Genomic DNA, 144179 nt, shown 5'->3' on the forward strand with positions numbered 1-144179 from the left:
ACAGTAGTGAAGTAGTTTTACTTTGTTACTATACATCTCTGGGCGACAGACACTGCATAATAGGCCCTTAAAGGAGGAAAAACTTAGTGTAATTTCAAACTACAGCTGATCAAATCATTATAAATAAGGTAATGACATTCTAAGTCGATCTCTCTCTTTTGTATGTTGTAGTGCTGTATTTATAACATAATTATTGTGATATCCTGATTGCAACTGAGAAATACTGGAACATGTCTCTAGACCGTTTAGACTTATAACGTTAAAATGTGAGTAAAATCACCTGTTTTGTCATCACTTTAGACATTACGCTAGACAATCATTCAAATACTAGCTCTAAAGCAATGTTGGAGAAGTAGCAGCGGTTTCTGCTGTTTTGACGTCAGCTGCAGATGTGAAAGAATGGCAGAAAAAAAGTAGTTCCTATACAAAATAATTTTTAAACTCTTAGCGTTTGATTTTCTTTTTCTACTGTTGTATAAACGCAATATCACACTCGTAGCAGTGCTATATGGTTGTATATCATCCCTGACAGCACATTAGGGCAACACACACCTCCCACCAGTGCTGATAAACAGACATATTGCAGCCATATATGTTTTACAATTCGTTGTTATTCATACAGCTGCTGTGAGCAATTTTCTCCTATTTGTCAGACAGCATCTTCTGCCATTTAAATGAAGCCTCGTCATTGCTGAAGTTAACATTTTCTCTTTCTTTCAAATATATAACCAACCCAAACAAATGTAGCTCACCAAAATGTTTCACACACACACATAGCCTGTACTGTCCCACTGACCCACAGATTTAATAACTGTGACAAAGTGAAAATAAAGGCTATAGTCATTTCAAAATCACAGAAAAACACAAACCGTGGTAAAAACAACACACAAAATGAAACATAAATGGCTCGCGATTTGTATGAACAGCAAATCAGCCAGCAGAGCATCAATGACAGACTTTTATTGGTCATTTTTGTAAATTGCATGATTTACATACCTGTTAAATTTCATGCCAGTAATCTGGTTCGCTCTATAATGGAGTGAAGTATAGCGTGTGTGTGTGTGTGTGTGTATTTAAGAGTCGCTGAGCTAACAGCTGACAGGCCGGGAACACACACACACACACACTATTTCTGACGGCAGACACGTGAACTAGGAGAACGTTTTTCTCGTATTTCTGATGTGCTTGAACCACATCTGACAGATTATAATGGCTTTAATAGACACATTTCTAAGTTGTGTATCACAAAAGCACTCTGTAATCTATTAAAACGCTACTGAAACCCATTTTCAGAGCACAAATTACCTATTGTAAACGCTGTGAACGAACGTTCTAACCATTCTGACGACGCTGATTGATATGGGGCACTCCAAGCAGCAGCCAAGAAAAAGGTCTATAAGTTGTTTACTTTTTAAGACTTTTTATTTAAAAAACAAAAAAGGTTTTATCTACAAAGTTGAACTCTAGCTTGGCTCCATAAGGTTCTTTCTGTAAGCCAATCAGCATTTTAATGCACGTATTAGGACCAATCAGGATCAGCTTTCTTTGTCATTCGTCAGACTGCTCTGTTGACAGCGAGAAACACCAGAAAGACAAAATCACACAAAATCAGAGTCGGCTAAATAATGCCACACCACACAACATTGAGATTTGTGTAAATGTGATGATTTAGAAACATTTCTTGACATTGAGTTTCATTCATTCATTTATTCATTCATTCATTTTCTTTTCGACTTAATCCCTTTATAAATCTAGGGTCACCACAGCAGAATGAACCGCCAACTTAGTGAGCATATGTTTTACGCAGCGGATGCACTTCCAGCTGCAACCCATCTCTGGGAAACACCCACACACACTCAATCACACATATACACTATGACCAATTTTAGCTTACCCAATTCACCTGTACCACATGTCTTTGGACTTGTGGGGGAAACTGGAGCACCTGGAGAAAACCCTCGCCAATACGGGGAGAACATGCAAACTCCACACAGAAATGCCACCTGATCCAGCCGATGCTCGAACCAGTGACCTTCTTGCTGTGAGGTGACCGCGTTATCCACCCTGTCACGGACATTGAGATAAAATGTTAAATTTTACATTGTTGAAAAAAAATGATGTAAAAAAATGCATATATTAAATGTGAAATATATTTATTTGTTTACATATAGTAAGAGAAACACTTTTCAGTGTTTATTAAACTCATTTGGTCATCGTCTGTTTCTTTTAAAGTCTTTAAATGTAATATTAAGCTAATACTCAATTTTATTTATGGGGCATATAGTTCAATAAATATAATGCAATAATTCAAATAAAGCATACAATTGAATAAATGTTAACATACTAATTAGATAAAATTAACCTCTGCACTAGAAAATAAAATAATTTAAACTAGAAAAATTATTCATCCTAAAATATTAATGTAATACATTTTATATAAAACAATCAACATATTATTACAACACAAACTTATACATTTTTGATTGTAGTTCTTGAAAAGTAATGCTTGAATAAATGATCTGCCAGATAGAATTTAAGGATTAAATTTAATAATAGATAAAAAATATAAATTTTAGAATTAGAAGGTTCTATCTGCATTTGCGTGGTTTATTTACTCCAATTTGCAAATGTCAGATAACTTTGATAATTTACATTTAGAGAACCCTTAGGATCTCTGTCATGTTAATGTATAAAAGAGAACTGTTTCACACATATTGTTTGCTTTATGTAATGCAAAAGCTTTGAAGCTCACTATCTCAAAATCAATTAGAACACAGATAGAACTTATAATTCTAAGGTGACAGATTATTAAATGGAATATTAATAATACACATTTTGTAGAATTTATACTTAAAATATTTTTTTCCTCCTTTGCCTGCTCAAAAATTAAGCATAAACCTTAAAGACAAAACTAAACTTTCAAACTAAATATATAATATATTTTAATCAGCATTAAGGTTTATAAACATCCAAAATCTAAAAACACAAACAAAATGACTATGTCTCAATTTCATCAAGTGGGGGTTTCTTCTATCCTCAGTAATTCTACACATTGTTGGACAGTAACAATGGAGTTGATTTTATGGTTACACTTTATTGGAATAAGTAGTTGATCAACCCCAATCTTCATTGCAAACTGACCTCAGCATGACTGTTTTACTCTGTAATTATGAGATATGTTTTCAATCCCATCAGGACTAACAAGTCAATCAGGGTCCTAAAATAAAAAGAAGGTGACCAAAACAAACAAACAAACAAACATAAAACAAACAAACAAACAAACATAAAACAATCAAACATACACTCGCCGGCCACTTTATTATTAGTACCTTTTTGTCTTCAGAACTGCCTTAATTTTTCATGACATAGATTCAACAAGATATTGAAATATTCCTCAGAGATTTTGGTCCATATTGTCATGATAGCATCATGCAGTTGCTGCCGATTTGTCAGCTGCACATCCATGATGCGAATCTCATGTTCCATCACATCCCAAAGATGCTCTAAGGGATCACCAAACTTGTTCCTGGAGGGCCAGTGTCTGGCAGATTTTAACTCCAACCCTAATCAAACACACCTGAACAAGCTAATCAAGGCATGCTTGAAACACTCAAGCAGGTTTATATGTAGAGGTAAGCTGGAGCTAAACTCTGCAGGGACACCGACCCTCCTGGACCGAGATTGGTGACCCCTACTCTAATAGATTGAGATCTCGTGATTGTGGATGCCATTTGAGTACAGTGAACTCATTGTGAACTCATCATGTTCAGAAAACCAGTCTGAGATTATTTTTGCTTAATGACATGACACATTATCCTGCTGGAAATAGCCATCAGAAGATGGACACACTGTGTTCATAAAATCATGGACATAGTCAACAACAATACTTAGGTGAGCTGTGACATTAGCCCCTTTCACACAATGATACCGGTAAATATCTGGAAAATTTCCAGAACGATTTTACCGGTATATTCAAAAAAGCGCTGTTCACACAGGCGAGGACGTTACGGAAATTTTCCGGAAAAGAGCATTCACACATCCATTCCAAAATACCGGTAAATTCTGACATCATTCACCACAAATGAGCTTTAAACGGCTGAGCTTGTATTTGTAAACATTTGACTAAATTACAAACTCTGTGGATGATCAATATTGTGAACAGCTTTCGCAGGATAACTTTCTCATGTCGAGATGTTCATAATATGTGCGTGTGCAGGCGCTCACAGGCTGTTTTACAGGCACACGCAAAGCTTGAAGGTAAACAAACAACGGCTTATCATAAGCATCTCATCGATGATTATTTACACAGTTGGCATAAAGAAGAACATATAAACGTGATCTGACTAACTTCTAGCAGCTAAATGTGTCTGGAAAAATATTCAAAGGTTTTTATTCTCACAAACCGCGCGGACGTAAATGCGTCTGACTGTTGTGATTGGCTAAAGCAGACGTCTCACGTCAGCACGTTCTAGACGTGCACGCGCTTATTACGGTAATCTTCCTTCTGCATTTACACAGCGCAGCATTCCGGCAAATTGCCTGTAATGTTACAACTTTTCGTCCCGGAAAATAGCCAGAACGAATTTATTGGTATTTTCAAAAAGGACCTGTTCACACATACATTTGCCGGCAATATTCCGGAAAGGTCTGTGTGTGTGAAAGGGGCTAATGACACAATGTTTAATTGGTACTAATGGGCCCAAAGTGTGGCAAAAAATATCTGCATCATTACACCACCACCATCAGCCTAAACCGTTGATACAAGGCAGGATGGCTCCATGCTTTCATGTTGTTGACGCCAAATTTTTACCCTACCATCTGAATGTCGCAGAAGAATTTGAGACTCATCAGACCAGGAAACCTTTTCCCAAACTTTTGTTATCCAATTTTGGTTACCCTGTGCAAATTAAAACAGGAGTGGTACCCGTTGTGGTTTTCTGCTGCTGTAGCCCATCCACCTCAAGGTTTGACTTGTTTTGCATTCAGAGATACTCCACTGCATACCTCGATTGAGTTACTGTTGCCTTTCTATCAATTTGAACCAGTCTGGTCATTCTCCTCTGACCTCTGGTATCAACAAGGCATTTGTGCCCACAGAACTGCCGCTTACTGAATTTTTTTTGTTTTTTGGACCATTCTCTGTAAACTCTGGAGATGGTTGTGCGTGAAAATCCCATTAGATCAGCAGTTTCTGAAATACTCAGACCAGCTCATCTGGCACTAACAACCATATCATGTTCAAAGTCACTTAAATCTCCTTTCTTCCCCATTCTGATGCTCAGTTTAAACTGCAGCAGATCAGCTTGACCATGTCTACATGCCTTAATGCATTGAGCTGCGGCCATGTGATTGGCTGATTAGAAATTTACGAGCAATTGGACAGGTCTACCTAATAAAGTGGCCAGTGAGTGTAAATTCAAAAGAAGATGGCAAAAATACCTTAAAAAAATCTAGATATTTTATAATCGCCACAATTCCTTTATTAATCAGGGGTCGCCACAGCGGACTGAACCTCCAACTTATCCAGCATGTTATTACGCAGCAGATGCCCTTCCACCTGCAATCCAGCACTGGGAAACACCCACACACTCTCACATGCACACACATACACTACAGCCACTTTATTCGATTCACCTAGAATGCAATTGTCAATCAGATGTATTTAGTTTTGTTTAGTGTGTAGTTCTTTCATTATAACCAATAAGAGATTCATTTTGCAAACAGGAGTTTTGCAATAATGTAAACGTTTTGTCTTAACAGTAAATGCTTCTTGATGTGACATTGATGACACAAACCAACTACAGTGTTTGAGATTCAAAGTCAGCAAAGCTATGCAGTGTAGAGGGTAGCCTGCTGTGTAAATGTTTTAAACTTCTTTACATTACATTTATTCTTAGTTGGTGAGTTGTTTGTCTATAACCTTTTTGCATACATTTTCCATTAACAAACAGCTGCATTACACATGGAAGGTAATGCATAAAAGAAGCACTTTAAACATGTTTATGTACCTGCCGTTAGTTGCTTATCTAAATAAACTCTGGGTTCAGTGCAAATTAGGAGTAAAAATAGCAACACTGATATGTTTAAAACTACGTCTATTTCTACTACTTCCTTAAAATTAAAACATTTTCTCATATTCGTCATCCCTAAAGATCAGGCATTCAGATGTTATTAAATATGTACTTTGTTTAAGTCTCAGTTTTGCAGTATTCTGTGAAAAAAAGAGATGTTTTAAAAGATTTAGTCAGTTATGTATGTATCATAAAAAAACACAGCACAGAGCGTTGGCTGTGATTTATATTACATTAGCCTGGAAGTAATAATTAAATAATGTGCTCTACTGACAGACCTGTATGAAGTGTGCAGAGACGGATTTTAAAAAAGTATATAAAAACACATTTGTGATTTAGAAAGGCCAGATCTCGCGGAAATATATTCAGCTTGTGCTATCATAACAATGTAAATAAATTACAAGGCTCTCAACCAAAAGTGAATACATAATCTGTCAAGTCTCATGAGTTTCTGATTTGTCAATTCGGAAATGATAATAATAATGCTCGGTCATTTATGAAGACTAGTCTGACTTGGGCTCTTGAGGACCATGCTAATCATCAACATGACACAAGTCTCTACAAAGCTGGTCGCGTTATTCCGCTTTTGTTAGTGAGAAACTGCATTTTAATAACTCCTTGTTAGTGTTCCTAAAGCAATATCTTACAGAAAGTAGGTCACTCCAGTATTTGTTCATTTGCGAGTGTGTTTGCATGCGGTACGATAACAATGTGTGAGGCGCAAATCACAGTTATGTATTTGAAAATGTCAAGCTCCTTCAATATGTCTTTTGTAAATTTCACTTACGTGAGGAATCATTTAAGCGCAACACTAAAAAATATGACATCGTTTGCCTCGAGTGAGAAAATCCTTGGCCGATGGGTTACACCATAAATGTCTTAAACAGTGAGGCAACATTCATATCTTTTGAAAATGGCACTCTTAAAAAGGTTAATTGGGACATTTTGTCTCATTAAATGCTATGCCTCTGGGCCACGATTAATTTTTCCTCTGCTGACATGTACACGGGCATAAGCGCATGATCAGAAATGCCATGTTCGTGTGGTTGGAGCCTTAGTGATGCAAGCCATTGCAGTCTAAATCGAACACGTACCACCATCTAGTGGCTGCTGGTCAATGGTGAGCTCATGATTTTCCAACAAAGGCAAAAAACATATTTCCAGGTTTATGGACCATTAAGTCACAAATAAATGTGAATTACTGGAATTAAATCCAGGTTAGACCAACATAATTTCTCCAGATGTTGTTCTGGCTTGACAAACGCTAGTTTTGAACAACACTGCTTGAATATTTTAACAGATATTATTTCAGCCCGTAACGAATTTATGAATTTAACCCTCAGGTAATCCAAAACATCGGTGAGTCTTTTCTTTTGTTGAGCGCAGTTATTTGTTGTGTCCTGATTTAAAGTACTTGTCATTATTTCATTTGTTGGCTGTCATTGTGCTTTAGGTAAGTGTGCCAAGAGATAAGGTAATTTTTAAGTATTTTAACACTTTTGTGTCAATTTAGAAATAAAAAAACAGGGTTCCCACACATTGATAAAAAAAAAAGCAGATTCAAGGACTTTTTAAAACACCTATAAATTTAAATCAAGCAGTTGTGTAATTCATACCCCAGCAGCAGTGGTGTAAAGTGACAAATTACAAACACTTAAAATAACTATGATTGAGTAAATTTTCTCAGGAATTGTATAAGTTTATTAATTTTTTTAAATTTAATAAATGTATAGTGCTGTATCTGTACTTTTATTCCTACTATTTTTGTTCAAATTGCATCACTACTTTATTTTTTTCTGTCTATGGGGATTGGCTGAGAAAAAAAAAATCAGTCCTTTGATTCCTGTGTAATGAAATCGCACATACAAACTAAATTGCATCCTTTTGAACAACCTCATGACATGGGTACTTAATAAAAGCAGCAAAGTGTTTTGAAGCATTAGAAGTGTCCAAGATCTTTATATGCAAAGACCCAGAGACTGTTTAGAATGCCTAAATGGCCTTGAACAATCTCTAAATGCACTACAGGATGTTACGTTTTCACATATGCACAAATTGCATGTAAATGCATTAATTGTTGACAGTGTAATACTCGCTACTCTTGAGTATTTTTAAAGGTCTTCTTTTTACTTTTGGTTTGAGTAATACTGAGTAATTCAGATACTTTTACTGTACTTTCACTACATATTTGGCCAAGTAATGGTATTTTTACTCAAGTATGATTTTTTTGTACTTTTTCCACCACTGCCCTGCATTTGCATGTTCAAAGAACTTTAATAAAATTTGTTGAATTCGATACTGGTAATATTCAAATGTGAAAAATTCAGAATTATCAAATGTACATTATTGTCTGTGTTATTGTACAATATTTAAATTAAAATTGATTAGATATGCTATATATAAATAAAACTGATTTCCTAATTTCACAATTCCAGAGCTTGGGATTAATCTGTGCTTAATTTTACTGTATATCAGACATGCTTTATCTGATTGTAGATGTAAGTATTTACTACTTTAATGACAAGACCAGGTGATGAAGTTGTTGTGGAAAAAACAGAACTGAATAACAAACAGTCCTTCCTCTCTTCACAGTGTTTAAAATTTATGACTTGCAATCTCTGGTATAAAAATCATCCCAGAGTTTGCCAGTCCAATTTCTGACTAGAACAGGTCTAGCATAACACACAGCACACAAGTGTGTTGGCGTGTTAGTGGCAGGTCCAGAGGCTGGCACATATCGCCGTGTCATACAGGCTGACTGGCAAGGAAAGATTTTAGCACCTCTAGATTATTAGTCAATTTAATATTGACAGCCAAATCTGTCAGGCAGGCAGAAATATGAAGAAACAAAAAGTAAACAAATAAATGAAAGAAGCAGTAGGGACCAAATTAGTCACCAGGGGCCTCATGTATCAACACTGCGTACACACAAAAACTTTAATTATGGCAGATTTCACGCTCACGTTTGGATTTACAAACGATGATATCACCGTGAGAATGTGCGCTGTTTCACGCTAACTTCATGTCTGGCATACGTGCATTTCTTGCGTGTGTTTGTTTTGTTTCCATTGGCGACTCCTGGAGGCAATTGTGTTAAATTGCACAAAACAAAGTATCATAGAGTTGTGCAATGGCAGTTGTATGGGACGGGATCATCCGCATGTCTAGCAGGTATATAAGGTTTCCATACCATGCAGTTGACCAACCAAACATTAAAGCGCAATTTGCAGCAATCGTCGGTTTTCCCAATTTAATTGGAGCGATCGACTGCACGCACATTGCAATAAAGACGCCAACTGAAGACAAAATTTACATACAAGAATCAGAAACATTTTCATTCAACAAATGTACAAATAATATGTGATGCACAAATGCACTGAACATAATACACACACTAATAATGATTCCTTCTTGTCTTCCTCTTGATGAAGAGTAGGCAAAATCTGATTTGTAATCGGGGAAAAAAGAAGAATGAGTTCATCAGATGCTGGATTCGAACCGGGTTCATGATCGATTGTGTCAAAAGATGTTGCTATGTTCTTTACTAGCTACGCCACTCAAGCTGCTGTTAGCTGCTCTCTTTAGTTATGCTGTCTCTGTCAATCTAACGGTGATAGACAGGAATCACTCAACTAGCTTATTCCAACCAGGTGTGCCTTTTTGCACTTAGCCTAAATAGACACTACAAAATTTTACACCTTTACATTGGACCATTTCTGTTTTAATTCACTCACAGTGCGATGTTCAGACTCAACGCAATCCCATGACAATTTGCAACTTTTTGATTTAGTAGCTAATTCGTATGAACTCATACAATCTAGTTCGTACAATTCAGTACAATGTGCTCCTCACCCAATGGCGGTTGGGGTTAGGGGTGGGGTTGGGTGTCATGCCTCCTTTTTAAAATCGTACATTTTTGTATGACTGAACTCACTAAACTGACAAAATGTAAAATACTTACGTTTCCTCGTGAGATCAGGCTGTCAGACCCCACTGCGTTAACCGTGTCAGCTAAACTCTCCCACTCTATTTTGTTTTCTTTTATAATTAATTCTGGAAGACAAACTTGCAAATAGCACCGTTTTTCTCCGGTCTACCTTTCGAAAGGAGCACCTCCAATTCATATTCTGTTCAAAATTTCTCTTCTAGCTTGCTTTTGCCATTGCTTTTTCGTTCGGTTATGCCAACGTAGAGTCATTACCACATGTATTAGGGGGAGGAGATAGGGAGTGATTTTGCGCTCATTCACGTGTGCTCAGTTTCACACTAATTTAGATGTACATAGAGAATATGCATGGGATTCAGCAAATGCACTGTTTCATACATCTGAATTTTTAACTGAGTACACACATTTACAGCTTTGTGCATACGCAATGTTTCATTATGAGTTCAATGCAAGTCTTCGTAAATGAGGCCCCAGGTCTAGTGCAATTGGTGCCTCATCTAGCAAATTATGTGAGGCAGGTAGTAATGATTCTGTCCGGCCAATCAGTATCTGCACTATTTACATACCACAGTTTAAAATCACTATGCCTTGCTTAAATGTCCATCAGGAAATGGACAAATGTGCCTAGCTCAAGGAAATACCCTTCACCAAGATATTAAGGGTGGAACAGAATGCTGGAGTATTCACCCCCTCCCCCCACTTACAATCCCTGCCATTTTTGGTACTCATAGCTGAACCTTTGGAAGTCCAACTCTATAGCCATGAATGCCATAGCTACCTTACAAGAAGCTGAGTCCCGGTCACAGTGGACCCTTCCCAAATACTCAACAAAATCAACCCAGTCACGTTTGACCTCAAGCTTACATGACAGTGTCAATTCATCCTACGTTCCATGATCACTTTTGAAACCATATCACAGTGGCTATGTTAACATGGACATTAGTAATCAAATTACTTGCCTTAATCTGTATAAATCTGTATAATAAGTTGCTTTTTGAAAGTTCCGTTTTACTTGTATAGCACATAATTAGATTAACGTCTCATTTAACAACTCTCACATGGTTGCCCACTGAAGCTAAGCAGGGCTGTGCCCGGTCAGTACCAGGTTGAGAGACCATATGGGAAAGCTAGGTAGCTGCCGGAAGTGGTGTTAGTGAGGCCAGCAGCGGGCGTCCAACTTCCAATAAGGAGAATCCCCTTTATGTGTAAAGCACTTTGAGTGCCCAGAAAAGTGCTATATAAAGTAAGGAATTATTATTATTAATAATTAGTAGACCAGTGGTTCTCAAACTGGGGGGCCGCCAGTTGGCTGCAAAGAAATTCCAGATAAGGGGTAATCAATAGGCCCAACTGGATTAATTTTGTGTCCCACACCATTCTGAAGGTTAATGTGTTTCTTTATTATAATTTGAGCTCAAAAGTACCGCAAATATTAAGCTTTATGCTTGTTTGAATAAATGCTCAGGTCTATTTAACTGACCATATTTAGTTCAAATACATGATCAGTGCTGCATAAAGAACATTATAAGTGGCTGAAAGCACTTCCCTGTATATGGCTTCCGCTCCTAAGTAACCGATCAGTAACCGGAGAGTGTGCCTCTCAGCGCAGGCTTTACTCATAGAAAATAAAGAACAAAAGAGCCAAGTTTAAGGATTTTATACACAAAGTCCAGCTCCAAGAAGTAGGCCACTATGGCAGTCTTCAACTAACCAGTTCTTGTAAAGTCAACTTTCCACTGATCTGCCTTCCATATATGTGATAACAAAGACTGACCATTAACACCATCACAAGTCAGACCACAACTTTTTCTGCAGCTCCTACTCATCCGTTCATCTTTTAAAATTGTTTTATAAATATCCCTATTTGGTTTTAATACATATGTTTTTACCATTAAACTGACAACACAGCAACATAATCAAGCTAATAATTAAGTTAATGTGCACAGTTTGTTCATCATATGTCATCAGTTTGTTACAGCAGTGAATTACAATTACACTGTTACACTGTACGCTTTATCTGTGACCTGAGATTTATTCTATATAAGGTCTTTTATTCAAGCCACTTTAGTGAGAATAAAATATACAGTATGTATATGTAATGCATAGCTAATTGACCTAGCATTTGTCACTGTATATTATACCTTTCTTTAAATATTATGATTTTTTTTCTTGATCTGTGACATTAAACCACACCACAAAAAGGAGGCATTTCAAATACATGTCTGATTATATGAAGTGAATTTAAAGCCAAATTATGTCATTAAATCTATAAACACAAAACGATGTTAACAGGTAACATTGCACGATGAGTGGAATATCAACTTACTTTCTGTAAAATGGCGTAATCCGCGGGGGGACGTGTTTGATGACATTTGAAAGTTTGGTGGCTTAGCTCGCACCTTACTGACAGAAGCCTGACAGATTCTGCATATTGGGCTGTCTAAAGCATCTTAATTTGTAGCCCAAACATCCCATGCTGGCCAGCCTACTTTTTCGGGTGTGGATAGAGATCTCATTTTCCCGCTTGGACGACATTGTTCTTCAAAAATGCAGTGCACGCTTGTTTCGACAGCTGTCAGCGACAGCGTAAGGAGGAATTGGACAAAATAAAAAAAAATCTTAATTTTATTTGGAAATTATCACATCCACAAAACAAAATGTATGCTGACTGTACTAACTTGTAAACTATTCTTCATTGATCTAAAAATGTTTTAAGATTCCCTTACTTCTAAACAAAGTAATACCAAAGATATTAAGACATTCCAGCTGCTGAAAAAATACTTAATGTACATGATTATTTTTTGTTGTTAATTCCCTTGTATACTGTTTTATGTATAACTCTGTACTCCCCTGTTTAATCAAAAAAAAAAAAAAAAAAGACATGTTTTTTTCCACCAAATCAGTGACATCATAAATGGATTTGGCAATTAAAGAGTTACAATCCTGTAATTCTTTAAAAACATTTAGTAGTTTTGATCAGGTTTGAGGTTGATTGACAGATTTATACATAAACAAATTGAAAAACAAATATTTATCTGATGCATTGTTTCAGCAGTTTAATTCAGTGGATGTTTTCTTCCCTAACATAACAAAGGAGTAGTAAAATCAAACAGTGCACAAGGGTTAATGTGACATTCACATCACATTGGTGGCAAAAGCTATTTTGAATTTGAATGTTATGCTTTTTTTTCCTATTAAATGCAATATCAAGTAATTTTAGACATGTTTACAATATTGCATAAAGATTTAAAACATTTCATTCATTCAATTTCTTTTTGTCTTCATCCCTCTATTAATCCGGGGTCGCCACAGCAGAATAACCACCAAATTATCCAGCATGTTTTTATGCAGTGAATGCCCTTCCTGCCGCAACCCATTCATACACACTCATACAATTTAGCTTACTCAATTAACCTGTACATTATGTCTTTGGACTGTGGGGGAAACCGGAGCAAGTGAGAGCAGGGGGAACATGCAAACTCCACACAGAAACACCAACTGACCCAGCCGGGGCTCGAACCAGTGACCTTTTTGCTGTGAGGTGACAGCACTACCAACTGTGCCACTGTGTCGCTCTATAAGACGTTTATACACTGTAAATTAATTGAGTTGATCCTGACAGCTTTTGTTTTTAGGTTACTGTAACTTATTAAATTAAGGTAATCATATTCTAACTTAAGTTTATAAGTTACACAAGCTGTTTTAAGTCAGTTTAACATAATATAAGTTCAGTTTAATTTGATTTAGCTTAAAAATTTAAGTCAACCAGAATTTATTTACAGTCTAGTCTATATACAGCAAGAAAAGTTTTTGACGTTCTTTAATAACTGCTGAAAGTAATTTGTTAATTTGCCTTTTAATATTTAATGGATGAACTGTGATAAGAATAAAGACACCTCATTGTATCTAGTTTTGAACAAAAAAAGTTTGCAGTTATTAAACTTGTTTGCAGTTTAATAATAATTGCTCTTATAATTCCTGCAATTGATAATAGAACATATGAAAAATAAGGTGTATATAAGCTTGCATATGCAAGTTGTGTTTTATAATTTCTCTACAACAATGAGTCACTCTCTTTTTCTCTCACTGTCACGTGATATTAGATCTGAACATTTCTCCCACACAGATACAAGAAAATTCTGTCATAAAATCAATAAGTGAATAGCTTTGCGTAAAACTACCATGTCTCAGTGTTCATGCCATGCCATTGTTATGATTCCTCCTCAAATGCACCACCAGCTCGGTGTGAGTCTGTGCATGATGATGTCACCAGACTGAGGGTAGTGGGAGCGGGACAGATGCCTGACCTTCATGTCTGACCCCTGGACGGGGGCTATGCTTGGCTGGACACGACAGTGGCACGAACACTAATTGGGTCAGTTGACAGCACATGTTGACCATCCACATTCAGACAAGCGTGAATGATAGCGATATACATTCATAAAAAATGATGCTCTTAATTCAGATAATTGGTCAGTATCAATCACTTAGTTCACAACCCTCTGAACCGAGTCTTTGTCTTGCAAAAGCGGTGTCGTCATGTTTTATAAATGCTGTTGAGTAAATAAGTGAACACAATAAACATCGCTGCATTCTTTTAGAAGTAAAGCAAAGTGTAATTAGATTTTAATTGAATGGCATTTTATTAAAGGGTCAGGTATAGTGAATGAGAGGCAAGTTTTAATTGATTACAAGTAATGCAAATAAATAGAAATTGTGGATCTATGTTTTTAGTATTTTGATTAATTACACAAAACAAATTAAAATGGATAAATCATAAATTTATAAACAAATAAGAAATGAGTGACAACTTATAAAAATAAATTTAGTTTGCAGATGGTAAATTTATTTCATTCATTATTTAATTAGATAGGTGGATTGTTAGTATAGTCATACTCAACATTATACTGGCAACCTTTTTTCCTGGATAAATAAAATATCACCAAAACATTAAATGAAAATGAACAAGAAAACTCAATTTTTTTGTATGGCCTTTTTTTTTTTTTTTTTTTTTTTTTGGAATGCCTAAAAATTTTTATGAGAATAATCTCTGAATAATACATTAATTTTTGTATACTTTTTATTATTGTGAGTACAAACAAAGTCAAGCCATGGTTCTCTGTTTAACTGGACTGTACATATGAACAAAGTATAAACTCCATTAGTCATCAAACATAAACAAAAGCAATTTATACAACCCCTGGCAAAAAGTAGGGAACCACACTTGGAAGTTTATTCAAATGTTCAGTTGTGTAGAAAAAACCCCCCAAAAAAAACACATACAGTTGAAGTCAGAATTTCTAGCCCCCTTTTGAATTTTTTTATTTATTTATTAATTTATTTTTTAAATACTTCTCAAATGATGTTTAACTTAGCTAGACAATTTTCACATTATGTCTGATAATGTTTTTTCTTCTAGAGAAATTCTTTTTGTTTTATTTTGGCTAGAATAAAAGCGTTTTTAATTTTTTAAACACCATTTTAAGGACAAAATTATAAGCCCCTTTAAGCTATTTTTTTTCGACAGTCTACAGAACAAACCATCCTTATACAAAAACTTGCCTAATTACCCTAACCTGCCTAGTTAGCCTAATTAAACTAGTTAAGGCTTTAAAAGTCACTTTAAGCTGTATAGAAGTCATCATGATAAAACAAATCAGTTATTAGAGACAAGTTATTAAAACTTATGTTTAGAAATGCGTTAAAAAATGTTCTCTCTGTTAAACAGAAATTAGGGAAATAAATAAACAGGGGCGCTTATAATTCCGGGGTGGGGTGGGTGGTGGGGGGTTAAATTCAGATTTAAGCAGGTTCAAGCACTGTCCAAAATCTAAGCACTTTTTTAACCTTAAAAACACTATAATAAAAATCAAGCATTTTTCAGGATTTCCAGCACCCGTAAGAACCCTGTATTTGGACTGTGGGGGAAACTGGAGCACCCGGAGGAAACCCACACGAACGCAGGGAGAGCATGCAAACTCCACACAGAAGTGCCAACTAACCCAGGTGCAGCTTGAACCAGCAATCTTCTTGCAGTGAGGTGACAGCACTACCTACTGCGCCATCGCATCGCATACTAATGAAGCAGTTTTGTTGAAGCTGATAGAAATGCAAAGACCTGATTTTATCTTGAGCTCTGCAGCGAAACTTCCTGTCAGCAGAAATGTGTTGAAACTAAACACAGATTTTTTGCAGTTAAGAAAGTCTTTTAATGTTGTGCAGAGAATTCACAGAAAAAGAGGACGTATGTATGGGTGCGGCCAATGAAGGACTGGAGAACGATTGACAAGTGACGAATTATACTAAACTCCACCTGTTAATATCAGCTATGTATAAAAGCGTGAAATGAAATTTGTTGCACACTTCCTGAATGTAACCTTTGCATTACGTTGAGGATTCCAGAATTCTCTAAATCAAATTAATTTTTTGTAGACAATAAATCATTGCGATTTTTGACATTGAAGAAAACCTCTCCTGACCCTTTTTTATTGAACACACATGGAATTGGTTAAATATTCCAACAGAGCATTTTTAAAACAAACAACTTTATCTCATCACAAAAGACTGCTTGCACACTTTAGTGAGGTGTTGAACCGAGCTTATTGACATAACTCATGGCTCCAACACGAGTTAGTTGAAACGAAGGAGAGGATTATCAAACTTCTGAAAGGTAAATCTACACAAAATGTTCTAAGAGATGATGGTTGTTCCCAGTCAGCTGTGTCTAAAATCTGGACCAATTACAAATCAAATGGGAAGACTGTAGAAGTGAAGCAAACTGGTAGACCAAGGAAGACACTAAAGAATCAAGACAGAAAACATAAAGCAATATGCCTTACAAACAGAAAATGCACAACAAAGCAAATGAGTCAGTGTCTGGGACCGGACCTAAAAGAAATGTACATACAGTAAAGGACCTAAAAGGATTTACATACAGAAAAGCTAAGTGAAAACCATCATCATTCATTCATTTTCTTTTCTGCATAGTCCCTTTATTAGGCAGAATAAAACACCAATTTATCTAGTATATGTTTATAGCAGCAGATGCCCTTCCAGCCACAACCTAACACTGAGAAACACCCATACATTTATGCAACCTTACAGACTCCACACAGAAATGCCAACTGACCTAGCCGGGGCTCGAACCAGCAACCTACTTGCTATGAGGCGATCATGCTACCCCCTGCACCACTGTGATGCCTTGAAAACAAATTTCATTTATTCATTCATTTTCTTTTCAGCTTAGTCCCTTTATTAATCTTGGGTTGCCACAGCGGAATGAACCGGCAACTTATCTAGCATTTGTTTTATCCAGCGGATGCCCTTCCAGCTGCAACCCATCATTGGGCAACACATACAGTACACATTCATTCACACACACACATACACTACAGACATTTTAGCTTACCCAATTCATACAGCGCATGTCTTTTAGATTGTGGGGGAAACCGGAACACCCGAGGAAACCCACGCGAACGCAGGGAGAACATGCAGACTCCACACAGAAACACCAACTGACCCAGCCGAGGCTCGAACCAGCGACCTTCTTGCTGTGAGGTGACAATTCAAGTATAATTTATGGGCTAATTTGGCACAGCTTCAACCACTGAAGCTATATAAACTGAAACTATATAAATTTTCTTTGCAGCAGTTGCTTTAAAATTTTAGGTTAACTCAACGTTTTTTTTTTACAGTAGGAAATGCTCAAATTAAAAAAAAAAATTTAAAGTCTCTTCAGCTCATTTTATTTTTTTTTACTTTCTCTGAACAAACATGCAGTTTAAATGTTTTTTATGGGTAAATTAAACTCTGAGCTTAAAAATATATCCACCTAACTTAGAATTTTAAACTGAGCCAACAATTTGTGAGTTGGATTTTTTATAGTGTGAGCTTTTGCACTCATTCAGAAATAAAAATCAAGCATATTTAGGTGTCAGACACTACTGGAACTTTCAGGTTTTTCTCAGTGGCTTTGGTGCATTTTTCACAACACGATTTACATTTGCACAACAGTTATTGCATTTCTCAAAACAATTAGTCATTTGTGCGCACCATAGTAGCAGTTTCTCATTCCTTCCAACAAATTGCGAATGCTTTTGGACATGCATTAATGGCTTTCATAAGACTCTCAGCTGTTTATTAACATTATCATTCGCTTATGTCATGTCAGTCAACATTAACTAAACTTGTGAATGCTGAATAGTCATTCCATATAAAACTAATAGTCCTAATTTTATTACTTGAGTCATTACATACAAAAATGTTGAACTAGTTGTCAAAATCTGTCAAGCAAATTTTGTAAAAATTTTTACGTTTTTTTCCTGAAAATGTCTTCTAAATTGAACAATTTCATGAATGATTTACAGACCTGTGTATGTTGAAGATTCAGTTTCAACATGTACTGTATATTGTTTACAGTTGTGCACAGCTCTACCCAAAGGAAATGAAGAGTTCAAATGCAAAAACCTCTAAATGCCGTCTGAAATGTTCTGTCACGATGAGAATTTTTCTTAATCTCCAATATTTAGGTTCAGATATTTCACTTGAAAGGCAATTAAAAGAACATATATGTCACTATAAATTTAAAATTACTGAGCCTACATACAAGAGTGGGAGAAAAATGCAAATTTTAGAAGAAAATATCATGGCTTTCAGAGGTTTTTGCATCTAAACTCGTCAAGTTTGAGTTTGTTGTAAATAAAGTTGTGTATTTATTCTTTTGCACTATGCTTTGAATAAATTGGAATTTTAAATATGCAGTAAAAATGTGAAACCCATATTCATAGTCTTGTACTCAGATACCTCAGAAGTGCAGTGATGTGTAACTTTACAGTAGTTTTCAAATGGCTGTGCAAATATTATATAGTGCTGTCTTGAGAATTTTCAGGAAATGTCACCAAAATCTGACCTTTTTGCATTGGACAAAATGAACAGAGTGAACTATCATAATGAAAACATGACAAAGCTATTTGACTATCTTGATCACAAATGATTGTTTTAGGACTTTTCATCTTGATGACACAGACACTTTCATTGACATCAATACTTGCTTTAGAGGAATGAACTATCCATTTTGAGCAAGTGATTCGCTTTTACAGGTTATCAATAGGTTTTGCAGTTTGCACTAATTGTTTTGAGAAATGCATTAACTCTTGTGCAAAGGTAAATAGTGTTGTGAAAAATGCACCAAAGCCCATGAGAAAATGAAAAGAGTAAACCGTCATAAAAAAAAAAAAAAAAAAAACATGACAACAACATTTGACTATCTTGTTCATAAACGATGGTGTCAGGACTTTTCATCTTGATGACACTGACTCTATTATTGACATCAATACTTGCTTTTGAGGAATGAACTATCCATTTTGAGCAAGTGACATGCTTTTGCAGGTTATTAATAGGTTTTGCAGTTTGCACTAATTGTTTTGAGAAACTCATTAACTGTTGTGCAAATGTAAATATTGTTGTGAAAATGGACAAAAGCCACTGAGAAAACTGTAAATGATAAGATGAAAAAAAAAATGTTTCAGTAGCAGACATACAAGATGGGTTTGTTGCACACATAGAAAAGCAACACATGCCCAAATATATTGCAGGATTCTATCAGAAAATAAAACCTAATGATAGAGGTCTTATAATGGGCCATGACTGGATCCTCCATAAGAAAGATCCAAAACAAGCTTCATAAATTAACATTAAAATGGGTCACTGGGCACAAAAGTAAGGTTCTGCCATTGACATCTTCTGACCTCAATCCTGTAGAAAACACGAAAAATGAACTGATAAGGGAAAGGAAAGAGCACTAAAATAGGCCAGAAGAATCTTTAAGAATCTGTATGGAAAAATCTGGTGTAATCTGTTTCCAATTTTCCCTCAAACCTAACCAGCTGTAATGAAGGAGAAGATTTAGAGGTGCTTTGGTTAAATGGAGGTTCAAAAAAGATAAAAACCTTTTATTATAGTTCATCTTATAGTTTTTATTTGTTTCATTTCAGGGGAAGGGTAGATTTTTGAGATTTTTCTAGAAAGATAAAAAGGATAAATATAAATAGATGTATTTATGTAAACATTTTTGTTCATATTTACCACAAGCGCCAATAATAATAATAATAATAATAATAATAATAATAATAATAATAATAATAATAATACCTTTTATTTATAGGCACCTTTCAAATCAATCAGACACCATACAGTATGTCACAGGCACATTATGAAAACAAGACAGAAGAGTAATAAAACATAGTATTAATTCAGAAAATCATAAAAAGCAACCCTGAACTGAAAGGTTTTAACCTGGGATTATAATTGGCGATAGAGTCCAGCTGACGAATAACGTCAGGGAATTCCATAACTGTGGTGCTATGCAGCTAAAAACCCTGCCACAAAATGTTTTGATCTTAAATTTGGAACTGACAACAGTTCATCTGCTGAAGATCTCACGGAGCACCGAGGAGTGTATCAGTGAAGATGATCAGAGAGGTAATCGGGTGCAAATTGTGAAGAGGTTTGTAAGTTAATAAAAGCATTTTATATTGTACACAATAAAGAACAGGAAGCCAACGCAAGTGAAAGAGAATTGGAGTTATGTGTTCCTAGCTGCTAAATTCTGGATTAAATCTGTGAAGTTGTTTACCAGATAGGAGGGAATTGCAATAATCAATCCTTGATGTAACCAGAACATGTACATGCACTTCAATACTTTGTTGGGATAGTGAAGGGTGAAGTCTTGCAATGTTACGCAAATGAAAAAAAGCAGATCGTGAAATATTACTAATATGTGAATTAAACAAAAGCACACCATCTAGTATAACCCCAAGACTTTTAACATGAGTTGTAAAATTTACTGTAGAATGTTAAGCAAGACATTATTTGATCAAACATCACATTAAAACTGTGTTACACTTTTTCTCAGTCGCTTTGGTGCGTTTCTCACAACACTAGTGCATTTTTGCACAACATTTAATGCATTTCTCAAAACAATTAGTACAAACTGCAAAACCTAGCTGATAACCTACAAAAGTGCGTCACATGCTCAAAATGGATAGTTCATTCCTCAAAAGCAAGTAATTATGTCAATCAAAGTGTCAGTGCCATCAAAATGAAAAGTCCTGACACCATTGTTTATGAACAAGATAGTCAAATGGCTTAGTCATATTTTCATTATGATAGTTTACTCTACATTTTTTCAATGAAAAAAAGTCTGATTTTGGTAACACTTCCTGAAAATGCTCAAGACAGCACTATATATGCCATTTGCACAGCCATTTGAAAACTACAGTAAAGTTAGACATCACTGCATTGAGTGAGTTATCTGAGTACAAGACACTGAATCTGTATGTTTCACGTTTTTACTGCATTTGCTCTTTGCAATTCTAATTTATTCACAGCATTGTGCAAAAGAACAAACACACCCTCATTTACAACAAACATAAACTCCCTTTAGGTAGAGCTGTGCACAACTGTACACAATATTGCAGAACATATTGGAACTGAGCCTACAACATACACAGGTCTGTAAATCATTCATCAAATTGTTCAATTTCAAAGATATTTTCAGGAAAATAAAGATGAAATTTTTTTTTTTATAAAATTTGCTTGACATATTTTGACAACTAGTTCAACATTTGTGAATGTAATGACTCAAGTAATGAAATGAGGACTATTAGTTTTATATGGAATGACTATTCAGCATTTACAAGTTTAGTTAATTTTGACTGACATGACATAAGCAGATGATAATGTTCTAAACAGCAGAGAGTTGTATGAAAGCAATTGATGCATGTCCAAAAGCATTTGCAGTTTGTTGAAAAGAATGAGAAACTGCTACTAGGATGTGCACAAATGACTAATTGTTTTGAGAAATGCATGACCTGTTGTGCAAATGTAAATAGTGTAGTGAGAAATGCACCAAAGCTACTAAAAAAAAACTGTAATATTTTCCGATATATTAACAAATTAAGCTGGTAAATTAAAATGGTTTGCAGTAGTCAACATTTAAAGTGGATCAAAGAGTTTTTCAACATTGGAAACATGATTACTTCAATGTCCATGCTTTCATAAATCATGCAAATTTGCTGAATATGTATCATCATATTTTAGAACTGTCAGCATGCTGGCTCAGTGGTTAGAACTGTCATCTCACAGCAAGAAGGATATTGATTCAAGTCCCGGCTGGGCCAGTTGTCAGAGGTTTCCTCTGGGTGGTCCAGTTTCCCCCACAGTCCAAAGACGTGGTAATAATCTAAATTGGCCACAGTGCATGTGTGAATGAGAGTGTGTGGGTGTTTCCCGGTACTGGGCTGTGGCTGGAAAGACATTCGTAACATATGCTTTAATAGTTGGTGGTTCATTCCAACCCCTGATATATAAGGGAATAAGCTGAAGTAAAATGAATGAATATTTTAGAACACAAAATAAAATTTGCAGCAGAAGCCTTGATCATTAATTGTATAATTTGCAAAATAGTGATCTTAAGCCTTTGTTACAAATTTTTAAATATACCTGCTAATGTCCTCTTGTAAAAAAAAAGAAAAAAAAGTGTACGTTTAAAGTGTTTACTGCACTTCCTAAAGATACACATTAGCCACAAGATGGCGCAAAATATTGAACTCTTCACCAATGTAATTTTTCAAATGCCCAGCAGATGGAGGTAGGGAGTACACTGTTTTAACAATGATAATTCTGTATTATTTTAGGATCTTTTTCCATAATTATTTGAATAGATTACAACACCATTAAATTGTGAAGTATGTCATCGTGAATCCAGACTTAACTATTTTGGTGAACACGCATTTACGACTTATTACTTTGTATGTGATAGTGAGACCAATAGATTCATCCATGCAGTATTAGTATAACTATCCAAGGTACTGAAGCAAATACAAGGCTGCCAATACTAAGAGTTGTTTAAGGAAGCCATTATAAAAGCATACATTAACACATGCCATGATTTGCTCCTTACCCATCTCTTTTTTGTTGTCATTGACATTTTATTTATTTATTTATTTATTTATTTATTTATTTATTTATTTATTTATTTATTTATTCTCAATTAGCTTGTCTATTTTGTCATGATACCCTGAGGTGTTTTAATTCTTACACAAAGCCAGAATTTAAATCAAGAAATTAGTTTTTAACAGTGCATTGTCCTCACAATCAAGATGGCCCATTAAAACACAATTAGAAAGCATGACAAGCGCCTCCTGCTGGCTAACTCAACTCTACACTTCCACTGATCTCTCATCCATAAACAAATCCTGTCAGAAACTGACAGAACTAAACACGCCATAAGGCCTTACAACTGCGTTTTTGGATGAGTGCTAGATATAATGTATACAATATACAATGTGGTGGAAAATGCGAATAAAAGAAGAATGTAATAGAGCTCTTTATAAGCAGTGCTGGATGTGACTATATAATGAAATGTCCACTCAAAATAGTAAAAGACATACATATAGCATACTTGACTTAAATGTTTAAAAATGAATAGTAAGTCATTCTGTTTAAATCAGAGAAGCAGAGTAATTGTATGTACATGTATTTTGAATTTCCCAGAGATTTTTTTACAGCTGGAAGGGCACCACAGCATAAAAACATGTGCTAGATACGTTGGCGGTTCATTCCACTGTGGTGACCCCAGATAAATAAAGGGACTAGACCGAAAAGAAAAGGATTGAATAAATGAATGAAAATGAATGAATTAATGTATTTTGAAAAAAATTCTACATTTTTCAACCAAAGAGGTTAATAATTATCAAGAAGTTTGCACATGGTAAGGAAATAATGAACCGAGTAAATACGAAATAGTTAAACATATGGTATGTGTGGTATATGGTGTTACTGCATTCATAATGAATCAGATCATTCATTCATTTTCTTGTCGGCTTAGTCCCTTTATTAATCCAGGGTCGCCACAGCAGAATGAACTGCTAACTTATCCAGCACGTTTTTACACAGCGGATGCCCTTTCAGCTGCAACCCATGTCTGGGAAACATCCACACACACACACACACACACACACACACACACACACACACACACACACACACACACACACTCACTCATACACTACTGGCAATTTAGCCTATACCCAATTCACCTGCACTGCATGTCTTTGGACTGTGGGGGAAACCGAAGCACCCGGAGGAAACCCACGCAAACCCAGGGAGAACATGCACACTCCACACAGAAAGGCAGAGGCTCGAACCAGCGACCTAGCGACCCAGCGACCTTCTTGCTGTGAGGCCACTGCGTCGCCCTGCATCAGATTATGTTTAGCTTTTTTTTTTAATTTATTTTTTCCTTTTTTTTTGCAGAGTAATTCTTATTGTTAACTAAATGTTCTTGTTTGTTAGTAAAACATGTTTATTAACAGCTTAAAGGGCCATGTTTGACTCAAATGAAAACAATTTTAAAGGTTTCATTTAATTTCTCTATGCATTGTGATTGTAGTAATTTTAAGTATTGAGGCAATCAACTAAAATTCTTATTGGGATATAACATTTTTTAGACACAGTAATTAAAAAAAAATAATGTAAATACAATTATATATACAGCTGAAGTCAGAATTATTAGCCCCCGTTTACTTTTTTTAATATATTTTTTCTTCTGGAAAAAGTCTTACTTGTTTCATTTCGACTATATAGAATAAAAGCAGTTTAAGCAATTTTTTTTTTTTTCAATAGTCTACAGAACAAACCATCATTATAAAATAACTTGCCTAATCACCTTGTTATGCCTTTAAAAGTCAGTTTAAGCTGTATAGAATTGTCTTGAATATCTAGTAAAATATTTTTTACTGTCATCATGGCAAAGATTAAATAAATCAGTCATTAGAAATGAGATATTAAAACTATAGTATTCAGAAATGTGTTTAAAAAATCTCTTCCTTAAACAGAAATTGGGAAAAAAAATAAACGTTGGCTAATAATTCTGACCTCAACCATATAATTAATAAATATTATATATTATCTATTATATTGTGTTTGTCTGCATGTATGCTTGAACATGAAATGAAATAAAACCTAAAATAATATAATAAATTATTTTAATAATAAAAATGCTAATATATCAGACACTGAAACACATTCAGTATCTTAAATGAATGAGTTTGAGGAATGATTTGCTGGATGAGTTTACTGAACGCCTCCTGGTGTGACCAATAACAAGTGTTCCTCAATTCTATACAGTTCCCCTTTAAAAAATTAAAAAGCTAAAAATGATAATGAATAAATATCAAGCTAAAAGTTCACTTTACCCCTGCAACATATATTAACATACATACTTTGTGGATGAACATCTATTGAAACATGTAAAAATGTAATGTCATATTGTTATGTTAATAACAAATGAACATGAGAACCTGCAAATAAAATGAGTTAGGTATAAATGGAGGTCAGACCACCTGGTTGCAACTTGAGCTCCGAATGGGCTGTACAAACCTCCTGGGGCTTTTGATTGAATTGTTAATGTCTTGTTTCATGAGACAGATTCCAATCTATTGTGTCTAATTAATGCAAACATTTATGGTGAAATGTAGAACAGTAAACTAATTTGGTAAAAGTTTGGTACAGTTTAACGTGACAGTATTCCCTTAAGACATCTGTCAATTAAATAAAGACTTCTCATTTTATTATCATAAATATTGTGCTTCACAAAACAACCAGTGCAGAAAAAGACAGGTTAAAGTATAATCAGACGGGGGCGTTTTTCACACCATATCTTTATCATAATTTCAAACAGTTCTGCACATTGCTTTAGTTTACTTTATTTAAGGGGTTCTTTACTATACTAAACTGAGACACAAATATTTAAAATCTGGAATCTGAGGGTTGAAAAAAGGTTAAATATTGAGAAAATCACCTTTACATGTGTCCAAATGATGTGCTTAGCAAATTAATGTGCTGTCACTTAAAACCAGTTAAACTCCGCGGACCCGGTACTGTGACGTCATCGACTTTTGCTTTAAGATTTGAAGGGCTAGCATTGCACCAGACCCCCTTATGCACATATGCATAACTTTTGTTTTTATCCTACTGTACAAAAGTTATTTACACTTAAATACACAGTATTTTGGATACCCGAGCTGGGTATTGAACATTGGTTCATTTTTATATGGTTCATATGACACAATATGACACAAGTACAAGTTATATCTCAAATAAAAGCTCTTGCCGGTGCTCATGCGGTTCTAGCATTCTTTTTACTGAATTATATTCCCAAATCAAACAGTTGTCGAAAGAATCGCGGTGTTTCCATGGCGCAGAAGTAAAAACAAAACATTTATGATCAATAAGCAGCCCCAGATAGCTGTCATCTCTTAACTTATGCTGTGCACTTCAGGGCCATTTGTCCTCGGTTTTTCAGATGATGTGCATAAGTAATCCTTTTATATGTCTGACGTGGTCCAAACACAGTGAATTATGTTTGATCAAACAAAAGAATAGTGAAATATGAAAACAATGATCAGTCCCTGTGGCTTGTAGAGCACCTCTCATCAGTTGGAGTACAATAACATTTGCATAGATTATGGTAGAGACATTTTTCTTTTTTCCTATGATTACAGACATGTGCAGGAACCACCAAAATTAATTATAGCACGCTAGACCACACAGAACCTAAAAGATACACTTTCAAATTTGAGTTTCTAAAAAAAATACAAAAAAGAGCATCTTTTTTAGGTGTTTATTATAACACAGACAACATATACAGATATTTCAACACTTTCAATAGTGTTTTATGAAAATTTAAAGGGTTTTCTTTAAAATGATACCAAATTTTTACATTGTATGTGGATTTGGGAAGCTTTTAAATTTGGGAAGGCAAAATTCAGGCGGAAATCCCATAGCAGCAAAGTTCAACTGGTTTGATGTTTACAGAAGACAATTTACCAAATATCTTGCTGGAAAATGATTTTTACTCAATGTTCCTTTTGATTAATAACCTAATATATTTTTTGCATGAAAGAAAAGTCAATACTTTTGACAAACAATGGATTTTTTGCCCATGTGCAACATAAGACAATCATAAGAAGATTTCAAAGACTTTTTAAAAGACTGTTTTAAAGAGAAACTGTCTTGCCACAAAAACTGTAAATGCTGTAATACCATAGAAAATCAAAGTAATATTCAAAACATTGGCTGCCACATCTTTAGCATAGTGTTTGGTGCCTTGAAGAATGAGAAACAGATCATGGAACACATTGATAAACAATCTAAATAAGCAGAAGAAGAAAAAAAAAACTCCCAAATCACTGGAAAGGAAATAAGTTACTGCAGACTAAAACTGTGTTTAACTTAAATTAAGCGATTAAAGCAATGCTGATCCAAAGACTGACATCACTGTGGTATCAGCACAGGACACAATAAAGACTGATTTTAACAGTAGCTAGCAACTAAACCTGCCAATAAATAAAATGACATGTAACGTTAATTATATTTTTAAAACCACTAGCCTTATTTAAAATAAGAATTGTGAATGAAAGACATTTCCCTGTGACATGGCGAGCACTCTCACCTCACAGCAAGAAGGTCACTAGTTTGAATCTTGGCAGTCAGTTAGCATTTCTGCATGTTCTGACTTTGCATGTTCTCCCTGTGCTGGCGTGGGTTTTCTGCTTTCACACTACATACACACTTTTCTGCGTTCCATTTCTGACAGTTCACCATTTTGGAGTCTTTTTTTTTGTGTGTGTAAATATATGATTTTAAGCAACGTTTTCCAGAATGTTTTTAAATAAATTGCTAATAAATTAAATGAAACTTTAAATGGCAAAAGAAGGTTTTTTTTAAGTGTTTAGTTTTGTACCCCAAGTCACCATGTAGCATATACTGTTACATAATCAATTTTAAACAAAAACATTTTAAAGGGCACCTAGAAATGAAAATATTCTTTTGTAAGCTGTTTGGCTAGAACTATGTGCAGGTATAGTGTGTCCACAGTCATATTGAGGAGATATACTGACAATAAGTCCCTTATTTCATCAAAATAGAATCCAAACCTCTCCCATTTTGAGGCCGACCGCAACGTGACAAACGAGACAGGTTCCGAAACAAAAGTCTAGGTGTGAAAGCACCTTAAGGCACACTCTGACAGTCATGTGGGAATGATGGACGGGGAGAGCTAGCTTACACGCAACAAAACAGCTATACATTGTGTTCAGAGCAGAAAATCAGTGAAAAAAAGTGTTTTGAGATGAAACTTTAAAGACACATTCTGGAGACACAAAAGATTTATCTTAAATCTTAAAAAAGGTTAAAATAGTTGCCCTTTAAATAAATATTTCTTAAAAATCATTAGCAGATCCTGAAATAATGAAAAGTAAAAAAAAATAAGTCTGCCTTTTAGATTTCTGAATGATCATGTGACACTGAAGACCGTTTAAAATGTAGCTTTACCATCAAACTAATAAATTACATTTTAAAATACATACTAGTATATAAATAAGAGTATACATTTGAAAAATTACATTTTTGAAAGCTCCACTGAAAGACACTTAACAGCTATTATGCATTGAACATTGAGTGTTCATTATGTAATGTGATGACTTCATATTTGCATTCAGTGCTGTAATGCTGAATGAACAGATGGAGTCAGTGCTTTACCGCAGACTCTTTCTCTTCTTGATGTCTAATATTCTGCTGTTTAGTCTCCAGGAGGGTTCTCATGTGGTCATGCAGCCAGTGGAATTCATACCTGCACCAGTCTGTATAAATGGCAGCACTTTTGTCCGAACATGATATGACACACATGATGAGTCTTCTCTGACAACAGCAGCACTTGACGCAACAGTGCAGTATTATGGGGTGAGGTGAGACAGATGCTGGTGCTTTATGTGTGTGGTGTCTCCATGCTGCTATGGCAAGCCATGTTAACACTTAACTCTTTAAACAAAATAGTATCTCTTTTTGGTATGTCGCTAGAAATAGTTTTTTATTAAAAGATTAGACATTTGTTGGCGCAGTAGTGGTTAGTATGCTGATATATGGTGCAGTAAGATGTCAGGGCGTCCCAAGTTCGAACCCCAGCTCGAGGACATTTCCCAACTCTACACCACTCTCTCTCTCTCCAACTTTGCTTTCTGTCTCATTACTGTCCTATCTAATAAAGGCAAAAATGCCAAAAATACATTTTAAAAATAATAATAATAATTAGACACCATGTGGAATAGACAGTAACAACCGTTAGAAATGCTGTACAAAGGCCAAAGAAGGATCTGCAGTAAGTATGGAATTCCCTCACGTAGCCAAACCTCAGACTGATGACTGGAGGTCTGGGAACTTGAATGGTCAAGGACTGCCCACTGTGTTGTATGACTGACAGGTAATTTAACCAATCACATGTTGTTTTTGCAATGCCAGGTTTATGTGAGTGTAATTGTCCTGAGAATATAAGTCTGTCACGCAATCATTCATTCACTAATGTCTTCAAAAGTTTACAACAACAACAACACATCAACATCCTTTGTAAGATTCCATCGTCCCAAGGACAGAATCCGATGAATGGTCGAAGGTTAAATTCCTTTTTTAGTCTGAAAAAAATGCGGGTATTTATTTACATTTATTTCAATTTGTTTCCAGTTCCAAGTTCAATCTGACTCCGATTTTAAGTGCTCGTCAAATTTAGAGTGTATTTCTAATTATTAATGTGTCACATTTGTCGTTCATAAATCACTTTAGAGTTTCTGTTCCCATACTCTTCAGTCATATGTTCATCAGGGACCCAGTGCCGAGTTTTCACATGATTTTGACATTCTGAAGTTAGTCAGAGGATGCAGGGTTAAATAATACCCAATTAGCCCGGTTGCCTCCTGCTCACTCGTACAGTGTAGTACTCGTACTAGTATAGTTCAGTTAGCAAGTTGTATGGAAACGACTTAGTCAGTGAGAACCAGAAATCGAATAGTCTCCGAGCTGAAGTGCGACTGCTGCAAACAGTCTCGTCCAGTTTGTTTGGATATCACGTACAAAGATCTACCAGCCTCCACATAATCTCATTTATTCATTCATTCATTTTCTTTTCGGCTTAGTCCCTTTATTAATCTAGGGTCGCCACAGCAGAATGAACCACCAACTTATCCAGCATATGTTTAATAATAATAATAATATTAATAATAATAATAATAATTCTTGACATTTATATGGCGCTTTTCTGGGCACTCAAAGTGCTTTACTCAATGGGGGGAATCTCCTCATCCACCACCAGTGTGCAGCATCCACCTAGATGATGCACTGGCAGCCATTTTGCACCAGACCGCACACCACCTGATTGGTGGAGAGGGGACAGAATGATGAAGCCAATTATGATATGGGGCCAGAGGCCAGTGTGCAAATTTGGCCAGGATGCCGGGGTTAAACCCCGGCTCTTTTTTGAAGGACATCCTGGGATTTTTAACGACCACAGAGAGTCAGTACCTTGGTTTAACTTCTCATCCAAAAGACGGCACTCACTGAGCAGTATAGAGTCCCCTTCACTATACTGGGGCGTTAAGACCCACACAAACCACAGGCTGGGTATCCTCTGCTGGCCTCACTAACACCTCTTCCGGCAGCAAATAAGCTTTCCCATGTTGTCACCCATCCAGGTACTGACTGGGTGCAGTTCTCCTTAGTTTCGGTGGGTGACCATGTAACCCTGCCGGCTGCAGTGTTTTACGCAGCGGATACCCTTCCAGCTGCAACCCATCTCTGGGAAACATCCATTCACACACACTACGGACAATTTAGCCTACCCATTTCACCTGTACCGCATGTCTTTGGATTGTGGGAGAAACCGGAGCACCTGGAAGAAACCCACATGAACGCAGGGAGAACATGCAAACTCCACACTGAAACAACCCAACTGACCCAGCCGAGGCTCGAACCAGCGACCTTCTTGCTGTGAGGCAACAGCACTACAGCACTACTGCGCCTCCAAAAAATCCAAAAAAGATATTGGGAGAATTCATAATGCATCAAAACTTAACACTTTATTTTCTAGATAAAAGTGTATCATGCCAATTACAGTAAAACAATAGCAATGTTTTCATCCAAAAATGTAAATAAACTTTATGCGTAAAACTAGATTATCGCATAAAAGACATGCAAATAAAGCAGAGTTTCCATCCAACGAGTCAAAGAGAACAAAATCGTCACTTTCTTATTATCTGGCACCAAATATCAACAGTAAAAACGGAATTGGCTGTGATCAGAGAAGCTGTGTGAATCTTTTCTTGATTGAATAAATGACTTGTGCCTCAGAAGACAATCCTGACACGCAGTGAACACGCAGTGACGTTTGAAGGCATAAGACGCGGAGCACAGATACTCTTGAAAGTTCTGGAGGTCATTAACAATATAGTAACACCAATATTGAAATGGTTAAATGAAATGGCATTTTAGAATGAGCAAAACAACATTTCAGATGTTTTACAGTGTGCTCAGCATGCTAGTTTATCCATTCACACACATTATTATCAACAGTTGATCTTATAACAAAGTCAAATGGACCTTTTTTAATACACATACTGACATTTGTTTGAAATGTGTTTCTATCGCAGTTTATGTGCATCTATTCTTATTGAATAAAAAGTTCATCCTACTCAGTTATGCGCATATGTATATATATAATCAAAACTTATGGGCTTCTTGGCATTTCCATCAATCATTTTTTTATGCGCAGATCCAAAGTGAGCATAAAAATAGGTGGATGGAAACGTAGCAATAAAACACAATTCTAAAGTAAATGCAAAACATTTATTACTCAAAAATAAATCTAAGAGTATATATGGAAGTCCACATTATACATGGTGCACTATGAGTCGGTCTTGATACAGACTTTTTACCCTTCTCTCTTTTTTAGTTTTTTTTTTTATTTTGACTAAGGCTGCGTTCGAAACCGCATACTTCCATCCTATATAGTATGCTAAAATCAGTATGCGAGCCGAGTAGTATGTCCGAATTCATAGAATTCAAAAATCAGTAGGCGAGAAGTACCCGGTTGACTTACTACTTCCGGCGAGATTCTGAAGTGCGCATCCCATGCACACTGCGCTATCCCATAATGCCCCGTGAGAGAATTCATGAATGGAAGTGAGGTGACGCAACTGACGCAGGTAGGTCACATGACCATGACAAAATTACGGATGTAGTACGTCCGAATTCCATTCATACTTTTCACATTCATACTGTATAGAACGTACTTTTCTAACGGCCGAGTAGTACGTTTAAATTCAAATGCAGTACCTACTGAGTAGTAGGCAGTTTCGGACGCAGCCAATTAATCAGTGACTTAAAGTTTAACTCATCTGTTGGGATTTAATCAAAATTTATTAAAGATTGTGAACAAAACCTTATTACCGGTTACACCTGAGTTTTAACAATACCAGAGTTATATACCAAGGTTCAGGAAAGAGGGCAAAGTCTACCCTGGGTCTTTTTCTCCATAAGCTTTTGTTGTTTTATTACATGGCACATTTAAGTGAGAGTAAAATTCGTTCCTACACCTTACTGATCTGTTAGCAAAACATATAGGAAATCAGTAGGACATGTAGACTTGGGATTGAATTCTGAGATTTATTCATTATTTTGGTGATAGGTGTCTACATAAAGATCAGGCAGATGGAGATGATGGATGACTGAGTAAAAGTTTTACTTGTTTTATATAAGCAAGGTTTTGCTGTAGGCCTATTTGTTTGTATCCACAAAATACGTTTTCGAAAACCATCGTTAGCCATCTAAGGTCGCACGTTCCATCATTACAAACATAGTTTGTTTATTTTCCATTTCCCAAATCCATCATTCCAATAAACATTGGCAAACTGCGTCGCAAACTTATACGCTAGTAACTACACCTCTAGAGCTGTAGTAGTTAAGCATATAGTTCCTGCCTGTGTTCCATTCCCAATTATCCCTATTCATTATCCCCTATTGTGCCCTATTCATTTAGAATGTTCCCCATTTAAACTCGGAATGATTAAAAAAAAAAGTTAAAAAAACAAAAAAACATTAAGGTCTTCTTTTTACAGATTTTTACAAATGTTTACAGTTCAGTTCTAGCGATCTTCCTTTTGACAGTTGCGTTTCCTTCGCAGTGCACTATGAAATCTTTTATGATATTTTGAATGCAGCCATGGCTCATGACGAAAGCTATGGTGATTATTATTTAATTATTTAAACATCCTCAAAGCTTGCGAAACCAAAAATATATAGCATATGCTATTGGTTTTAATTTATAGTTGGCTATATGTATTAAGAAATGTGTCTGTAGCCTACTGTATATGACATGGGCCTAGTGGTTAGAGCATTTTTGCAGCAGTTTGAATGTGTCAAGTAGACTTTTCCAAAAATAAAAAAATAAATAAATAAACAATATTCTACTTAACAATTAGAAAACAATGATGATGATGATAATAATAATAATTATTATTATTATGACTTTTCTTACCAAATAGCCTACTGTAAATTACAATCATTAACAGTTGTTATGATTTATATATGAGATTAAAGTGTTAGTAGTTTTATGTTTTAGCATGGATTAAAGGATATTCTCAATAATATTTGTAAAAGAAACATAGGCATATGTGCCGTTTACATATATTTCAATTAATACAGAAAAAGAGTGCATGTTTTTAACGAAACTAATATTGGATTTTTTTTAAAGTGTTGGTGTAAAACAATATATTTTTCTACAAAAAAAAAAAAAATAATAATAATTATGCTCATTTTCTCTAAAAGTTGTTACTCAGTCATTATGACACTCATCACTACATCGTTCATTTACCATGCATCGTACTATGATAGTTCATGACCAAAATGACAGAATGTTTTTAGGTTTTTACTCTTATTTGTCGACATCACCTGTGAAAGTTTTTTTTTTTTTTTTTTTTTTTTTACAGTGAGTGTTGTATATTTTAACAATGAGTCAAACTGATAAATGCTCATTGTCACAATCACTGATTCATCAGTGTCTTAGAAAGTTATATTATATATACATTTATTAATGAGCACTGTCATCAATATAATCCTTACAGCTTTTTTATCTACTCAGACTTGTTTTCAGATGGGCTGAATAAGATTACTGTACACTCGACTTCTGGAAATCCTACTTTTTTAAACCATTCAGAGGATGAGGTTTCCAGGAAAATGTTCCATGTGCATTAGACATCTAATGAAAGGTCTGTGGTGGGTGCTTGGGATGACGTCTGAGGCTGAGACTACCTCTCTGAAGGGAATCCTTTTGAAAACTTGGCCATTTTTATTTGATCAGTGGAGAATTGCTCTTCTGATCGGAGAGAGATGGTGCATTGAACAGTGGACATGAGCACAATTCCATTCGATTCGATTACATTGCATTATTATCAATTACAAATTATAGACACGTTTAAGTTTTTTTATTTATTTATACACATTCCTTAATATGTGCCTGTAAATATCAGTTGTGTGAAAAGAACAAAAGTTGTTGGCGTCATACTGCATCATTTCCTATGAGCCTGTGTTGAATAAAATGGTCATGCATTGATACGTTTTATTAAAAACAAACGAAACAAAAACGAAACAATCACGAAACTGAAAAAGTCTGAGGGGATAAATGTTAAACTAGCTTGCCACATACTGCGGCTACCGAGAACAGCTTTCTCGATGTAGTCAATTCGAGAAAGGTTCAGACGATGCCCCCAACAGCGCGTGGACTTCAGCAGCACCTCCACTGTTTACCTCACACACAAAGGGTCTCTGACGCGCGGAAAATGGTGCAGCTGGCTAAAGGCGGAGTGATGTGGAACTCTTAAGTGCCATGAAGAGATCGAGGCAGATGCATGCGAGTCTAGCGGCAGCACAACCATCCTTCTACACGCCTGTGAAGATGATCTCATGCCTGCACCCATTTACCTCCCTGTCACGTTTAAAAAGAATGACTTCCAGGAAAATAGCATGATTCAACAGTTACGCCGCATCTTCCTGAATTGTTTTTTTCTTCATTTCTTCAGCAAACGCGACCATATCATGAATTAAACTGCAATTCAAAATGAAATTTCCAACGGAAAACCCGAGGAAGCCGGGCAACTGGAACCCTCCACCTGGTAGGTGCATTTACTTTCCAAAATGCCATTGTCATACATGCCGTATATTGTTCATCCTGCATCTTAGACAGAAGTTATTATGAGCATAACGAAGCATACACGCGCTCTGACAGCCAGTTGTCATGATGAGTGATTCGGGAACCCAACAAATCCCATTAAAAGCACTTTAACCAAGATGCGCAAAATGATGATGGAGTACCAATGGGTGAGGTTGACTTTGATCAGTTAGTGGTGCAATATCAAAGGTTTAACATCTAAGTTGATTGTAATAATGCATCTCTTCTGTCCGCCTCAATTCTTCAGTGGACACCTTTATTAAGATTCACATCCACGCGCTTCAATCACAACAGCCTGATGTTTGAGAGGTCTTCCTCAATCACGACGTGATCAAGTGACTATTATTACTGAGGTTTACTGTATTACTCTAGCAAGATTTAAGAGGAAAAAAGCCAATAAACTTCTGTATAAGTCTGTATGAGCATTAAAATGCACAATTTAGAGATATTCTGCTACCATGACGCGTCTACAAGTCTTCGAGTACTATGCAGAGATACGGGGGACGCATAATGAAACGTGGGAGACACACGAGCATTACCTAATCTTACTATATGTACCGACAAATTACATCTAGGCTACTCACGACACTGCCTTATGTTGCTGATTAGGTGATCAACATTTACTTTGTGATCTTTAAAAAAATAAAATAAAATAACTAAAACTGAATTAGTTTATTTGGAAATTTTAGATTTTTTTACAAAACTCTCCCCTAATTCATATTGTGTCTATGAATAGTTTCAAAGTCATTTTGGATTCTATTTCAATCAAAATTCAAATCAGTTATGGAAGGCTAATTATAAGTGTAATAATTTGCCTTGGGGAATCTGAAGAAAGGTTCAAAACGGCTTGTAAACAAGCGGTCGGATTGTCACAGTGAATTATTGCGGTCATGCTGCAGGGACAGTCCACATAAACAGCTGTGCAATACTACATCATATTGCAGGTGTTGGCATTGGTTGACTTAAAGAAAGTTGAGAAAATTGCTTTATCTGATAATAATGTAAAATATATATATATATATATATATATATATATATATATATATATATATATATATATATATATATATATATATATATATATATTGATAGTATTAAAGCAGAAATATATTTTTTTTGGTGGATTTTTTTATTTTATTCTGTTATGTGTTCATAAATGTAGCCAGTGGTTTGGAACTCTAGCTTATCTTGCTCCACCCAGTACTGCTGCTTTCTACTGTAATAGGTTTTTCAAAGCCAACAAAAGTGTGTGTGTGGGTGAGGGGTGGTGTATGCAGCAGTGATCAGAGGCTTTATGTGGATCCATGTACTGAGAAACAACTCCTTTTCTAAACTTGTTTGCATTCATTTAAAATCACTCTGTCACAATGAAAGTAAAATGAGCATAAGAGGGAAACAAACCCTAAACTCAAAAAATAACTATTTTTGATATACAATCAAGCTGGAAATTCTTTATACCCCTAGGTAATTCTGAATTAAGTTAAGTTTTATTATACTAGCAAGTTTGTTTGTTTTTTTTACCAGAAATGACAGGCTTCACCTAAAAGATAAGACAATGTACAAGAGGCATCAATGTGGAAAAAAACAAACAAACATATTTTAATGTAACTTTAAGTCAGAATAATTGCTTGTGGGATTTATTTATTTAATTAATTATTTATTTAATCATTTTATTATTTAGTCCTTGAAGTGTCAACTTTTATGGTGTAGATAAATGACTTGGTAAATCACTGGTTTGCAACAGAAACATGCCTGTTATTACATGATAGTGGACAGCAGGGAAACATGAAATGCAGAAAAATAAATACAAAATAATCGTGAATTTGGAATTTCAAGACTCAAAGATTTATCAGGTTTAATTAAAAAAAAGCAGGGAATGCATAGTCTATCTGTTCTTTTTGGCTTCTGGGCTGTGAGTCCAAACTTTACGGTATTGTCGCAAACTCATCTGTCAGTTGTTGTAAGCCAACCAAATTACTGTAGATTCCATCATGAAGAGGCTGTGCGTCCTGCTTTCATCCTCAGGAACAATGACCAAATCTACAAAAGGTAAAAGAAAATATTATCTACAAATAAAGAGTCTCTATTTGCATTTATAATACCTTGAAATGTCGTTAGATTGCTTTTTTAGAATAAATCTTTTCATTATGTTTGAGAAAAGCAAACTGATCTTTTTCTGCATACTCTAACTTTTACTTCTAACTAACAGTTTTTAAATCTTTTTGCTTTAACATTAAGGCATCTTCATTGAAAAAAAAAAGAAATTTCGATTATTAAAATATTCTTTACATTAAACATTTTTTTAAAGAACTGTTCACAAAAATTATACACTGTACAACCTTGCTTTTGACACTAGCTGTGTAATGTATGGTATGGTTATAATGCAAGATACAGGAATTGATCATATGTATCTTATATAGTAGTGTACAACAACCAGTCTACCATATGGGACGGATTGCATGCGACTGTGAGAGTAACATATTCTTTATTTCAATTATTTGGTTCCCTATGTTGTTAAGTCACTTTTGTTAACCCTGACCAATAATCTCTTCCACACACACCTTTATATATACAAGCAAAGCAAATGAGAGATGTTTATATTGCAATGTTGAATTATAAAACAGATGAAAGGTTTACGAAGCTATGGCTGCAATAAATTTGCTTTTATGTTGTACTTTGAGGTTTATTTACAGTTGAAGTCATAATTATTACCTCCCCTGTATTATTGCCCCGTCGTTTATTTTTTTTTTCCAATTTCTGTTTAACGGACAGAAATTTTTTTTACACATTTCTAAACATAATAGTTTTTAATAACTTCTTTCTGATAACTGATTTATTTTATCTTTGTCTTGATGACAGTAAATAATATTTGACTAGAAATTTTTCAAGAGTTTTTTCAAGACACTTCTATACAGCTTAAAGAGACATTTAAAGGCTTAACTAGGTTAATTAGATTAACTATGCAGGTTAGGGTAATTAGGCAAATTATTGTATATCGATGGCTTGTTCTGTAGACTATCGAAAAAATATATAGCTTAAAGGGGCTAATAATTTTGACCTTAAAATGTTTTATTTATTTTTTTTTACTGCTTTTATTTTAGCCAGAATGAAACAAATAAGACTTTCTCCATAAGAAAAAAATATTATCAGACATAGTGTGAAAATTTCCTTGCTCTGTTAAACATCATTTGAAAATTTCTTTAAAAAGAAAAAATCAAAGGGGGCGGATAATTCTGACTTCAACTGTATGTTCTTATTTTCTGTAAATCAAATTCTAATCATGACTTAAGAGACAGCAAGTTATTATAAACTCCAACAAAATTTCACTACACAACTCTCAATTTATTTAGGGACAACTTTATTGTTTTATGTTCAATCAACTTAAAACTATAAAGAAACATGAAGTTAACTTCGATTTGCAGATGACATGAAGGGATTGTGTGGAACCCAGCATTTTATTACGGGTTTTTTTTTTGGTTCATGTCCACACTCAGGACTTGATATTAACTTTTTTGATCACCAGTTACTGTGGCTAGTAGTTTTCCACCGTTACTAGCCACTCGCCATTTTAACTAGCCACAAATTTGTTGTTGGAAAAATATATTTATATGCATAAATTTGTCTTTGGCATGGGTTGCGGCATGCTAAAATTACTTCATTTAGATTGAGTGTTTTTTCCACTAGTCTCCTCGTTCATTTAACTGTTTTTTTGTTTATGAGCTTACTCAATGAGCATGAGCAAATGGGTTATGCTATTTTGGCCTTACCAAGCTAATTATTTCCTTGCCACAATTTTTAAATAATGTGTAAAAACAAGCAAAATACTGCTGTATACATACACTTTTTATTCAACAAAACAGCTGACATTTAAAAATGATATTCTCACGCATATAAAACTATGCACAGTGGTTTGTTCTGGTTCAAGATCCCAGATCACCAGTTAACTATGCATACAACAACATTATTAAGCAATATTATTGTAAAGAATGATTATTAAACTTAAAAAGGAATAACAGCAAGCAAAGAATGGGGTCAAAAAACATTCTGTGAGCGATTTTGAAAGGATGATGCTGCGATCACGGTTAATGTTAGGCCAATTAATCTGTTCGAAAAATGGTTAAAGCTAAAGCGACAACAACTGCTGCTGCTTACAAAGAATCTCGAGCCCTTGAAGGACTCTGGGTGCACGAGCATCACACTAGTTTCGTTTCCAGGCAAAGCTTTTAAACACTCGCGCGCATCATATCATCTGTGCGCGTGACACTAAAGCCCTCGTCAGTGAGTGAGGAAACCCTTTCTCACCGTGCGCATGATCCTCTCATTTGTTATTCACCTGCTTTCTTTTGCTCGCACGAAAAGCTTTTTTGTCAGTTGTGCTGCTTCTCGATTCTAAGACGAACGGTCATAAACTAACAGTCTAATCTGTAGTGACGAGCCAGCACTGGCAATTTAAAAATGAGTTTCAGCCAGCCAAAGTGGCTAATGGGAGTGGCTGTCTCTAAATCTAAGTCTCTAAAATCTACTATCATTTGGATGTTATTGTAAAGCCCTGTCCACACTGTAAGAGCCAAAATAATCATCACTGCAAAGAAAACTCCATGGGAACCCTTCATTTTAAGAGTGTAAACTACATTAAACTTCTTTTTTTTTGTTTTGTTTAGATTTTAGTTTAGAATTAGACAATAACCAACACTTGACCTGATGTCCAGTTCTGTAAATTACATATGACATAACGGCACATTAATGTAGATTTGATACAATCAATGTAGAGTTCACACAATCAATGTAGATTTCACACAATCAATGTAGATTTCACACAATCAATTTAGATTTCACACAATTAATGTAGATTTCACACAATCAATGTTCAAGAGTTCACACTTAGCTGATGATTTATAAAAGCTTGTTTGGCATGCTGTCCCGGGAGAGAGCCCCGAGCTCAAGGGCTCCTCGAGCCCGGGGATTCCTCCCGTTGGCAGAGCAAGAGGGGAGCCTGAGCTCGGTGGATCTCAAAACTCCTCTGCTGCGGTAGCTAAGGGAACACAAGGGATTAGACAAAGCTTGATTGTTATGTATGTTGAATGTCTTTGGATGGTGGGAGGAAACCGGAGAACCCGGGGAAAACCCACACAGAAACACCCACCGATCCTGTGGAACCAGGGCTGGCAATGTTCTTGCTGTGGAGCTCACAGTGCTAACCACTGGGCCGCCGTGCCGCCCAATCAGAGGTAAAGGAGGAGAATAGGGGAGGAGGGGGGTTTCTTCCAAACGAAGATAAAGTGAACTGAAAACTGTGGCTATTTATAGTAGCTTAGGGCTCATATGATTGGAAGATAGTGATTAGCAAATGCGAGACCGGCCGCGATAAATCATAAGCAAGTGATCCTCTCGAAATTAGTTTATGAATAAACTTCACTAGATTTCACACACTCAATGTAGATTTCACACACTCAATGTAGATTTCACATATTCAATGTAGATTTCACATAATCAATGTAAATTTCACATAATTAATGTAGATTTCACACAATCAATATAGATTTCACACAGTAATCAATGTAGATTTCACACAATCAATATAGATTTTACATTATCAATGTAGATTTCACACAATCAATGTAGATTTCACACAATCAATGTAGATTTCACATTATCAATGTAAATTTCACACAATCAATGTAGATTTCACATTATCAATGTAGATTTCACATTATCAATGTAGATTTCACACAATCAATGTAGATTTCACACAATCAATATAGATTTCACATTATCAATGTAGATTTCACACAATCAATGTAGATTTCACATTATCAATGTAGATTTCACACAATCAATGTAGATTTCACATAATCAATGTAGATTTTACATAATCAATGTAGATTTCACACAATCAATGTAGATTTCACACAATCAATGTAGATTTCACACAATCAATGTAGATTTCAAACAATCAATGTAGATTTCACACAATCAATGTAGATTTCACATAATCAATGTAGACTTCACACAATCAATATAGATTTCAAATTATCAATGTAGATTTCACACAATCAATGTAGATTTCACATAATCAATGTAGATTTCACACAATCAATGTAGATTTCACACAATCAATGTAGATTTCACACAATCAATGTAGATTTCACACAATCAATGTAGATTTTACATAATCAATGTAGATTTCACACAATCAATGTAGATTTCACACAATCAATGTAGATTTCACACAATCAATGTAGATTTCAAACAATCAATGTAGATTTCACACAATCAATGTAGATTTCAAACAATCAATGTAGATTTCACACAATCAATGTAGATTTCACATAATCAATGTAGATTTCAAACAATCAATGTAGATTTCACACAATAATCAATGTAGATTTCACACAATCAATGTAGATTTCACACAATCAATTTAGATTTCACACAATCAATGTAGATTTCACACAATCAATGTAGATTTCAAACAATCAATGTAGATTTCACACAATCAATGTAGATTTCACATAATCAATGTAGATTTTACATAATCAATGTAGATTTCACACAATCAATGTAGATTTCACACAATCAATGTAGATTTCACACAATCAATGTAGATTTCACATAATCAATGTAGATTTCACACAATCAATGTAGATTTCAAACAATCAATGTAGATTTCACACAATCAATGTAGATTTCACACAATCAATGTAGATTTCACACAATCAATGTAGATTTCACATAATCAATGTAGATTTCACACAATCAATGTAGATTTCAAACAATCAATGTAGATTTCACACAATCAATGTAGATTTCACATAATCAATGTAGATTTCAAACAATCAATGTAGATTTCACACAATCTACATTGTAAAAGCGCTATATAAATAAACATGAATTGAATTGTATCTTTTTCCAACAGTGCCAGTGCAGACCAACCTGGTGCCACCAAAGAAGGTCCAGCCAGGGATGCTGCAGTCCAGCTTGGTGCAGGCCAGCGTGGCCACCATGCAGAACCCCATGGGCTGCTCATTACCTCGGCTTTCTGTCTCCCGACCAGCTAGTATGGTGGCCAGCATGGAAGCGGTGGCGGACGGTTCAGCCCTTCTCACAGTCATGAAGTGGAAGACCGTGCTTGCCGTGTTTGTGGTGGTGGTAGCCTACCTGGTTGCCGGCGGTCTGGTCTTCAGAGCTCTGGAGCAACACTTTGAGCGCTACCAAAAAGACTCTATCACTTTGAAGAAAGCTGCCTTCCTCCTGAAGCATCCCTGCGTGACCCCCGATGAGCTGGAAGAGCTCATCAAGGTAAAACTGTTGCTCATCTGTAGTAGACCTTAGGCAGCCTCCCTTGTGGGATCTCAGATCTAGTGTAACAATATAGCTTCATAGATCTGTCTGACATGTGAGCTTCCCTCATGCAATAGACCAGGGCACAGCGGTTGGACAGAGCTAAATGGAGCGGCCGACAAAAATAAATGTAAAAACATCAGAGCAGACTGTCATAGAAGATTTATAACAGCAAGCCAGTTGGTGTAGAATTAATGTATTTGATGAATAGTGCCCGTGATGCCTGAAATCTATCTGTTTTTGCTTTGTTGAAGCAAATCCATTCTGGTTTCAGATAACTGGTTTCTAATAACTCTCATTTGCTGGAATGGCCTCATTTTTAAAGAGGAAACCCAGAGATTGAGGTTCAATTTCTTAAACCCTAGTTATGTTTTTTGGTCAAGCTTGGTCAAATTCTGGATTATCATGAAAAACCAGTTCCAGTTCAATTCCATTTTTTATAGATTATTTTGTCCAAGTCATGGAATATCGGGCTTTTTTGTTAGTTTGCTTTGATCAAAATGTAAATTGTAAATTTATGACATTTCTAAAACACATTTTGCCTGTTGTATGGGTTAGGCTTTTTATCTGCTTGTTAAGTGATGACGTGTTGGTGACGTATGTAATACTGTTTCCGGGTCCAAGCCGCCACTCATTTGAGTTGAGAAACTATTTGTTAATGATCACTTTTAATTCATATCACACAATAAAGGTTATTTTATATAAAGTCATAGTGTGCAAAACAATCTCTGGGCTTGCTGCATCACAAATACCAAAATTTGTAACAATTTATTAAAAAAATGAATTATTTTCTGGCCATCAGATATTAGGCATGGACATATATATATTGCGATCGTGATTTTCGAAAGTATTAAATCGCTTTGTAAACGTTTATTATTACCATTTCATGAGTCTCCCCATACAGCTGAATAGAGCCCTTAGAACCGGAAGCGGCTTCGCGTGACGTCACACTTAACAAGTGGATAGCACCATTTTATTCCTCTTCGACTTGCAGTCATTCAAATCAAATGTAGTCACCAGGCTGTACCTGTTAACATGTTTGTGTTTTTTAAGTTTCTTTTTCAGGATTCAGACTGACCAATACTTATGTAACTGTAACTGTTGTCACTGTGTTAGATGATTGAGTTTTGATTCTTTAATTCTTGTCATGTGGACTTTAAAGTCATGTTGATTTCTGACCAATCGCTGTTTGCTGTTTCGAAATAGCAGCTCAGGTTCTTTGGAAATACATGCCTCAATCTGCGTAGATTGAGATTGTATGGATGTTTCCCAGAGATGGGTTGCGGCTGGAAGGGCATCCGCTGCATCAAACATGTTCTGGATAAGTTGGCGATTTATTCCGCTGTGGCGACCCTGGATTAATAAAGGGACTTAGAAAATGAATGAATTAATATTTAGGCCTATCACAACAATCAATAGGTAAAAGAAAAAAAATGATCTACAAATTAAAGTGGTGAAAAAAAGGTTAAATGTCTTTAGTAGGGATGTAACGGTATCAGAATTTCACGGTACGGTAATACCTCGGTATGAATGTCACGGTACGGTATTTATTGAATCATTTACAGGAAAAAACAAAACTTATGAAAATACTCCAAAAAAGTGCCAAAAGTGTCAATGACATACAAATTAGCCATCTATCTGTAAGCTTTGAAACAGGAACTTCAATTTTAATAACAAAAAATTATTAAACCATGTAAAAAAATAAAGTTTCAATTTAGTATTGTTAAAAACTCATCACATTCAACATTTAATCACTCACTCACTTAGATAGAGATGGATTTTAAGGAAAATTATCATATAAATATAATCTGGTAAAAGCTGGTATCTCTGGGCATTTACAATGTCCCCTGCAACAGAAAAAAACCCTCTCATTTGGGACTGAGGTTTCTGGGACAGAGAGATATGACTTGGCCCAGGTTGACAGCAGTGGGTAACGTTGTGCATTGTCTTTCCCCCACTTGAGAGGACAAGCCATGAGATAGATAGAGGTCTCATGTCTGTATCAATCTGAACAGTGTGCTGTGTCACACCCTCCGTCCCGCCCTTCAGTAGGCGCACGACAACACAGCTGATCAGAACGCGCGCAACAACACCGCTATTCAGTACGCGCGTGACAACACAGCTGATCAGAACGCGCGCGACAACACCGCTATTCAGTACGCATGCGACGACAACACCCGCTTCAGGTTCGATCATTTCCAGCTCTTTTTGATGCCCGCTTCTAGCAGCACACTCCATTTCCGCATTACTGTATCTGTAGCGACAACAGACCGCAAGGGCTGATGGGAATTGTAGTTTCCGCTACCTCCCGTTCGCTTCATTCGCCTGAGCAAATTTTCTCAAAAGACCTATAGTTTTACCGAGTCATGCGACTACGGTAATATCGAAAAAAATTAATATTGCGGTATGACGGTATTTACAATACCGTTACATCCCTAGTCTTTAGATTGCTTTTTTAGAATATATATTTTCATTAGACATGCTTGAGAAAAGCAAAATGATCTTTTTCTGCATACTTTAACTTTTGAAACATTTATTTTCATTTTTAAAAAATATTTTCACTTTAACATCAAGGCATCTTCATTGAAAAAAAAAGAAATTTCGATAATTAAAATATTCTTTACAATAAACAATTTTTTAAGAACTGTTCATGAAAATTATACACTGTACAACCTTGCTTTTGGCACAAGCTGTGTTATTTGTGTAACATAAAAGACGTTGCTACGGGGTTGATTTCATTGCACATTTCATTGCACATTTAAATTGGCAATTCCATTAGAGGACGCTGTGTACATTTGCAAAACTGTAATTAGGCCTATCACTGCCTGTATCGACTTATCGCACAATACATGAATTTGACTTCAATATTTTTTAGTAATGCAATATATATTGCCAATTCATAACCAATTGTAGCAACATTTTAGCCCAGGATATGCATTTTTACATTCTGATTTCAAAGCCTAATTATTAAGTTGTTAAAATGACTATAAATAAAAGAAATATTCTTAAGAATGAAGTATTATCTGTTCTTTGGAGAAGTGGACTTGCATTGTGATGATATTATTGTCAGGGTTCTGCCACGCTGGTCTTGTAAATTCTTGTTTTGATGGCAGAGTCTGGACACTAGTTCTGTCTTGTACTGTTTCTGTCATTGTAGGTGTCTCTGTATGAGCGCCAATTGTGAAGGTGCTTAGACTGTGCACGTTCCCGGTTGATGCAGACTTGTGAGGTCTATGTGTGTTTGCAATTGCGGGTGTTCACGTTCGTCTGTCTGCAGCGTAGTGTTTCATTGCAAGCATCTCAGTCTAGTTGGTTTCGGTTCTGGTCGGCGCTGGGATGAGACATGCACGCTGCGTGTGTGAGTGCACGGTGAGTGTTTTCATTCATCGTGTTCTCGTGTCTCGCGTTCAGTCTTCTGTTGGTGTTGTGTTTAGCACGTGGTGTATGTTTACATGCACCGCGTGCTTGTGTTGTCATGAACACGCGGTTAATGAGTTCTCTCATTGGCTGCGTGTTCTAGTCTCGTTTTATGTGAGCGCATGGCTTGTGTTGTCTCTTTCTGTCATGTGCTCTCCCTTCTATTGTGTAGTCCAACCCTCCTTGTTAACCCATTATTAGTTAATTGTGTTCATCTGTTTGTGTTAATTTACTTCTCCTTATATTCTCCTTATGTCTGCTGTCCTGTGCCAGTTCATCATCATATGTTGCGTTGTTCTGTTCCAGTCTTGTGTGTTACCGTCCGGATCCCTGCCAGCCTGCCCAGTCTTGTTTGTGTGTTTATTTGTTTATTTCATCAATGTTTTCCCCCTCGTAGTAGTTTATTTTGTTGTTTATTTTATTCTTACCATTAATAAATACCCGTTTTCTTTGCATTTGAGTCATCGCTCCTTTTTCCCCCAACCTCGATTGTAACAATTATATTCTCATTCTGGAATTATATAATGAGTGACATAAAATGATCTTAAAATGACAATAAAATCATTTATTGCTAAATATTTTAGTGCAATATATTGTATGAAAAAAAACAGATATCATGACCGGACTTTCTGTAATAGTTACTTAGAGTATGCCTTGTTGTATGTTTGAGATACACATCCTTATTGTACATGTCTGTGAGAAGGAAGGGATTGTGGTACAAATCACCAGTGAACCACTCACCCAAATCCTTCCATAACCCAATCAATTGTGTTTTTAAAAGCAAAAGTAAAAGAAAAATGCACTGGAACCATGTACTTTGAGTCAGGGGCTCCCAAACTTTTCAGCCCGCGACCCCCAAAATGACAATGCCAGTTACTTGCGACCCCCAATATCCTCGGAGGTGGTTATAATTACATAAACCTTGCATGCAATGGCGCACACATACCAATCGACCAAAGTCTATTCTTTGTTTTATTTTTGTATGTATGTCAGTGCTGTAAATGAGCCAGAAAGTTTAACCTGGTGTTATAAAATCAATCTGCTGCATCTGATGCTATTGCTGTGTCTTTAACATAATGTAATTACCTGAGAAGTAGCAATTTAATAGAACTAGTAACTATAAGCTACTATAGTAACTATATAATAGTATATAGTAACCATTTTTTCTCTTCAGTTGGTTATGGATAAAATATGGTCATTCTTTTGGTTTAATAAAAATAAATAGATTTTTGGAAACCACCAGGCGTCCCGCCTTCATTGTCCTGCGACCCCTCGGGGGGTCTCGACCCCCACTTTGAGAACCACTGCTTTAAGTGAAGTTTATTTATAAACTAATTTCGAGAGGATCACATGCTTATGATTGCTTGCAGCTGGTCCCGCATTATCCAATTTATGATTAACCAATCAGACAATTCCTAAGCCACTATAAATACCCTAAGTCTCCTATAACAGCCATTTTTTTCCCAAGAATCCCCCGATCCACCCCTATTCCGCCTCCTTTCCTAGATGGGTGACATGGTGGTCCAGTGGTTAGCCCTGTTGCCTCACAGCAAGATCGTCACTGATTCTAGTCCTTTTCAAGCCAGCCGATGTTTCTGTGTGGAGTTTACACATTTTCCCTGTGTTTATGTGGGTTTTTCCCAGGGTTTCCTCTTACCGTCCAAAAACATGCAACTTAAGTTAATTGACTAATCCAAATCTGCACCATAGAGATGCTCCTATTGAGTAGTTATCTCTTTAGAGCAGTCACTATCTGTTCATTACAGCAGGGGAGTTGTCGAGATCTAGCTCAAACTCTTCTCTTGCCCAGGGCTCGAGGATCTTGTGAGCTCAGGGCTCTCTCCTGGGACAGCATGCTAAACAAGCTTTATAATCAATCATCAACTTCTTAAAACTTGATTTAATGAGCAAATTGATCATGCCAGAAAAGTCCATATGGAGAAAAATAGATGATGCAAATGTATTCAATTTCAAATGCTAGACACTAATAAGTTGTTTTTTTTTTTTTTTTTGCTATTTGAAGAGCAGTTTCATTTAACCATTCCTTTACCCTAATTTCGAAAGTGCTGTCAAATATATAATGATGTACATTTTTTGTTGTTTCACAAAAATGTAGACTGAAGTATCTATTTTCAACGACCCGGTGTGATTAAGTTGTTTCTTATTTATAAAAAATGTTTGTTTTGCAAAATTAGACCTAGCAAGTTATCTATGAAGAGGCTTCTGTGCTATTCTTGGTCAACATTGCAGATGTGATGAAACGCATCATAGAGCATCATTTTCCAAATGAAACATGTTTAATCTTTCTGTTGGGACATTGCGAAGCATACCAAATGCAGAATCAGTTTGTTGTCCTATATACACTGCAAAAAAATGATTTTCTTACTTGTTTCTTGTCTGAATATCTAAAGATTCTTAAATCAAGAAGAATTTTTTAGACAAGAAATACGTGTTTTAAGAAACAATATTCCAAAATTTTGTGATTTTTTCCTTCAAACAAGCAAAATAATCTGTCAATGGGGTAAGTAAAAAAAAAAATGTTTAAAGGAAAAGTAAGATTGTCACCCCATTGGCAGATTATTTTGCTTATATTTTGCAGTGTATGACAAACTTTATGAGATAAAGTGATTGATTGATTTGAGCAATAAATTCTTGAATCATAGCATCTTGAGATGTTTATGAATCACCACAAGACCCAAAGTCAAACGGTTCGTGCTAAAATTGTATAGTCTGAGCCTGACACACAGTTGTTTTTGTTGATGTCGCAGGTTACGATGGAGGACAGCTCTATTTTCCAGGTATTTTTGGTGCCATATGAATCATGATAGGGGTCATTTTCATGTTTATTTCCTAATGACAGGAATATACATTTGGATGAACTATCCTCAAACCTACTTTTTAGCTTCTCAACACCCAACATATGATAAAAGCAAAAATATCATGAACTTTAGTTTACCAAAGTGTGATAAGTTTACTCACCCTCAAGTGGTTCCAGAGTTCTGTTCTCTGTTCTGTAGAACCTTTAAAGTAAAAAGCGTAATGTAATTCAATGTCTAACGGTTGGGAAGTAGGTTCGTAAATGAATGTGGCATTTTTACACTTTGGTAAACTATCCTAGGCCCACATTTGCATTTGCTTAGACCTTAACTCTATTTTTTTTTAGAAAAACTCAAATCAAATATATATATATATGCAAAGCAGTGGCGCAGTAGGTAGTGCTATCAACTCACAGCAAAAAAAGGTTGCTGGTTCGAGCCTCGGCTGGGTCAGTTGGCATTTCTGTGTGGAGTTTGCCTGGGTTTCCTCCTAGTGCTCTGGTTTCTCCCACACTCTAAAGACATGCAGTACAGGTGAATTGGATAGGTTAAATTGTCCGGAGTGTATGTGTGAGAATGAGTGTGTATGGATCTTTCCCAGAGATGGGTTGCGGCTGGAAGGGCGCTGTATAAAACATGTGCTGGATAAATTGGTGGTTCATTCCACTGTGGCAACCCCAGATTAATAAAAGGACTAAGCCAAAAAAGAAAATGAATGAATATATATATTCATATATATATATATATATATATATATATATATATATATATATATATATATATATATATATATATATAGTTGAAGTCACAATTATTAACCCTCTTTGAATATTTTTTTCTTTTTAAAATATTTTTCAAATGATGTTTAACAGAGCTAGGAAATGTTCACAGTATGTCTGATAATATTTTTTTTCTTCTGGAGAAAGTCTTATTTGTTTTATTTCGGCTAGAATAAAACCAGTTTTAAATTTTTTTAAAGCCATTTTAAGGACAAAATTATTAGCCCCTTAGCTATATTTTTTCCCCGATTGTCTACAGAACTAACCATCGTTATACAATAACTTGCCAATTTATCATAACCTGCATAGTTACCCTAATTAACCTAGTTAAGCCTTTAAATGTCACTTTAAGCTACAGTATATAGAAGTGTCTTGAAAAATATCTAGTAAAATATTATTTAATGCATCATAGCACAGATAAAATAAATCAGTTTTTAGAAATGAGTTATTAAAACTACTATGTTTAGAATGTTTAAAAATATTTTCTCCCTTAACAAAAATTAGGGAAAAAAATAAACGGGGGGGCTAATAAATCAACAGGGCTAATAATTCTGACTTCAACTATATGTGTTGCCAAAATTAGTTTTTTTCAAGGCCAAACTTATTTATGTCCCTGGCAAATTTTGTTCTCTTTGTACATTTCTGATTTTTTCTACACTCTCTACAGACCTACACTTAATTACAGTCCCTGTAATCTGTTTATAGCCTAGTATACAGGGGTCAGGTTCTGCTCATGTTTGACAGGAGCAGTTTATTTGTCTTGCACTGCGTCATGCTCTCTTTTGCTAGTTCTTGGTTTTTCAGGGACCAGTGCTCACAGCTCCTCATAAAATAGGGAAAGTGGCGCCCAACTGCAGAGACCTTCCAGATATTGACTCTGGTTTTGTTCCAATGCCTAGTGAGCTTCCTATATAGAAAGCACTGTTTGGCATCACATGCATGCAAAATCTGTTCTAGAAAATTCTTCTTGCTGAATACTGCAGCATCGCTTACAGTGGAAAATGCAATTTAATAATGCTGAATTTAGCAAAACTCTATCAAAGGCGGGAGATGGTGTGAGAGAAAGAATGATTATATACTTAGCATCCATTTGGTTCTAAGGAGTAATAAAGGATAGTTACCGAAAATGAAAAATTGTCACTTACTTCCCTTTACTTGTTTCAAACAAGTTTAAGATTCTATTTTCTGTTGAACACAAAGGAAGATATTTTGAAGAAACCCATTGAAATAGTTTTTCTAAGCAAGTAAATGCTTAAAAGTTCTTCAAAATATCTTATTTTGTGTTTAACGGAATAACACATCTATAAAACTTTGATACCAATTGAGAGTGAGTAAACTGACCAAAGTCTTGTCGTCTATCCAAGTTTAAGGAACAACAAAGGTCCGTGTATCATCCGTTCATTTGATTATTCCTTTTATTACGGAAAACGAAACATCAGAAAAACGATGAATATTTCGTTTTTCTGTTTATTCTGTAGGCAGAAAAAACGGAAACTCATCTGTTATTCTGCTTATTAACTTAAAACGAAATATTAAAACAAACACAAAACCAAAACGAAATAATGAGTCAAAAAATGGTCCGTGTACGGTCCGTGTACGTTTTGTTCATTTGTTTTCCATTTTCAAACGGAATAAAGGAAATGGAGAAAACGGCCGTTTTTCCGTTTTTCTTTTGCTCACGAGAAAACGAAAAAACGAGATTTTGGCTGGATTTTCGGTTTTTTTTGGTTTAGGGTAGGAAAACGGATAAACGACTTTAAAATTCATTTTACACATGTAGGCGGTGCTGAAACGCCCACTTTCCTCTAATTGGTTAACCAAATCTGCGCTCGTGACGTCAACCTCAAAATAAAAGCCTTACACGCAGGCTTTTAATTATTATTATTTAATTATATATATAAACAAAGTTTACATATTCTATCATTTGAACCACACACAGTTAGCAGGCTTACATTCATTGCGTATGTATAAATTAAATAAAAACGTAAATCAGCAGTATTTTTAGACATTTGTCATTAAAATAAGGTCATAGTTCACTGCCAAACTTCTTGCTGCTGTGCACCTGATGAAGAGCAAAGATAGCCATTTCCGAGCAGCACCTGGTTTGCATGATTGTTTCAGAGCAAGGGCTTTATAATAATAATAATAATAATAATAATAATAATAATAATAATAATAATAATAATAATAATTATTATTATTATTATTATTATTATTATTATTATTATTATCAGTAACTAGTGTTTTTATTGTTTGGTGTGTTTTTTTTTCTTTTTAATAGTTGTTACCAGAACCAGAATAAGAACACTTTGGGCCCTGCTATAAAAACAAAGGGTACCATTTGTTTTCATTTATTTCTTCCTATTTTAATTATATATTGTAATTATTTATTTGATAATTAATACTATTTTATTGCAACGCCAAAGTAGGCCTGTCTTATTATTTTTTTTATTATTAAATTTGCTGTTATTGTAGGCTAGATGGCAGGCTTTAAATATTTTAAATAACATTTACTCATAACCTTACTAATTCGAGAGCCGAACCTAAAAAAGTTTAAGTGCAATAAGCCTGTACAATAAAGGGAGCCGCAATGCATATTTCTAGCGCATTCTTTCACTCAACAATTATTGCTGGAATAATTAAATAAATTTCAAATTAACCAATTAAACACATTATAGTTGATAAAAAAATTGTGTCTAGTAGTTCCGACAAACAGATGAGCTAGTTACATGTGCATTGCGCTAATAATTTGACATTTGTTCTTCTTGAGAAAGTGCTACAGCGGGCCCTGCTATTTTACATATAAGGTTAGTGATACGTATTTTAAATTAGTATTGCACATTATTCATTCATTTTCTTGTCGGCTTGGTCCCTTTATTAATCTGGGGTCGCCACAGCGGAATGAACCGCCAACTTATTTAGCAAGTTTTTATGCAGCGGATGCCCTTCCAGCCACAACCCATCTCTGGGAAACCTCCACACATACACACACACTTATACAGTATGAACAATTTAGCCTACCCAATTCACCTGTACCGCATGTCTTTGGACTGTGAGGAAAACCGGAGCACCAGGAGGAAACCCACGCGAACGCACTACACTACTGAATTAGACACACAATCTCAAAAAAAAACTTGATGCTTATTTACATTATCTAAAGTCATTTCTTACGAGGTAGGATCTGTTGTTGTATTATATATTTTCGTTTTAATATGCAAATAATTTTCTTTAATTTGTAATACGTCCCTCATTGCATAAAATAACCAGCCTTTGTATTCAATATGTTTGTAAATTGTCCATCCAGTTTGACGCAAGCTAAACAACATTTTGGCCTGTTTTGCTTATTAAATGAGTGATTTTCACGGAGAAACAAATCATCCATCCACACAGTTTTGTATAGGACCTGTGTGAACAAAAATGTACACTTCATCATAGCCTATAGGAAAATGTATCTGTTTAGAACCAATTTTGTGTTGTATAATTAAAAATATAAAAAATACAATAAAAATAAAAAGAAGGAATAACATTTGAAGTGCAATGCTTCAAAGATCCAATACGCTGCATGCAGAGCCAAAACAAAAACTGGTTTGTTTGTTTAATAAAATAATAATATGAAATTAAAGTGAAATAGTTCCACAACCTGTATTATAACTGTAGTCACCCTAGATGACAAATCATCCATTGCGCCGGTCAGTTTTACCTTTAATCAAGAATGTGCCAGAACCAAATGAGAATATTTACAGATTACCTCGGAATGAGACCTCGGTCTGTGAAGGATGCAGAACACAGAAACTCGCTGAGAATGGAGATGCATGTTAGATGTTTTATATCCCTTTAGATATTGTAAATAAACAACTAGTTTTTATAGAGATTGTGTCATGTCTTTTCTTTGACACACGCGGTGAACAGCCTGTAGCCTAAATAATAGTTTAGATTTTATAACATATAATGTTCCATTACTTTAAATGTATAATGTTTTTTAATATTTATGGATTATATAAAATATATAGTTTATATAAATGCGCTCTGATCATTCAAGGATCATAATGCGTAGCATATTCTTCTTATTCTTCATTAGGCTTGATCCGTAAATTGTGTATTTTATAAACTGATCGTTTATAAGGACTAAGCTATTAATAACTGTAATTCCTCGAATGGAAAAGTCTTGATTAAAGAAAAAGAGAACTTAATTCGACATATGCATATAGTGCGCTTCGCGCGCTTTACCGAATTACCTTTTTTATTTTTTATGCATTATAAATGCATCTGGCAGCACCGAAAAGAGCAAATGCCAAGTTATTAGCGCAGCGCACAGACAGCTAGCTCGTCTAGTCTGAACCAGGGGTTTTCAAACTATTCATTGCACACCGATCCCATTGCATTTTATTTAGGATAAACCACTTATTTAAAATTAATTAATTAAAAGGTGCGTACTCTCCAATACACCACTGTAGTGTCATAATATTTAATAATTATAATTAAGATAGACACCTGACCTCCATTTAATAAACAATTTATTTGCCATCCTCTGTTAATTTGAAGTTTAAAGTTTAAATCATTTATGTTAAACTTAAATTATTTAAAAACTTAAAAAGACTTAAATTTAGTCATTTAAGACATTTTAGGTCATGAGTTTACATACATTGACCGTTGCATTTAGTAGGCCTATTCTGGTCTAAATAAGCTTTTTGCATCTTAGGTGTTTACACACACAAATTAAGCAGTTTATACGTACATTTAATGTTACTTTGAAATTACTTTTGATGCAATAAATAATCCTAAATAGTTGAAAGTGTTAACATATTCTTGAAATGTAGTTATTTTATAACTATGAAATTTATTACTAAACAAAGTGAATCATTATGAATTTGCCAAGAAATAATCCACTTTACCACCGTAAAGCAATGCCCCACACTCACTAGAACGGTAGAACCTGGACTGTATGATATGTTCTGTATGTAAAATAGAGAAAATAAGCAAGATGCGCAGTCTCATGCAGCCTTAGTGAAATATAGCGCGTCACAGCAATGAACTAAAAATAAAAACACCCTTGAAATGCTGGCGATCTTAATTTTTTCAGCCTACACTGACTGAGAATAATGTTGCACTATTTTATTAACAAATAATTAGAATGATTTTTTTTTCCTTCAACACATTCATCATTACTTTTGCCTGTGCAAGTTTTTTGCGCGCGCTTGAGCGCGAAGGCATCTATTTTCAGGTGCAAGATGCCACTTTGGGCGGCACCAGCACACTCTGCCACACCTGTGGCTATGTTCCTGCTACAATAATAATAACAACAACAACGACAAAATAATAACAAAAAATAATAATAATAAGACAGGCCTACTTTGACGTTGCAATAAAAAAGTATTAATTATCAAATAAATATTTACAATAGGCTAAAGGCATATATTTAATTAAAATAGGAGAAAATCCAATAGAAACAAATGGTACCATTTATTATAGCCCCATGCAGGGTCCATTGTGTTCTTACAACCATTAAATAACTAAGTAAATAATAATAATAACAATACTAATAATAATAGGCCTAATAATAATAATAATAATAATAATAATAATAATAATAATAATAATAATAATAATAATAATAATATTAAATTATTATTTTATACAGAGTAGGCTATTATTTAGGCCTACAATAGCTCTGAAACAATCATGTAAACCAGGTGCTGCTCGGAAATGGCTATCTTTGCTCTGCATCAGGTGCACAGCAGCAAGAAGCTTGGCAGTGAAATATGACCTTATTTTAATGACAAATGTCTAAGAATACTGCTGATTTACGTTTTTATTTAATTTATACATACGTAATGAATGTAAGCCTGCTAACTGTGTGTGGTTCAAATGATAGAATATGTAAACTTTGTTTATATATATAATTAAATAATAATAATTAAAAGCCTGCGTGTAAGGCTTTTATTTTGAGGTTGACGTCACGAGCGCAGATTTGGTTAACCAATTAGAGGAAAGTGGGCGTTTCAGCACTGCCTACATGTGTAAAATGAATTTTAAAGTCGTTTATCCGTTTTCCTACCCTAAACCAAAAAAAACGAAAATCCAGCCAAAATCTCGTTTTTTCGTTTTCTCGTGAGCAAAAGAAAAACGGAAAAACGGCCGTTTTCTCCATTTCCTTTATTCCGTTTGAAAATGGAAAACAAATGAACAAAACGTACACGGACCGTACACGGACCATATTTTGACTTATTATTTCGTTTTGGTTTTGTGTTTGTTTTAATATTTCGTTTTAAGTTAATAAGCAGAATAACAGATGAGTTTCCGTTTTTTCTGCCTACAGAATAAACAGAAAAACGAAATATTCATCGTTTTTCTGATGTTTCGTTTTCCGTAATAAAAGGAATAATCAAATGAACGGATGATACACGGACCAACAAATAATAACTTGACTTCTAGTTGATTATTTGGTATCAGATGTGGCTAATATTAAAGGCAAAGGCATCTAGGTTACGCTTATTTTACCAAAATAAAATATGATCATGCCTTGACTTTTAATTATTTAATTAGGACAGTAAGCTCTGACTTTGCTTAGATAAAAGTCTTGTCACTTAACAGAAATAATGTCCAGTATAGAATATAAAGTCATGGTGCAGTTGAAAAATAATATTGTGTATGCCTAATAAGGTTCACATTTGGTGACTGGGCTGGCCAATCCTAAATCAGCTTGACCTTCTTTGCTTTCAGGAACTTTGATGTAGAGGCTGAAGTATGAGAAAGAGTGCTATCTTGCTAAAGAATTTGTCTCTTCTCTGGTTTGTAATGTAATGGGCAGCTCAAACGTCTTGATAACCTCAGGCGATTGATCTTGCCATCCACTTTGCAAATGTCTTGTATACCCCATTCTAAATGTAACCCCAAACCATGATTTTTCCTTTACCAAACTTGACTGATCTTTTTAAGAATCTTGGGTCCATGCGGGTTCCAATAGGTATTTTGCAATATTTGTGATGATTGGGAGTTTAACAGATAAAGGCGATTGTTCTGCAAAGTAAAAGCTTAACCCTTTAAAAAACAAACAAGCAAACAAACATCTGAACCAACTAATCAGGGTCTTGAAACTCTTAAAGAACTTACTTCTAGGCAATTGTGTTGGAGCTAAACTCTGCAGCACAATGGCTGTCCACAGGCAGGACTGTACACCACTAATCTGAAATCAATATCAAATCAGTACCGTACATTGGTGGCAATAGTGTCAACAAACTCTGCAAGGTCTGCAGAGACAAAAGGAAAAGAAAAAGAGCCTCTGGTGCCATTTCTGCAAAAATGAAATGCTGAATTGAAGTTTCCCTGGGAGTTTGTTTTTATGATGTGGCAAGTTGTGTTAGTAACATCAGATGTGTTCAAGTGACTTTGTTTACGACTCATGATTACGACTTTGTGGTGGCGTTTATGTGAAAGCCCAGAGAAGTATAACAAAAGCATATTTAGTTCTAATAAAGCAGTGTTTCAGGCAAAGTCTTTGTTGTACATTTTAAACTCTTTGTAAATGAAATGTCTGGTAAGCAGTGCTTCTATTTCAAAAGGCTAGTTAGAAAATAAAATCTGATTAATTACTCATCCTCATGTTGTTCAAATCCACTGAGACCTTTGTTCATCTTTGAAACACAAATGAAGATTTTTTTTTAATTAAATCTAAGAGCTCTCTTATCATTAATAGACACCAACAGTCACAAAATATTCAAAGCCCAACAAAGCAACCATATGGCCAAAAATAAAACCCAGTGAAAAACAACTTTGTTCATTTATTTCTTCTGCATCATAAAGTATATCAGCATGTGGCAATATGATGCTTGCATGTTGTACTGCTTAATCTAATGGCAATATGTCATACTGCATATTTAGTAAATGTGCACCCTGACAACCTGACGCAAGACAAAAGATGTAGTTTAGTTTTGTTTTGTTTTTGGCACACAAAAGTCTTCTTGGAACTGCAGGATTAAAGCTGAACCACTGAAGTCACAAGAACGTTTTGACAAAGTTTTCCATTTTTACTCTGGACTTTGAAAGTCTCGAGACTTTTAGTTGCTGAGGGACCTCTTCGATTTTAATATAAAATATCTTAATTGGTTTTCTGCATAGAAATGAATACCTCCTGAGGGCATTGGAATGACACGAGGGTGAATAATCATCAACAGATTTTAAATTTGTGGACAAACTAACCCTTTAATGCTCTATTCGCTACTGGCTTACATGGTTCAGAACTTGTAGAACTGTGCATCGATGGATTTGCTCTTCAGTGTCTGGACTCTCAGCATTGAATATTAAACCACCATGAACTGAACTAAACAGAACTGCATTAAAACTCTAAAAAACTGAACTGACACTGTTCAAATCACTATAATCTTCTATGTGAAGCTTAATAGACAATCTACATTGTAAAAGCACTATACAAATAAAAGTGAATTATTGTGTTTACTGTAAACTCCACTGTAAACTTAACCTGTCATGTTAACAAAAGCAAAAATAAGATCTTTAATCTTATTTAATTAAGCATTAGTTCTGTTTTAGCTTACTAATAATACAATTTCAGACAACAAAAATGTCACTGGTTCTAGTCCTTACCAAGCCAGTCAACGTTTTGTGCGGAGTTTACATGTTCTCCTTGCACATTCTCGTTGCGCTCCCAGGTTTCCTCTCACCATCCAAAAACATGCAACTTAAGTTAATTGACTAAACCAAATCGGCACCATAGACATGCTCCTAGTAAGTAATTATCTCTTAAGAGCAATCACTATCTTTTCATTAGCTACTACAGCAGGGGAGTTCTTGGGACCCACCTGAGCTCAAACTCCCCTCTTGCCTTGCAAACAGGAGGTAGCCCCTGCGCTCGAGGACCTTATGAGCTCAGGGCTCTCTGCCAGGACAGCATGCCAAACAAGCTTTATAATCAATCATCAGCTTAATGTAAACTCTTGAATTAAAAGATTAAATGCAGGATGCAATAAATATATTGGGTTTGGACAATTGAAGCTTATGTGATGTGCAAGCACTTTTTTTAACATGACTAATTGTCTTGCTGTCTGCCTGGTGAATTTACATATTCAAAACTGAAGACAAATTAGTCACTGATAGATTGTCAGCTTTCGGAACAATGTTCATATGGCTCAAAAAGCTGCACTGCTCTGTCACTGTCTAACTCTTCTGCTGGATTCATTATTCTCTCAGTGAGTCACAACACCAGAAACAGAAGATCAGCTGTAATAATTCTAACTATATTAAATGCCTAAATGTGTTGAGTTGTCACTATAGTTTTGGTGTTTATGATTTTGGCAGTGTTGTAAAGTTACAAACTACAAATACTCCAATACTATAATTGAGTAGTTTTCTCAGGAATTGTAATTTACTAAGTAGTTTTAAAAATGTAGACTTTTACTCTATTATTTTCTTTAACCTGCAGTCAGTACTTTATTTATTTCTTGTCTAAGGTGATTGCCCAAAGTAGAAAAATCAGTCTTGTGATTCCAGTCCAATCAGTTTACACATAGAAAGTAAATCCCTTTATAAATGCAGCAATACTTTTGAAATCGTTAAACATGTCTAAGAAGATGTCCAAAGTGTTTACACACATTGACCCAGAGACTTTTTATAGACTGCATTTCACTGATAAGAAAATTACGAATGTCAACTGTATCACTAAATAGCCTTAAACAATCACTAAATGGAACAAATAAAGAATGAACTCCCCTCTTGTAAGAAGGACCAAACATAGAATGGAAGGAAGGACCAGCTGAACAAAGGAAGGAAGGACTGAAATAATGATGGAAGGAAAGACCAAATGAATAAAGGAAGGATTCAAGGAAAGACTGAACAAACTAAGGAATGAATGAATGAATAAATGAATGAATGAACAAAGGACTTAATGGAGGAAGGAACAACAATATGAACAAATGAATAAGTGAACGAATAAAGGGAGGAAATAAGGAAGGAACAAATGAATGAAGAAAAGAACAAGCAAATATAGGAAGATCGCTAAATGTACTACAGAATGATAATTTTACACATCCCTGCACAAACTGCATGTAAACACTTCAACTTTTCACAGCGTAATACTCACTTCTCACTACTCTTGAGTTCTTTTAAAAGGACTACGTTTTACCTATACCTTGAGTAATATTTACAACAGATACTTTTACTCTACTTGAAATACATTTTTTGGAAAGTAATGATACTTTTACTTGAGTATGATTTTTCAGTTCTCAGTATTTTGGTTCTGAAATGGTAAGGATATTACACCTAGGAAGTTAGATTACAGGCCCAGAAGCTACTTTGATAAATGTGTGGCGATGAACATGCAGCTCTGCTGATAAAGAGCAATCAAGACTTAAAAGCATCTACTGGGGAATCTTGAGTCATTTTTGCACTAATGGGGCTCCATCAGGAGTATAGTCAGGGGAAAATGTAAGGCCCGCCTATCTCAATGTTCTCTGGAATGTCTGAGGCGTGGAGGTTAAAAACCATAATTGAATCAATAACCTGAAACCCTAATTTAATTTAGAACCAGCAGCATTTGAAAGCTTTGTAACAAAGCACCATTTCAGAATAGCACGGTCTTGCTGACTCTGTAAGAGCTTGCGCGAGCTGGAAATGACAGTGGCTTTGTGTCCGCTTCTGCCTTTATTTCAGCTGGAAAATGCAAGACAAAGACAAATGTAAAACAGATCTGCTGCAAACGATGTAACTTTTGGTATTGCTGATTATAAATGCTGCAAAGCATTGATGATTCAGGCTAGCGTGTGGATTAGCTAAGCTGTTGCATTCGCTCTGCTCAGGCTGTGAGCCGTGTAAATGCACTGCAGTCTGACAATGATGTAACTGGAGGTGAAAAATTTGAAGGAATGCCAAAGCACTTCCTTGAGTTGAGGACGAGATAGAGCATGTGCACTAATGCTTGTACATTAACTCTTGAAAGGTGTTTGCAGCTAAAATTGCCAGGAAGTGTTCACGCATTAGTTTACAACACCTTGTCTGACTGGTCTACAGCTCTAGGAATTGCTTTTGCATTTGTTTAAATGTTGTACCTCCAGTTACATAACTCTACTTGGCAGGAAAGGAAGGGAAATGTTCCAGTGCATTTGCCATTATACTTTCCACATCTCTTATTCTGGCAAAAAATGCATAGCATTTTGAAGAGGGATTACAAAACCTGTCAAGGAATGTACTATAACAAGTCACATTTCAGTGGTTTTGAAAATATAACACCCTCTATAAATATCACAATGAGGTAATTTAATAGGGCTGGGTGATTAATCCAAGGAATTTTCATGTAGATTTCACATGCTTTTATATGAAGCAGCATTTACTACACACAAACTCACCCTTAATCAATGAAAGCAGTTAAATTCTGTTTCTTCTATTTAATCTTCTGTTTACTGTTTTTAATCTTCAGAATTCTGTTTATAATGCGATGCTATGGGAATTTCTTCTTCTTATTTTGGTGTTTCTGCATTAGAACACCCTCTGGTGTTCAGAGGAGATTTACTGCTAATCATACCACCTTAATTTGCTTAATTTACCATTTCAGTGGCATTGCTTGCTGTAGAAATTGGGAATTTCCAAAAGTGCCAGCCAATCAGATTGCTTTATGCAAATACCCCAGCTCAGGCAGTAGCCGATTGCGGACTAATTTCATTGGCTGACGCTGCTATGATGATAGAGTAAGCCTCAATCGGGTCAGACATCCCTACAACAAGCATTGACGCTGAAGCCCCATGTGAATTAGGCATCGGTATTTAAGACTGTGAATATGGCCTCTGAATGACTGCGAATTTTCCTACATGTTATTGACAGAGCTTTTCAGTAATCAGATCACAATTCAGTGTATTGAAATATTTTATTTTGTCAAGTTCTACATGACTTTTACTGCAGCACTCACTGTGATGCATGAGTACTAATAAATAAATCTATGTTATGTGGCATTCGAGCCAGCAGGAAAGTAAACAAATCAATTACGCCTTAGAGTAAAACACAGGCAAAGGGATTTATTTTAGAGAAAAATAACACTTTTTATACATGTTTTATAAATGAAGAAGAGATGACACTGTAAGGCATTCTTAACAATAAAATTTATTTTTAAGAGAGTATTTAAATCATTAAATATGGCAAAATGCCTTTTTGTTACTATACATTTGGCACCCATATACATGTATCTATGGCCTATAAAATAGAATGCATAATGAAAGTTAAGACTACACAATATCTGCTTGATTTTGGCTTGATCTGTCGGATGCATAAACAAAAAACAGAGGTCAGTTTGCAAGAATGAAGTTAAGTGAGCATTGTCAAGTATGTATTAATAATTAAAATGGGTCCTTTTGCATTTGATCCTTCCAAGTGTACACACAGATTGTGAGTGAGGAGTGAGAGCACACACAAAGAACATTGACCAGTCATTGCTCTCCAGGGGCCAAGGAGCAGCAGGGGGTTAGGTGCCCTGCTCAAGCTGGGAATCAAATGCCCGAGAGAGTGCTGTTCATTCACTCCCCACTTTTAATTCCTGTAGGTACTGGGAAATGAGACTATGACCCTTTGTCACAAATACAACTTTGTAACCATTAAACCACAACCGCACCAATAGTGGTAAATCAATTGTTTTCGATTTTGTATAGTATGTCATAGTGGACAGCAACTTAACCCTGCATCACTTCATGATATCCCAACAAAAACACTAGAATGTATGTTATTTTTAGATCCTTTACAACAACCTGATTTCAGAAAAGATGATATGAAATAGAGATGATAATGACCCTGTGGATTCATGCAGTTGAGGAAAGGTTTGTGAAGCAAAGGCAAAAACACTCCTGCCTTTATGATGTTTCCTCAAGTTTAGTTTATTTAAAACTTGATTTTGCTTCCTAATAACATTGGCCACCTTCATTTCCAACCCAAGCTCATTCTCAAAATGTAGTCCCGCGGACATTTCTGGAGACCGTGATTTATGTAGCCGGAGATGCGTATGGCTGCATTTAATTTTTTTTAAGCAAACGCTAAGGGGTGGTATATATGACGCTGTTCCTTTTCACGCTCGCTCGCCCACCTCTGTGTGGAGGGCTTTTCTGTGTATGTTGGCGGAGTTGAGATGCACAGAGGAGCTGACCGCGATGAGGATGACTGGGTTCGAGTCTGGGGAAGAGCTTTTTCCAGAAATCAGGTTAGAAAAAAACAGAATCCAAAAAATTAAGTGAACGAGTTCATAACAGGGTGAGAATGTGGTGAAATCTGAAAACGTGGTAAAAATCAAATGAGTGCTTTTCTTTTTCTGGACGACTTTTGTAAATCGTTGCTTGGGTTTAGGGAAGCAAGTGGGCGGGCGGGTCAATCGGTAAAACTGGTTAGGTTTAGGGAAGGAGGATAAGGGTGGGTCGGCTGATTGGCTTGTCGCCCAGTCAATTATTCAGTCAGACAGACAGATGGTTACTGGACAGCAGCCGCCGGTGGGTTTACGCGAGAACAGTGCATATGATGTTCAAGAGATGTTCGAGATGCGAAAAAGCACACACGGTGGCCTCTCACGGATTCGGAAAACAAAAACTGCACAAATACTTACCTCCCTGGACGTATTTTGGTGGTCTCCAGAAACGTCCACGTGACTACGTTTTCAGAATCACCCTGGGTTGTTCATTTCACATCATGTTGGATTCCATGGGGTTGGCCTAGCCTGTTTTAAGTCTTATCTTACTGACAGAATGTTTGTGGTTAAATTGGGGGAAAACTTGACAGTGCCAGCTCTATTAAAATGTGTTCATCAAGGTTATCAAGGGTCTATTTTATGCCTCATTTCCACTGAGTGGTAAGGTTCAGTTAGGTATGGTACGGTACGGGACATCTTTGTCAGGCTTGTGTCTCCACTACCAAAGGGTACCAATGGTACCCTTTAGGTAGGCATGTGGCACAACAAAAAGTTGCAGTCGGTGTCGCCCTATTGGAAAAAGGGTTGGAAGTAGGGGTGGAAAGGCGGGAACTTCAAGGCGAAGATAACTGTTGTGAAAAGCTGTGGTTATTTATAATGCATCCATAATCATCTAATAGGGAAGATCATGGAGCTAATGTGGTGCCAGCCGTGCTGATCATAAGCACATGATCTTTTCAAAACTAGTTTATAAATAAACGGCACTGTGTATAAATGTTTATTACTAACCTTTCTATGAACAATGTTTTATTACAGCTGTAGATTAATGATAATCTATGTAAAATGTAGCCTACTGTAATTTCTGCAATTATATAAAATGAATAAATAAATTCAACATATAAGAACACACACAGACCCTTACAGTCTACGATATGTAACCAATTACAGAAAAACTACACACAGCATACCTTTAGTCCTTATCTGAGTCCAAAAACAACTCAAAACATATAGTCCAGTCAGTGCAAACCCCTCATATGTGTCTTTAGTCTTTACCAGTACATGTAACCTAAAAAGTAATTCCATCATTCTGAGTTCATAATAGTCTAAACCAGGGGTCACCAATCCTGGTCCTGGAGGGCCGGTGTCCCTGCAGGGTTTATCTCCAACTTGCCTCAACACACCTGCCTGGATGTTTCAAGTATACCAAGTAAGAGCTTGATTAGCTTGTTCAGGTGTGTTTGATTAGGGTTGAAGCTAAAATCTGCAGGACACCGGCCCTCGAGGAACAAGTTTGGTGACCACTGGTCTAAACGATGATGATAATAATTAAACATGGCAGTTTGTTTATTGTTTAGGTTGCTGAAAGAATCATTTGCTCCTTTGTTTTTCGCACATCACTCTCAAGTTTGTGCATTATGGTGTAATGTCTCAGCTGGGTATTTAAAAGTGATGCTTCCAGTGTGACACATCTCTGTAAACAAATAGCATTCAGCAACCCATCTAGCTCCACCATTTGGTACACTTTTGATCCTTTGGAAATTAAGGGTACCAAAAAGTGGTATGGTATGGTTCACTTTTTGGTACCTTTTGACAGTTGAAACAAACATAAAAGCATACCGAAATGTACCACTCAGTGGAAACAGGCTAAAAGTTCCCTTATTCTTTTCACCTTGTTGAAAATATATTTAGGGATAAAAATATGGGTGTATTGTCTGATGCTTATTTTAAATTTTTCAAGCAAATTCATTTTGTGATAAAGCTGAGACTTATAGCTGCTGCTGAAATCAGCTTCCAGAAATGATCAGATGTGCTCCAACATTAGGCACATTCAAATCAAGACTGAAAACACATCTGTTTAGCTGTGCCTTTACTGAATGAACACTGTGCTGCGTCCGACAGATTGCACTATTATGCTTTTCTCTTCTTTTTCATTCTTTTATATCACATTTTACCTGTTTTTATGCTTTTTTTAAACTCATTTTTATTATTTGTTTTTTTTTTATTTAACTTGTTTCTTTTATTCTTGTCTATGGAAAGCACTTTGAATTGCCACTGTGTATGAAATGTGCTATATAAATAAACTTGCCTTGCCTTGCCTATAGCAAAATTTAAGTACCTTCTATCTTTTAGGGACTTAAAGACAGTAATTAATTGTATTTTTTTCCCCTCCAAGATTCTTGTATGTGAATTGATTCACTAAACTGATTTCATAATTTCAACCTGATCATGAATCAGTTTTACTACTTTTAGTGATGCATTAGGGTAAGGAATATTATAATTCAAAATCAGAATAATGTTGGTTAATGGTAACTAGTTGGTTTGTTTAAAAGTGCTTAACATGTAAACAACATACAGGTTTTGCAAAAGTATAAAGAAACAGCTATTTATTAATGATATTAAGTGATAAGACAATTGTATTGATATAAAAGCTTGTGAAAAGGTTTGTTACTCCCATCACTATAGCTCAGACTACACAATATCAGCCCAGTTTTGCCATGATCAATTTTATATACTTTAATTTCTTGTTAGATGTTGCTGTTATTCATAAATAAAAATAGGAGATCAAATTGAATAAGAAAAATCAATAATTTTCATTCTCATATAGCATGTCATCGGTGAAAGCTGCGGACATTTGATGACATCCTCACAAAATCATAGCTAGAATTGATTTATTTACTCATTTTGGTTCTACTGAGTCAATGACCACAGAATTGTTTTGATTTTGAACTCTATCATTTAATGTTAAAAGTTTGAAAGCTTTCAGACATCCGTACACCTGTTCTGTGCTGTTAAAAAAGATTTGTGTCGCTTTTAAAATCAAGTTTGCACCACTTTAAAAAAGTGGTAAAACGTCTCTTAGTAGGAGATTAAGACACTTACAAGTTGCTCTGATATACAGATGGAGTAAGATGTTATTCAAATCAATTCAAGAGTGTTGCCGAGACAGATGGAATGCAAATTTGTGCTTTTCCTGCAGTCTGTGTTGAGGTAAAACTCATTTGCACAAAAATAGTTAAAACCATACATTTTAAAAAAAGAATTGAGCTCCTCAAACATCCCCCAACAATAGGACAGTAGTTTCCATTCTTGGACTGAGAATGAAATCTTCAGCTGATTAATTGGAAAGATACAAACGATTGAATCGGCTATTTTAGTTTCTTTTCACCCCCAATCAATTATTGATTATTCACAAATCTCAAAATCCCTTTCTGTCAAATTTTCATTCTATTCTCTTGGCTCAAGCTTGTCATTACGCGTGCAGTCTAGACCGACAGACTCTGAATCTGCCCTTGTCTTCCTGCCCTTCAGCTGCCCACATGCTCGTTAGTCACACCTGAGCCGCTTCCTGTTGATCTCGCTGTAGTACTTCCATCTGCTCTGCAGGCTTCCTGTTGGGCTGAGTGACCTGTTTCTGATCCGCACTCTCTGTTCCTCTCTATTAATGATACATCTGATCATCACAGGTTCATTATTGCTGGACAGCTCATATGGATCATGTGCTCAGTAGGATGCCTTGACCATCACAATATGTCAGAAACTACAGTCTGCCTGTCAGAGGAGGAGCTATTAACTGTTTCATCTTTTCAGAATTCTTTCAGGCATTGGTAGGTTGTGTTAAATTGATCATTTCATTTCAATATTTAATGTAATAAATTCACCTTTATTTATATTGCGCTTTTACAATGAGGATTGTGTCAAAGCAGCTTAACATAGAAGATTATAGAGAATTGAAACGGTGTCAGTTCAGTTTTCAGAGTTTAGGTTTAGTTTAGTTCAGTTCAGTGTGATTTAAATTTTACTACTGAAAATCCAACTACTGAAGAGCAAATCTATTGAAGCACAACTCCACACATCCCAAATCAAGCAAGCCAGTGGCGACAGTGGCGAAGAAAAAAACTTCACCGATTGACGAAAGTGAAGGAAAATAATTGTGTAAATTTTTGATAAATTTAAAGGCCATTGTACATAGCGACAAAAGGCACTTCATTGGATTTTGTCAGATCAGTGTGTTGCCCCCACTGGGTTCTGTTAGAGTTTGTTTTCAGACATACTGAATCTGCATTTGTCCGGTAGTAGAATGTCTGAGAAATTAAATGCTGCTATGATTTGGAATTAGGCAGTTGGACATTGAGACCAAACTTGCTGTAGGGTTTTGACCATCCGATTGATGAGTGTGACGTCATGCGAAGCAGCTTCCAGGTCCAAGTGCTCTATCAAACTGTATGGGGAGACTCAACAAATGGCAATAATAAATGTTTACAAAGCGCTGTAATACTTGTGAAAATCATGATTGCAATATATATATATATATATATATATATATATATATATATATATATATGTACAGTTGAAGTCAGAATTGTTAGCACCCCTGAATTACTAGCCCCCTGTTTATTTTTTTCCCCAATTTCTGTTTAACTGAGAGAAATTTTTTCAACACATTTTCAAAACATAATAGTTTTAATAACTAATTTCTAATTGCTGATTTATTTTATTTTTGCCATGATGACAGTAAATTATATTTTACTAGATCTTTTTTAAGACACTTCTATACAGCTTAAAGTGACATTTAAAAGCTTAACTAGGTTAATTAGGTTAACTAGGCAGGTTAGGGTAATTAGGCAAGGAATTGTATAACAATGGCTTGCTCTGTAGACTATCAAAAAATTGCATAAATGGGCTAATAATTTTGACCTTAAAATGGCTTTTAAAAAATGAAAACTGCTTTTATTCTAGCTGAAATAAAACAAATACAACTTTCTCCAGAAAAAAAAAAATATATATATATATATATTATCAGACATACTGTGAAAATGTCCTTGCTCTGTTAAACATCATTTGGGAAATATTTAAAAAAGAAAAAAAAAGTCAAAGGGGGCAAATAAATCTGACTTCAACTGTATATATATATATATATATATATATATATATATATATATATATATATATATATATATATATATATATATATATATATATATATATATATATATATATATAGTTGAAACCAGAAGTTTACGTCCACTCAAAAAAAAAAAAAAAAAAAAAAAAAACAGGAAATGTATGTAAACATTTTGATTTTCTACAAATTAAAAAAAAAAAAAAAGACTCTCTCATTATTCTGGCATTTGGCAAATGTAAATGAATTAGGTAATCCTAACAGACCTAAAATAGAAAACGTTTAGTATGAATAATCATCAGACATAAAATAAAAAAAAAACAAAAAAAAAAAAACTCTTTTTTAGAATGGACTTAAACTTCTGGTTTCAACTATATATAAATATATAAATAAATAAATAAATAAATAAATATATATATATATATATATATATATATATATATATATATATATATATATATATATATATATATATATATATATATATATATATATATATATATCCTTGCCTAATATCCGATGACCATAAGAAAGTGATACAAGTCTAGAGACTGTTGTGTACACCATGATTTTATATAAAATTCACCTTAATGTGTGATATGACAAAAAAGTTGCCATAAACAAATATTTTCTCAATTAAAATGAGAAGCGGCTTGGACCTAGAAACAGTATACCATACGTAACCGATACATCACGACAAAAGTGGATAATGTAAACCTGAGATTACACAGTTTTGGCACAAGATCACCTTGTGGTTAGGAAATTTAAAAATTTAAATTTAAAAAAATTTTTGCTAAAAAAAAAAAAAAGTCATTGGTTTTGCTCAAGAATTTTTATTTTTTATTTTATTTTATTATTATTTTTTTTTTATTTAGAGCAGCATACAAGGGTAGAGCTTGCATTTATTTTGCATATGAACCATTTTGGGCATCTACCATTGTAAATTTTGTTGGAATATTCACTGTTTTATGAATACACCAGAGTATCATTACAAAACTTTGGATGTCTCTTCTGCACTATGAGCTCCTAAAGGTACTTAAAACATTAAGGGCAGCGCTGCAATGTGGGAGAAAAATGGCATACAGTGCTCAGCATAATTGAGTACTCTGCATTTTGAAAATGAATATTTGTATCCATTTCTCAGTAAAAACAGGCAAGGTATTTTGGCGCATTTAGACAAATCTGATTTATTAAACATGTATTTATTAAAAGGATATTTTAGTCATTAAACACATTTAGAAATTGAAAGATAATACAATTAAATAGAAATATATATATATAGCTTCCTAATAAACATATGAATTTAAAACATGTGAAGGGTGTACTTATAGATGCTGAGCACTGTAAATAAAATGATAATACAATAGTTAAAAGCTTTTAGTCCCACTTTGTACCAAGTGCCCTTAATTACTATGTAATTACATTTAAATGAACTGTTTGGTACAATACACTTACTTATTGTGTACATACGTTATTACATTGTACTTATATTGTATATATTGTATTGTACAACTGTCTGTAAATATAGGGGTAAATGCATTTAATTCTTTAATATTTCCATATGTTTGATTTTATGTGTAATGTAAAGTGAAGTAAAAACTACAGAAGATATATTGTTCAAATCCCTAAACTGTTCTACTCTTTTCATTAGTTCATTTTTAATGCTTTCAACTACAGAATATACAGCTTTTAAAGTTTAATTTTGTTGCTAAAGTCATTAGTTATTTTTTGTGTGGCCTGAGACCCAATTGTATTTTCATTACCACATTAAAAGAGCTGTCACTGAACTAGACTATTAATCATTTTTAAGATGTGCTGCTCAGGCAATGACCTAAACTCCCGTCTTATCTCTTTCCAGCATTCTGTAGATGCAGTGAACGCTGGAGTCAGTCCTATTGGAGACACCTCCTATAACTCCAGTCACTGGGACTTAGGGAGTTCCTTTTTCTTCGCTGGAACTGTGATAACAACAATAGGTAACACACCTCTATACCATTTAAACATTTCAAACTCCTACCATAAGGAACAAGATTTTTATATGGCTCCAAAGCACATTAAAATGCACAACTGAAGCCAAATACGAGGCATTTGCTTGTGTCATACATTTATGGTCTCAATTTCAGTCAATATGCCAGACCCCACAACCACCATCAATCATTATTTTCTCCTTCAGACCCATTTATATCCCATGTGTGAAACTGCTTGCTTCTGCTGTCAATCCCAATGAAACTACTGATGCTTTCAGAGCAATTTATTGATTTTAGATACATTTTATGGGCACAGTGAGATCTAATAAATGATGAGATCAAGTCTGTAAATAATACATATGAAACACACCACCATAGTGCATGTATAGGGAGGCAGTATTTCACTGCCATTGTAGCATTCCATTGGAGGTTTGATGTAGTACACTTGAAGTCCATAAGCTGCTCGCTGTGTTACCTGACAGAGCCTGTGATTGATTACTTAAAGAAGCTGTTGTGCAATACAGGTTAGCATTAAATGCTGACAGGACTCTCAGTGTCATTTCTTATTGGCTCAGCCGTCCAGCGGCCAGTGCGCAAAGGAATGAACAAGATTAGTTTTTACACTTCAGTTGTTATACCTTTGAACGCCCTCTCAATAGTCACATTCTGATCCACAGAGACTATAGGTGGTAATTTCTTACAAGCGTTAAACCTGCATATCTGGCTGAAATGAAAGAGATAGTTCATTTTAATATGAAAACTTGCTGTTAATTTACTCACTCTCAGGCTTCTGCAGTAAAACATTAATTAAGATTTTGAGTTGAAATGTGGTCCTTGGTGATTAATTAAATGCAAAACAGTGGCTGTAAGCACTTTTAGAGTTAAACAAACATATACAAATTAGGCTTGGCTGGTATCCACATTTTGATATTATCAAACTTCCACCCTATTTTACCTTAGTATATTATATTACCGTGAATATTAAAAAAAATAATTATGATGTAAGGCTCGGACAGCCAAACTGGTGGCATGTGCCTAAACCATTCAGAAACTGAGTCCCAAACACTAATACTGAAATATTAACAAAATAAGATGCACAACAATCTTTACTTTTATTAGCAACTAATAGCAGTTTATAAAAAAGTGCCAATACAACAGTCAAACTGAATTAAATTAACATAAAGATCCAGGGGTGCGTTTCCCAAACAACGACATAACTTGTGCCTGACCTATCATAGTATAATGCATCATTTGGGAAAAGTATGATGTAGTGAAGAGTGTTTCCCAAAACCGTATTTGCTCTATTGCAGATCCACTGATTAAACCACGTTAGTTGTAACGTAAAGCCTCCATAATGACGATCTAAACAGGGTGGAGTAACAACTTCTTTAAAGAAATACCCTAGGACTTTTTTTGTGCAAGTTTTATTGTTATACACACACACATTTTTTTTTTTTTAATTCAATATTAGTTTTGGTAAAAACATGCACTCATTGTTAATTTCGTTAATTAAAATGTATTTGAATGGCATATATAGAGCCCATGTTTCCTTTACAAATAATATTAACAATATTCAATATTCTATTCTAAAACATAAAAGCCACTTACAAAAAGCTAACACTTATTCTAATATCATAGATAAATCATCAAAATTATATATTATATAAGCTATTCATTAAGAAATATATATATATATATATATATATATATATATATATATATATATATATATATATATATATATATATATATATATATATATATATATATATACATATATATAAACCGCTGTAGAAATGTCCTAGCATATTGGCCTAATGCAACAGTATACATTTCTTAATAAATAGCTTATGCTACTATAAATTAAAACTGTTATGTATGCTACATATTTTTGTTTTCATGAGCTTTGGAGACATAACGTAGATTCCACTTTCCATAGGTCACCCACCTTTCATCATAAGCCACGGCTATGTTCAAAATGCTAATAATTATTTCAAAGTGCACTATGAAGAGAACACAGTTGTCAATATGAAGATTGCAGTTGGCTCACAAAATGAGATACAAACCGTAGGAGACGCATGATTTTATAGTTAACAGAGTTCAAATGCAAAGAAATAAACAGTAATTTAACCCCTTTAATAACCCCCATTTAGCCCCGCTACATATGTTATTCATAATTTCATATACACATATTCATAATTTGTTCTATCATTATAAAGATAACCATGTAAAGACTATAAATGAGTAGGACTTCTCTTCTCCTGAATCCCCAGGTCTGTTTGCAGACACAGTGTTCTCTTGCCCTGTCTATCTTTAACCATTAGCCCTGCCGATAATCTGGAGGATTGTAAACATAGGCGAACACAGCAGCACAGATAATAGGCAATGTGTCTGAATGGTAACAAACTCAACTGATAAAAGACAAAATCCGCCATCCTCCAATTCTCGTACAGCTCAAAAATACTCGTTACAAACCAACAGCTTTGCTGTATTGGCCCTGACAGCATCGCAGAGAAACACATGCAACAAACCCTGTGAATCATGTAAACAATCACATAACGTTACGACCCTTCATGATAGACAAAATACTGCTTGCCGTACGTGGACACACGTCTCACCCAGTCATCAGGTGTCACAGCTTGGCAGGTCTGCCTTGCATTCGTAAAGCACATGCTCTCATGAATAATTAAGAAGCAGGGTCTTCTTATAGGTTAAGAAAACTCCGCTATGAATAATAATGAGAAACTGACTCGTCATCACTCCTCTAGCAGATTCGCCATACAGAACTGATTTTGTTCTCACCCCAAAAATTATTTTAAACCCAGAAGATGAAATTAGCTGACAAAAGCTGAAAATTATCCAGTTTTCCCCACAATTAAAGCTAACAGCTGCTAACATTGTCTTAATTAATGCTCAGCACACACAAGTCTGTTAAAATTTTTTAAAAAGTACTCAATGGTTTTTTGAACCTTTAACAGCAGATTGCATATTTCAGTGAGCTCTCCCTTAAACACAGAGACTGAATATTTGGTCATATTGGATATATATATGGATATCTGGAAAAAATGAAAGATGTTTGTGATGCATTGTTTAGATTTTTTTTTTTTTGTGGTTTGCAAAGCTCATGAACTTAATACCAAGTAAACATCTTTCATATGCCACATTGAATATACTGTGTGTAAGGCGACATACTAATGACACTGTTCTTTCCAGCTGTGTTTATTGACACCTCACTCTCTTGTTTTTCTAAGGTTATGGTAACATTGCTCCAAGCACAGAGGGTGGGAAAATTTTCTGCATCCTTTATGCAATATTTGGCATCCCACTCTTTGGCTTTCTGCTGGCTGGTGTCGGTGATCAACTAGGGACTATTTTTGGGAAGAGCATCGCAAAAGTGGAAAAAATGTTCAGGGTAAGTGAACTGTAGTGCATAGAAACAAAGGCTTTATGCCTGTTAAATATGTGCTTTAATTGATCGGTAGATGAGTGAGACACATTCTCATTTGCAGTGTTTTGGTCTATCTGTTTGTCCATGTTCAACCACTTTTCTAGAGTTCTTTGACAGGAGGGCCTGTGAGTGGGTGTATTTATAGGCTTTTTCTGATTTTCAGATCTAATATTTTTAATTTTAGACAGTGAAAGCACTTCAATAACATCACCTGCGATGCTTTAGAATGAAGTCAGTAGGCAGAGAGTAGGTGGCCATTTGTAATTGTTTGAATGCATTCAAACAAATTATTCAAAGGCAATCTGAGCAAGTGGATTGTCAACTACTTTTTCAACAAATGCTCAAAACATGACAAACTCTGAACATTTCAGATCTCATTTAAACATGAATTTAGTGTTGTTTACTTGTTAAATTGCATCTTAAAGGTGCACTGAAAATGCACTAATACAATATGTTTAAACTGTATGCGGTATGCGACTTAGGTAAGTGCAAAAACATATCCAGAAAATGTTTTGTATGTCCATTTACAGCCCTAGGAATTGGCTGTAGGATGAAATTCTCTAACTTTTTTTTACATGTACATATTAATGAGGTCTGCTTTCATGCTCCTGCTGCTCATGTCAGTTCCTGACGTTCACACAGTGTGATGTTTGCTAAAATATACTCATAAAATTATTCCTGAGTAAATTCCTTGTCACATTAAGTCACGTTAGCATCTGATTGAGGTGAGCAACCAAGTAGCATATTTATGAGTTATGCTTTGTATGTAAAATAGGCTAAAATATAACTCTACCTGACAAAGGGGACTGATCTTGATGTATTTAGATTTGTATTTTGTGGATTTAACACATATGTAAACAAAGGCAGGAATCAGTTTCAACCTCTGCATGAACAGATCATCATACTTTTATGGCCCTATCCGAATGATGACCAAAATTTTGCTTTCTTTTCACTCCGATAAAATCACAGTAAAAGCTGAATGATTAGGCATGACACATAAACATGCATTACAACACTTACTCAACAGTTATATGCGTCCATTGTCTCATTACTAATTTAAACTTCTAATTTCACAATAAACAAATTAAACTAACAGCAGATTAGGGATGTCCCAATCAGGTTTTTTTTTAATTCGAGTCATTTGATTTCGAGTATCTACCGATACCGAAACCCCAACCCGATACTTTTATAATACATGATAAAGAATAAAGAAGAGTGAATAAACAGATCCAGAGTATCCCTTATTTTGTATTTAATTCACAAATATTTAACTAACAGAGCACTTCTGAGGTAGCTTGAACAATCAAGTAATAAATAACATCAATTTTTCACTTTTGGACTTTAGTGCAACTGTAAATACAAACAAAAATCTTACATTAAAACAAATAGCACCTCAACTTAATATACCCGGCAGGCAATCCCAAGATTACATATGTCACAGTTTGCTATGGCAATGTTGTCATCATCAACTTTATAATATCTCCAGACCACAGACATACTGGCGGTTTCCACTTCAAGCTGCTTCAGTGTACTACTTTGTCGACATTTAACCAATAGCATCTCTGCAACAAAGTGATGTCATGCCGCACTTGTTGCTGTTTCTCTGTGAAGTCAGGAAAGAGGTCTAACTCTGTGCCACCACATGTGTAGATGTGTTAGAAAAGTTCTGAGAATATATGAGTCCCGATCGAGAGGTAACAACTGATTCCTATCAAGTCCGAAACCGTGTGATCTGGCTTGATTTCTGATCACGTGATCGGATTTGGACATCCCTACAACAGATACAATTAAACAGACCTTATGCCTCTTCAGTAGGTTCTAAGTAAACATATAATCCATATTCCCCTTATTTAGTGTTGTGATGAACTGTGATGAGATTAGGTGCTGTGTGCCTGTCGCATTACACATTATCAAGAGCTCCTGTCCTGCCTGTCATACTTTCAAAATAAGTAAAAACAATAAGCTGCGTTAAATGTAAGGAATGTAAGGAACTTCTTAAAATGTAAGGAAACACTTGTATCATTGTTGTTATCTCACTATAAAATATTGTGGCCAATCAAATGCTATGAGACCATGCATTTTAATGATCCAGGGCTTCATTTAACAGCCACTGTTATGTTCAGATTCGTGTTTATTATGGCCTTTTGCTCATGTGAAATTTATATAAGGAGGAATTAATGGTGTTTGAGGCTCACAGTATGTCATTTCCATGTACTGAACTCTTGTTATGCAATCATGCCTAGGTGTATTTGTACAGTTTATACATAATTTAACAGTTTCTCATTTTATGTCACCTTTAAAACCAGTGTACACAATGCCAAGAGGTTTATATAAAGTGGGCTCATTTTCTAGACACTTTTGCCTTTTTTTTAGTTTATTTGAAATCAGGAGTGCATTTCCCAAAAAATAACGTGACTCGCAGCTGAACTATGTAGACGAGTGAAAAAAACGATATAGTGACGAGTGTTTCTAAAAAGCCGTAGTTTCTCTGTCGCAGGTCCATCGCTTGAACCATGTTGGTTGTAACGTAAAACGCCCATAATGATGCTGTACCGGGTGGACTAACAACTTCTTTAGAGAAGAACCCCAAAATTTATTTGTGCAAATTATTTTGTTTTACATGCACGCGCTTTATAAAAAAGGAAAAAAGAAAAAACAATTTTAGTTTTGGTAAAAACTCATTTTCCATATTAACTGAAATATATGTAAATTGCACATATAGGGCCAATGTTTCCTTTACAAATATTATTAAGAACATTGCATATTCTATTCTAAATTAACACAAAATCACTTAAAAAAGCTAAAACGTATTCTGACATCATATTTATATCATATTAATAAATAAAAATTTTTTTGGCTATTTATTAAAAAATGAAATTTTATATTTATTATTTATTAAGAAATGAAAAAAAAGCCTACATTAATAATAATAATATTAATAATGATGATAATGATGATGATGATTATAATACTACTACTACTAATAACAATGATAACAATAATAATAATTATTATTATTATTGTTTTTATTATTATTAATATTTTTATTAAGTAGGATATTGTTAATTTTTTTTTTTTTTTTGAAAAGTCTACTTTTACAATTTGACATGCAAACCACTGCAGAAATGTTCTAACCAACAGGTCCATGTCATATACAGTACAAATACAGTACAAATTTCACTTTTAAATAATAGGTCACATATAGCTTTCCCTATGAGGCTGTGTTCCAAATAACATCAATGTTTTCAAAGTGCACTGTGAAGAGAACACAATTGTAAACAGGAATATTGAACTGTTAAAATACTTTAAAAGTAAAATACACCAAAGAGACATGACTTTAATGCATTTTTTTATTTTTAATCATTCCAAGTTTAAATATTAGAATGTTCTAAATGAATAGGCAGGGCTCGAAATGAACTTTTTTACATGGTAGCACCGTTGCTCCCAACTTCAAATATTTAGGAGAGCCAGAAAAATTTTAGGAGCACCAGAAAAAATTTAGGAGCGCCCACCAAAAATGAATGAGCACCATTGCAAATTGTATTTTGAGAGATTTATTTTATTTGAAAACATCATCAATTAGGATTAACAAAAAAAAAACAGAAACAACTATCTAACTGATGCTGAGATGACATTCATATTTGTGTGCAATAATTCCAATATGTATGTCAAATAATTATAGAATATTAATGATGATGAAAATGACAATAATACTAACAATAAACTACATTCCTCATTTCGATACTGCCTTGAATGTGCTTGAATGTAAGTTATCTGCTGTAAAATTCTGTTACTTAATAAAAAATAAATGTATGGTTTGCATCAAACAAAAAATTAACCATTAAAGTTAGACATATTTATTTTTCACAACTGTTTTTATATGCATGTCAATTTAATAAATAATATTTCTGCTACAAAACAAATAAAATAATAAATCATTCAATTCAATGCCGAAAGCTGTAAAGCAGTCATCAGTAACTAAATAGCAAAATAATACACATTTCAAGAAAGAACGGACAAAAGAACGTAAGAAAAGTCTCACTTTTATCACTCTTTAAAAGTTTTGGCTTCAGTTTGTCAATTTAAATGTACAGTCTAGTTATGAGCTGATCTTCATTTTTCTTCATTAGTGGAAAAGCAGACGAGTTGCCGGACCAAAATATGTGCAGGCAGAGCAGGATTCTCGCGATGACTACCAGCGCAAAACCGCTCTTTGTTATAAGCCACGGTGTCAGTGTAAACTTTGTAAAGGCGAGCTTCTTTGGCGATGATATGTACAGTATTAGATTTTACATTTATAGCTTACATTTGCGCTAAACACGCAGTGAATGCAACGCATTGAGATTCGGGTGCTTGATTGATCTCGGCTGGCAGATCAACATTCACCTGATCGCTCTCATCTGCGCCTCAACTTTAGGTGGGGTTTGCAAAACTGCTTTTCACTCTTCAGCCATTTGCATTTCCCACTGTTATTAAAGCTCCCTCCCTGTCATCTGACAGCAGAATGCCTTGAGTGATTACCTGATAATATGAACCAATATAGAGGCAGAAAAGAGCGATTTAGCACGTTTTTAGAAAAAAATCTGCAGTCGCTCAAATGCTCCCAAATATATTATGAGGTCGCATAGATTAATTTTCAAGCACATATGCAACCAAAATGGTCGCAATTTTGAGCCCTGATAGGGCATAGGGGGGATAACTGGGAATAGAACACAGCCAGGAACTATGATTATAACTACAGCTCTAGAGGTGTAGTTGCAAGCGCAGAAGTTTGCGACGCAGTTTGCGAATGTTCATTGGAACAACGGAGTTAGGGAAATGACAAATCAACGAACTATGCTTGTAACGACGGAACTTGCGACCTTAGTTGGCTAACGATGGTTTTGGGAAATGCACCCCTAGATGAGTCATTGTTGAAAGTCAGAGTCACTCTGCTAATTTCGGCCAGACAAAGTTTTCACAGAAAATGGAATACTATATGTACCCATCACAGACTTTAGGTACAGACACAGCTTAAAACATGGCTGTGACTTTTTTTTTTTTTTTTTTTAAACAAATACAACTTACAGTATTATGTTGACTATTCCAATATAATGTTCAACCTAGCCTTAGCATGCCAAGTGAGATGTTTATCATATTTCAAAATGCAAAGTCACTTCTTTCCAAGACTTCCTGGGGGAAGCATTAGTCAGGAGTATCGCAGGCCTTGTTTGTGTTAGGTTAGTCAGATCCTGCACAGCAGAGGCTCGGGTCTAGTAAATAAACAGTGAACCGGGGCTCCTGATAGCAGCAGGCTCCATCATGCTGAGCAAGTGGCATCTGCAGAACCAGCTGAGATCGCACCTCATTAGAGCCAATCAGTCTCCTTCAGATCATCATTAGGCCCTTCCGAGAGCTAATGAACACATGTCACCTTCGCAAAGTCACGAAATATCTCCTCATGCCACATGTGGCCGCTGCTGGCTACGAACCTCCTGTTAGCGTGACTAAGAATGGCTGTTGTTCTGTGTCTCTTCATTGTTCGTGTTGATATAGCATTTCTTGTTTTCTCTCTATTTCACCCCCTTCCTTCCCTCCAGCGCAAACACAATCAAATAAGCCAAACCAAGATCCGAGTGGCCTCTACACTGCTCTTCATCCTGGCCGGCTGCATCCTCTTCGTCACCATACCAGCCATTATCTTCAAGCACATTGAAGGATGGACTGGGCTAGAGGCCATTTATTTCGTGGTCATCACCCTCACGACTGTTGGAATCGGAGATTATGTCGCAGGTATGAACAGAACAACAACAACAACAACAACATGTCTGGCTGAGTTATTTACATGTAATTTGCCCACTAGCACACTCTAACAGTAGACCTGTGGATTTCTGTCATTTTTCTTTCTGAAAGTCTTTCCAGCAATATGTTTAGGGCATTTTCACAAATTGCTCATTTGAAGTGCTTGTTTCAAAACCTGGTTGGTTTATGTATTCTTTGGTTTGGTTAATTTATGTCTATCATTAGATCAAACTCTCCATGCCAGATAAATAAGATCAAGCCCTAGACACCAGACCTTGTCAGGAATTTTCTCCAGGTATATGGACAACAAGTCAGCAGAGTTTCCAATACCCAAACCTGTTCAACTGAATTAGCAATCTCCTATCAATATAGGAGTTGACTGAAAAGCTTGAGAGGAGCAGAAGCAGGAGATGAAGTATTGATGATAAAGAAAGAGCAGATGTTATTGAATAATGCTAGTTGTGTATGATTCAGTGCTCAGACTTCATCTGACCAGGATAAATCCAACAAGTGCTATTATGGCCTGTTTTCACTGTGTGGTACGGTACGATACGGTTTGGTTCAAAAATGCATACCGAACCGAAGTGTACCACTTTTTTCAGCACCCTTGCGAAAGGATACCAAATATAAGAAAGGGTACCAAAAGGTGGAGCTACAAGCGCAGCTGAACGCTGATTGGTTAAAGAGATACATCACAGGCTAAAGGAGAAGCCTGACAAAACACAGAAGCTAATTGTTTTAGCAACCTGAATCACGAACAGACTGCCATGTTTAAATATTATAATCACCTTTTGGACTATTAGGAACTTGGAATGACAGAAATACTCTCTAACAGAGGCTACATGTGCTGGTGAAGATTACAGACAAAGATGAGAGGTCCGCTCTGACTGTGGGCTATATTTTGTGTTGTTTTTGAACCTAAAGAAGGCCTAAACGTATGTTGTGTGTAGTTCTTCTGTAATTGGTGACATATCGGAGACTGTAAGGGTCTGTATGTGTTCATTTATGTAGCATTTATTTATTTTATATAATTGCAGATGTTACACTAGGCTATTTCGCACTGTTATTGGTCTGCAGTTATAATCAAATTATGTTGATAGAAAAGTTAGTAATAAACATTTATACACAAGTATTTATCTGTATAAAGCATCTGTTTTGTTAGAAGTGCTTCTCATATGATATGTGAATGACCTGTACAGCTTTACTGCAGACATTTATTCGAGCGAGAATGACATAGACTTAATCTTTCTGTCGTACACCACGCCAACCAATAGTGTACCCTTGGTAGTGGAAAAAGCCTGATAAAGGTGACATGTACCGTACCGTACTGTACCACTCAGCGGAAACGGGCCATTAAACCACAAGAAACAGCAATGGAAAACTAGAAAAGGTTCATTCTTAGAATTCTGTAATATTTCAGCTTGAGTAAACTCATTTTTAAAAGTGTATTGATTATATTTTTAAATAACCTGCATAATTAGGCACAATTTAAACTTTCAAAAAATCATATTTTCTCACCTTAAGCATTAAAGCCTTTATATTATTTTCTGTCTTATTTTTATTTGGACACCTATTGTTCTCAACCCCGTAACGGACAAAACTGAGTTGTTCATTGTATTTTACAAAGCTTTTGCTATAAAACCAACATTTACCTATTGCTCATTTGTCCCTCAAATCAGTTTAATGGCTAAAATATAACATTTTTAATATGTTTTAGATTTATACAGTTGAAGTAAGAATTATTAGCCTCCCTTTATTTTTTTTTCCCTTTTTGAAGTATTCCTTAAATGATGTTTAACAAAGCAAGGACATTTTCACAGTGTGCCTGATAATATTTTTTTTTTCTTCCGAAGAAAGAATTATTTATTTTATTTCAGCTAGAATAAAAACTATTTTTAAGAAAAAAAAAAAAAAACATTTTAGGGACAAAATTACTAGCCCCTTTAAGCTCTATTTTTTTCCAATAGTCAAACCATAGAACAAACCATCGTTATACGATAACTTGCCTAATTACCCTAACCTTTTAGGGTTGACGTGACACTTTAATTTCAGTTTTGATTTGTTTTAATTAATTTGAAGTTAGGGGTGACGCAGTGGCGCAGTAGGTAGTGCTGTCGCCTCACGGCAAGAAGGTTGCTGGTTCGAGCCTCGGCTGGGTCAGTTGATGTTTCTGTGTGGAGTTTGCATGTTCTCCCTGCATTTGCGTGGGTTTCCTCTGGGTGATCCGGTTTTCCCTACAGTCCAAAGATATGCAGTACATGTGAATTGGGTAAGAAAAATTGTCCGTAGTGTGTGTGTAAATAAGTGTGTATTTATGTTTCCCAGAAATGGGTTGCAGCTGGAAGGGCATCCGCTGCGTGAAAACGTGCTGGATTAGTTGGCAGTTTATTCCGCTGGGGCGACCCCGGATTAATAAAGGGACTAAGCCGAAAAAAAAAATGAATTAATTAATCATTTAAAATTAGATCTAAGAATTGACCAAAACATTTAGCAAAGGCATTAATCACACTGAGATGAACTTAAACTTCATTAAACCAAACTAATTCAATTTTGAAACAGAATTCAAAAAAGTCAACTTCTAAAGGTAAATGGACCATTGATAACCTTTAAAAATGCTGATAAAGGCCTATTTTACCAAATATATTAATGAACAGAACCTACAGTAAACAGGAGCAACAGGTAAATCCGGTCTGAAACATTATTTCCTGGAACATAAATAAAAACTGCAGCAGAAAAAGATCTTCTTTATGAAATTCTTAATGAAAATTCTTAATAATAATAAAATATTATAATATATAAATTTTTATTTTAATTGTATTTTTATTCATCACCAGAAAAGAACACAAATAAATGTAAAAAATATAGACAGTGTGTTTTTTTTTCATTAAATTTTTTCTACATGCAATTTTAAAGATGTGCCTCGGGACATGACAAATAGCTTGGTTTGTGACAGAAATATTATATTTCTTATGCTAAAAATGCTTTCATGAAAAAAAAAATATTATAATGTACAAAGTAAATTAATGGAAAATGCTTTTAAAATGTAATTTTAGTCATCAACAACTTAACAAAAAATATGGGGGACTAAAATATTACCGAATGCCAGGAATGACTCAAAATAAACTGCGTATACAAACTTTATGGTGGCTTGAGAATGCCTTGTCTAAAAGTTTGAAGTAGCTTTAAAGTTTAAATCATTGAAATAGTTTTTGAGAAGTTTGAAACAGCTGGCATAGACAGATCACAACATTTAGGTTAGCATGTCAATTCCACCACTAGCGGTTGCATATTCACAACTAACAAAAGCACATTTTGATTACGCCATGACTAAGTGTGGAGGCATCTTCATTATGTCCTAATGCCACTTTCCACCACTTTTTTCTGCTTGTGTTTGATCACACACAGAACATTTTAGACAGTCTAATTAAAATACACAACATTTTGTTTGTGGTGTTTCCCTGTTTTTTTATTAAAAAAAAAAAAAAAAAACAGAAATTGAGGGAGTATGACAGCATTAGCATGGCAAGACAGGACACGGTCTGTATCAGTAGTTAAAAAGATTTGAACATTCTTCAAAACTTTTGGGATAATGTAAGTACACAGGTCAACAAAACATCCAGTTGAAGTCAAAATTATTAGCCCCCCTTTAATATTTTTTTTTCTTTTTTAAATATTTCCCAAATTATGTTTAACAGAGCGCAGTATGTCTGATAATAGTTTTGTCTTATGGAGAAAGTCTTATTTGTTTTATTTAGGCAAAAAAAAAAAAAAAAAAAAAAACAAGAATGAACTATTTTAAGGTCAAACTTATTAGACACTTTAAGCTGTATATTTTTCTTGACAATCAATGTACCTACAAACCAAGCAACATAATTGATGATGGTAAATGTTTTGCACACAAAAAAGCATTACATTAGCTATTGCAGATGAAAACCAAGGAGCATCCCTTCATCTTAAAATGCTTTGTAATTGCTTGTTTGCTTCCATTGCAAGAATGCTTCACTGATGCTGTTGTTTCTTCACACACGTTTGAACAAAATGTATTTAGAAAAATGTTATCTTTGGTGGAAATTACAACAGTTGTAAATTACAAAACATATTTAAAGTTTTATTTAAAAAATGGTTTATGATCACTTCCCCTTTTGTTAGATACTGCTTTGTTGTATCTTAGCTATAATTTAAGATTAAACAAATGAGTTTATTTAATCTTCACGTGTCATTTGGAAATGAGCAAATAAGGAAAATATAGTTAAATTGTGTTAAATATATTAATTAAATAAAAATATTTGATTAAATAACAAAATTATTGACTATTTTGTGTTTAAAAGACAAAACATGGATTAATATCTAATAGAATAGTCTAAAAGTCTAACAATATTCCAAAATACACAGATTTGTAGTAACATATCCCTGTGAACTTTTGGACAATTGTTTGACATCTATTAGATTTCAACTGACAGTCCAGATTTAGATTTGTTTTCGCTAAGACATATACTAAGACATATATATTTGTATGTCTATTAGACATCTTTTAAACACAAAAATGCTTGCTGTTATTTAAAAATATATATAAATATTTAATAATATAAAGTTACTATTGGGCCTTTAGTGAACAAGAAGTTAGAATCCCTGTAAAGGAATTGTTGGATTGTGGTATACTGTGGTATATATATATATATATATATATATATATATATATATATATATATATATATATATAGTGTATATTTGTCTATACTGTGGTAGACAAATTTTACGTACAAATTATTTTGCTTACACAATTTATTTGATTTTCTTTATTTTCAATTCACTATTTGTATAAAACACAGTCTAGAAAAAAGTTTCACTTTCTGCATTTCCAGGCATCATGAATTGTCAAGAGTATGATTGCTGTTCTCAGGAAAATAGCTTACATGGATTTGAAAGGGGGGCTTGATGTATTCCTCTAAAATAGTCGCTTGTAGGTTTAAAAGACAATCAAATGCATCCTCCTCTGAAATGAAAGTGTCATTTCTGCTTCTCTTACAGGAGGCAATAGACGAATAGAGTATCGCAAGTGGTACAGGCCGCTGGTGTGGTTCTGGATCCTGGTTGGACTGGCTTACTTTGCAGCAGTTTTAAGCATGATTGGAGACTGGCTGAGGGTGCTCTCTAAAAAGACAAAAATGGAGGTGAGATTTTTGATAGCAGTGCATTTATTTTGAGTTTTTAAGCCAAGCTTTTCAACCTAAACCTGGGGTGTCCAAACTCAGGCCTGATAGGTCAGTGTCCTGCATAGTATAGTTATTCATCCTCCTTTAACACAAGCTGCCTGGAAATTTCTAGTATACCTAGAATGAGCTTGATAAGCTGGTTCAGGTGTGACTAATTGGGGTTGGAACTAAACTTTGCAGGACACCGACCCTCCAGGACACCCCTGACCTAAATGATATAATGGTCAATTGTATTATTTTGATTAATTTTCTCAAAATTAACTAATAAAAACATAAATGTAAATAAACAGAATATCTAGAATAGTGAACATATATTGGCATGCTTTGTATTATTAATTATTTTTTTTAGGAGTAGATAAGGAATAAACAATGGGATAGATCTTGATACATGTAATATAATATTAATAAAAATAATAATCCTCATCAACCAAACAAATCGTCAAACAAAAAAGATTGTCTTTTAAGTGTGCCTGTTTGACAATATGAACACAATATAATCATGTCTCTTTCAAAATTTATTTCAGGGTTTACATATGCTGTGTTAAATAGTTTTAATAATAAATGTAATGAGAATATGTACACTCACACGTTTAAGGTATAACAAAAGTGTTTTTTCAAGGTGTAACATGGATGTTTTCTTTTTTTTTTTATTGTGCACGCCAGTGGTCTGGTCAATACTTGACAATTTTACTGCGGACCAGAGGGGGAGGAAGGGGGATTGGGTTTGTGAGTTTTGTAGGTTGCTAGACGACCATCGACCTCAAAACATTGCTGTCTCTCTGATACAGGTTTTATTTATGGGGAAAATTACAAAGCAGTGCAGTGTTTGGGTGTTTTGTGTTCGTCTGAGATAATTAGGCCCAATACCAATTCTACCACTTAGCCTTTCTCCTTGCCAATTGGTGTCCCAATTCTCTTTAGCTTGACATAGGTCATAAGGCTAAGGAGTAGTGTTATATAGCTCATCGAACAGAGATTTTTTAGGACCACACTCGAAACCAAGGGGTAAGAAAATTTCCCAGAATACAACAGCGGGATAGCTGCACACGGAAGTAAGGAGATCGACAAATTAGTATTTTTTTTTTCATTATTACAAATTTTAAGAACAAACAAGCACATGTTTTAATAAATTCATAACCGCATTCGTGTTTTACCGTCATGCTTTAAAAAAAAAATAATAATAATCACTAAAATAAAAACAGCTAAATTTCGCTGTCTATAATCCCTAATAATAACAGCAGTCCCACAACATTCTGTCACTCGATGTCATTCGAATACCCTGACAGAAAAGTCTATTGGCTGGGAATGTCCTTTTTACAGTGTCTGCTATAATGTTAATGTTGTTTTTATGTGTTTACATAGACGAATATGGCCAGTGTGTAAATGCACAGTATAGTTACTATCTTATTGCCACATTAGATCATCATGATAACATAGTATATGCCTTCAGTGATTTCCTGAAGATAAATACTAAAAAATAACACAACTGGAATAACTACAGCAGTCACGATCGTCTGATTTCATATGAAGCTTGACAAAGCGACGACATATGACAGACATCCCAAGTTGGGAATAGTCATATCTGGTGGAGAAAGAGTTGATTTGCGGGAGGTTGCGGGAGTTGATGGTGAGCGACTTATCTGAATGGGGGCGTGCGCGAGGGACATACCTGAAGAGCGATGGGGGTGAGTTGCGAGTGATGTACCTGAAGAGCTGGGAGGGATGCGATGGAGAGGAGTGTGCAACGTATTTAAGGACCGGGCGGGATATTCGTGAATTCTGGCCGGGAGGTTATCTTTCATTTGCGGGCATCCGGAAGTCTCTATGCATTTGTGGGAGACTCCCGGAACTTCCGGGAGACTTGGGATGTCTGCATGTGATGACAAGTGCAGGTCCTGTAATGCTGTCCCATTACTTAGGGGCAATTTTTGAAGTTTTTCTCCTTCACACTTGGTTTTAGAGGCCAAGGGGAAGGGGTACAAAAATAGAAATGGGGATTGGGCCTTAGTCTACTGAAATGTGTATATTCTATGGAAGCTGAAGCTGATTGTTCAATTCTTGTCATGTGTCTCATGGGGCACTCCCGGCTTTCATTCAACTGTGTAAAGCGCAAGCGCATGTGTGTGTTATTACGCATTTAGCTGGTTGTGGGTTCAATTTGGGAACCTAGTCCACAGTGCGGTCCTTGAGGACCACTGGTGTGTGTCAACAATGTGCAGGTGTTGTACATATTGACCAATCGTGGTGGATGACAAGGTAGAATCTACAATAAAGCATTGTGAAATAAGAAAACTTCTGCTCTATACAGTATACTTCTTGCAAATTCCATTTAATGATCAGTCTACGCAGTGCAAACATCCCAAGCCTGTATATTTTACTCAATATTGAAATCTTGGCTGGGTCTCATAAAAATGGCGCATATCATCCTTTTTTCAAACTAAACTTACAATTTCAAACACTGAAGTTTAAATCACATCTGGTTGGAGTGCTTCAACATCAACTCAAGTAAAGTTTTAGAAGTAGCTTTATAGCTGAAAAATATGTGTTTTTTTGTGGCAGTTTGAGCACATTCAACCACATCATCATCAACACTATGAGAGGAATCCAAATGTGTTTTTGGCTATTTCTTGTTAAAGGTGATCCAAATCAAAACATTTCAGATCTGTATTAAGTGCAATTCACTTATGATTTGATTGACAAAAAATACTTCTTAAAATCATGTAAATATGAATGCAGGAAAACAAAATGTACAGTTATATTTACCATTATCTTCTTATTGAAGGTGGGTGAAATTAAGGCTCACGCTGCTGAGTGGAAGGCCAATGTTCGAGCGGAGCTGCGTGAGACCAGGCGACGACTCAGTGTAGAAGTTCACGATAAACTTCAGAGGGCTGCCACCATCCGCAGCATGGAGCGCAGGCAGCTGGGATTTGACCAGCGTGCCCATTCCCTCGACATGTTGTCCCCTGAACGACGAGCTGCCTTCAACAGCCTGGATGCCACCAACTTCAAGACATCCTCCCAGGAGAGTATCGACACAAAGCTCAACAACCTGCGTCTGAGAGTAGAACAGAACGAGCATCGCAGGAGCGACCCTAGCCAGGCGTACTCTGAAGACAACATTTTTAACCGGCTTGGTTCAGTCACCAAACTCGCCAAGCGGAACAAGAACAGGGATTTGAAGAAAAACATCCTGGATGATGGTCGGAAAGCCTTAGATTCCTTCAGCTGTGACACTCCCCCTATGGACGAAGAGAAGAAGGAGGCCGAGGATGAGGAGCTTGAGAAAGAGGTCAACATTAGTCTCACCAACTTGCCTCTCTTTGTGGAGAGTCCCAACAAACAAAATGGATTCGTGCCTCTTCCGCCACAGACCAAAGAGGAAGAAACAGAGACAAAACTTGAGGATAAAGAGTTCCGTTTGCAGGTGGATCCATAGAAGGAACTGTGTAGTGATATAACATACCGGATAGTGCCTTGTTTAGCCCATACCCTGATCTGAGATGTGAGAATCTCAATTTCTGCTGTTCATTTAACTGTTCACTGTGCCCTGATAACTTGATAATGGAAATATGGCGATGGTAGCTCTAGAAGACATCTGGTTCTCTTCTTCAGACCAATGAATAATGCTTGGATAAGTCAGAAAGAGTCTCTCCAAAAGTTTTGGACAAGGAATGGACTAGAAATCTGTAGCAAGCTACACTGGTGATTGCAACTGAAAGCGTTGCACTTTCAATTATAACTCTGGCAGGTTGTACTTGTCGAAGTTACTTGTCGAGAAGCAAAATTGCTTCAAAAACAATGTTCGTCTAGATTACCCACCCATTCTAAATGGACAAACTTATCTAGAGACTTGAGTACTCTAAGATGATGGAACTCTTTAAAAATGAAGTTAATGATATTAAAATTGCTGACATGTTGCATATGCACAGAGCTCTGCTGTCCTGTTAAAGTGCATCAATATGTGATCCAGATGTATGAATTTATCCAATGGAATCTCAGGGCTTGTAGTCCTACTCTAGTTGTTTAATTGTACGGTATGTCTGACATACAGTTTGCTGCGCTCTCATGACATATCTAAAGCTGTTGCTACACAGTACTGTTTTTATAGTTTGGACATTTAGGGTAATGGCATGGAAGAGAAGCCATAAGGTAAAATACAGAATGTCTAGTAGACTTTAACAAACTACTTGTTTATCCATTCAAGGCATTTCTTTTAAAGGGATACCAACAAAATTTGGATCAAACATAGAGAGATTTGATGGTAAATATATTTCTTGCTAATTAAATTATACTCTAGTGAGAATAAATCAGCAATCTGATGATTTATCTGTGATTTAGATTTAGAGCTGTTTTGGATCATGACTTGAACATGCTAATGTGAGTACAGAATAACTTGGTGTACAATATGAGGTCCTAATGAGCAATCGGTAAAATGATTTACATGTGGGTGCTATACACCTTAAACTAGAAAAGTGGAAGTTAAATACAAGAACAACAAGATGTTATGTCTAGTGGCGGATTTAAGCTGTGGTCACACTACAGTTTGAGCTAGCCAAAATCTGTTGTACGGTGCTGCGAAAAGCGGTTGGATTAAACAAGATGATTAGACATTTAAAAAAGCGAGCGATTGGTCCATATTTTTTAATTTCTCTACAAGGAGGTCATGCCTTGATCCTCGATTGGTTTCTTGCAGCCAAGTGATGCAATTTTGCAGGTCAGAGTTCACCAAGCTTGAACTTTGCACCGCAGTGAACTGCAAAACTTAATGCACGAACTTATGATGCGTATAAATGGAAGTCAATGGGGAGAAAAGTGCAGTGTGACCGCAACTTTAGACATAGGCAATATGGGTGGTCGCCCTTGGGTGGCATCTTGTTAAGGAGGATATGACATCCCTCCTCACTTTTGTTCTCGACTTTCATGAAGGAGCAGGGCAGCATAAAATCTGTGGGGGCGGCATGATTGCCTAGAGTGCCAGTTCAGCTTGCTCCAGCCCTGGTTATGTCTTATTATGCTTACTCTTGTTTTAGATATGTCAGAATATATGAAAAAAAAAGGATTGACTTATTGACCGTGACACCAAACATACAGAGCTGAATTCAGTATCTGCTTTATTTATTTACAATATTGCTCCCAACCGTCCAGCGATGCAGTGGCGCAGTGGGTAGTGCTGTCACCTCACAGCAAGAAGGTCGCTGGTTTGAGCCTCGACTGGGTCAGTTGGTGTTTCTGTGTGGAGTTTGCATGTTCTCCCTGTGTTCGCGTGGGTTTCCTTTGGGTGCTTCGGTTTCCCCCACAGTCCAAAGACATGCGGTAGAGGTGAATTGGGAATTGTCCGTAGTGTATGAGTGTGAAAAAATGTGTGTGGATTTTTCCCAGAGAATGGTTGGGGCTGGAAGGGCATCCACTGCATAAAAACGTGCTGAATAAGTTGGAGGTTCATTCCGCTGTGGTGACCCCAGATTAATAAAGTGACTAAGCCGAAAAGAAAATTAATTAATGAATTGCTCCCTACCAGCCTGTTGCTGGGTCCTAGTGCTTGACCCCTGAGGAAAAAAAAAAAAAAAAAAAAAAAAAAAAAATATATATATATATATATATATATATATATATATATATATATATATATATATATATATATATATATATATATATATATCTGTCTAGGATAAAGCATTAATTTGGGTCAAACAATCAGAAGTCTGTTTTAATTTATCTCAAGCTTGGCTCTGTAATTTTACAAAACAAACAAACAGAAAAGACCATCAGCTCAGGGAGTTAAAAAAAATGGGTAAAATTGCAATATTTTTATCCCTACTATATTTAACAAGGTCAGAACAAGTCAAGTCATTTTAATGATTTAATGAAAAGTATTAAAGTTTATTTTTATTAGCTTTTTTTCTGGAATAAATACTTATTTACATAATATATATTGTGAAATATATCTTTACTGTGAAATAAAACTACTCATACTGTGAAATAATTTGTTCATAATACCCACCCCTATTATGGACAGGCCCCTAAATTGGGTTAAAAAGTATTTTAAACCAAATATTTAATCCAAAGTTTGGGTTTGTCCAACCAAGCATTTTTAGCAAGCATTTTTGCATAAGGTAACTCTAATTGGATTCCAAAAGGCTTCATCACGCAATCAATACATTTGGACTCTCAAGACACATTTTAGATATTTTATATTATCATACACAATAAATATCACAGACTCCACAATGAAATCTGAAACAGCACTGGATGTTAAAGAGATTTTTAGTTTTCAGCTGAATCTGGTCTTAATGCTTTATTGGCTAATGGTAGGGATTTCTCAACATTAAGGGTCTTATCATAAACTTGCTGCAATGCAGTGCCATGATCAACGCAAGTGTTTTTTTGGTAGTTTCAACCTTTAACCTTTTCAAACTTTGTTTAAATAGCAAATGCATTTGGGCCCATTGTGCTTCCCAGAGTGTATCTGATCTGTGTTGAGGCACATTGCTGGTATGTTTAGTCGTGCCATTGACCAAACTAAAGCTGCTCTAAAGTAAATAGTGCAGATTTCTTAAAGAGTTTGTGAGTGATAGTTGGGTTCATAAGGCATGCACATATTGCCAATTACATGTACAGTATGAGCAACAACACAGAAATATATTTAAATATAAATAATTAAATGATTCAAATGTAATTAAATATTATAGTATATGTAAATATAAAAACACTACCTCCTTCCATGCTCTGGTTTCTCCAACAGTCCAAAGACGTGCGCTATAAGTGTGATGAACTAAATTGGCCCTAGTGTATGAGTGTGTGTGTATGTGTGTAAATGCAATAATTTATGGGTGTTCCCCAGTACTGGGTTGCAGTTGGAAGAGCAGGGAGTAAAACATATACCAGAATAGTTGGTGGTTCATTCCTCTGTGGCGACCCCTGATAAATAAGGGACTAAGCTAAAGGAAAATATATGAATGAATACCTTCTTTTATTCCTTCTTAATCTTAGGGGAAGGCTTTAGAATCCAGCTTGTTCCGTAGCTGGCCTGCTCATGTGTGAGGTTGACCATTTCCTCTCTACTGTTCAACCTATTATACAGTCTGCCATGTGATGCACACTTAAAATGACAGGGAGATGAGACTCTGATTGGTTTATTCCCAAAGCACCTTCATAACTCATTATGAGAATAAAGAAACACTTTTAGACTATGCACTGGGTTTTTCCTATTTTTTAAAAAGCAAAAGTGCCACCCCTTTAGACCAGTCTAGTAATTTAGCGCTTTAATAGCCTCTTTCACACAGTGATACCGGTAAATTTCTGGAAAATTTCCGGAACGACTTTACCGGTATATTGAAAAAAGCGCTGTTCACACAGGTGAGGACGTTATGGAAATTTTCGGGAAAAGAGCATTCACACATCCATTCCAAAATACTGGTAAATTCTGAAATCATTTACCACAAATGAGCTTTAAACGGCTGTGCTTGTATTTGTAAACATTTGACTAAATTACAAACTCTGTGGATGATCAATATTGTGAACAACTTTCGCAGGATCACTTTCGCATGTCGACATGTTCATTATATGTGCATGTGCAGGCGCTCATAGGCGCACGCAAAGCTTGAAGGTAAACAAACAACAGCTTATCATAAGCATCTCATCGATGAATATTTACACAGTTGGCATTAAGAAGAACATATAAACCTGATCTGACTAACTTCTAGCAGCTAAATGTGTCTGGAAAAATATTCAAAGGCTTTTATCCTCACAAACCGCGCGGACGTAAATGCGTCTGACTGTTGTGATTGGCTAAAGCAGACGTCTCATGTCAGCACGTTCTAGACGTGCACACGCTTATTACGGGAATCTTCCTTCTGCATTCACACAGCGCAGCATTCCGGCAAATTGCCGGTAATGTTACAACTTCTCTTTCCGGAAAATAGACAGAACGAATTTACCGGTATTTTCAAAAAGGACCTGTTCACACATACAACCAAGACAAAGGTCTGTATGTGTGAAAGGGGCTAATGTAACAATCTAAGTGCATGGTCTAAAGCAATGCTTCTCAACCACGTTCCTGGAGAACCACCAACACTGCATGTTTTGGATGCCTCCTTTGTCTGTCACACTCATTACAGGTCTTTCAGTCTCTCCTAATGAGCTAATGATATGAATCAGGTGTGTTTGGTTAAGGAGACATGAAAATGTGCTGAGCCGGTGGTCCTCCAGGAACATGCTTGAGAAGCACGATGCCATAGATTGTTACAATAAAGTAGGGATGTCCAAACTCGGTCCTGGAGGGCCGGTGTCCTGCAAAGTTTAATTCCAACCCCAATAAGACACTCCTGGGCAAGCTAATAAAGCTCTTACTAGGCTTACAAGAAACATCCTTTCAAGTTTGTTAAGTCAAGTTGAAGCTAAAATCTGCAGGACACTGGCCCTCCAGGACTAAGCTTGGATGCCCCTGCAATAGTTATAAACTTTTAGACCTGAGAATGACCAGGGTAGTGTTTTAAAAGACTTGTTTGAATGAAACTCTACAAGACATTCTGCATTCGGATGGAAGATACCGAATACTCCTGGTTTAGCTTTATTTGGAATGTAGTTCCATTTGGGATTGAGAGAAAAGGTGTGTTATTTATTTATTTCAACCAGAAATCCTTGAAAATACTAACAGTACATGAAGAAATATCATGATGTTTTTAAAATTGCACTTTTTACAAGTTTCTGTCCTCTCCTTTTGTTTAATCTATTTCTGGATTATTTATATATATATTTTGTTGCACCTCTGAATAATTGTGTGCTAATCGCTGGGAGTGTCTGACATACTTGTGTGTGTGTGTGTGTGTTTGTGTTAAAACCAAATACAGCTTTGTCTGATGTGATTGTTGTCTTGCTGACTGTACTCATGAAAACTCCCTGAGGCAGACACACGTTTCAGTACCTCATTCCCACCAATGCAGGCATCTACAGCTGCAGCAAACTGCTTGTTGTTCAGCTAATGTTACTTACTCTTTTCATGTTTGCAATAGTCTAGAGCGAATGCAGCGATGGACTGAATATTTGTGATGAGAAAAAAAATGCTATGAAGATTTCAAAACTTTTAAAGCATTCAAAGCAGTTTAGAGACATGGATTCTTAAAGCATGCTATTGTGCTAATATGTTATCATGCTATGGTATTGATTGTACCACAAACATGCTTCTTGAAACTTTTGAAATGTCCATGTTTGAGCTCTGTTTGGGCTGCACATGCTAGTAAATTGCTGTTTGAGGTTTCTGCAGTATCTTGTGCAACCATTACATTCAATGTAGTGAGTGCCTTTTGGAAATAAACACAGTTTGACAAAATTCATCAACGGGTTGTTTGCCATTTTCTCTTTCCTTTTAGTTTTATCTGTTTTATAAGTGTCCTGAATCAGTGCTCTCATCAAACGTGTGGTTTCCTCTCTCAAAGGTCAACTTGAAACATAAGAATCCACAAATAAGCACCAACAACACCACAAAATAACACTCAAAGCGCTATTTAAAAATCCCGAGGTAACATTCACCTTCAGATGTGTGTCCAGATGCAAGATCATCCGACACATTAAAAAAGCAAATATTGTGCAACCTTGATGGGCAAGATATCCCTCTTATAATAGACCCTTGAATCCAAATTAGCCAAACAATGCCAGACATTGATTCAAACGCTCAATAAAAGGTAAATGAAAAAAGGATTTATGTAAATATTTGATTGGGTAAATTGTTCACACAGGCTTTTAGTGCCATCACAGCAAGAGAAATTTACATTCGCTTGGCAGCCGCAGCCTACATTATTGAGCTATGGGAAGCAACTCTTCTCAGCATTACTGACCTTGACATCTGAGTCAATAATAGTGAAGAAGCTGTAAATGGAGGTAAATGTAGAGGTAATCTCCTTTGGGAGCTGTGGTTGTGTGTGTGTGGCTTCATTAATGTGTACTAAAATCTTAAATCTAATGGCTCTGAGGATAAAATGCCATTTTCCATTCTTTGTCAATCTGTTAATTAACCCTTTTTAAAAATATTTTGGGATTCATTTTTAGACTTCCATTATTGGATCAACTTTGGATGTTGAGACTTTTATTTATTGTTGTTTTAGTTTGAAATAATACATAGTCTGCTGTCCTTGTTAATAACAGTTAGAAAGAAAAAAAATCTGTAATTTTGTTAAATTATTTCTATATTTTTTATTTCTATTACAATATTGTTTCAAAGCACTTAAATTGTCAATAAATGTCACTTTGTTAAATTGAAAGTTCAATCTTCAACATGAAAAGCTGTCAGGGTAAAGGTCCCACTTTGCTAAATGAAATAGCCTAACTTAAAGAGTCACGAAACACCAAAACACATTTTTGAGCTGTTGACTCTTATATATGTGTCCCATGCTGCTGAAAACACTATTAGGACACATATATTTCACTAAAAAGTGTTTCGAGCAAATTCGTACTTCCGGTTTGAAACAAACTTTTGAAGCTGCGTCACGGCCATGAGATCTTAGCGTGTATTCCAGCATGTAGACTGGACGTCTGTACCTGGGAGTGCCTTATAACGTCTCTGAGTGTGCTGCATTAACTCATGAGTAAGACTTAGTTCAAACTAATCTGTGCGCTCTATTGTGTATGCGCTGCAACTTCGATAATATGCATGATAGCTTCGAAGACTGTTTTCACCTGTTAAAGTGTTCAGACGGCACAGAGATGACACCTTGTGTTTCCAAAACAAGTGTGCACAGATGCTTTTATAATTTACTACAGTGAAGGTTTTGTTTTCATTTTCTCTCTATGAGAGTGCAGCTGGACTCACTTTTGGATTACAGTGCACGAGACGCTCGACAACAATTCGTGTCTAAGGAATGTTTTTTTTACCCGAGAGCTTTTCTCATCTGGAAATGGTGAGATCCGGATTTGCTGCTCGTCTCCTCCTATTATGAAATGGCTCTAGTTGGTGTTGATTGTTCTGTCTCTACAGATTTGGTAAGTGAGCGACTAGTGGTCTTTGTTTGTTTATTCAGAGGCAAAGTTAGTTTATATTGTCAGCAGTACTATTTCAGTGTTTAAAGACAGACCTTAGTCAAATTATTTTTAAGTTACTAAAGTTTACCGTACATTAATATCACTACAATATTTTGGACTGAAAGATCCACTGTGAATGCTGCTCTCTGAGTGTAAACATGTTAGCACCACAATCAAATTTACCGTCGTATAGGATTTTCGCCGCATTTTGTGACAGGAATAACACACACGGCTTTCTGATGCTACCTACTGATTGTAAAAATTTCAGAGAAATGCAGAGGGTTTTTTATCTCATACACTGTGCGGTAACAAACATTGCATGAAAAATACTTGCTTAGAGCAGTTCCTCGAATCAAATATCTTGTTTGTCACAAGGGGCATGACTGAAATTTCTGAATGAAAGAGCCATTCTGCAGTTAAAGTCCACCATTTAATAATTTATGAAATAATTTGATTACTTATGTCCATGTAAACGCAGTCACTGTTTTTCTCCCCTGTGTGTGTGTGTGTGTGTATGTGTGTGTGTGTGTTTGTTCTGCCTCTGTGAAAATCAGCCCATGCCCTAACCGACACAATGCAACTTTTTACAAGTCTTCCCTTTTTTGTCTTCGACACTCTTCCCTAAACAGAGCTGGACACGCCCACTTTTCTGACTTTCTCCAAAGTAGAGGTGTGAAAACACCCTGCTGAAACAGGGGGGTTTCATGGCCCTTTAATGGAATACACACATAAATCACAATTTATAGCATGGTTGTTGGAGCCAGATGGGCTATTTCAGGTGAGTATTTCAGAAACAGCTGATCTACTGGGAGTTTCATGCACAACCATCTGTAGGGTTTACAGAGAATGGTCTGAAAAAGCGATAATAACCAGTGAGTGGCAGTTGGGCGCAAATGTTTTGTTGATGAAAGAGGTCAGAGGAGAATGGTCAGACTGGTTCCAGCAGATAGAAAGGCAACAGTAACTCAAATAACCACTCAATACAACCGAGGTATGTAGAAGAGCATTTCTGAATGGACAGCACGTCCAACCATGAGCTGGATGGGCTACAGCAGCAGAAGACCACACAGGGTGCCACTCCTATCAACTAAGACCAGGAAAGTGAGGCTACAATTTGCACAGGCTCACCAAAATTGGACAAAAGAAGATTGGCAAAACGTTGCCTGTTCTAATGAGTCTCGAATTCTGCTGCGACATTCAGATGGTAGGGTCAAAATTTAGTGTCAACAACATAAAAGCATGAATCCACCCTGCCTTGTATCAACAGTTCTGGCTGGTGGATGAGTAATGGTGTGAGGATAGTTTCTTGGGTCACTTTGAGCATTGTGTCAGTGCCACAGTCTACTTGAGTATCGTTGGTAACCATATCCATCCCTTTATGACCACAGTGTACCCATCTTTTGATGGCTACTTCCAGTAGGATATTACGCCATAAAGCATCATGAAGTGCAAATCATCTCAGTTTGATGGTTTCTTGAACATGACTTCACTGTACTCAAATGGCCTCCACAGTCACCAGGACTCAATCCAACAGAGCACCTTTGGGATGTGGTTGAACAGGAGATTCACATCACAGAGGTGCAGCCAATAAATCTATAGCAACTGCTTGATGCTATCATGTCAATACGGAGCAAATTCTCTGAGGAATATTTAGATTACCTTGTTGAGTCTAAGCCACAAAGGATTAAGGTAGTTCTGACGGCAAAAGTGGGTCCAACGCGGTACTGGTAAGGTCCATCTAATAAAGTGTGAGTTGTATGTGTGTGTATGTCTCATATCTGTAAACAGAGAGATGTAGTGTAAGGATGGGTTTTAACTATAAACTAGTTTAAATTGTAGTTTTGGTGAATGACTAAAAAGTTATCTGTATAATGGTGAAAAAACTGTACATTTTGATTCATACCATATTTCTGCACTCTTATTCCAAAAACAGAAATAAGAGCAATATTAATAGCTGAAATGTACAAGAGCATTGCTATTACGTGATTGTATTGTATTGCAATATGGAGCAATTAAGTGTTGATGTTAAATCAAAAGTAAATCACAAAAACTTGCAAATCAAATTCTATAATGACAATAATTCTCTATGGTTAAAACTGAATTGGTTACAAAATAACTGTATAAAAGGAAAATATATGAAATGATAAAACAACTTATTATATTAATTGAACTCAGTTTAAATATAATTCAAGTTACCTGAGATAGAGAGAGAGAGAGAGAGAGAGAGAGAGAGAGAGAGAGAGAGAGAGAGAGAGAGATACAAAGAACAGAGAGTAGGCCCCAAAGACAGCCTGATAGCAATAGAGCCAGAGAAAGGAGAGCAGTAGAGAAGCAGAGCAGGAAAAATCCCAGAGCAATGTTTACCCCCTATTTTGTATCTTTTTTGACCAAAGCCCAAATACTGAGATGTACTGTACAAACTGACCAATCAACATGTGACCACATAATAAAACCCCAAAGTCCACACACATCTTAACCAGTTTCCAATCTCATCAGCATCTGTCTTTGTAATCTGTATGGACCTCCTTGTTAAAAAAGACTTATTTTGTTTTGCAATATAAAAAAATGCACATGATACAATAGTGATGCCAGAAGTCTTACAGTAATGATGCCAGAACCCTTGCAAAGTTGAAAGTCAGTTCTTCATTCATTCATTCATTCATCTTCTGCCGCTCTTCCGGGGCCGGGTAGCGGGGGCAGCAGTCCCAGGAGAGAACCCCAGACTTCCCTATCCCCAGACACTTCCTCCAGCTCCTCCGGGGGGATCCTGAGGCGTTCCCAGGCCAGCCGAGAGACATAGTCCCTCCAGCGTGTCCTGGGTCTTCCCCGAGGCCGCCTCCCGGTGGGACATGCCTGGAACACCTCCCTAGGTAGGCGTCCAGGAGGCATCCGAAACAGATGCCCGAGCCACCTCAGCTGATTTCTCTCGATGTGGAGGAGCAGCGACTCTACTCCGAGCTCCTCACGGGTGTCAGAGCTCCTTACCCTATCCATAAGAGTGCGCCCTGCCACCCTTCGAAGAAAACTCATTTCGGCCGCTTGTATCAGAGATCTTGTCCTTTCGGTCATGATCCAAAGCTCATAGAGCGCTGCCTTAAAGGAAGAGAAAACAAGAGCGGCTCCGCATCATGCTTTGGGAAGGCAATTGTTGCTTCCTTTCTCTCTCTCACAGAAGTACGCGGCCTATTTCATCTCCAAGAAACTCATGCATATTTCTGTGTTTCTGTGTCTGCTTTTAAGTCCATTGTTTAATGTACAGATGGTATGCATTTGGAGGTGAGCTACCACATGCACTCAGTCATTTATTAATTATTTAGCCTCGAAAGTATTGCTTCATGTCCGTGGCTGATGGGAGGGAGTCCCTCCTCCCTCCTAGTTATGAATAAGAAAAAGAATAACTAAGTGGCTGTGTTGATGTGCGAATCATGCAGGTTCCTATCTAGATGAGCAAGGCATCACTTGACATGCTGTCTTTGCTCAGTGAGGATGTAGTGAGGGTTGGCTCTCGTGATTAGATCATGATCCAAAGCTCATGACCATAGGTGAGAGTAGGAACGTAGATTGACCGGTAAATCGAGAGCTTTGCCTTTCGGCTCAGCTCCTTTTTCACCACAATGGACTGGTACATCGACCACATTACTGCTGCCGCTGCACCAATCCGCCTGTCAATCTCATGTTCCATCCTTCCCTCACTCGTGAACAAAACCCCGAGATACTTAAACTCCTGGGGTAAGGACTTACCTCCAACCTGGAGATGGCAAACCACCCTTTTCCGGTGGAGCACCATGGCCTCGGACTTGGAGGTGCTGATTCTCATCCCAGACGCGTCACACTCGGCAGCAAACCGCCCCAGTGCATGCTGAAGGTCCATGTCTGATGAAGCCAACAGAACAATATCATCTGCGAATAACAGAGATGAAATCATGTGTTCCCCAAACCGGACCCTCTCCAGCCCAAGGCTGCGCCTTGAAATTCTGTCCATAAAAATTATGAATAGAATTGGTGACAAGGGTAAACCCTGCCGGAGTCCAACATGCCCTCGAAACAAATCTGACTTATTGCCGGCAATGCGAACCAGACTCCTACTCTGTTTATACAGGGACGAGACGGCCCTCAACAGATCGCCTCTGACCCCATACTCCCCGAGCAACCGCCACAGAATGCCACGAGGGACACGACTGAATGCCTTCTCCAAGTCCACAAAACACATGTGGACTGGTTGAGCATACTCCCATGAACCCTCGAGCACCCTGGTAAGGGTATAGAGCTGGTTCAGTGTACCGTGGCCCGGACGAAAACCGCATTGTTCCTCCTGGATCCTAGGTTCAACCATTGGCCGGATCCTCCTCTCCAGTACCCTGGCATAGACTTTCCCCGGGAGGCTGAGGAGTGTCATCCCCCTATAGTTAAAGCACTTCTTAAAGATGGGAACCACCACCCCAGTTGCCCAGTCCAAAGGTACTGTCCCCGACCTCCATGCGATGTTGTAAAGACGTGTCAGCCATGACAGCCCCACAACATCCAGAGACCTAAGATACACAGGGTAAATCTCATCCACCCCCGCTGCTTTGCCACTGCGGAGCTTGCAAACTACCTCAGTGACCTCAGCTTGGGTGATGGGCGAGTCCACCCCTGCATCCCCAGTCTCTGCTTCCTCGATGAAAGACATGTCAGTGGGGTTAAGGAGATCCTCAAAGTATTCCTTCCACCGCCCGACAACATCCCCAGTTTTGGTCAACAGCTCCCCACTTCCGCTGTAAACAGCGTCGATGTGGAGATGCTTTCCCATCCTGAGGCGCCGGACAGTTTGCCAGAATCTCTTTGGAGCCAACCGATAGTCTTCCTCCATGGTCTCCCCGAACTCTTCCCAGGCCCGAGTTTTTGCTTCCGCAACCCTCCAGGCTGCAGCACGCTTGGCCTGTCGATACCCATCAGCTGTCTCGGGAGTCCTGCAAGCCAACCAAGCCCTGTAGGACTCCTTCAGCTTGACGGCATCCCTTACTTTCGATGTCCACCACCGGGTTCATGGATTGCCGCCCCGACAGGCACCACAGAGCTTATGACCACAGCTCCTCATGGCCGCGTTAACAATGGAGTTGGAGAACATGGAACTCAGTCTCCATGTCTCCAGCCTCCCTTGCGATCTGGTCAAAGCTCTTCCGGAGGTGAGAATTGAAAATCCCTCTGACTTTGGGTTCAGCAAGACGTTCCCAGAGGACCCTCACAATACTCTTGGGTCTACCAGGTTTGTCCAGCTTTCCCCTTTGCCAGCGGATCCAACTCACCACCAGGTGGTGATCAGTTGGCAGCTCTGCCTCTCTCTTTACCCGAGTGTCCAAGACATACGGTCGGAGATCAGATGATACAACCACAAAGTCGATCATTGACCTCCGCCAAAGGTGTCCTGGTGCCTTGTGCACTGATGGACACCCTTATGCTCAAACATGGTGTTCGTTATGGAAAAACTGTGATTAGCACAGAAGTCCAATAACAAAACACCACTCGGGTTCAGATCAGGGAGGCCGTTCCGCCCAATCACGCCTCTCCAGGTATCACTGTCATTCCCCACGTGGGCATTGAAGTCCCCCAGTAGAACAATGGAGTCCTCAGTTTGGGCACCTTCCAGCACCCCTCCCAAGGACTCCAAGAAGGCCGGGTACTCTGCACTGATGTTTGGCCCGTAGGCACATACCACAGTGAGAGACCTATCCCCGACCCGAAGGCGCAGGGAGGCGACCCTCTCGTTCACTGGGGAAAACTTCAACACATGGCGGCTAAGTTGCGGAGCTATAAGCAAGCCAACACCAGCCCGCCGCCTCTTGCCGTGAGCAACTCCAGAGTAGAAGAAAGTCCAGCCCTTCTCAAGAAGTTGAGTTCCAGAGCCCAAGCTGTGCGTGGAGGTGAGCCTAACTATCTCTAGTCGGTATCGTTCCACCTCCCGCACAAGCTTGGGCTCCTTCCCTCCCAGTGAGGTGACATTCCATGTCCCAAGAGCCAGATTCTGTGCCCGACGAACGGGTTGTCGTGGTCCTAACCTGAAACCACCACCCGTTCCACAATGCACCGGCCCCTTACGGCTCCCCCTGCAGGTGTCAGTTCTTAATAAACAAGAAACAATAGTTATATTACATAAGCAATAGCAAATCACCTGCTGTAAATATGAAGAATGTTTAGATACACAAGTGCCTAAAAGAGAACATAAAACTCTGTAAAACAAATTAAATCCATCACCTGACAACGGTGTCCTATCCCCCAACCTGATTTGATCAAGTAGGACATGTTCCTGTATTGACATCAAATATGTTGATTCTGGAACAACATTCCAATCAGCCAATCAGAATTTAAGGATACCATTTATCGAATAATTACAAATAATGTACCCTTAGGTTTTGGGGTATGGATACATTTTCCAACAATAGTGATGTTCCAGGATTGACATAGATGTTAATCTAGGAACACATTATTTTTGGCAAGACCATGATGAGCATGTCATATCCACCATATTCTCAACACTGAAGTTGTTTTCTTTAATATAAATATTTGAACTGTTTTTGTATATCTAAATGAAACTGCAAACCTCACCAAAGCTTATATTGATGGTGAGCCTGAAAACTTTAGATAAAAAAGAAATTAATGGCTAGGCTAATGCTTCAGCTTAGCCATTATGCAAGCAAGGAATTAAGAGGGCTCTTTTAAAATTATTGTTAGAATAGATGCCAATAAAGAATGTGGGAAAACAGCACATCAGCTAATCTTCAACGTGTTTGCCTTGGAACAGTTTTGGATTGATCTATTCTTAGAGTGTTCACTTGAAAAAAAAAAAAACTGCTTTTAACAGTGCCTTTTTTTAGGATGGCAGAGCTGCAAACCCTTCAACCTGCCAAATACAGACCATATCTGGCCTCATACATTCAACAAACAAACAGCCAAGCACCACAAATACAAAAAATAAGAATGGGTAAATAAATAGTCATGTTACTCTTTAAAGGCACAGGTATTCTTCTTTTTCCATGTTTCTTGTTTTGAACACTCTGTTCAGTTTTTTAATTCAAAATTTAGTGGATCAGTAAGCTTTACTAAAGTAAACTCCGCACATCTTCCAAAACAACATAGTTTTGGTTGCAAAAAAGCTGCACACATTCTGGTAAAATTACAGTGGTTCACAGCATTAATGTATGCAATAAACAATAGTTTCTGATCTCAAAACAATGATAAAACCAGCATCTTAGCCATACAACCAGGTCTTGACATTTACACCCATCAAATGCGGGTAGATTTCACCTTTAACTGGTTGTAAATAAATTTTAAATGGCCAGAGCTGCTTTGTCACTAAAGATTAGAATTGTAGTTTAAGACTTTCAATATACGTGCAAATGTGATCTTAGAATCGAGAAGCTGCACAACTGATAAGCGTTCGCATGACAAAAAGAAAGCAGGTAAATAAAAGATATTTATAGGAAAATAAACAGGTGCACGGTGAGACACAGCGATACTTGCTCATTGATGACAGCATCGCGATCACATCTGCTGTGCCTAAAATCTCTCATGTCCCATTTTCTTGCGCAAAGCAACCGTGGCTGGTAACGCAAGTGATGTGAGTGTTCTGTCTTTGAAATAAACTGAAAAAAGTGGTGCTCGTGCACCCACAATCCTGCTACTTTCGAGAGCTCCAAATTTTTTGTAAGCAGTTTTTGAAAGCGGTTGCCGCTTTCGCTTTAACCAGTCTTTGAAAATATTATTTATGACCCAAACGTTATCCGTGTGTGTGCAATTATCCTTTAATTATCACACAAAGAATATTTTCTTTCGCTTACAGTTATTTTGTTAATGTGTGTTTAATTATCATCTGTACAATAACACTGCTTTAATATGAGATTAACTCCCCATTTATGTATAGTTAACTTGTGATCTGAGAACTTTAGCCTGTACAGGCTGCTGTGTATAGTTTTAGATAAATTACTGTATATATTTTTTAAATGTCATAAAAAAAACTATTAATTTCAATTCGTTTTTTTATAATGCAATTTAAAACAACACAGTTGACCAAAGTGTTGACAATAGAGAGTAAAACAAAGCATAGCACATACTTTAAAATGCAAATAAATAAACACAAAATCACAAAATCTCACACTGTGCTAAAAGCCAAATAGAACAAAGGGATTTTAAGAAGAGATTTAAAAACAGTAATGAAAGAGGCTTGTCTAATATACAACGGCAACCCATTCCACAATTTAGGTGTGGCCACAGCAAAAGCTCGATCCCCTCTGAGTTTTCGACTGGTCCTGGGCACACCCAGGAGGAGTCGACTAACCAGAGCTAATGAGAATGTGTGTAAGGCAAGGCAAGTTTATTCATATTGCACATTTCATACACTGTGGCAATTCAAAGTGCTTTACATAAACATGAATAAAAGAGTCAAGTATAAATAAAATAGAAACAAATAATATAAAAACAGATGAAGATAGCGTAAAGACAGTTTTTTTCCATATTCCAAAACAGTGGTGCATCATATTTTCTGATTTTACTAGGATCTCCCCATACTAGTGATCATTCTGGGCAGGGCCGGAGTGGGACTCCTTTTCAGCCCTGGAGTTTCAAGCCTTAGACTGTCCTACTTTAGTTCACGACTGACTATATTGAGTTAACGTAATTTCCAATGCAGTAGTTCACAGTGAAAATTTATTTAATCAGTTAACACAATGTAATGTTTAACACCATTAGAATATATTTTCTGTAAATGTAAATTTAATGTAAACAAAGATTGGAATTAAATATATTGAATTTTCTAATGACACTGTCTTTTTCAAGGAAACAGCTGCTTTGAAACTTCAAATATTTTTCGTAAATATGAGAACATTAAACCTCTTAAGGCCCAATGTGTTTTTTTACATGTATTTTTTTTCTCTTTGCTGTTTGGGCCGATTGCAACCTAATTAGTATAAAACCCAATTATCATCTTTTGATGTGACGTACTTTTAGAGAAAAATGATGTTCATATATGTGGACTCGTGGTCCGAATTTACATAAAACACAGTTTTTTTTTTCCTTACTGTTTTGTATTGTATATTTAACATAGACAATTTTTTTGAACATGTTTTGAGTACCAGAGAGTAAAATCAACATTTTTTCCCATTTTGTACAGTTGAAAATAGTGTTTGGGACATTTCATATGCTGCAAAACAATTGCAGGATGACAGTGTATGTCTGTAACAAAATATAAAACATTCAAAGTATTTTAAATAGCCACTTAAGAGCTAAAATGTGCTGTCCATGTATGTGGCCACTAAGCCCTAGGAGGTTAAAGGGTAGCTAAATCTCCAACACTATTCTTTGAAACATCACCATGTCCTTTTCTGCAATATCTAAATATATATTCCGTGGAAAAGTGTTTACAGTTATCCAGTCCTTAAACACAAATAAAGAATAAAACACGTACAGACTTTTTAACCACAGTATTAGTTTCTAAGCTTCTAAGTTTCTAAGATGAAAAAATCATACGATTTTATAAATTGTCTCAGGGCATTTTTCATTAAGAAGGTGTCATATTCATTAATATTGACTATTCGAATTCTTATATTCAGTCAATTACAATCATACCTGCCCATGTTGGACTTATGACTGGTGCTTGGTAACATTACGGTGCCTGGCTCATCGCTGTTAGTAGAAAAATGGACGAGAGGCTGCTGCTGATGAAGAGCTACAGTACAAGAAAGTTTTGTTTTATAGACATTGTTGTTTTGCTCTGCTCATAACTAGCTTAATGTTAACTTCCTGGCCGTTTCATCGTTTTCATGTGTTGTTGTACTCTCGCTTCCCATGGTATTAACGAAAACTCAGCTTAGTACATTTGGCTGCATCAGTTTCTAGAGTTTTCTCTTTTTTTGTTATTCTGGCCATTTCAGCACCACCTTTGCATTTTTTGTTATAATTTTTTTTTTCATCTCTTGAGTATCTCTTAACAAATGATTTTGCTGATGAGCAAGGTGCCGTTGTTAAGGGAGTCGAATGATAATTATGTCATCATTAATCTGCAGGCTGCATTATGCTCATGGAGCTGAGAGAAAATAAATAAAAAGAGTGGGGCTACGGTAAAAAAATGAATAAAAAGAGTTAGGCAATGGTGAAATAAATAAATAAATAAATAAATAAATAAATAAATAAATAAATAAATAAATAAATAAAGTGTGACTGCTGAGAGTCCAGGCAGCTAGGGACACCGGCCCTCACGGCTAAAAAATGGACCAGCACACCAGGAATCCTCCAGGTTCTCCTGATTAGCAATCTGGGCCTGATTATGGGAGTTGATTGTTTTACCTAGCCAAATGTAATAAAAGGTCTTGATCTCAGCCAGACGCCAGGGACTTTGTGTAGCGACAGAGAAGCTCAGAGAGGTAAAGAGGTGTAGCACCATTCAGACACTTAAAGAGCCCATATTATACATGAAATAGGGTCATATTTTGGTTGTAAGGGTCTCTAACAACAGTCTAATATGCATGCAAGGTCAAAAAACATTTTCATTATCTTGTAATCTGCATTTATTTTTACCTAATTATCCCAGCGACTCCCATATTAATCGTTCAGTGATTCATTTGTTCCCAAACCCCTCCTTAGTGTAGCGTACAGTCCACAGATAAAATTTCTTATTGATTTTATCACGGTCCAACAGAACGGTTTTACGACTCCTGGCTCCAAGAAGTCTGGATTTTCGTGACAGCTTAAGTTGTTCAGGGGGCCTGGATAGATAAGCAGGAAAACTTCAAAGACATTCCTTTCGAAATACCCTCACACACACACATACACCCCCACGAGGCTGTTCCGACAGAAAGAAAATGAACTCATCAAATCCAGAACCAGCACAAAACCAATGTGTTATGTTTTGTAAACTTTGTATCTCATTTCTGACTTTTCTTACCGGTGTAACCTCTCTTTATTCTGTATGCATGTTCCATTCAGGCCTTTTTAAACGGACAGGTTTGGTGTAAAAATATGGGAACTATGTTAATGTACCTTTAATGTGATGTACTTGTAGAGTGTTTGGTGTCAATAGAATGCCCTCGACATTTTATAACACATGATGCATAGATCGAGACCATAACTCGCATTGCTTTATTCTTTAAAGCCCTGTATTAAACGCGTGTCTGCATGCTTTAGGCGGGCGCTCAAATTTGCATACGCGCAGCCCAGAGACAAAGGAAGGTTCGCGCGCAAACTTTCCCCTGAAATCATTGGTCAGAATGCTGTATGGGTTGTCACGTGACCCGCAGGTATAAGCACACTTTCCCCCAAACATCTGGGCAGAAAGAGAACGTCCCAAAAAGGAACATCATTGACGGTGGTCCCTTTAAGGGCCACACGGCTCTTCACAGCCGCATGGACTTTCCTGCCACGCTTTCTTTATTTTCTGGCAAAAGTAACTCAGTTTAAAGTTTGCGATCGTGTTCGTCCGAACTACATTACAAACTCCACGCATCAAAGGACATCAAGAGTAGTTTTCATTACGACGGAAGAGAGACGCATAAGAGAGACCTCCAGACATGAAAACCCAGGTGATTTTAGTTATGCGATTAAGCTGTGCCCCCTTTTATCAAAAAGGTGTTTTTTATTACCTTGGTGGTCCTTAATGGTGCGTGTGGAACTGAAAGTTTTGTCACTCCTTTATCTGAAATCTCTATCTCCTCGCTTTACTATTCCTCTTTGCTGTTACACGTTCTTTAGACCCGATATCTCTGCGTGGTTTTACCTTTGTTCTGTGTTAAATGTATGTTTGTGCGTTTGTTTGTTCGTTACGTCTGACTAGTCAATAAATTCCATTATAATCAAATGAATTGTATTGTTTGCCTCACGAGAAAATGTCACTGAAATACAGATTCCCCTGCCTAGCTATTATAAGTTGTTTAAAACTTTTGAATGATTAATCTACTTCACAAGAAGTAGCAATTAAATTCCCTTTTTCTAAATGAATAAATTACAGTGTCCGCTCGGAAGAGCGGCGGCTCTGCTTGTGTTCGTTTGGTCAAATTAACAATAAATTGATCCGGAATATTAATGATTAATAATAATTCGTTATTGTTGATAATTAATATTCATAATCTGGGAATCCGCTCGGTCGCGCGAGCATGATCATTTACAATCATATGTTTGTTTGACCAAACTGACTGAAGCTTAAGCCGGAATATTAATAATTAAGAATAAACCGTTATCGTTGATTATTAATATTCATAAAATGAGCTAATTTCATGCTACATTAGCGTGATTGGACGCAAGACAGAGTGAAATGCCCAGCAACTAATCAACAATATAAAATTAGTCACAGTGCATACACGCTTCATAGTGTAAGGCGTGGATTTTGGCTGCTAGTGGGTGAATGTAAATACAGACGATGGACTTGAAAGTACCGACAACAATTTTATTGAGCAAAAACTCCAAAAACTGGCGAGGAGATCTCCTAGCTTGTCACACTCTGCTCTTTTCACACACACACACACACATGCGTGTGTGCGTGTGGCTTTTTCTGTGTTAGAGTTCGGGGCTGAGAGGTTTCAAATCTCCTGGGTTTGTGCGTGCAACTACTTGGTTTCGTTGTCACTTCATAGCAAAACACCTAATGACTCGTTATCAAGACGACTCGTTTGAAGCACTATGAGTCATCTCTTTTATAGATGAATCAACAGTTTTAAACACTGTACAGACTTAAGCCTTAGATGGATATTTCACTTCACTTAGAGCTGTGTTATACACTATATGGAAGGGCCTTTTCAAAAACCCATAATATGGGCTCTTTAAAAAACAAATAATATTAACTTAAAATGTATCGTGAAATGCACGGACAGCCAGTAAAGAGAGGATAAAACTGGGGTGATGTGCTCGTATTTGCATGTGCAAGTTAAAAGACAAGCAGTTGCATTTTGAAAAATGTGTGACAGCTGTGTTTTTAAAATTTGTGACAAGGAAAAAAAAGGTAAATACTTGAGTGTTGAGCCCTAAAAAGTAATGTGAGATAAAACGAATTAGAATGCAACACTATGAAACCACAACACTTTTGCTCATGCTCATTGAGCATGGTCACAACACACACACACACACACAAAAAAATAAATAAAAAAATAAAAAAATAAATGTGGAGGCATGTGGACATAACACAAACTTAAAAATCAAGTCATTTTATTATTCCAAAGGCAAATTTATGCATATAAAAATATTTTCCCAACAACAAAATTGTGGCTAGTGAAAATGACAAGTGGCTAGTAACGTACAAAAACTACTAGCCACAGTGGCTAATAATCAAAAAACTTAATTTCAAGCCCTGCATACAACATCTAATAAATCACATTGGAAATGTAACTAGCTCAAACCCCAACATGGCCCAACTTGGAGCCCCTCATTTGCCAGGGCCCTATGCACTCTCACTTTTTCCTCCCCTACAAGCGATGCCTCTGCTTTTATACCCCTGTGATAATCTCCTGAAATAACAAATGTTTCTTTTTTCCATTTACTTTCAGGGCATTAAAACTCTTGTAGAACTTTTATGAACCTGAATGCCTTTGCAGCTCAGATTTCTACACCTTCACACTTCTCAACATCCTTCTTCTTTCTCACAAGCAACAGTTTCACACAGTAAGCGACAAACATCTCAGGAACATCTCTACACCACTGTTTAATTACACCAGCCAACACACCAGTAAAATAAGTCTTTCTTAACCAATTAAATGAAAATAAATTATAAAAATTATGATAGGTGTTTGGCAATAATGAAATTAAGATAAAGGCTCTGCGGGATTTGTTTCGCCACTTCTCTTCACAATCTGGCATTAAAGTGACAGTGAAGTTGAATTTTTAAAGAATAATGCCAACATTAGCCTATATAGGCCTACTCTGTCTACATTATGAATTTATATTTTAAGTAATAACTAAATTATTTAAATTAATAAATAAATTAAAATTAAATTAATATTTAGTTACAATTTAAAAATCCCTTGCACACCAAGATTACGCTACATGTTTTTGTGGAGGAACATAATTGAATCCACTTTAAATGGCTATAACGCAGTTCCCCTTCGGTTGGGGAACTTCAGTGCCATGAATGGGAGGATTCGGATCAGAAGCCGCTTATCTGGAGAGTATTGAACGGGCCAATGAATGAAATTAATTGGCAGCGTAAGCTTGCGCAGGTGTGCGACATCTGCAATTATCTCAGCATATAAGCACACCTGAAGCCAGCAGACGCCATCCTTTTCGCTTCAGATCCTTTCTGAGTGAGTCGATGAGGGTTCCTCTTGCTGATCAGCACTTCAGAGCGAACGAGTGTGTCTCCCGGTCCAGAGTGGGTCTTCGCGGTGGCAGACGGTCGAGCTGGGTTACTCCCTTGCCTGCGGTTCTTTGGGTCCGGTCCTCCAGAGCGGTGCGTATAGTTGCAACTTTCCTAAAAGAGCAACACAGTCGTGCAGCACGTCCTTTTCAGGATGGCGCTCCGACTGTGCGTTTCTGGATGCGGGGGTTTCCTGTCACCGGATGATGGACACGATCACTGCATTGCATGTTTGGGGGTCCAGCATGTTAATGCGGTGCTCGCGGGCGGTTCATGTCGTCATTGCGATGCCATGACCGTTGCACAGCTAAGATCGCGGCTAACTTTCGCAAGAGAGCGAGCCACCCCAGTTGCCTCCTGCTCTAAAAAAGCAGCGGGCGCTCGGGCAGATCTGAGGGTTTCAGCGGGAGCTAATCCGCCGCCCACGGGCTCGCGGACCTCTCGCTCCTCACGGCGCTCCATCCAAGCTTCGGGTGGTGAGAGTGATCCGTCTAACCAGATGGTAGCTCTCACACTCGCTGACACCGGAGATCAGATGTCCTCCGCGGCATCGGAGGGTGGGCTTTCACTGTCCGACGAAGATCCGGACCCGCTCGCCCCCTCCGGGCAGGTGAGCGCTGTCAAATCGGATCCTGAAGCGGACATGTTAGCCGTGCTTTCCCGGGCTGCTTCGGCCGTGGGGTTGGAGATGGTTTATCCCCCAGCTCCGCGGCCGGACCGACTAGATGGGTGCTACGTAGAGGACCAGAAGGCGAAGCCTTCGAAGCCTCTCGTCCCCTTCTTCCCGGAAGTGCACAGTAGGCTCACGCAGTCCTGGAGGGCACCTTTCTCTGCCCGTGCTGCGAGTGCCTCCGCCCTCACCGCCCTTGACGGCGGAGCTGCCAGGGGGTATGAGGCGATCCCGTCAGTGGAGCGCGCTATCGCGGTCAATCTTTGTCCGCGCGGCGCCTCTACGTGGCGGGGTTTGCCCCGCCTCCCGTCCAAAGCCTGTAGGTTGTCTGCCTCCCTCGGAGCCAGAGCTTATAAGGCTGCGGGCCAGGCTGCTTCTGCTTTGCACGCGATGGCCACCTACCAGCGCTACCAAGCGCAGGCGCTGGCCGAGCTGCACGAGGGCGGGTCCAACCCAAGCTTATTACATGAGCTGCGCACCGCGACCGACTATGCTCTTCGGACTACTAAGTCCGCCGCGTGTGCGCTGGGGAGGACGATGTCCACACTTGTGGTTCAGGAACGCCACCTCTGGCTAAACCTGGCCGATATGCGCGACGTTGACAAAGTTCGCTTTCTTGACTCGCCCATATCCCAGGCTGGCCTGTTCGGCGACACCGTCGGTGAATTCACCCAGGAATTCAAGGCGGTGAAAGAGCAGTCGGATGCGATGGGCAATGTCATCTATCGGCGTGGCCGTAAGCCCGCTCCGCCCGCCGAGCCATCCACCTCCGCTGTTCCTCGCCGAGGGCGCCCGCCAACGAGTGCTGCCCCGCCCCCGCCTGCGCCTCCGGCCAAGCGGGCGCGGCGTTCACCTCGAAAGCAGGCAGCCCCTCCTGCCCAGGGCGCCGTTAAGTCCGGTAAACGGACCGCGAAGCGTCCCTGAGACAGGCCATCCGGAGAAGAGGAAACTTGCTCTTTCCCCGCTGGAGGGCGGGGCCCCGATAACAACGGTACTTTTCAGTGCCACCAAAACATCAGTAAAAGAGCACTTTTTCCCTTCCCCGGATGTGACTGCACGAGTTCTGCCAGTCCGGGACGCGCTGCCTTCCGGCTCGCAGACTCTACGTGCTTCGCCAGTGGCTCACGAGCGCTGGGGGGACGGTCTCCCTTTCCTCAGCCCTCCAGCCCCCTCTCCGGAGTCAGGGTGCGGAGCCAGAGCGAATCGCTCTCCTCCAGCTCTTCCGCGGGACCCTCGTGCTTCCCGGATCAGCACACCCACTCCGCGCTGCCCCACCGCTGGTACGTCAGCGATTGTAGCGATGACTCCATTAGCGAGGGCTCTGCCTGCCTGGTTAGCGCGGGCCTGCCCCTCGCGGTGGCTCATACGCACAATCAGACTCGGTTACGCGATTCAGTTCGCGAAACGGCCCCCCAAGTTTACGGGCGTGTATTTCTCCAGGGTCAACCCCCTGTCCGCCCCTGTCTTGCGAGAGGAGATTGCTGCCCTCTTGGCGAAGGGTGCAATCGAGCCGGTTCCTCCAGCCGAGATGGAGAGTGGGTTTTACAGCCCATACTTCATCGTACCCAAAAAGAGCGGTGGGTCACGGCCAATCCTAGATCTGCGCGTTTTGAACCGCTGTCTGCACAAGCTGCCGTTCAGAATGCTCACGCAGAGGCGCATTCTCCAATGCGTTCGTCCTCGGGATTGGTTTGCAGCCATAGACCTGAAGGACGCGTATTTCCATGTCTCCATTCTTCCACGCCACCGCCAATTTCTGCGGTTTGCGTTCGAGGGTCGAGCGTGGCAGTACAAGGTCCTCCCCTTCGGGCTCTCTCTGTCTCCGCGGGTCTTCACCAAACTCGCGGAGGGTGCCCTAGCGCCCCTTCGGCTCGCGGGCATTCGCATACTCAATTATCTCGACGACTGGCTGATTTTAGCCCACTCGCGGGAGCAATTGATTATGCACAGGGACAAGGTGCTTCGGCATCTCCGCCTACTGGGGCTTCAGGTCAACCGAGAAAAGAGCAAACTCGCCCCCGTGCAGAGGATTTCTTTTCTCGGGATGGAGCTGGACTCGATCACCATGGTAGCGCACCTCTCCGAGGAACGCGCTCGCCTGTTGCTGAACTGTCTGAGGGAGCTCGACAGCAAACTAGTGGTCCCACTGAAGTTCTTTCAGAGGCTCCTGGGGCATATGGCATCCGCAGCCGCCGTCACGCCGCTCGGGTTGCTCCATATGAGACCACTTCAGCACTGGCTTCACGATCGGGTCCCCAGACGCGCATGGCACGCGGGCACACACCGGGTCTCGGTTACTGCGCTGTGTCGCCGCGCCCTCAGCCCTTGGAACGACCCCTCGTTCCTACAGGCCGGTGTGCCTCTAGGACAGGCGTCCAGCCATGTTGTTGTTTCAACAGACGCTTCCAACACGGGTTGGGGGGCCGTGTGTCGCGGGCATGCGGCTGCGGGCCTCTGGAAGGGTGCCCAGCTGCATTGGCATATCAATCGCCTAGAGCTGTTGGCAGTGTTCCTCGCTCTCCACCGCTTTTTACCGGTGCTGGAGCGGCAACACGTGCTGGTCAGGACGGACAGTATGGCGGCGGCGGCGTATATTAACCGCATGGGGGGTATGCGCTCTCGCCGCATGTCTCAGCTCGCCCGCCGTCTGCTCCTCTGGAGTCACCCGCGGCTGAAATCGCTGCGCGCCATTCACGTCCCAGGCACGCTCAATCGTGCAGCCGATGCGCTCTCACGACAGCTGTTACGCCCTGGAGAATGGAGACTCCACCCCGAGTCTGTTCAGCTGATATGGGCGCGATTCGGGGAGGCCCAGATCGATCTGTTTGCTTCCCCCGAGAACGCTCACTGCCAGTTGTTTTTTTCCCTGACCGAGGGCTCTCTCGGCACGGATGCACTGGCCCACAGCTGGCCTCGGGGCATGCGCAAGTATGCGTTTCCCCCAGTGAGCCTGCTCGCGCAGTTTCTGTGCAAGGTCAGGGAGGACGAGGAACAGGTTCTGCTAGTTGCGCCCCTTTGGCCCAACCGGACCTGGATATCAGAGCTCTCACTCCTCGCGACGGCCCTCCCCTGGCGGATCCCTTTGAGAGAGGACCTACTCTCTCAGGGACAGGGCACCATCTGGCACCCTCGCCCCGATCTTTGGAACCTCCACGTGTGGTCCCTAGACGCGAGGAAGACTTAGGTAACCTACCGACTGCGGTGGTTAATACCATCACTCAGGCTAGAGCCCCCTCCACGAGGCGCGCCTACGCCCTGAAGTGGAGTCTATTCACTGAATGGTGCGTCTCTCGCAGAGAAGACCCCCGAAATTGCCAGATTAGTGTTGTGCTCTCTTTCCTTCAAGAGAAGTTGGACAGCAGGCTGTCGCCCTCCACTCTCAAGGTTTACGTGGCCGCCATCTCCGCTTATCATAGCGCGGTAGCTGGCGGCACCGTGGGAAAGCATAACCTGGTCATCCAGTTCCTTAGGGGTGCTAGGCGAATTAATCCATCTCGCCCCCCTCTCATGCCCTCTTGGGATCTCGCCCTCGTTCTCACGAGTCTGCGATCCGATCCCTTTGAGCCACTCGAATCAGTATCTCTAAGATTTCTGTCCCTGAAGACAGCTCTGCTGGTTGCGTTGGCCTCCATCAAGAGGGTCGGGGACCTGGAGGCATTTTCGGTCAGTGACTCGTGCCTGGAATTTGGGCCGGATTACTCTCACGTTATCCTGAGACCCCGCCCCGGTTATGTGCCCAAGGTTCCTACCACCCCCTTTAGAGATCAGGTAGTGAACCTGCAAGCGCTGCCCCCGGAGGAGGCAGACCCAGCCCTTTCTTTACTTTGTCCAGTTCGCGCTCTGCGCATTTATGTGGACCGTACTCAGAATTTTAGATCATCTGAGCAGCTCTTTGTCTGTTATGGCGGTCGGCAGCAGGGAAGTGCCGTATCGAAACAAAGATTATCCCACTGGATTGTGGATGCCATTTCACTCGCTTATTCGAGTCGAGGTCAGCCGTGTCCCCCGGGAGTACGTGCACACTCCACTCGGAGCGTTGCATCCTCTTGGGCGCTTGCACGCGGCGCCTCTCTAACAGACATCTGTAGAGCTGCGGGCTGGGCGACACCCAACACATTTGCAAGGTTTTACAATCTGCGAGTGGAGCCGGTTTCCTCAAGGGTATTAGGTAACCCTTTGGTGATTGAGGAGACAACTCGGTAGGGTGTTGAAACACGCTTGCTGCGCCATTCTCCCTAACACGGAGGTACGTGCGCCTTTTTTATCTGTCAGTAAAGTTCCCCGTCAGGTGAGCCCTGCAGATTCCTCCGTGGCCCCCAGCACTGACTCAGCGGAGGAGTCACTTGCTGGCCCACTACGTTGTAGGTCTGCCCGCTGGTCAGCCCGCGTTTTGGGTATAGGTGCCTGCTATGCGTGATCCCCACTAGGCGATCCCATATGCTTATTCCGCCACGGTTAAGTCCCCCCCCTGGGCGGACCCGTGTCTTCCCTCTCCGCTAACCACTCTTTGCTATGCGTACTCCCCCTTTTTAGGGCTAGTCCATAGGTAAATTCTGCCATCTATCCCCCCCTTGGGTAACGGATGGCCTCCGCAGCGTCCTCCCTATCGGGATTGCACGCTTCCCAACGTACTGTCGTATTTCCTAGAATTATCTAGATGCTCACGACTTCCCAAAAAATATATCTAAATCCGTAAAACTTCTGTTGAAGTAGGATAAATTAGGGCCAGGGACACGTTGGAGGACCGCGCCCCCCATGATGTGGGTGCGTCACGCTTGCTTGACTATCTCCTCATCGGGGGTGTTGGTAAGGTGCAGTCATTATGGCGCTTTCCATATTCTCCCATTCATGGCACTGAAGTTCCCCAACCGAAGGGGAACGTTCGAGGTTACAGAAGTAACCCTTCGTTCCCCGAGGAGGGGAACGGAAGTGCCATATTCCGTCGCCATAATGACTGTCCCTTAGCTGTTTGAAAGTCTCTTCAGCTTAAAAGGATGGCGTCTGCTGGCTTCAGGTGTGCTTATATGCTGAGATAATTGCAGATGTCGCACACCTGCGCAAGCTTACGCTGCCAATTAATTTCATTCATTGGCCCGTTCAATACTCTCCAGATAAGCGGCTTCTGATCCGAATCCTCCCATTCATGGCACTTCCGTTCCCCTCCTCGGGGAACGAAGGGTTACTTCTGTAACCTCGAACGTTCTGCACTCACTAAGCAGCACTTTCACTTTCATCTTTCACTGCTGCTACTGAATTGTATGCATAGCACTACTGATTTGGCTAATTTAGCATGTTTTGGATAGGATTGTTTGTCCATCTTTTACCAGCCAAAAACATCCATTTCATTTTCCAGGACAGCGGTTTCAATGTAGCGAGTAACCTCGTCATCTTACCTGTCAGCTTGCTGTTTAGCGCTCCACCATGATATGCAGTGTATGAGCGACTGATGAAATCTCTTGGAGGTAGAATTACCATTCTTTCTGAACTGGCGGCTGGCCTGACTGCAGTTAAAATTAGCTTTTTTGACTTCTCCATCATCATTTGTTGTATTGATTTTTTGGGCAAAAATCTTCAGCTCAAATCCAAACATGACAACAAATAAGAACGGAGATGATATGAAGCATTATCTGACGTTTATTTATTATTGACTACGTTTACATGGACATCAGTAATTGAATTATTTGCCTTAATCTGAGTAAGACAACAATACGATTAAGGTGTTAACATGAGTTGCTTTTTGATTGTTCCTTTCATCATACTGTTTTACATCTTATAGCATATAATTTGATTAACAGCATGCTATCTACATTTCCTCTGAGTTTCATGGGTTATTTAAAAAAATTTCATTCATGTATGAATGAAGTATGAAGTATGTATGAAGTATGAACTGCTGGAAGAGTGTTGTTTTAAGTGAAGTTTTTCAAACTAATTTCGGGAGGAGCACGTGATATGATTTACTACAGCTGGCCACCCATCTACATTCATTAGTTAGCCAATCAGATCTATCTTAACTCACTATAAGTAGCCTAGCTTGTCAGGGTTCTGCCACTCTGGTCTTGTAAATTCTTGTTTTGGTGGCAGAGCTCTGACACTACCCATGTCTGGTCCTGTTTCTGTCTCTGTGTGCGTGCGCGCCGTCGTGGGTGTAGCAAGAGTACGTCGTGGGTGTACGCTTGATGCGGCCGCGCGCTCTGCGTCCCTCAGACGCGCGCGCTCTTGTATTAGTGTTCGTGTTTGTTCTGTCAGCATCGCGCTGCTTTATTCTCGGCGCCTCCGTCTAGTTGGTTTCAGTTTTGGTTGGCGCTGAGATGAAGCATGCGCGTTGCTTATGTGTGAGCGCACGGTGAGGTGTTTATCTATCGTGTGCTCGTGTCTTGCGTCTATTGTTAAAGCACGTGGCTATGTGTTTACATCGTGGTCACGTGCTTTTGTCGTGTGCTTCAGTGTTGTGCTTGTCTTGTCATGAACATGCGGTTAATGAGTTCTCTCATTGGCTGCATGTTCTTGTCTTGTTTTATGTGAGCGCATGGCTTGTGTTGTCTCTCTGTCATGCGCTCTCCCGTCTATTGTCTAGTCCCACCCTCCTTGTGAACTCATTATTAGTTTATGTTCATCTGTGTGTCAATTTACTTTTTGCTTTATAACCCCCCTCATGTTTTCAGTCCTTTGCCAGTTCGTCGTCGATATTACCCTGTCTTGTTGTCTCCAGTCCTGTTTTGTCCTGCCAGCCCTGTCAAGTTTGTTTTTGCCTTTTTAATTCATGTTTTCCCCTTCGGGGTAGTTTTGTTTTGCCTTTTATTTTTATTTGTAGTTTATAATAAATAATCCTACATTTTTCTGCAATTGGGTCTTCACTCCTTTTTTTCCCTCACCGACCGTGACATAGCTAGATTTACTCCCTTATCTTCATTTTCCGAAGAAACCCCCATCCACCCCTTTCTCCTCCTTCCCTCCTTTACTAAAGGGGAGCTCTCGAGAACCACCTGATCTCGTACTCCCCCTCTCATGCTCTATGGACCTGGCGGGAGCCCTGGGCTCAACTATCTCTGAGCTCAGGGTTCTCTCCTGAGACAGCATGCCATACCTGCTAACAGTTGTCAAGCAATATCTAAGTGTGAACACTTGAATGGCATTTGATACCGCACATGGAAAAAAACCCTGCTGCATTTCACATCTGTGGTCCTTCACTGACTTGGTAGATGCAGAGAATAGTGTCAAACAGCCATGTGTGTCCTGTCACAAAATGCGGCGAAAATCCTACATGATGGTAAAAGTTTAATTGTGGTGTTTACATGTTTGTGCAGCACTTCAATAATGTAAATAAAATCGGCATACTCCACTTTTTAATTTCTGTTTAGTTGGATTATGACTTTAATCGGATTAAATTAATTGAAAAAAAAAAAAAAAAACGCTCTTTACATGGTAAATTCCTCAACAGAGTATTGTCTTAATCGTAATAAAATAGCATTATTCGTGTCCATGTAAACGTACTCAGTGACAACTTGTTGGTCTCTCATTCATCTATAGCTTTTCGATGGACATTTAGTTTGTTAAATCTAGTTATGGACTGTCTAATTTTGTCAGCTTGAGAAAACCAGCAATCTATTGTACTGTATGTAGCCTACATATCAACAACATGTTTAATAAAGCATGCTGCCAGCACCCTAAATGTGTTAGCTGTTATGGGGGTGGCTGGTGAAATGTTTTTGAATAATATTGTATTTGACAGGCAGTTATATATTAATTAATTACAAAAGTAAAACTATTTACAGTGTATAAGCAGCATAGATATATACTTTAGAAGTCACCTACCCTGTTGTTGTCTATTTGCATGAATGTGTCAATAGAGCCGCCATTTTAGTACAGGGTAGCACTCCATTGAAATGAATGCGGTACTAAGGTGCAGTGGAGGACTGTGGCCATAAAGCCAGAGATACACACACACACAGTGGCGCAAAAAGGGGGTATGCAGTGTATGCGGCGCATAGGGGCGCCACACATGGGGGGGCGCCATAGTGCCAAAACTATTTTTGAAATTATGCATGTTATTATACATATTAAACAAAATAAATGCATATTTTTGGTTGAAAAAATGTTTATCATGCAATTTATATGAATATACAATTGTATTTTATTGAATAAAAAATTATACCACTCCTCCCTCTTGGTTGACCTTTTGATTGATCTGTTGCTCGGTTACAGTCATGTTCAAAATGGAGAGAAGAGTAAAGAGACGTGGAGCGCGAAATAGAAAACAAAAAGAGAACAAACAATTCCTTAAAATGAAAACTGCCATGACAAATTGGATGATAAGGGATTGGTAAGCTTAACCTACACTATTATTACCATACTTTTAATCAACTTCTAATTTTTTTGGGAGTGACGGGCTGCCATATAATGAATTATTCATTATCCCCACTCAGTCTCTGCATGGGCTTTTACTTAACATAAATGCAATGACAATTAGTTTTGTTTATGCTAATTTAACATAATATTAGTTGTATTTAAAACAAAACATTTTTACATATTATTAAGTGTGTTTGTCTGTTCACACACTCGAATCTCAAAGTATCCGCTTTCATGCATCTTCAAATCGCGTGTATAGAAGCCGTCTTTATCACTATGTAGCGCGTCTGTCACTCAGCACCGTTATACTGATTCAGAGGCTGCATAAGGGCGGCAATAGACGCATAAAGCTTTACTGGAAAAGACGTGAATGCGGCCGTTTTTACATCAATTTCATCGTGCTGTCAATCCAAAATATTGCAAAAGCTTAATTCTCTTAAACAGTTCTTGCAATTATATCACATGAGATCGACTCTGTGTAGCTGCTACTTTCACCTTTCATAGAAACATTACAAATGCGGGAGAAATACGGGAAAATACACACACAGAAGAGCAGATAGAATGGTAAAATATGGTAGAATTAATTTAGCAAAAACGAGAGGGTTTATTGGAATGAATTGCATTCGTTGGCACACACGTTTTAATTCAAATTCATTTAAAACAATAACATGCAGTCACGCATCCAAGTGTAAAGTTCATGTAAAAGTTTTATCAAAATAAACTGTCAAATCATACTTACAGTTGAGCTCAAAAGTTATGAGTAACTTAGAGTAATATAATTATAAGAGTAATAACAAAATGTGTGTTTAAAAGTACATACCTAAATATTATGGCCAGACAGAATCTGCTAAATATTTTTGCTATTTCTGCTGGGACTTTTGTAAAAAATCTGCGGAATGATCAGAAAATACTACTTTACCAACTGTAAATAAATCATATGAACATTTTAATATTACTATTATTATTATATTACAATAATATTAGTGAAATGAATTTAAAAACTGAGTAAATATAGAATATGGATTCCGTGTGGGCCTACTGAATATGCTTCAGACAAAATAGAAAATAATATTTTGATTAAAAAATTCCCCTATATAAATTTTATATATTTGATTATAACGATTCTTAACCCTGGTTTAAACTGACACATGAACAAATATTCAGAATATTCACATTTTTTGGAACTGAGATGTTTATTAATACTATAAAGATCCATTTTTATACCATATACATGTTTTTATAAATTTATTAAATATCATATTGATACATTAGGCATTTTGGTAACCTTTTGGATTTGTGCTCAAAACTAGTTCAATTTAGTTCCAAAAAAGTTGGCCCATAATATTTTGATAAAATAAAACATTTCAGGCAGTTTGTCTCTATTTTTTTACCCTAAACATTGTACAGTCTTTTTTATTTCACTTTGTGAAAGGTGTGATAGCAGTTTCAGTCAATTGTTCATGCGAAGACAGACCTTACACCCCTCACATATGCATGTGAGAAGTAATAATATTTTAAGTTCTTTTGCCTCCCATATCTTTCATTTTGTTTTGACAAATGTACAAAAACAAGACATGTCAAGGTACTATAATCATTTGGTGCGGAAAACGGAACTAAGAAGAAATTTGGGTTGGGATGAGATGTAATTCTTTGTGACTTTACATTAGTGTAATTATACTTTTACTATTTCATACAATTTCAGTTGCGTTCAGAACTTTGACATGTTGATGGTAAAAAAAAAATAGGGGGGGTTAAGGGGGGCGCAAAACTTGAAATCGCATACCCCTCAGTAAATGTGCAGTTGCGCCCCTGCACACACACACACACACACACACACACACACACACACACATATATATATATATATATATCTATATATGATCTGAAGTTTTCCCAGATGCCAGTATGCAATTATTATTATTATTATTATTATAATAATTATTATTATTTAATTATTTTTTTTAATTACGAAAATTTTAATTTTACATCACTTTTTAACATTGATGGATAAGTGATCGCACAGGACACAAAAATTGTCCTGGCCATTTTTTTTTTTCCATCTGCCTTTCAGAGTGGCTCTCAAATCATTCCCATTTACTGAATTGGCTCTATCACTGTCTCTCCTCTCCACCTGCAGCTGGTGTGTGGTAAAACACTGGCACCATTGTCATGTGGCTGCTGTTGCATCATTCATGTGGAGGTGCACACTGATGGTAGTGAGGACAACTGTAAAGGGCTTTGGGTATGGTATAAATGATCAATGATCAATCAATGATTGAAAATGGTTACTTTTCTATCATAATGTAATTTACAGCTGAAATCAGAATTATTAGCCCCCCTCCCCCCCCTCCCCTAAATTATTGTTTATTTTTACCCTATAGAGAAGATTTTTTCAACACATTTCTAAACAATTCATCATCTCATTATACTTTTGGCCTAGTTCCTTTAATTATCTAGAGTCGCCACAGCGGAATGAACCGCCAATTTTTCTAGCATATGTTTTACGCAGCAGATGCCCTTCCAGCTGCAATCTCTGTGAAACATCCATACACACTCATACACTATGGACAACTTAGCCTACCCAATTCACCAATACCACATGTCTTTGGACTGGAAGAAATCAGAGCACCCGGAGGAAACCCACGTAAATGCAGGGGAGAACATGCAAACTTCACGTTAAGAAACGACTAAAAACTCAACTACTTAGTCTCCACTTTCCTTACTAATCTGCAATTCCCTCTCTGGCTCCTTCACTAACTACTACTACTACAAAAAAATAAAAATAAAAAATGCGTTGCGTGTTAGCAGACCACTGTAATCCACACATGTGAGTCCAGCCGTGATTTCATAGCAGGGAAATGGAAACAAAACCTTTGTTGTGGCACATTTATAAATGCAACATGACCACCCATGTCTCCAAACAATTCTTCTTCTTCCACGTGTTTTAATTACGATTGGCAACACAATGTGGTGTCTCTCTGCCATCTGAACCCAGCAAAAGATTTAAAAAAATTCAGCTTCTTCAAAGCTTTATCAAGCATATTAATGAAGTTGCACATCATTGACATCAGAATGCTCTGATTTGATCGAACCAAGTCTTTCTCATAAATTAATGATGAGAACTCAAAGGTGTCACGTTGTACTGGCCAGTGAAGACATCCAGTCTCAACTCTGGAATATACACAAGGATCTCATGGCCGTGATGTAGCTTCAAAATTTCTTTTCAAACCGGAAGAACGAATTTGCTTAAAGTACTGCATAAACAACTTTTTTTTTGTGAAATATATGTGTCCTAATAGTTTTTTTTTTTTTTTTTTTTTTTTTTTAGCAACGTGGGACACAAATATGACTGTCAACATCTCAAAAAATGTGTTTTGGTGTTTAGTGACCCTTTAATGCAACTATATTTGAACTGAGGGTTAAAAAGTTTCCAAAAGTGGAGGTAACTTTTGGGGTATGTTAAATAGCTATTGCAACTTACTCGCTGAAGATTTTATCTTCCAGAGTTTGTCTGTTTCTGTTTCAGAGAGTTTACGGAACATTGCAGGCTCTTTTGATGAGCATTTTGATGGACGTAGAAGCACAGATATACAAGTTTTTTTTCCATAGTGAGAGGGTTATAAGTGCATAGTTCTTTTCATAGCCAAATGAATATTCAAATAAGCGTTGTCGTTTTACAAAATAATCTTTAATACATATAAAACTATTCTTTAAATCAAATGTGACAAACTGTGGGTCTGTGCTTACCATAGAAAACATTCAGTGCAGCTCTGTTTTTAGTTTCTGCCATACAATGTGGCAATAGCGTGTAGAACTATTTATACAATTTTAAACTGTTTTACACACTTTTGTACAGTTCCTTGGCCGTAAACCTCTGCATATCATTACACAAACATTTCAGAGGTTGGCAATAGTGCAGTGGTCAGTGTGCCATTAGAACAACGGTGCTCACAGCGGAGTGAGCCCCCCCCTCAGAGTTATTTGGTGGCCTCAGCCTACATGACAAAAATAATGTTTTAGAGTGTTTTATACAGCTCTAGTAATCAAATATTACCTTTTGAGATAATGTTTCTGTGTTTAATTTGAACTTTGGACAGAGTTTTTCTAACTCCAGAAGGATTACAATTTTTATAAGCGTTACTGTATATACTAGTCAATGCACATTAATATTAAGGTATTAAGAAATTAATGGCAGGAAAATTAAAAGCATGAATGGTTACACAATATACTCAAGAAGGATGTAAAAGTTACATTTCATTTTCTCATTGCAATGTAAGGGAGAATGGCATGTGTGGTTTAATAAACTAACAATTTTTCTCTTATTATTTATTTATTTTTCTTTTATTATCTATTTATTATCCTATATTTCTTGCCTTCGCTGATGGAGATGTGTATAGCTTTTTCTTTATAATCAGCCTTAAAACCTCGTACCCCAGCATAAAAACCTCCAACTCCGCCTACTTAACCCACCTTTCTGGAATACACCCCTGGCTCGGATTTGCTTATTGTGCTTTGACTATGGCTCAGTGAAGTTGCTGGCAAATTGATGATTTTGAAGATTTTTTCTTAATTTGCAGATGTTTTTTGTAATTGCATGTGTTTTCTTAAATTGCAGCACATTAAGCTCTCTCGGTCAGGGGCACAACTGCCCATTTACTGAGGGGTATGCAGGTTCAAGTTTTGCGCTCCGCCCACCCCCCTTAATCCAACTATATTTTCTAACAGACAAGTGATTGACAGCACTTTGCAATTAATATAAAAACCGAATTCATGTCCTTCCCAGTAAAGTTTTATGCGTCGATCACCGCCCTTATGCCGCCTCTAAATCAGTCAATTCAAGTTAAACGGTGCTGACTGACGGACGCGCTCTGTAGTGATGAAGATATCTTCTATACATGCAATTTAAAGATGAATGAAAGCAGAGAGTTTGAGAATTGCGCGTGTGAACAGACAATTACACTTTTTACACTTTTTAAATTTTACAAATTTAAACGTGTCATTCTTAGCGCTTTTTATTTTAAACACAACTTATATTATCCTCAATGAGCACAAACAAAACTAATGTTTTCATTATGTGCATTCTTAAAGTCACACCTCTTTTATCAAACAAAACAGTGGATCAAACTGAGATTAATTTGCTGCGTTTCACTAAATAACCATACTAACTTTAATCGATATTTAAATGCAGTGAATAAAAATTCCATCCTTTGAAGCTGACGGTCCATAAATTTACGACTAAAGTTTTAGCATCAAGCGTCCATCATAAAATCAAATTTACGCAAGCCCTGTGGCTTTAGTTCATAGATTTATACTATTTTTCACATACTAAACAGGATGGTAGTATGCGATTTGGACGCAGTTTAAGTGTGGCCGTGCGCCACTGTCCCCCTGTCTGGACAAAACCACCTTGTCTACATTTATGTTAAGTAAAAGCCCATTGACTAGGTGGCGATAATGAATAGTTAATTATATGGTGGCCCCCATTGCTCCCCAAAACATTATATGTTGATTAAAAGTATGGCAGTAATAGTGTGGGTTAAGCTAACCAATCTCTTATTATACCATTTGTTGTTGCAGTTTTATTTTAAGGTATTGTTTGTCCTTTTTTTTCATTTTTTATTTTGCACTCCACGTCTCTTCCTTCTTCTCTTCATTTTGAACATGTGACTGTAACCGAATGGTCAAAGGAAAGGTGGTATATTTTTTTATTTAATAAAATACAATATTATACTCGTATAAAAATCTAAATAGTTTTTTTTTTTTTACAAAAATTATTTATTTATTTTTATTATTTGAAACTTTTAATAAAGATAATTTCCAAAATAGTTTTGGCACAAAGGTGCCCTCACTTTTAGCGCCCCTGCTCTTGTTCGTCATACTTTTGTGTTCCAGGGTCACATATTTACATCTCCCTGGTTAATTTGAGTAAGTTGAGTAAGTCAGAAGAGATTAATAGTTGTTTCTGGAATTATTTAAAAGCTTCTTTGACCACCACCTGCATAAGAGACACCTCTCAGTGGCATGTAAAGGTGAGCTCTCACATTAGTGCTGGAATCACACCTGTCATTGTATACAGAGCGGCTGTGGCCTGGAGAACAGAAGAGCTCTTGGCAAGGACACCAGCACTGCTGTCACACAAGATTTCTGGCTTGATTCAGCTGGGTCACAGCAGGATCTGTCCTCTCCAGTCTGGAAGACAAAAAGAAAATATCAATGAGACTAGTGCATTTGGCTGTCAAAAACATGAATTCTTGCATTCATTTCAATGAATCATAAACGAATAATGCTGCTGAATTTCAAGGCTGTCCTGATGAGGATGCTTTTTGAATGTATTGAGGTCAGACAGGCAGGGAAGTTTTGTTTGGACAATGCTGGTGGTCAGCTGTGGTTCATGTCAGTTCGGCTGTTCTTGCTGCTTTATGTTTTATATATATATATTTATTATGCACTGAATGCACTACTCTGATTTTCCTTCAGCTCTTGTACGCAGTCCTGGGGGTTGTTGTTCATAGTCACATTTCATGATTGCAGCACATCTGAAGGCAAACAAGCCCACCTGCTGCACAAAATTACCAGCCTATTCCCCATTCTTAGGGAGAATAGCTCTAAACAGTAGCACATTTCTGCTTGTAACAATAGTAGGACCTTCTTTTTTGTGTTACAGAGAACAGATTTTATGAGGTGCTTTTTTGTAAATGTGCTTAATATATCAGACTTTGAAGACAATAACTAGACAGCAATGGCTCAGATATATATATATATATATATATATATATATATATATATATATATATATATATATATATATATATATATATATATATATATATATATATTAGGGTTGGGCATCTAAGCTATAATGCCGATCCGATACGCATCTCGATACAAAGAATACAATCCGATATATTAGCGATACATTTGTGACATATTGCGATGCAACACGATACGATTCACACCCATATCACGATACGATGCGATATTTTAGCACTAACTAATTAGATCAAGTTTATGAGATGATGTGAAAGAGGATGCTGTGCCATTGAATGAGTTTGATTATTTATAAACCAAGCAAAACCAAGACTTTTTTTACAAACTGGCTCTTCTCTCAGAGCCAGAGTGTCAGTTTACAGTAGAGGGCCATTTTAGAACATATAGCACATATTATTTAAGTATTTTCAAGATAAACAGAATGTATAAGTGCAATATATATTAAAATATATATATTTGCACTCTTTCAACATAAAGGTTTACGATTGCACAACAAGAATTGTGATTTAACTTTTCAACTATGAAAACAAGTTTTACAAAGATATATTTTGCCACTGATTATTCAAAACTTAAGGTCGTGAACTAGCAGTGTTATGCTGCTTTGAAACATCACTGTCACTGTAAACAACAGGCTAATAAAAATATAACAAACCAGCAATCTTCTTGCTGTGAGGTGGTCAAACTACCCACTGTGCCACCGTGACACCCATTATTTTTATCATTATTATTATTAATATTATTATTATTATTGTTATTATTAAATAAAAATTAACAGGAGGAGGTGTTTAAAACCTTCGTTCTCCGTGACACTAGGCTGAATATCTTTGCAGATGAACAATGCAATAGCATTCGTTATTGGCGTAGAGCGCACAAAACTGTTGCGCACGGAAAAAAAAAAAACTTGCAATGCTTTTCTCACCACTTTTGGAGCTGGTTGAAGCAGTGCGAAAGCCGGGGATGTAGGAACACTGGAAGATGCTTTCACAACAACACCGTGGCGCCGCTTCAAGTGAGATTTCAGATTAGTCATACTGCCCGCGTATTTTATAGATGCGCGGCACATTTTGCAAATTGCATCTGTCCTGTCATGTCGTCCATCCTTAAATCCATAATGTTGCTTGCCATACTTTAGATTTAAAACTCAGTGGGGAATAAAATGTTTGTTTTGCTTCTCGCGCTTTCTGAGGGCGCTCCACTAGCTTCATCCGCGCACCTGATACACTGAGTTGTAGTTTAAGTGTACACATCCCCAAATCCATTGCTAAGGCTTACTTTATGTAGGTCGATTAAATTATGCGCCAAAAACAGGTTGACAACTCTTGTTAATAAAAAAAAAATACATTCTATATTAAAAATATAAGCTGTATCTCGGAAAAATCGATGCATCTCGCAAAAACCGATGGATCTCGATTTGCTTCCAAAATTTAATTCATCCTCTGCTGCTCAACCGATGCACTCGCATCGTGCACGCGCATGACAACGTATCGATACATATCGATGAATCTTCCCATCCCTAATATATATATATATATATATATATATATATATATATATATATATATTAAGGGCTTGACATTAATGTATTAAGGCTTGACTTTTTTTGATCATCAGCCACTGTGGCTAGTAGATTTCCAACATTACTAGCCACTTGCCATTTTTACTAGCCACAATTTTGTTGCTTGGAAAATATATTTTGTATTAATAAATGTGACTTTGACATGCTAAAATCACTTGATTTAGGTGTTGTGTCGTCCACATGCCTCCTTATTTATTTAACTGTTTGTGTGTGTTGTGTCTGACCAAAAGGAAATAATTATTTCTTAGCCACACATTTTAAATATGTCAAAACAAGCAAATATATACCTGCATACATGCACTTTTTATTCAACAAAACTTTTCTGTTTTTTTAAATTGACATTTAAAAAGATCTATTGTCATGCATTTAAAATATGTACAGTAATCTGTCCTGGCTAAAGGTCCCAGATCAGCTGTTACTACACATAAATAGGGAGTTAATCTCATATTAAAGCAATGTTATTTGCAAAGAATGATAATTAAACTATATTAACAAATTAACTGTAAGCAAAAGAAAGCAGGCAAAACATACCACGAGTGACAATGAAAGGATGATCACGTGCCTGAGAATAATTACAAAGCTTACAAAAGGTTTGCTACGTACACGAGCATCGCTTTTTGTCTAGTCCAGTGATCACCAAACTTGTTCCGGGAGGGCCGGTGTCCTGCAGATTTTAGCTCCAACCCTAATCAAATACATCTGAACAAGCTAATCAAGGTCTTACTAGGTATACTTGAAACATCCAGGCAGGTGTGTTGAGGCAAGTTGGAGCTAAACCCTGCAGGGACACCGGCCCTCCAGGACCGAGACTGGTGACCCCTGGTCTAGTCTATTTCAAAGAGAACCAATCGCACCAGTTGTGCTTCCTCTACACACGGTTGTTTCACGCAAGTAAACGCGAGCGCTTTTTTAACAGTAGTGTGCATCACATCTCCTGTGCGTGCGAGTAATCATCCGCTCATTAGGGATTCACCTGCCTCTGCTCGCGCGAACACAGTTATTTTTGTCAGTCGTGCTACTTCTTGATTCTAAGATCACATTTGCAAGCATATTGGGCCATCATTATTGTTGAACCCTGCTTTAAGAAAATTAAATTATTAAATTAAAATTATTTCCAACCTGCCAAAGTGGCTAGCGGGAGCGGCTGTCTAACCCGCCAAAGCTGAAATCTACCCGCATTTGGCGGGTTGGTGGGTGTTAATGTTAAGCCCTATATATATATATATATATATATATATATATATATATATATATATATATATATATATATATACATATATGAAAAGCAACCAAAAACATTGTTAAACATTACATGTGACTTTCAACTGTGATCATATGAATTTCCAAGAACACTTTTGTAGACTAAAAAACCTTGCCAATGACCATTTTTTTCCATTAATTATTAGCAATGAGAGTTAATAGTGAGCAGTGCAACATTTTGAGTATTTTACGTAGTAAACCCTAATCTGGCATATATCACATTGGCAAACAAATGTTTACTGTTTTTTTTGGCAAACACAAATGTTCCTGGAGCTTCATTTAGGTTCATTTTCTGGACTCCAAACATCTCAAGGCCACTGTTGTTTATAGAGGATAAGGGAGCTCCCAGATTTCATCTAAAAATCCTTTTAGGAATCCTCACTTAGCTTATGATTTAACCATAGCTTGTTTGACATGCTGCTCTCTAGGAGAGAGCCCTGAGGGATTTACAAGGCATCCTCGGGGGATCCTCAAGGGAAAATAAAGGCAAATAAAGCGTTCTTGCAGGACTCCCAGAGTTCATCAAGATTATTTGGATTCATCTTCAATGCCCCCTCTTTCATTTTACCCAAGACATGCTCATTATTGTTTATGTTTGGGGTTTGGGCTGGCCAATCCTGGAGCTTTGCAGGAACTTTGATGTGGAGGCTGAATTATGTAAAGGATCACTATTCTGCTAAAGAATTTGCCCTCTCCAGTGGTTTGTAATGTAACAGGCAGCAAAAATATAATATATTACATTAATAATATATTACAGGTTTAATATATTATATCATTAATAAACCACAAAATAAACTGACTTGTGTGTGTACAACGCAGCACAGGACATGAAAGCCAGAATCAATTAAGATTTAAGTTCAACCAGAATGGAAACAGCAGCACTGACAACAAGACAAGGATTTGCACAGACAACCATGCAGCTGCTGTGCTGGAACAAATAGAGACTGAAGAAAGAATATCGCCTACAATTCCCTTAATCCTCTAATGGATAAACAGTTGTTAAGGAAATGCACACCAGGATTTTTAAAGAAATGTGAGTAAATTACGACAAAGTTTCATTTTTTTGGGTGAACTAACCCTTTAACTTTTGCAGCACACAAAAACAAAGAGAGCAGAAATCGGCATAAAGAGAAGTGACGTGATGCAGTTGTGTTGCCATAGTAACTGTTTTCTCCTCCTGGATTTCAGCCAACCGAGAGAAAGAGAGGGACAGAGAGGGAGACTTGCAAGTCACCGCACAGTTGTCGACATCCACCACCTCAAATGTTCTTCACACGATACGTTTATTTTTACGTCTTCAGATAAGCTAAATCAACTTAAATGCAAATGTGCTAATTCATCATCATGAGCTATGCATAGATTTAAACATGTTTATGCAACCGTTAAATTACGCTAATTACAGACAAATTAGCTTTGAGGTTATAAATGTTTCTGTTACATGAAAGTACTCTGAGATAAAATGGAGCTTAATCTTACTTCAAAGATTATTCACGTTCGCTTAAAACTGTATTCAGATGCAGCTTTTCAACACTTAATCACATGCACTTGATTTCAAATAAACTGTTTTCAGTGTGGTTGCACGGTGGCGCTGTGGGTAGCATGATTGCTCACAGCAAGAAGGTTGCTGGTTTGAGCCTTGGGTGGGTCAGTTAGTGTTGCTGTGTGGAATTTGCATGTTTGCACTCCGCAGTGGGTTTCCTCTCGGTGCTCCGGTTTCCCCCAGAGTCCAAAGACGTGTGCTAAAAACCATTTCATTGTGGTGATGTCATTAGCCCATGAATATTTTCTGCCTGTTGTCGAACTATTTCATATTTGTAACAAGACACAATTCATTCATATCTTGTTTTTATAACAGCTATCATAACATTATTCATCAATATGTGGAACTTTTTAGTCTCTTAGAAGCTATGGAATTTTTAAGTGAAAAACAGGAAATACGTTAGGACCATTGTTATTGTTTACATCTCTCAAAATGATCTATAGGTGAATTGGGTTAGCTAAATTGGGCGTAGTGTATGTGTGTGAGTGAGTGTGTATGAATGTTTCCCAGAGATGGGTTGCAGCTGGAAGGGCGCCCACTGTGTGAAACGTGTGCTAGATAAGTTGGGTTCATTCTGCTGTGGCGACCCTAGGTTAATAAAGGGACTAAGCCAAAAAAAAAAAAAAAATGAATGAATGTTTTCAGTGTAATTACACTATACTGTATGCATGCTTCTTTAAATTCAATGTGTTTGTATTCAAAATGAAACATATAGAACACATAAAGACATGATTTACATGTGGAACAATCCCATGGACAATCTCATGGACAACAAGCAATCCGGCTTTAAGAAAGGCCACTCAACTGAGACTGCCCTGCTCTCGGTCGTGGAGGATCTCAGACTGGCTAAAGCAGACTCTAAATCATCAGTCCTCATTTTGCTGGACTTGTCAGCTGTTTTTGACACTTTCAACCACCAGATCCTGCTATCTACGCTCGAGTCACTGGGCGTTGCGGGCACTGTTATACAATGGTTCAGATCTTACCTCTCTGACAGGTCATTCAGGGTGTCTTGGAGGGGAGAGGTGTCCAACCTACAGCATCTAAAAACTGGGGTACCTCAAGGCTCTGTTCTTGGGCCACTTCTCTTCTCCATCTACACGTCATCTCTAGGACCAGTCATCCAGAGACATGGATTCTCCTACCACTGCTATGCTGATGATACCCAGCTATACCTCTCTTTTCATCCTGATGATCCCTCGGTTACAGCTCGCATCTCAGCCTGCCTGTTGGATATTTCACACTGGATGAAAGATCATCATCTTCAGCTGAACCTCGCAAAAACGGAAATGCTTGTAGTTTCTGCCAACCCGACTCTACGCCATAACTTTTCAATCCAGATGGATGGGGCAACCATTACTGCATCCAAAATGGTGAAAAGCCTTGGAGTAACGATTGATGACCAACAAAACTTCTCTGACCACATTTCTAGAACTGCTCGATTGTGCAGATTCGCACTCTATAAAATCAGAAAGATCCGACCCGTCTTATCTGAACATGCAGCTCAACTCCTTGTTCAAGCTCTTGTTCTCTCCAAACTGGATTACTGCAACTCTCTGCTAGCTGGGCTTCCAGCTAACTCTATCAAGCCTTTTCAGCTGCTCCAGAACGCAGCAGCACGAGTGGTCTTCAATGAACCTAAACGAGCACATGTCACTCCACTGCTAGTCCGTTTGCACTGGCTGCCAGTTGCTGCTCGCATCAAATTCAAAGCTCTGATGTTTGCCTACAAAGTGACTTCTGACCTTATCTGCTCTCACTTCTGCAGATCTATGTGCCCTCCAGAAACTTGCGTTCTGTGAATGAACGTCGCCTCGTGTTTCCATCCCAAAGAGGGAAGAAATCACTTTTGCGAACGCTCACGCTCAATCTGCCCAGTTGGTGAAATGAACTCCCTAACTGCATCAGAACAGCAGAGTCACTCGCTATTTTCAAGAAACGACTAAAAATTTTGTCTCCACTTCACTTCCTAATCTGCAATTGCCTCTCTGGATATCACAGTAACTGTACCCCAAAAAAAAAAAAAAATAAATACTAATACTACTAATACTTTCCTTCTTAGACTTTACAGACCTGAAACTTGCCTATAGCACTTATTCATTGTTGCTCTTATAGTTGTGTAAATTGCTTCCTTGTCCTCATTTGTAAGTCACTTTGGATAAAAGCGTCTGCTAAATGACTAAATGTAAATGTAAAATGGGAAAAAAAATCAAATGAGTTTAACATTTGTTAACATTTCACAACTATAGCAGGCTTTTGGGAGCTAACTACAATTACTGATCTCATTGGTCATGAAATGCATGAGATGCATGGTCATGAAAAGTGCATGAAATGAGCAAAATAAACTTGCCTTGCCTTAATCTTACAGTACCTTAAAATATTGCTACAATGTTTACTGTTCTGGATAAAATGCACAATTTATTGGAAGTCATAGGACATTTAACTTTGAAACTGCTGTGAACGTGACATAAGAAATGGTGTATGATTTAGAAAAAATGCACCCACAGGCATGCTTTTTTTTTCTTTAACACATCAGTGGGCTGTTAATCAACCCACACCAAACAACCCTCAAAACAAATAAGTGTTTTCCCATTCTCAAAGTGATTTAAGCCATGATCCAAATCAACCGGATTTAAGGAGAAGCATGAGATTACAACCATTGGTTTGAATTAAAGAATTATATAATTATCCAACAACAAAAGATAAATATACAAGCCTGTGTGCTTCAATTTATTGATGGAAAAAATGTACAACATCATGAAGGATTGCAACATGATCACATTGAAAATGAAGGAATATGAAACTGTTCATTTAAAGTTGTTGATTACATACAGTATATAGAAACAATATATTTCAAGCTTATTGCCAAATGTACACACACACACACACATAATTATTTGGAAATAGAGTCTTTACTTTTGTTATTGTTATGGTTTAAAATCTGTTTCTGTTATAAATGGGGGTTTGTCCAACAGGCAGGGTCAAACAGAAACAAATATAATCATAAGGGATTAATCTAAAAGAGAAATCCACATGGCAGGTGGCAATTCATGGCTGGCAGCAAACAATTAGGGCATGTAGAACAGTCCAAAACCCAAAACTGGCTTGGTCGAAAACATTCTTACTGTGAGGGAACGGTGCTAACCACTGGGCTGCAGTGCTGCTCTGTCAAAGAAAGGAGTGGAGTAGGGGTGGAAGGGGGGATTTTTCAAGATGAATATGGGTAAGGTTAGATACTCTGTTTTTTTTTTAAGCAATTTAGGAATCATCTGATTAATGGATCATGCATTAACTAATGAAGGACCAGCTGCAGTCAATCAAAAGCATGTGCTCCTCTCGAAATTAGTTTATAATAAGCCTCGCAAAAGAAACGCAGGGTTCCTCACAATGCCTTCATGTTGTCACAACACAAATTGATTGTTAACTTAATTGTTTTTTTACAAATTTAAGTGGTCAACATAAGACAATTAGGTTGTCCCGCCGAAATTCACGAATTGTATAAATCAGCTCATTTTAAATAAGCAGTTTGAAAAAGCAGCAAAAAATCATGCTTTAAGTGCTGGTCTAGTCACCGGAGAGCACTGTGGTTCTAAAAATGTAGCCAAAGTCATATATTTCCAATGAACCTCTATTCATTCATCCATTTATTCATTTTCTTTTCGGCTTGGTCCCTTTACCCCTTTAATCCGGGGTAGCCACAGCGGAATGAACCAACTTATCCAGTACATGTTTTACGCAGCGGATGCCCTTCCAGCTGCAATCCATCTCTGGGAAACATTCCTACACACTCATTGACTACAGACAATTTAGCCTACCTAATTCACCTGTACCGCATGTCTTTGGACTGCAAGCGAAACCAGAGCAGCTGGAGGAAACCCACGCGAACGCAGGGGGACCATGCAAACTCCACACAGAAATGCTAACTGACCAAGCAGAGGCTCAACCCAGTGACCTTACCTACTGCACCACCACGTTGCCATAAATCTCTATAAACAGTGCACATATGGAGTAGCACACAGGAAGATATTCATCCTTCAAGAAAATCTTGACAGGCACAGGCAGATTTGTCTACCAGTTTTGAGACTTCTCAGTTCATTCCTCAGCCAATGAAGCCTGTCCAAACTCTATGGATTTTTTTTTTCCTTTAATTTTGCTTATATTTAGGCCCACATGGAATCTGCGCATGCAGAATTTCATAGATTTTAAATTAATTTCAGTAATATTATTGACTAATATGAAATAATAAAATGTCCATATAATTTATTTACAATATAGTTTGTAAAGTAGGATTTTCTGTCTTTCAGTAGACATATTACGAGAGACTTGCTTTTTTACCAAATAAGTGGATCTAATTGGATTTACATTGTAAACATTAAATACAAGTTAAAAGGTATTACTTTTTAGTTCATATATTAAGATTTTAGTTATATTATTCCCAAATCATTCCAACAAATATCAGTTTTTAAATAACAAGTTTCCGTCTGGCAGTCTCATGCAGCCATTTGTCTTTTACTTGTTTAAATCTTTCAGTGTTTGAAAAGTGCACCGATTAATGAAATCAAACATCCTCAATAATTTCAGTGTTCAAATTTGCACTTTTCTTTCTCGTTTTAATTGAGAAATAAAAAAAGAATCTGTGACATTTCAATGTTGTTTTTAAATTAATATTTCATGGCTTTAAAAAACAAATGAACAGATCATATGAATAATTAAGTGCAGCAATTAACAAGAAAGGTGGAAATCTTTTTAGGTAATAAATGAATACAGATTAGAGATGGAGGAGAAAATCTTCAAAGGGGTGAGTGGTGTCGTCAGCAGGATGAACAGACGGAGGGTGAGGACTTTGCCAGAGAGCCAAGTGTGTGGACGCAATAGGAAACGTGACGGAGGACAGAGGGAAGGAGGGATGAAGAGTACAACTGGTTCCAGAGTATAAATAGTCTGGGTGAAGAAGGCATTCCTGGAGACATGCATGAACTTCTTTGCCCATGAGTTCCTAGCTTTTTGTGATGTGAATTATAATTTGTCAGAGGAACTTTCATTAAGTGATTAGTTACGAATTAGCATAATTTTGTCAGTAGTTGTTGTCATGAATACTGATTGTGTTTATTTTCTGGTTTGTAAGGAAGTGATTTTGTTTCCTTAATAAACCTTCAGAGTACATTTATGAAAGTAAATAATTTAGGTTTTTTGCACTGTGAGAAAGTACATTAGACAGACAGACAGACAGACAGACAGACAGATAGATAGATAGATAGATGATAGATAGATAGATAGATAGATAGATAGATAGATAGATAGATAGATAGATAGATAGATAGATAGATAGATAGATAGATGAGTTTGAAAAATGAAAGAAGATAGATAGATAGATAGATAGATAGATAGATAGATAGATAGATAGATAGATAGATAGATAGATAGATAGATAGATAGATAGATAGATAGATAGATAGATAACATAAAAAAATCACAGAATTCTTTACATGTTTCCAAAAACAATATTATTTGTCCCAAAATACAACGAGTCATAGTTAAAAGAAGTTCATTTTAATATAAAATCACATTTTATGCAAAAGCAACCATATCCAGTTGTCAGAAACCCTAATTTTAGATAAAACTGTTAAATTATGCAGTATATTTTGGGCTGATTCATATGAACGATGTCAAAAACGTCTGCAGATGTAGGAGGATTAAACATCAGGGATGCATGTTTGAGGGTTTAGCCGCTGGGCCCAAAAAGTCATTGTTATAAGCAAAATTGAAAAACTGAAGTCCACAAAGACTTGGCACAGAATTAAAGGAACAGTTCAGCTAAAAAAAGTCAGGCATTTGATCGCCCTTGAGTCATTCTGTTGCATCTGTGGAACACAAAAGAAGATATTTAGCCCAGTCTCCAGACAGCTCCAAGACTGCACAACTTCTAGCAGACTATATCACACTTTAAACAGAGCTTTTCTGGGAAGGAGAGAAATCTCCACCAGAACAAAGCTAGCTGTTTATAACTACACCTATGTGCCTACTCTGACCTATGGGTGTAAGTCGTCTTGGGCACCAACTAGCAGCAGGACCATAGACGAGTTGCTGCCAAAACTCGTAGAGACTAGGTAAGGAACAAATCTACTGACCACTGACTGAAATAATTGACAGTCATAAAACGAGGGGGTTTCCCACTGATGGGTTGTGGCTGGAAGGGCATTCGCTGCATAAAAACATGCTATGATAAGTTGGCAGTGGCGACCCAGATTAATAAAGGGACTAAGTCAAAAAGAAAATGAATACATGAATGACAATGAGGTGGTTCGGTCATGTTGTCAGAATGAATAACCATAGGGTTCCAAACAGATGCAAGAGGCAAGAACCCAGGGAAGATGTCCGAGAGGTAATAAGTGAAGTGAGAGAGGCAGAGTAATATATATATATATATATATATATATATATATATATATATATATATATATATATATATATATATATATATATATATATATATATATATATATATATATATATATATATATATAACACTTCATTTTGTATGTGAACTATGATTTTATTATAAGAACTTTTAATGAAACCTATAAACAAAACTAAACTTCAAGTTCTTAATTTGTCTATACAAGAATTTGGTCTGATATTTATGTGAAGATTTCAGGAAGAAATATAAAAAAAACTATGATGTTTACGATTTAGGTCGTGACGTAATGTCCAATAACCCACATAGCAAAATTTCTCTGGCCCAGCTCTGGCCCACACAATCAGGTTTTGCTTGGCCCACATGCCACAGTGAATTACGGTACATGACTAGACCAAATCTGGCTTCCAGACAAGGGCCAAACACGGACCATATCTGGGCCAAGTCTCAGCCAAGTTAATATCTCATAACTGGGCCTGAACTGGGCCAGATAGGTTGGTGTGTCACGGTTGCAATAAAATTGATAAACCCATGGAGTGATGCGCTTTAGGCACACTATGGGCACGCTTTTTCTCAAAGTGACCTGATTGGTAGATTTTTTTTTCTTTACTCAAAAATTATTTTAGTTTATTTTAAATGTGGGTCAAGACTGGCCAAACTCACATGGCCCACTTATCAAATTTTTAAATCTGGGCCAAATACTACGTTTTTCATCTGGCCCAAATCTTGTGTGCCGCCTTAAAGACGGTGCCACCTCTGCCAAACCCGGGCCATGTTTGGCCCACATGCTGTATGCCAGTGCCGGATGAATGCCTGCTGTGCCAGCTTTTTGCCAAATCTGGGCCAGAATTCTTTGCTACTAGGGAATGATATAAAATGATGTGGATATTTGACTGATTAATAGTAAAGTCAGGCTGCACAGTGATGCAGTGTAGCACATGCGCCTCACAGCAAAAAGGTTGCTGGTTCGAGCCTCGGCTGGGTCAGTTGGCATTTCTGTGTGGAGTTTCTGTGTTGGTACGGGTTTCCTCTGGGTGCTCCGGTTTCTCCCACAAGTCTAAAGACATGTGATATAGGTGAATTGTGCAGGCTAAATTGTCCGATGTATATGTCAAGCTGTAGCATCAATAGATGTTGATATTGAGATGGACATTAGACATTTACGTTGGCCTAACATTGGGTTCTGACGTCAACTCAATATTCATTTCCAAACAAAATGCAACATCCTCACGACATTGGGGTACAACCTCAGTCTGATGTCATGTTAACGTCCTGTGCCTGCTGTGAAGACACCAAAAAATAAAGTGTTACCAAAAATGTATACTGCACCATCCTGTTCAAAAGTTTACATTGAGTAACTGGTATGTTAATAAGTTGTTGATTGTTGAGAAGTGTATATAAAAATCCGTAATGTGAAATAGCTGACTTACGAATGTAACATTGGCTCATGAACAGAACTGAACCTCTGTATGCTTTTGCAAAGTTTCAAGTTTGGAGAATCACTCATGACAGTTTCAATTAATTGGCAACAATTTACATGGTTTCCGGTACATTCATTCTTCCATGACAGGGCACCACGCCAAAATTCATCCCACCAGAGCTACATTACAGCTTCTCATTCAAAAGATTTTCTTTTTTGAATAGTGGTTAATAATCACACCAAAATGTATTGAAAGGTAGGTGAATTATAACAGCGCAAACTTTTCTGTAACCGTAGTAGTGCTGTGCGACACTGTGCGTTGTTTGTTTAACTCTTTAAGGTGACGTGCTGACTGACTGGCTGACTGATAGGTGTGTGAGGTGTGAGGCCAGCAAACACGCCATTTCACGTTTTCATGCATTAATATCGCTCTGTAATTTGGAGACATTCCTAAACTATCCTAGCAAATCAAATAAATGCTGGAGACATACTCGTTACATAGACGCACTAAATCGCACTTCAGCAGCATTTATTTGAGAGCGCACAAGATCTGCGCACTGTTGAAGCGGCTTATTTTTGAGGGGGCGTTTTCGTGCACAAAAGAGGAAATCGACGTGCAAGCAAAGAGATCCGCATGCTGTAGGCTATTACATAAATGTGATCTCGCCTTCTAATACTGCGGTCACAACATTTTTAAATTGAAATAACGCCACAGGTAGTTGGTAGATCTGTCTAAAAAAAGGCCTGCTGCCACTGCTGGAAAAAATCCTAGAGGAAACACTGAATTTATGTTAAATAAGTTAAAATAAATGAAATAAATGTCAAATTTTCAATTAACCTTTATTTGTATAGCGCTTCAATGTAGATTGTGTCAAAGCAGTTTTACAAAGAAGATTATAGTAAGTTGAAACAGTGTCAGTCCAATTTTTCAGAGTTTAAGTTGTTAAGTTGTTAAGTGTGATTTAATAATCAATGCTGAGTTTAAACACTGAACAGCAAATCCATCCATACGCAGCTCCACAGGTCCCAATTCATGCAAGCCAGTGGTGACAGCAGCAAGGAAAAAACGTTTGTCATTCAGTCTTTCACTTCTTTAATGTACTCAGTTAGCTTAGACCAGGGGTCACCAATCTCGGTCCTGGAGGGCCGGTGTCCCTGCAGGTTTAGCTCCAACTTGCCTCAACACACCTGCCTGGGTGTTTCAAGTATACCTTGTAAAACCTTAATTAGCTTGTTCAGGTGTTTTTGATTAGGGTTGGAGCTAATATCTGCAGGACACCGGCCCTCCAGGAACAAGTTTGGTGGCCCCTGGCTTAGACAGTTAAAAGTAATCACTTTAGTAACCCAACATAAAGACTTTTGGATGTAACTGTAATTTCCCATTAAAAATGTTACTGAAATTAGATTAGTCACTCATCATTTCTATTTTATACACATTATAAAGTTTAAATTAAATTTAATATTTTGCTACTTACCAGTCATGCTTTTACATCAGTGCAAGCATGAGCAATAAGCTCACGCCTCTTTTACCACTAGTTTGCTATGGGGGAATTATTTACAAAAAGCAAGGCCCATCCCCTACTCAAGTTTCTGTTTCAGTTGGAAGTACTTTCTTCTTTCTCGTCCTAGTAAATTGAAATTGTCAGTCCAGTTTGCAGAGTTGAAGTTCAGTTTAGTTCAGTGTAGTTTAATTTTCTCTGCTGTAAGCCCAAACAATGAAGAGCAAATCCATCGATGCGCAACTCCACAAGTCCCAAAACCAAGCCTGCCAGTGACAAGGAACAAACTTCACCAATTGATGAAAGTGAAGGGAAAAAAACCTAAAGAGAAATCAGGCTCAGTTAGGCATGAGCATTTCTCCTCAGGTCAAACTTCTTGTGCAGAGCTGCAGTCTAGGCGCCAGAGGCTGGAGAACACTGGACATCCATCATGGAGAAGCTGCAGGTGTGTGTAGATTACCAGCGGGTGTTCATGCTGGCCCACGGGATCAATGTGGTGACTAGTCAGTCACTGGGGTCTTTCAGAAATCAGTCTCATGCTCATGTACATTAATGTACTGACATAAAAGTTTCAGCAACTTCAGGTTCATGTAGACTTTAAAAACACAAAGCACACTCTTAGACATCAATAGAGGTATGAAGTGTCTTGTGAGTACAAAGTGTACTCATATTCATAGCAGTTTTTAATTTAAATCCTCCCTTCAGATACAAGTATAGGTGTTACTGTTGTCTTAAACATTTTCAATGTGTTACATCAACAAGCTTGTACATCCCTCTCTGCCTCAGCACAGGAACATCCACAGTGTTGATTAGGCTTTCAGAAAAAAAACAAAAAAAACAGGATGTTTCATTAGTGCTGCTGCTGCTGCTGTCACCTTGTTTTTAATGCACGATTCTTATTACTGGAAGATTAAGAGCCATTGAGTGCTATGGGGTTCGGCTTGTTCATCGCTGTTATTCATCCAGAGGCTTTTGTTTCCAGCTGCTTCTGTCGCTGGGGGCCTCCACTAGTTCCTCAATGTGACTCACGCTCACTGTCAGTGACAGTACACAGAAATACTAAAACCTGATTTGAGGAGTATTATTAACCTTGCATGAATCTAGATATATCTGGGGGAAAAAGTAACATTTCAGGGAACAAACATCTACATTGGTCAAGTGGAGAGTGAACCACTGTTTTCATGGTTTAACTGTGTTTAAGTATCTTCTGCACGAAAAAAAAAAAAAGATAGATAGATGAATGTTTAGAAATGGAGGGATCCACACGAGGTGATAAGAGCTCCTTATTGTAACTGTAACAGTAAATTATACAGTTTATCAAAATTGACTTGTTAAATATCTGGGTTGTGGTTTCCGTGGTAACCTGCACTGGAGTCTTGCTGAGTGTTTGCAGTTATACCAAAATCAGCCCTTCCAGAATAACCACATGAGCTTTACATGAAATAATGAGTCACACATTTCTGTATTATTCTTCAAATTAATAAATATATATATATATATATATATATATATATATATATATATATATATATATATATATATATATATATATATATATATATATATATATATATATTAGGGGTGTAACGATTCACAAAAATCATGGTTCGGTTTGATATGACATAGTGGTGTCATGGTTCGGTATGTTTTCGATACAGCAAAAAAGGAAAAAAAGCCAGAGGATTTCTCTGATTCATTTTTTTTTTATGTATTAAAACTAACATCATTAAAATATGATCTTGTTTTTTTTTTTCTTTTACTTTAAACAGTGATAGAGCTATACTTCCGTGGTTTCTCCTTAGCAGTAAATAAAACGAATCCTTCTTTAGATTCAAAACCAAAAAGCTGCTTATAAAAATATATATATAATATTGTAGTAGTTAAACAAATAAAAAGAAAAGAACAATTTAGTTTTTATATGGAACTCAGTTTCAATCTATTTTTAAGTTTTTTTTTTTAGAAAGATAAGTGTTCACCTTTTCTTCAGACAGCACAGATCTGCTTGATTTGACTGTCACGTGCCATTTTAGTGGATTTGAAAGCAGGAATTATCTGATTGAACTGAGCTTATGAAGGAATAATGTAACGGTGATCTATTACATTTAACATTTTCTTATAACCCGAAATTTCCACTAGCCATTAAGGCCTAACAGGACTCGAAATTAACCTTTTTTCTTGGTTGCACTGTTGCTCATAACTTTAAAACTCTAGGCGCACCAGACAAAATGTATTCACACCTACCAAAACTTATGAGCTTATATATATATTCACATTTCCCATTCAAAAAAAATGTGACTCTGGACCACAAACCTAATTGTAAGTGTCCATCTTTTGGAAATTGAGACTGCAACATTATGTTAATCTTTCTACCAGTGATGTTTTTTATAATTTTATAACCTAAAAAAAAATTAAAATAAAAAAGACTGAGAAAATTCCTTTTAAACTTTGAAGTGGTGTTCACAAAAAAACTGACAAAAGTCTTGTCATCAATCCCAGTTGTACTGTAAGAGTAACAAATAACAGCTTGACTTCTAGTTGATTATTTGGAAAATTGTCTGAAGGTAAATTTTCTTTGATGAATTATCTGTTAAACTGCATCCCAATCATCACAATTACTGTAGAAGACATACTGGAATCCGCATGGTAAGTTTGGTGAAGGAAAAATCATGGTTTGGGATTACATTCAGTGTTGGGGTGTGCGAGAGAACTGCAGAGTAGATGGCAACATCAACAGCCTAAGGTATTAAGGCATATGTGCTGCTTATTACATTACAAACCACAGGAGAGGGCAAATGCTTCAGCAGATTAGCGTTCCTTCTCAAATTTCATCCTTGATAACAAAGTTCCGTAAAAAAAAGAAGGTCAAGGTGCTCCAGGATTGGCCAGCCCAGTCACCAGACATGAACATCATTGATCATGTTTGGGGTAACATGAAGGAGGAGACATTGAATATGTATCCAAAGAATCTTGATGAACTCTGGGAGTCCTGCAAGCATGCTTTCTTTGCCATTCCAGATGACTTTATAAGTGTTATTTGAGTCATTGCAGAGATGTATGGATGCAGTCCTCCAAGCTCATGTCTGTCAATATAAACAATATTAATCCTCTCTACCATTACTTTATTTTCTATACTGTACATTATTTCTGTTAAGTGAAGTCAGACCTTATTGTCCTAATTAAATAATTAAAATCAAAGCATGATCATGTTTTCTTTAGGTAAACTAAGTGTAATCTAGAGGCCTTTGCCTCTTATATAAGCCACTTCTGATACCAAATGATCAACTAGTGTTCCTAAAACTTGGATAGGTGACAAGACCTTTGCTAGGAAGTGTATGTTACTCAGATAATATTTGTGGGTCTGGTGGACCTGCTCCAATGTATTTATTGTTTTTTATTTAACACAATTTTCCTGGAGCCCCCTGGCCTGCAGAAAATGTTCATGTCTTCTTTGTCCCGCAAGACCATTTCAGGCCTTGGATTCTCTGCTAATGAGATGAGGAGTTGAATCAGGTTTGTTTGATTAAGGAGACATCAGCATGCAAAACATGCATCATTAAGCCTTGGTCACACTACACTTTTTGCACCATAGACTTCCATTTCACCAGTATGGACCACGCTACACTTTGAGCTAGAATTTATCGTAGGGATGTAGGGATGAGAGAGATGTAAAGGAACAGTGGGATGAAAGAGAAGGGAAGTAAGGGGATAAACAGTGAACAGGTAGGTAGGTTGATCGGGCGTCTTACTATGATGCCCAGAGACGGAACCATCTCCTTAATATTTTGGTAGAGTGATTAAATCCCCCAATTCAACCGAGGATGGAAGAGGGTTATAGGATTGTTAACGGGAAGCAAGAAAAGTAACTAGAAGAACAGCTGCCAAACCTTTGTTTACAAGTTTATTTTTTATTTCCATGCAAATGCAGCAGACCGCAAAGCTCAAGCTTGGTGAACGTTAACCTGTAAAATCGAGTCAAGTGATTGCATGAGACCTATAGAAGATCGAAATTTGACCTCTATGTTCAGAAATTTTAAATATGGAACAGTTGCTTGCTCAATTTCTAATCTATTTGTTTTCCCCCCTATTTTTCACAGCAACGTATGACAGAATTTCACATGCTCGAAATACTCACGAAAAAAGCAACACAGGCTCATTCTGAAAATGTAGTCCCATGGATGTTTCTGGAGAGTACTGTCACAATCACCAGCGACCTCTAACCACCAGAGGTCGCTCAAAAACATTCTCACTCATACAAACTACAAATTCGCCAGTTTATGGACTACAATTGCATACATGCACTTTGCCCACACACACCTGCTTCCTCATTTAGACTGATTACACTCGCACCACCTGAGGCGACAGCACACACACTCATTCACATTACTGGGTCTTGTTTTCTGCCACAGTGACATTACAACACGTTTTCCTAGCCCTGTTTTCCCGTGTACTTACCTCGCCTTGTTTATTTAGTTATCCCTGTCTGCCGCCTGCCTTAGGACCTCTCGTCTGTTTCTGTTTGCACCTGTGTCTGATTCTGGACTGCCTGTATATATCTGTTTGCACCTGTGTTGACCATTGCTTGCCTGACCACTGAATAAACCTGCACGTGGATCCTACTTCTGTTGTCAGTGTCACTCCCCGTGGTTACAACTACGAATTATGTAGCCAGAGGATGCATTTAATTTTTTAAACGAACACTAGAGGGCGATATGACGCCGTTTCTTTTCGCGCTCACCAGCTGACCGCTTACCTGCATGTGGAGGGTATTCCCCGCCGCAACCAGTTTGTCCAGTTAGCTCGTCGTGTACGTTGGTGGACTTGAGATGCCAGAGAGGAGTTGACTACGATAACAGGGACAAGGGAAGAATTGTTCCAGAAATCAGATAAGACAAAAACAGAATCCAAAAAATAAAATGAACAAGTAAAAAACAGGGTGAGAATGTGGTAGATTCTGAAAACGTTTGTCTTTTTCTGGATGGCTTTTGTAAATTGTCAGTTGGGTTTAGGGAAGTAAGCGGGTGGGCAGGTCAATCGGTAAAATTGGTTGGCTTTAGGGAAGGAGGAGGGTAGGTCAGTTGATTGGTGGTCAGCCGGCCAGTCAATCATTCAGTCAGTCATACAGACGGTCAGTCGACAGAAGCCTCTGGTGGGTTTACGCGAGAACATCAGGCACGAATGGCACGAGAGAAATTT

General features: G+C 37.3%; 1 protein-coding gene across 1 annotated transcript; it reads left to right on the forward strand.

Moving 5' to 3' along the window:
* The first annotated feature begins 35009 nt into the window (after positions 1–35009).
* Positions 35010–89725, forward strand: kcnk10a (potassium channel, subfamily K, member 10a). The gene is made up of 7 exons (NM_001318375.2): positions 35010–35072; positions 42045–42427; positions 69621–69738; positions 72981–73141; positions 78757–78949; positions 83987–84129; positions 86954–89725. The coding sequence occupies exons 1-7, from the start codon at positions 35018–35020 to the stop codon at positions 87608–87610; spliced, it is 1710 nt and encodes a 569-aa protein (NP_001305304.1). The 5' UTR covers positions 35010–35017; the 3' UTR covers positions 87611–89725.
* The last annotated feature ends 54454 nt before the right edge of the window (positions 89726–144179 follow it).

This window comes from Danio rerio, chromosome 20 (assembly GCF_049306965.1).
Source record: "Danio rerio strain Tuebingen ecotype United States chromosome 20, GRCz12tu, whole genome shotgun sequence".
NCBI lineage: Eukaryota > Metazoa > Chordata > Actinopteri > Cypriniformes > Danionidae > Danio > Danio rerio.

Excerpts from the sequence above, each read along its gene's own strand:
- kcnk10a (NM_001318375.2), top strand. The coding sequence starts at position 35,018 with ATGAAATTTCCAACGGAAAACCCGAGGAAGCCGGGCAACTGGAACCCT. Across the intron at positions 42,428-69,620 it reads AGCTGGAAGAGCTCATCAAG|CATTCTGTAGATGCAGTGAA; the intron begins GTAAAACTGTTG and ends ATCTCTTTCCAG. Across the intron at positions 69,739-72,980 it reads AACTGTGATAACAACAATAG|GTTATGGTAACATTGCTCCA; the intron begins GTAACACACCTC and ends TGTTTTTCTAAG.